The sequence below is a fragment of the Falco peregrinus genome, chromosome 9, assembly GCF_023634155.1.
Source record: "Falco peregrinus isolate bFalPer1 chromosome 9, bFalPer1.pri, whole genome shotgun sequence".
Lineage (NCBI taxonomy): Eukaryota > Metazoa > Chordata > Aves > Falconiformes > Falconidae > Falco > Falco peregrinus.
Window position 1 is genome coordinate 28,906,927 of NC_073729.1, and position 144,179 is coordinate 29,051,105.

Genomic DNA, 144,179 nt, shown 5'->3' on the forward strand with positions numbered 1-144,179 from the left:
TCGTTGCGCTGGTTTCCCCATTCTACACTGTTCTCAGACATTACTGGTTGGTAGTAGTGTTGTTTATTTTAAAATGTGTCATATAATTTGGGAAACAATGTACAAAGTCTGCTTTTGTCTACAGAAATGGCAGTATCTATCCAGTCTTTTTTATTCCTTTAATTATCTGGAGAAAAAAATCCCCTTCAAGTGCATTACGGCAAACTTTTAAGTGACAGCATCTCTGACATGAGAGTATATTCAGGTTTGTGAAGTCTGAGTAAATTGGAGTGAGCTTGGATGACCTCTTCCCATTGTTCAGAAACAGCACTGTGAGCCTCCCATCTGGTTTTTTTTGCTTTGCAGGAGCACCCCAGAGAGAAGCTGATCATCTATTGTCAGAAAGTAACACCTTTTCTAACAAGAACAGTAGAATTAGAAGCATGAGTCTGGAATTATGGCAGCATGTTATAAATGAGAGCAGCCAGGAGACAATCTTTGCACAAATCTTTGCCTGCTGAAGAAAGTACAGGAAAGGTACAATTGGTATCAAACAAGAGAGTAAAAGCTGCATGAAAATAAATTACTGATGAGTATAAGAAATGCTGATGCATTGAAAATGTCTTTGCTCTAATTCATTCTCCGTGGACACTTCCTTCAACATACTTGGCAATCAATTGCAGGCAGTTTAGTTTTATTCTGAGAAAGCAGTTGTAGATACTTGCATTTTATCAGCCAAATCCAGTAAAAGTCTACAAGGAAATGGGCCACTTGTATTGCTGTTGTGTCTTCTGGCTGGTCCCACTCCCACTGGCCAGTGTTTCTGGGAGGGCTCTTCCTCCAGTGAGGCTTCCAGAAGCAGTCAGCAGACTGAGTCCTCTGGAAACCATACTGACAGTTTTTGGGAGTGGTGATGTTTTCAGTAGTGTACTTGCTGTTTAGATGCTTAGATGGGAGCTAACGTTTTTTGAAAAATCTGGCTCAGCAAAGTCTAAATGGTGAGACTCCTGCTACTGCAGTGTCGCTAAGTTTGAATCATGGCACCCTAGTTTTATGTCTCTCTCAACCCTTGCTCCTGTCTTTTGCTCTCTGGGAGTTTGATAGTCACAGGTGGTTAAACAATGCAAGCCCATGTCACCACTCGAGCCTAACTTGTTTGTGAGTAGAGTTTCCTTTTCTTCACGGAACTTGCTGTGCTTGCTCCGTGTGGGCAGAGTAAGAAGGCAGGCAGCTGACTGCCTTGCTCTGTAGCAGTGCAGGTCAATCCCAAATTCCAGTAAAGGACCAGCCACTGACTGAGCTTTCAGAAATACCTTGTTGAACAAGATTCTTTGGCAGTGGGATGGAGAGGCCCCTGACAGCAAGGTACAAGAGCACTGACGATGATTTTTCCAGAGAGGATTTTTGATCATTAGGATTTTCCCCTTGATTGAATAATTCACCCTACTGGGATTAGGTGATACAAGCATTGTTGTTACTGTTGTTGAAGGGTATTTGGAGGTCTGAAGCTGGCCAGTGTAATGAGCCAGGGCTTGAAGCATTTACTTGTACAGAACAGAAAAAATGCTGCCAGTGCCTCACAGTGTGGTGTCAAGAAAGCCTTAATTTTCATGTGCTTGACAGTAAGAGGTAATTGATTTGTAATTTGTCCTGGATTTGTGGTTTGTTGTTGTTGGTGTTTTTTTTTTTTTAATAAGAAACTTCTCTAATTGTCATTTAACGTATACTGTTGTATCCAATGATTCTTTTTCCACTTGAGCGACTCTTCCCATGGTGGTGTCTAACTCTTTAAAACTTGGGGTTTTTGTCAAAGCTAGATTCATGATGGCTCTATAACCTTCCTCCCTTGAAAGAAAGTAATTATTCAACCAAAATATATACACTTTGGTTATTATGTCAACATACCCACTTCCTGCTGGGTATTGAACTGTATTATTCCTGGAGTCTGGGCTGGGAATATAGTTAATAACAGGTTCTGATACAGAAGATGGCAAATGAAGGCAGAGTAATAGTAATTTTTCATTTGAATCACAGACAAATTGGCTGTTTTGCAGTACTTGTCTATGGCAATTATATGTTGGTTTGCTTCCTAATGCTGATTTCCTTCCACAGTCTATTAGCATGAATGTCAGGGAAACACTAGCGTATTGTTTTTGTCTATAAACACTTCTGGCCAGGTGGAGAAGGCAGCCCTGTCTAAACTGCTGATTAGATCTGTTCAAATTCAGGCACTTCTGCAAGATAGTGCTTTTGCTGAGTGCCTCTGATCCTGCCCATGGTGTGGCACAGCAAGCTGCTTGCAGCATCAACCTGCTTGTGGTTGGCCATCTGTGAATGGCCTGATTTGTGACAATCTGGGGAAAAAGACATGCAAACCTTCTGCAGATTAACACGTACCAAAAACCAGATCATCCTTCTCTGGCTTGCACAAGTCACCCCACTGAGCTTAAACTGCAGGTTTGTGCTCTGCCATGGAGCAGTGCCAAGTTGCTTGAAAGACTTGTCACTTTTTTTTTTTAATTTATTCCAAAATAGGATGTTGAGCTCTTCAGAAATGCTGACCTGCCGAGTTAGATTTGCAATCAAATTTCAGCTGGATTTGTACAGGGGACAATCAGCAGTTCACATTTCGTGGTGCTTATGGTCAAGATCCTATACTCTTCCAGAACTCAGTGTTACCGACTCTCTGAAAAAATTTGGCCCCGGCATGCCTTTAAATACACAGAGGAACTAAAAGGGAGAAAAATAAAAAAGGAATTGCTTTTGTTTTCTAATTTCTCCACTAGAACAGTTGTATTTTGTTGTTTCATAAAATAAGATGATAAAAATTGAAACAGAAGCTGGATTAAGGTGGCAGAGGGTCTAGAAGAGAGCCATTCAGATTTAAGCTTCCCACAAGAAGTAGGTAGTGTTAATTTTTCCAAGTAAATTGTAGATTGATTTGTGCCAGTTTGTCTTAAAATGACCCCTGTAAATCTGTGATTCTCATTTGTATTTCACATTTTAATTCAGACTAGCTAGATGTAAGACAGGCAGAAGAGCAGAGGATGCTTAAATTCTTCCTAAAAGAACACAAACAAATAACACTTTCATACATGCAAAGAACAAACGTGACTGCAAAAACAGGTTCATTCCAGATTTTCTATGGATTGTCAGTGACTGATTCAATGTGTTCATCAGGAAAATGAATATATGGCTTGTACATATACATGTATATATGCCCAGATATACATATAAATATAGATATGTAACTCCTGATGACAGGAAAGTTCTTAACAAACTGCTATTTTTACTGTGGGCTACTACTTGTAGGGTGTGAAAGCACACCTTTTAGCTATTTAGACACCATGAACTACAGCCAGTGTAGGTCTGATTGCATAGGTGCTCACATATGGGCAAGGTGTTGTTGGATTCACAATGTAAACAAAAAGATTTTTGAAAACATTAACATGATCATGCTAAGCAATATATTTTCCAAACAAATACATATTTCATAATGACAGTTTCTCATTAAGATATGTTTGTTTCTACACTTTTCCTCCCCTACATAAATTAGGTTTTGCTTTTAACACATGCTCATTGATTATGCAGATGAATTAATGATCTTGTATTCATAGCTATATCAATGTGGGAGCTGTATTCTTAGTTAATTCCATATTTTCCTTTATTCAGAAAATCTGATTGCTCAACGTTCTTTGATGTGGTGATTTTGGTCATGGAGAGCTTTCACTCACTGCTTACAGAGCGTCTTAATGAATGTACTTATCTCTTCAGGAAAAGTAATGTTAAAACCTTGTGTTACATGTTCTGCTCTTACCAGTTTCCAATAAAACAAGGAAGTGGATAGTGTATCAGTGAATTAATTTTCTAAATAGCAATATTTGTGCATACACCTAGGAAGCTATTTGCCTTTTTTGATTAGTAATCATACAGCAAATTGGGAGTAACTGTCACATTAGAAGTAAAGTATTACTTCAATATATCAGAATAATTTTTAATTAAGAAGAACTACCAAAGGGACAGCATTTAAGAAAACAAAACACAAAACTGTCACATAGCTCCAGCTATCCCAGAAAATTCTGTTCCCCGAGCTGTCTCTTGGCTATTACAATAGAAAATACTGTTCCCTGAACTAGACATCTTCCCTGCCAACTTTGTTAGCTTCAGTATTTGACATTAATTAAGAAATAGTCCCCTACGTCTTTTCCGATCTCTTCCCTTTACACAACCTTCAAAGATGAAGACTTTTAAGCAGCATGTTTTGGTGGCTAAATAAGAAATCCTGTTCATTTAGGAGGGGGCAGCAGCAGGGAGGTACATGAAAGATGCTGCTACCCATGGTACCAATTAAGTAGTGTTTTGGTCTGTAAGCCAGCAACAAGGGAAAAACAAAGCCTTGCACTCCCGTTTTCCTTAAGCAAATCAAACCAGCAGTGTTCTGTACGATATTCAATGCCTCTTCACATAGTGCGTTCAGATAATAATTGAGCTGGTTTTGAATATTTCTCGTACATTTGGATTGTTAGTAATTTCACTACTCTTAGATTCTGGTAAGGAGCTGCACTTAGATCAAAAAATGATATTTAAATCTCGTCACATCTAAGAAATAATTAGTTCCATTTTGATTACACTGGCTTATTAACAGAGCCAGCATTGATTTTACTGTACTTGTATTATCATACAGAATTTAGATTACGTAGATTTGACTCTAAGTAACGTTGTTATTTGGTCTCGGTTGCCTTAAATGCCTGTATTTTGTAGGCTTTAAGTTTTAAAGGATATTATTGGCCTAATTGCCATTTCACCCTTACAAGTACGATACGTTTTTAGCAAACACAAATTAAGAACACCTAAATATAGAGGCCGAAGCCACAGAGAAAAATTGTTTTCACATATTTCTTGGAGGTTTTCTCTTTCTGGCCCTTTGGGAATCAGCAGAGGTTAGGACTTTTTCCCATCAAGCCAGCTGGAAGCTGTTGTTCCTGGATAAAATAACATGGAGTCTTCTTGCTAGCAGAGCTGGGTGGAGGCAAGTGTTCTCTTGTCTCATTTACGTGATTGCCTTTGGAAATACACGAGCCTGCTAAGTGCATCTGGCATAGCTTTTTTTGTCAGCCAGCAAAGAAGGTATTTTAATAGAAGACAAAAATAATGTTTAAAATGTGAAGTCATAGTGACATGTCAGCTCCTAGTGACACTACACAATAAGTAATCAGAGGTGGCAGAAATCTAACCTAAAACAGTTTAGTATTATATGAGACGAGAGAAGAAAATGATGAATTGAAATTCTGAGAACATTATGTTTTTCCACTTAGTGAATTCATTTTAAAAAAGAATATTTAGTAACTTATGTGTGCACCATCTGATTCCATGTATATGTGACTTCATTTCAATAGATTTTATAATTAATTACTACCTACTTGTAGAAATTCTGGGGAAAAAAAAAGAAAGAGGAATACAATATTTTTTCTCTTGATAGGAAGTCACTGCTCTATGAAAATTTGCTTTTGTCTCTAATGTCATTCTCATTTCTTCTAGCTTTTGATTTAAAATTTAGGTTTCTGTAGTTATTAACTTTGTATTAGAAATTATGGCTGGTTTATAATTTTAAGATATGTTTTTCACCAACAAAAGAATATATGCATTTTAAGCAGTAAAAATACAGTAGAATCATCAAATTGCATGCCAGATCATCCATAATAAGGCTAAGTTATATGAATCAGTGGTGAAAACAATGTTTGCATTGTTATTATATCCACAAATCAACTTGTGCATACTCAGTTGTTTACACTTGTATATAATTTCCGCTTAGTTGAAAGAAAAAAGCCCATGCTTTCTGGTCTAAATATGGTTAGCAGAAGAGAAAAATTGCTTATTACGAAAAGCTTTTTACTGTTGAAATAGGCAGCTGTCATTTTGTATGCAAATACACACATGCTTCCAAGTTCAATACTTTCAGTGCACTTTTTCCTGCTTCATTTAGTCTGATTTTTGTCAATGGGAAGTTTTTTGATTACATAAATAATCCAATATGGTGTTTTAGTGACTGATTTCATATACCTAAGTTGATTTCAAACATTTAATTCTGTGCTATCCAAAGTATAGCAGCCTATATGAAGTTTCTCAGTTACTCCTGTGCACACACCTGATTTTTTTGCACAAATAGTAATGACACACCAGCATATGAACTCTAGCCACACAGTTGTAGGTTTATTTCTAGAAATAGCAGGTTTGTGCAAGTTGTATACATGGATTATTGCTTTTTTTTTGTTGTTTAGACTGCCTCTTGTGAAATTCCCAATTGCTATGCATGGCATTAAACAGGGAAGTAGTGTCAAATCGCATTTAGGAAACAAGATGAAGTGTTTGCCTGTTGAGCTATCACATGAGTAACAATAGCTATCAGTACAGAGGAGAGGGTTAATAGCCGAGAGATGCATTGTGTACGCAGGGTTGAAAACACTGTGGCATGGCTGGCGAGGAGGCACAGAATAGCAACCAAATGTCCAAAAGAACATCTTCTAGTCAGATTTTGTTTGTGACTGCCTGCTGCGGTAGGTGTCACAGGGAGCAGCGTGGTGTGCCCATAAGCTTAAGCAAACTTGAGAGAAGTTGATTTTAGAGAATTTTACTTAAAAAAAAATAAAATATCTATATCTATATCTATATCTGTTTTAAGGCTACTTTGGTGTCCACTTTGCTATTCCCTTCCCCTGGAGCTGAACATTCTGGTCATTACATAATGTAGCAGTTGGTATTCTCCCTTGTTTTCTGCTTTCAAGTACAACCTGTTTTCACGATTATGGTACTGAGAAAGACACTGGTGTCTTTCAGAAGAAACGTGCAGGGCTCATGGATATATTTAAAATAGGAAGACCTCTGGCCTCTGTCCCAAGGCTATCTATGTAGTATGTTCTGACTTCTGAATGAAAAATGCCAGGACCAATGTGGTTGGAGAATACCTTTTTCTTAAAACCCCTATCTTTTCCTAGGCTAAACAGTTTTTGCTAGTGAATCAAAACAAAACTAACAACCACCACCTCGAAAACACCTCCTCCCTGCCCCCCTCCCCAAATAATAAATCATTCATTGACATGTATCCAATCTGTTTGAACATTTAAAAGCTTGTGCTGACCCTACCCAAATTTTCTTTTTTGCACCCAGCCTGCTCCAATTTACATGGCTCATCATCACAAATTAATTCATGTGTTGATTTACTGTGCCCATGATCTCTCAGAAAAGCTGGGTGATTAATACCCTTTAAAGCTTGTTTAAGCATTAGACTTCCATAACTGTGCAAACGCTTTTCTTTGCTGGAACTGTATTAGAGTTATAATAGCTGGTGTCTCAAACGAGGGGTATGAAGGTGGTTAATGGTGCCTGTGACAGCTTTTGTGGAAAACATGATCACAGCTACGGATTACAAATTCCTGACTCAGAAGGAAATGAAAAGCTGTATAGTCACAAAGGCAGGAACTAAGGACCCCCACCTCATACGTGGCTGCAAACCTGGAAATATGGTAACAGAGTCTACATAACAACACTTTCTTTTATATTTAGGAACATCTTTATATGTTAAAGAACAACTTTCTGTTATATAATGTGCCTTTCTGATTAAATTGATGATCTTTTACATACATAAAAATATAACGCAGTACACTTGTGACAGTAGTAAGTGTTTGGTTTAATTTTTGTACATAGAGTTAAATGCAAATCCATTAATTGCTTTCTTATGTATAAGTTTACTGCATGCCTCTTGTTTGGTCCTGCCTCCTGATTTGTTTTACCAGAAGTTTTGAATTCCCAAGTCTACCTAAACAGCTTTCATGCAGAGAAGTCTGTAAACAAAAGACTATCTTTATTTACTGTTCATATTGCAATTACAAACTTCAAATTATAAGTCCTTGATTTAGAGTGCATTTCCAAGTACATGCTGTACAATTTCAAAATTACTAAAGGCAAATCTTTTTACTGGTATCACACAATTGACTGCAGCAAAGAGGCAATAAAAGGCTACAAAGATTGGTCTGGTGTTTTACCAAAATGGAGAATAAGTTCAGCCTCATTTTGAGAGGTAAGTGTTTTGTGAAGAGGCGCTTTGTTCTTAAAGACTGAAGACAGGAGTAGCTTGTAGGCTTTGTGAAAGAGGGCAGCAGCAATGATACAGATGAAATCTACTTGTTAGCTGCAGACTCTTGATTTCATGGTTAATTGTTCTTATCTGCTGATAGGTGCCAAAGGCATACATCTTCAGATCATGCCCTCTCCCATGCCTTGAGTGTCACTACATACCACACCTTGAGTGTCACTAGATACATCCAGTAGCTGTTTGGCACAGCTGTTCAGACTTGAATTTCCCATCCAGCTTTCTCTTCATTAAGCTCTTTTTTGCTTAATGTTTTCTTAGAGGTGTTGATAAAAATCTGAATTGCAATGGCTCATGGGATTTGCTCATTGCATGTTGGGACTCCTGCCTGCTGGTAGTGCTATAGCTCCAGGTCTCCCCGTGTCAGAGCAATCTCAGATTTTCTCTATGATCTCAGAGGTGATGGCATAACTGGAAGGGATAGAGATGCCTCCGCCTGACCCTTTCTGTCATATATACATTTCATAAAAATACAGATTTTTAAGTTTTTTACTATTTCATTTCAAATTTGACAAGGTCAAGGTGTACAACATTGGTTAGAAATTTACTGTCTTTCACTGAGGTAAAGACAAAAAGACTCCTTAGTCTCCCCAGGCAAATTATTTCAAAGAATAATTCTCTATTTTTTCCTGAATATAGAATTTTGTGTAACCACTTACCTTGACAAATCTAGCAACTAGGTAAAAACATGCAGCAGGCTAAGTTTCAGCAGTCCCTGTCAGCTCCCCCTGTAGCTGAAAAAGAAAGTTGTTCCTGGGATAGGTATGGTGAAGCAGTAATCTAATTTGACTTTTCTAGACAGCGAGTGAAAGAGTCTCATCCTCCTCAGAGACTGCTGAAGAGGAACTTCCCTGCCTGCAACATTTAGGAATACTTACCACCATACAATAAGGTAGTATAAAAAGGATTAAATACACTTAGAGCTGAAGAAGCCCTGCGATGACCCTCACAGCTGCATGCTAACAACAGAGGAAGTACTCTGATTCTTAATGCACTTTTAATCACACTTGGCTGCTTTTATCAGCATGCACTCAAGCAGTTTTAAGTCATACACCCAACACTTGCGCAAAGCTCTGTTAAGGTGTAATGTGAACGCCTAATGAGATGAGTACTAATAGGCCCTCGCTGCCTTTTCTTATCACAGGAAATAACTGTTTAGACTGATTCTCCCAGCTGCACCTTTTCACTGCTTTGATTATCAACTCACTCAGTATAATGGCCCCTTTGGGGTAGGTTGTTTTGGTAGCGCAGCTTTTGAAGGTGGAGAGGCACTGCAATTGCTCCCTGACTGTTTGTATGGAATGGGATTGTGTTGAGCGAGCAAACTTGAATGGGAACATGTGTAATAGCAGGTGCATATAGGCAGGAGTTTTGTGGTTGTTCTCTCTCACCTACAGCTTCTTGTGCCTCTGCAAACAGGTAAGTTTAAAGAAATGTTCGTTTCTCAGGTTGTCTGTAGGTTTACCTGTGCTTAAATGCTAATTCAATATAAGTTAGTGAACTTGAATAACTGGAAGTGTTTCTGATTCAGTATATGGGTGTTTAGTTAAAAAAAAAAACACCCAAGCCTTCATCCTGTTAATCTAAATGGTGTTCATTGTTACATCATTTAATACCTGGTTATAATAGTTATATGTTAATACAGACTAGTCTTAACTCCATCATGTTTGGTCTCTAGCTTTGTGGTTCAGTTGCAGCTTACTCCCGGCGTGTGTCCTTATAATTACAGTGATTATACCAGTAATGTGTTGGAAGTGTTGTGCTGCTTGTTATACCCATTACAGTGAATGAGGGCTGCTCTATAGATTTTAATTTTTTTCTAGAATGTTCATTTCTGACCTTGAATCAGTAATAGATGTAGAACAAATCAAAATTGCATCAGTTAAGCTCAAAGGTGAATACTGACTGTTTATTACTAATGGAGACAGTCTGAGCAATAGAATCATGGATTTACAGATTTTCTAAGTAAATCTCACTTCAGCAGGGCTGCCTTTTGTCTGTAATCACAAGACAGGAATAGCCTCAAATAAAAGCTGTGTGGTTTTTTCATAAACAAAGAAATGGAAAGTATACAAAAAGACAAAAATAGGAAATTCATAACTGCTTAGGGCAGACACTTAGCTATGGCATTATTAACATTCATACCAGCAAAAAAGCAAATAATAAACAGATTTCCCTTGCCATAGAATGTTTTGGGCTGCTTTGCATAGCATTGAACCAATGAGTGTGATGGGAATATGCCCTTTGCTCAAATTGGGACTGGTGCCAGTAGCAAGGTCCTGTGTTCAGTGATTTTATGTTGACTGTAACAAATGTATATTATGAGAGTGACGAATAAGCATAGTATTGTGCTACAATTTAAATTGGTTATGAAATATGTAATGACTGTGATGATGTTAAGGTGGTGGATGGTTGTGAAAAATGGATTTGGAACAAGGTTCCTTATGCTTGTTACTTCTGGAAAAAATAATTTTAAATAAGAAGAATAAAAAAATGCTTGTTTTTCAAGCAGGTTTAAAGCATATAAAGTTGTATTTTTCTCTTTGGAGTGAATTTGATAGAGCTTACTTTCATCCATCGGCATAAAGTCTGACTTGAGCTGTGACCCTGTTACGTGGCAGCCTAGGAAAGTACACAATGAAATGTGCAGCTGCTCCCAGTGCATCGAGCTTTTCCTGTGCATACAGGCTTCACCCATAGCTCTGGCCTTTGCGAATCTGCTTTGTCTTCCTTAACGCTTCTGTTCACTTAATGAACGTTATTAATTGAATCACTTAAAAACGAGGCTGTAGTTTAACCTTTTAAGTTTTAACCTTCAAAACTGAGCAGAACAGCACCATCTGAACGTTCTTCAGAGATATCTATGGACAGGAATTTTTATTAATCTTTGTAGTGTTCTCTGAAAGCAGTTTATTTCCTCTGCCTTCCACCCGAAAGCCTATTGAATGTGGGCATTGTGTGTGTTACAGTTGTGATAAAAAGTTAGATCCATGTCTGTACCCAGAGTTCTTCTGAAGAGGCAACACCAGAAAGCCCTGGTGTGACTTGCCAGCAGGATCGGTAGGAACTGGAGATGACCTTCAGACTGCTAATACAAGCCATGAGAGCCCTCCTGCCCCTGCCCTGCACCCCGCTGAATGCTGTCCAGATTTCCATGTCTTATTCAGAAGGGATCATCTTGTATCAATTGGTCTGAGTGCAACTTGTCTCTGCTCTTGGATGGTGGAGACAGGAAGGAACAAGCTGTTCTGGCACTGTGTTGCATCTGCTGTACCCTGCTGGAGGTCTCAGTACACAGGTTATCTAGTTTCTCTCATACTATCTCGGAGATGTGGAACTGAGATTAGCCTGGGTTGCCCAGCCAAGGGGTTTCTAGTGCGTGTTGTGAAGCAGTATTGCTTTGTGGGTAAGCTTCAAAATCACCTGAATGGTTTAGGTATAGCTACCAAACAAAACTGCTAACCCTGGTCCGAAACTAGACTTCAACAAATGGAATCATCTTAATTCAGTGAATAGGTGATTGAGGTATTTGTACTAATGGCCCTAGTGATGACCTTGGTTGACTGCAGAATTCTGTGCTTGGACTTTGTTATGCATCTAATAGGACAAATGCTTTCAATTATAAAACATTTAGACACTTACTGGTGGGAAATTGCATGCAGAGTGCTGCATTTTATATGAAAGAATCGAATCTGGCTGTAACTTGCAGAATATGCTGTGTTGTGTTGACTTAGCAGGATAACTTCTGCTCCTGCAAATTCAAATATTTGTCTGAATATGTGAGGTTTTTCTAACACGGCTTTGAGCAAATGGTAATCCTACGGTGCTCGTGAACTGCCTGATTTTCTTGTAGAAAGCCTAAATCAATAAATCCATGTAAATGGTACCTTTAGATGAAAAGGATATTATCTCAGTGTGAGAAATGGCAGACTATCTAGGGGGAAACTGCATGTATCTTGTTCAGCCCAGCCCTCTTACCGAGGAAGAAACATTTCATCTTATGAACAGATTATACATTTACTTAACAGTAACAACCCTGAAAGTGTTCATATTTCACTGCAATTATAAACAGGGGCAGATTCTCAGCAGATGGAAATGTTGCTCTGGTTACTAGCACGTGTCAAGCACTGCTGCCCTGTACTAGCATGTGTTGCTGTGATGTCTTTGCTCTGCTGTGTGTACACGTCTATAGGGTGCACTGCTGGGAAATGATACCATTTTGGGGGGCTTCTGTTGAAGTTCCAGTTCTTTTTGTGTCTCTTAGGTGAGTCCTGACTTGAGCCTCAGCTCTGTCCCTGAGGACTGGAAATGGCTGAACACCAGCTCCAGGACTCCCTTCTCGGTGAAGTGTGAAGATCTGTCCCACAGCAACTGATTGCTGTGGCATTTTCTTATAGTGCAGACCTGTTCTTCCCTTCCCTTCCATTTTACACACGGAGCTGTAGCTATTAGTCTTCATTCACTACCTCATGTTGTGGGGTTCAGTCCCCTGGAGACAGTTTCTTTCCCTTCCCATCACGGACAGGCTTGTGATGGCTAACATCCTGGCTCCATGCAGAAGACTGCACCATGCATTTCCAAAGTACGAGTTAGAGTTGGGAATCTGGAACCGGGGCAGGACAAATCCTCCATCCATCTGTGTGGATAACCTGTGGGGAGGAGCTGCACCCTCACTGGCTGGTACCAGAAAGTGTGAGAAAACTTTGAGGGATTTTATGGATTTTCTTTCCATCCCATTTGCGTGTGGGATGGAGAAGTCTAGATTTTTTTTTTTCCCTCATTTTTTGTGTAGCTCTGTGGACAGCATGTAGAATTAGGAGGTTTTTTCCCAGTGTTAGACTCTATTTTTAGTTTTGTAAACCAGACCACCAAGACTGTGGTTTGACATGGCATGGTGCTCTGACAGAAGTAAACATGATTCTAAGTGACGTCTTCAGATTGTTTTATTCAACAGATGTATGTTTTGCTTAAAGGCAAAGCACGATGTAAGTCAGTCTCATCTAAAATCACTTTTTAAAAGAGAAATAAGTAGGACATCAGGTGCAATAAAAGCTAAATACACAATAACCTGAGGCAGAATATCATGGTAAACCATGCTCCAGAGTACAAAGGTACATGACACTGACAATACAGAGGTTGGTTTTTTTTTTTTTGGTTTTTTTTTCCCCAGGTAGGTACAGTCTTTCCACACCACGAAAGGCCAGTTGTGTGGTTTCCTATACTGACTTGTTTCGGTTCATCTTAATGTGCCATGTCAGGTGCTGCAGAATTAAGACAGACTGAGCTAACAGAACAGATCTTACACTGCCAAACTGTAATTTGTGAGATGCAGATAAGGCTGAGAGTATCCAGGTTTAGCTTACTCGCCAGTCGTTGGTATTTTCTCTTGTCTCTACCTGAAATGTGGGAGAATTCATCTGTACTTGTTCTGCCACGTGCTTCACAGTGATCTTTGTGGTGTGTTGTGTTTGCTTGTTTAGTGCTGTTAAAATCAGGGTTTATGAGATTAGGTAAGTGTTGGAACAGTGGGAGTACTGGGAAAGTGGAAGTCTGGAGGATGGGGATTATGTGAACTCGGTTAAGGAATTTAGGATGTGACCAGAGAGCAAGGGAAATAGGGAGCATGAGGTTGGTTTGGGTTGATGGGTGGAGTGTGGCTAGAGCACAGGGAAAGATGGTTCTTGGCCCCATGAAAATTATACATCCCATAGGACTGGGAAGTTGGGTTGCTCCCTGTGTAGGTTGTAGGATGCTGAGAATAAAACATAGACACTGGCCAGTATTTGCAAACTGTGGGCCATGTCTTCTCTGCGGACAGTCAGAGCTGGGTTCTGGAGCCAGTAGCAGTGAAACACCATCAGCTTGGGTTGTACCAGGACAAGGGTGTGAATGTGGAGCTGGAGGCAGAGTTGGACTGGGAAGCTCTGGTCTGGGTAACTGTTCCTAAACTGGTAGAGGGGACCCCCAGAAATAACAACCTAGCAACCCCACTCAAACTGGTGGGGTGGGGGGCGGGAATAGTCTTTAGTTAAATGAGATGTTTGAAAGCCATAGGCGACCCTGAGGGTTTCCGATTACTGCCCCTCCTAAAAGTGAGATACCAGAGAGGTGCTAAGTAGACTTTAGAATGGCTTGGAGTTTTCTTAGTTTGGCACTGTCTGTGATCCTGCCTGTGTGTTGTATTATATACAAACTATGTCAGCCTTTGCACAGTTACAATATGCTATTTCAAGGCCACTTTTATGGTTTATTCCTATAAAAAGCAGAGGCAAAGACTAAATCATTGTAGCTGAAGTTGCGTGCTTTACATGCCACTGACTTGCACACAGCATTTGAAAATGATTGCAAACAGCATGTTGCTTTTTTGTTTCTAGTGCAGGAGCGTTCATCCACCAAACTCACTGTAAGGCTTTTAAGTAAAAAGTCTGACCATGACATATTACTCAATGCATAGAAGTCATATCTGCCGTATGTATCTTGTTTCTTCCGGATACCTAACTTTGCCAAATGGATATCTCTAAAGACTCCCTGCAGCTTTTATACAAAGCTAAATTCAAACTATTTTGCATTTAGCTTTTGTTATGTTCAGATTTGTGTATCTGTTCCATCAAAACATATTCCAGATTTTCTAGGGATGGGTCTCATCAGTGACAATTTGTCAAAAGGAGATTTATGTGACTTATTTTACTAACATACCAAATACTACATTGGTTAGTGTATTCCTATTTAAAAAATCTTAAAAATTTGAGGATATGATACTTCTATATCACAATAAGTAATGTAAATGCCTTCTTCATAGGAGTAATTTGTATCAGGCAGCTGTTTAAGTCACACTATCACTGACAGTAGCTGTTCCTTTTCACTTAACAGATTTCTACTGAAAAAATATTTCGGTGCAAGAGGAATGTTTACTTTCACCTTTCAAAAATTTTACTCGGCTTGCTTTTACAGTAAGCAGCATAAATGTCAATCTATTCTTTTAATAAAAGGTGGAGGCACGGGGGTAAGTGTAGAGCAATGCTGTTACCTGTTGGTGTTTTGATTTGTCTTGCAAGTGAATAGCTTTCCATAGAGGTTACTAATGGAATCTTTTAGAAAACACTGACTTTTTTGATAGCAGCACAAAGGTAAAGCAACAGGTACAAATGAATGGCAGAGCGAATATTATTTTAGTCTTTATAAGGTACTATTCCCTTTCAGGATTCATTTTTCCAGTAAGTTTCTTAAGCTATTTTGTAAGCCCCTCTGGGTTTCCTTCTGTTATAGCTATTTAAATAATTTCAAATAATTTAGTTGAATCTAGTTTTAATTTTGAAAACTACGAATGAAAGGCATCAAATTATTTTTTCCCCTGTGCCCTTCCTTCAAGCACTGCTTTTAAAGTGGAGCTACCATGTATCTAGATAGAGATATATATATATACACACACCCCCTTATATTGTGTGTATTCTCTCTATTCTCGACACTAAGCCAGATGTTTACAGCATGCACTGTCCCACACTTATGCCATAACAGCAACACACTATTTCTTTGAAAGTCTTTCTCATTTCCAGACTCCGGAAAGCATAAATGAGTGGATCAATTACTGAATTGCACATTATTAAGACCAGATAAGTATTGAAGTGTGAGGTATAGCAGGCGCAGTATGGATTCATTGGGCAAGAAATGATGAGAATGAGGTGAAGGAAGAAAGGTGCCCAGCAAACAATGAAGACTCCAAGTAATATAGTGATGGTGACAGCTCCCTTCATGCAGGTACGCTGCTGGTAGGGCACCCCATCCATGGGGAGGGCTGCAATCCGCTTAACATGCAGGCGTGCAAACAAGAACATGTGAACATAAAGGGATGCCATGAGAAAGAGCATGGTAAAGAACATGGTGATGAGACAGACAATGACAGTTTTGCTTTCTGAGTAGGCAATGAATATGATGCCGCAGATGATACAAGCAATCCAAATGACCACAATCAGGGTTAAAGCTTTCTTCACAGTCATGATGCTGTGGTAACGGAGAGCATAGAAAATAGTTATGTACCTGTCAATGGCTATAACCAAGAGGTTGCAAATTGAGGCTACCAAAGAAATACAAATCATTGAGTCAAAAACATTGTCCATATGCTGAATAAAGTGGTCATCAATGATCAAATAGCCGTTGCTCAGGATTGCAATCATGATAGTCTCCAAGGCATTTGACATGCTCACTAACATATCTGCTACAGCCAAGCTACAAAGGAAGAAATACATGGGAGAATGTAGGTTTCCATTCTTCAGCACTGCGAGAATGACAAGGATGTTTTCCAGGAGGCTGATGATCCCTAAAGTCAAGAAGACCTCAGCTTTTATGAAGACCTGTTCGCAAAATCCATCGCTGCTTCTGTTATTCAGAACTGAGTCGTTGAAGTCTTCGGTGACATTAAGCAGCACAGGCTGAAATGAAAATGCAAAGTGTGTGGTATTCATTGTCAGCAAAGGAGTTGAATTCACAAGTGATTACGGACCTGAAAGGGCACAGGTTAAAACAGGAAAAAGGGGACCCCAAAAAAATGAAAAGAAGTCCTTCCAAGTTGTTGCTGTGCACATGGGATGAAATCAAGCAGGACTTCTCTTTAGTCACTTTTACAAGTAGAAATAGGGGAAAAAAAAAAAAAAAGTCTGCGTTTACAGTGAGTTTTGTCAGTCACAGGCTGCTCCTCTCCTTTATAAGAAACTGAGCTTCAAATCTTGCAGGCATCGAACAGTGTTTTTTTTGTTTTCTGAAGAGAAAAATCATCATCAGTACATTGCTGGTTCTAGCTCTCCTGATAATTAAAAGCAGGGAGTTTTCTCATCTGCTGTCTTCTGGGGCCCCTGCAGGTTTGTTGCCAGTACATTGCGGCTCAGCGAAGTCTCTCTTGCTATTTCAGTGGCAAGAAAGGAAAAGAGAACTAAGGGATTTAACCATGCATGAAAGAAAACAACTCCTACTTAATCCTGCGTGCGGAGCGTTGGCCATTAGAGAGCGAGCACCTTGCTGACTGACAGCTGCGAGCACCAGGTACAGCATCCCCACCGCGGCTCCGCCGGCGGATCTGAAGCCGCCTGGCGCCCTCTGCAGGCACCCCGAAGGATGGAGTCGCCTTCAAATTTGTCTGAAACACGGGATTTTCACCTAGCAAAACTTTATGCCTGTTCTGACAGCCGGGCCCTGCCCATGGGAGCGAGCAGGGGCAGGCAGCTGAGGGTGGTAGGTGTCCAGGGGCAGGCAGGATGCCCACATGCTGTTCTGGCCTCTGCTCCTCTCCTCCCCCTGTCTGGTTCGACTCGGCTGGGCACTGAGCTGAGTCCAGACAATGTTTCCTTTGAGTATGTCCTGGGCTCACTTGGGCTTTAGACCTTGTGGTTAAAGACAACAACCTGAGGGTGAGCTGTAGCACAGATGGATGTGGGTGCAAATATTATGCCCATGACATATTTGCTGAGACGCTCCAAAGTCTGTCATTAGCTAGATAGCGTTGGTTTCATCAGAGATGAGTTTCCAGAGATTTAATTCCTTGTCCACAAATGGTTTAAGTTTTGTCTATTTGGTTTCCTAAATTCCTTGCTCACAAGTGAAGTGAAGTGCTGGTGTGAGTCTCCACACCGTGCTCTCAGTGCCGTGACCCTCCAGCTCTGCTGAAGGATCTCAGTCAGCCTAAAGGCTTAACAAGCTCTTGCAAGCTGATCTTGTTTGTGTGTATGTGTGTGGTTTTTTTTCTTTTTTTAATTTTTTTTTCCTTCTCCCTGTCTGTAGAAGTGTGCTATGTTGTAGTGGCAGAGAAGGGTCACTTCAGGAGGGCCAGGGACTCAAGTGGTTTTTAAACCAGTTACATGGGTGTTAACTTGTAGTTAACCATCCAAACCATCTTTGGTAGCACTGCTTTCAAGCACAGAGTTCTTCAAGTTCAATTGCCTCAGTCAAACCTTTTTTTTTTTTTTTTTTTTTTTTTTTTTTTTTTTATACTATGGCCCAGTTCATGAGAATGGACATTTAATGTTGGTCTGATTTTCCTGGTAGCATCTTCAACAGCCTGAAGCCTTCTGACCCAACTGCTCTTGAACTCTCTCATCATCCCTCAAATCTCTGAAAAGGCCATTGTTCTGAAGACTAAATGCTGAGTACATGGAACTGCTCTGATGTAGACCTACTTTAATGAAGGTTCTTTTATTAACCTTCATGGGCATTTCATGTGAACACAGCTGTGGGATGAGTTGGTCTGACCCTGCTGGGTCTGTCTCCAGTATTTCAGCAGGCAACTACCCTTGGGGGTACCCGTACTGGAAGAGCTGCCCAGCTAGACATCTCTGCTGGAGAAACCAAACAAATCTCCACGTGCCCTTTCCTTTCTTCACTCTTTCAAAAGTAATACTCTCCAGTAGCTGCTTTTCCCCACAGGAGCCCACCATAACTGATCTTAACTGAAATTGTACCAATTTTAAGCCTATGCAATACTAGGGAGATCACCAGTTATTGTATATTAACAGGCAAGCAAGCATAAGGTAGATTTTTCCTTGCACGTTATTTACTCACACTGTATCTCTGCTGTGAATTTTCTAAGTTTGATTTTATTTTTATGAAAGTGCTTACTGATGTCTGTATACTTCATGACTTGTTTTTGCAGAAATAATTTAGAATCAAAACATACAGCATCATATATACTAATGCTTGGGGTTTCTGTTACCGGTTTATTAGCTCAAAAAGTTACAAATATTTTCTGGTTTCATTTTGAGCTTACATAATTCATACCATGCACCCATAATTCAATACCAAGAGGCAACAAATCTCAAATTCAGACTCCACGTGATACCTTTAAAAGGACAACATCCAGTGCAGTAACTTTAATCTGAAAAAAACCCTGAGGAATTGCTCACCAAGCTGTCCAGTTCACGCTTTAAAGATCCTAATTGGTCTCTCAAAGACTCTCCATAAATTCACAGTGATGTACTTTAAAGCAGATAGCTTAAAGCAACAGACTGTCTCTCCCGTATCTCTAATCCCATGGCAGTGGAAAAATATTCCTCTGTTCAAGTGTAGCAGTTATGGATGTAAGGCTAGAGCAGCTATCTTTTTGTGCAGTAAGCCCCAGTTACTTCTTGCCAGCTTTCTTGTGCTGATGGAGTGCACTCTCCAATCACTTGAAACAGTGATATCAAGACATAGTGACTATCACTGGCCTAGTAAACATTGTTTTTCTAACCGAGAAGGAGCCCATATGTACAAGGCTGGATGGATGTCCCTCCCTGCCAGCTCTGCTCTTGGATACTGTCTTTTGAAGTGGCAAGTGGAGGTTGTAGCCTCCCAGGGTGAGGACAGGATCAAAGGCAGAGCTCTCATTCGTGGAGGAGAGCTCAGTCTGGAGGAACAGCATCCTGCTGGGCTTAGCTCTGGATTAGCTACTGATGGAGGGGCATTTATGTTTTAGGCACCCACGTGTAAATCAATTCATAGAAGTGCTTTGCCATTTACATTCCAGTCCTGTCTTTCCCCATCTGGTTAGTTTCGGCAACATACTGTAGTAGTCCTGTAAACACTGACTCCAGAATGCTCCATCCCTTGTTGCCACGGTGTTTCAAAGACCACTACAGATTTCCCCACCTTTCAGATGGATCAGAGAATAAAAAGTGATTAAATATGTTGCATCATGAATTTCTGAATGTATCTGACAGCAGGAATCAAGCTACCATTTGCACTGAGATGCAATTTGAAGTGGAAATTGAATGTTAAATACCAAAGTGGATTAATGGCACTATTAGCTTTGCCATTAAGTGCTAAAAATAGTGGGCTAGAGCCTCATATATCTGAATGCAAGCTCAAACTCACGCCAAGGTCTTTGCAAATATGGGAAGAAGCTGTGTTTGCCCAAGAGACTGTAAAGTGTTAGGCCTTGTTTTCAAAAGGTGTAAGGGCATTTCTTTCCTCAGCACTGAAAAAACTATGTGATCTGAATTCTGGAATAACATATAATAAGCCGCTGCCTCTCAGCTGTCAGTTCCTGCTTAGTTTCCAGAGATGCTGTTTGTGAGTCTGTCTGTTGCAGTGCAAAATAGACAGGTTGCTCTAACATCTGCCACAGCACTGCAGTGGATTTGTGTCCTGGCCATCGCTACGTTACCTCTGAGGAGTGGCAACTTGCTGACATAATGGTAGGCATTCACATCCTCAACCCTGTAGACAGCAAATTCCACTTGTCTTGGGTAGGGGAGCAGAACCACTGCAATTTTTGCAACCCAGGACATATAAAATGAAATAATACCTGGTTTACATCTTTACTCCATGAAAATGTGGTGAAGAGAAGCCTGGAAAGTTAAAGGTATGAGATGTCTGTGTGTACTCCCCAAATTTTGCTCTGTGCATAGCTGTTCCCACCTTTTATGGCCAAGACCTCAAGGGAAAACTTTAAACTGCTGTCTGGGGTGTGCTCAGGACTCTTGCTCAGAAGAGATCCGTTATGGAAGTCATGCAGCTTAGGTGGGAGCAGTCAAGGTTTTGGACCTTTGTGCTTTTCTGGGTCATGGTGAGTCAGTAAGCTCATACCATATCTGAATGTTTCATCGCAACTCTGTTAATGTACAGAAAGTGTCATCTCCTGTCTTAAATCAGTGAGTAAAATACCATTCTCACCTCCTGTCTTGGGCTCTGCAGTCCATGATTAATGTTACATTTCCTAACGTTCTCTCCAAGTGTTGCGAGAGTATTTTTATTTGACACCCTGGGAGCAGTGTTGTCTTTCTGCTGTGTTCTTGTTTATTCCCGGGACTCAAAACCCAAACTTGCTGTTGAAATTATTGAAATTGTTTTTTAATGTCATAGTGTGCTGAACGACAGAAACACTGGCATCAGGAACTACAGAGTAGGTGACAGTTGCGTAGCAACTACAGGGATAGAAACCAAGGACTTCTGTCGGACAGCAGCTGGAGCCATAGGTCAGAGGAGAACAGGTTCGCAGGAAAGGAAACATCTCTTGCAGCATTATGCTCAGTCCTTTGCTCTATCAGCTATCACTGATAACTATATCACCTCCTTCTCATATTTTATTCTTTCAGCTTCCAGCCCCAAACTGCATTGTTACTTGTAGATGGAGAGGAATCTGTGTGTTTCACCAATTTGGCACAACTTTGATTCAGTTAGACTATCATATTGGTAATGATCAAATAGGTGGTAAGAAATTTCTGAGGTTTTGGCCTCCAGAATTACCCTTTTCCTGATTTTTTTTTTTTTTTGTTAATATATTTCTTATGATGAGTTTTCACATGCCCAAAAGTTTGTGAAGGCAAGGGGTGATTTTTATGCTTGTTTTGCTACGAGAACTTAACCTCCTGTACTCTGATTCTGAATACAGCAGTGCTTTTCAGCCCCTGGAGTGATTTACTGGAGGTGAATTGAGATGATCTTCAGGGTCTGGCTTAGCTGAGCAAGAGAAATCTTTTGAAATGCACCTAGAGTTCAAATCTTGTATTGGTTCTGTATACAAATAACAGCACTTCAGTAGACTGCTACAGTTAAAACCAATTCTGTAAACATGTGTGATTTAACCAGGATAGTTATTACTGAGGGAAACACCCTTCTGTGCTTCTACCAACAGTAATTTAAAAGCACATAAAAATTTTAGCAGCTTCAAGGCCAGATTGAAATTCCATGTTCATTTTTGCATTATGAAAATGTCTCCCTAACTGGGGAGGCATTTGAACTGAATGGGCACCAGCAGCTTGGCCCTGAAGGTTTCTAGACACTCAAGACTCTCAGCCTGTGCCTGCCTCAGGTTTGGCTGATAGAGCTCCTCATGCCTGAGCCTGGCCAGCACCTGTAAGGCAGCTGGACAGACACTACAAGTACTCTCTCCTCGCTACTCTCTGTACCTGTACCTGGATCTGACCGTGTTTAGCAGTGGCCACCTCCTCTTAGAATGGGTTCAGAAGAAGATGTGTCTTTGCTGTTTTGTATTCTGGGTTACTGATTAGAACTCTTGCCCAGGGTGTGCAAGACCTAATTTCCATTCCTTTCTTTGCCTGAAAAGATGACACAGTTCATCTTCAGGTTCGTGTTTCCCCATATCACCAGCATAAGCCTTGATTTGTCAGGGTTTTGCCCTGTACTTTCAGGGCAGCACAAAGCTCTGAACTTTCAGGTCATTTCTTTAACAGCATCCTCTAATACACACTTGCCATCATCTTTGCTTATCTGCCAATGCCAGGGCTGTTCTTAACTATCTGACGCTTCCAAACTTAAAATTATTATCTAGTACATGAACCTGTAATATTGGTAATGAAGGTTATGTATGCTTTGTTTCAAGCAGAAAGATCCTTGGAAGAATCATGAATAGCCGTTCTAAAACGTCAGGGCCACGCACCCCAAGTCCACAGACATGAAATGGGTAAAATGTGGAAACCGGGTCTCTCAGGATGTCTTATTGAAGTGGCTTTCCTTCATGTTCTTTATCTCACTGTTTTACCCTATTATAGCTTCCTTTCTAAGAAAAAAGAAGAAAAGAGGATGTCAGCACAATTAATGAAGTATTGGCTGTGACGAAGTCAAAGAATAAGATTTAACTGTTTTAACTACCAGCAGAAGTGAACCATTTTCATTGGCAAAAACCTTGGTCATGTTTTACAAAGTAGTTAATATTACGAGGTTTATTTTTTTTATGTTATTACTGCTCCTTTGTTTCTTTGCTAGTTAAAGTATTAAAGCTTCAGGGAAGGTAAAGAGAAAGTAACATCCACTGCTAAATGTGGATAATGGAGTTTTCTGGAGAGAATTCCCTTGTGAGGCTGTTGAATGAAAAACCTTGTTTAACACTTGTCTGAGATTCAAGCTGATAATGGTTGACAAATGCACAAAATTTTCCTTTATTTTCACTCTTTTTCAATAATAGTTTGTGCTAGAAAATTGAAATTTTAAAGGAAGTTAGAGGATAATAAGCAGATGGTCACTCCCGTGTGGCATGTAATTACTACTGTCCTGTGGTTCCAAGTAGTCAAAATAGTGAGTGAAATACTCTGGGAGACCTCTCCTCCGTGTTATTCTTTACAGAAAAGGACTTAAAAGATAAAATATTCAATCTTAGCAAGGCAAAGTGCATTGTTTTTGAAATCTGTGTGCATTTCTGGAGTGCCCTTAGCTTTACAGGCTTTGATTTGGGAATATCTGTAAACATGTGCTTGAACATCTGGGCACTTCTTGGTGGTTACTCAGCTCTCTACTGATGTACAGAGTTATTTGATGCTGAAGAGCTACTTTAGAATTTTAGTTTTTGATAATAGAATACTTGACAAATACACTAAAATAAACTTCAGATCTTATTCACCACATGACCTGTAGGTCACACAGAACTCTGAGTATTGACTTAATTCAAGAAAAATCCTGTTTAGTATTTTTCACTGAAATTATGAAGATATCACTAGTTACAATATTGGAAATGTGATTTGGGCTGTTTTTTACTTGGCAATTATCAAACTCCAATGAAACTGGAAGTAAGAGCCTCACAAGAATCTGGCAAAGAGGACATAAATGACACTGCTATAAACACTCAGGCGATCAAGAGGTGTCTACTAAAAAAATGCTGTTCTTAGGGTAACAGCTTTCTAAGAGCATTTTTAGTACTGTCAGATTCACAGACTGCAGAATCACTTGCAATATTAGATATCAGATGCAATACCGGAAAGATTTCAGCTATGTTCTTCCAAGAAATAGTAGTTCATACACTTAGTTGTGTCCATAGCTAATGATGTTATTTTATAGTCTGCGGCTTGCTGTGCTTTGAGGCAAGAGTGAATCTGACATCAGCTGAGGTCAGTGGAAGTTGCATGTGTCTGTCTCAGATCAGAAGAGATTTTTGCATTGGAAGAGTAGATCCTCACCTGATACAACCAACCACAAACCTCTCAAAGCAGAACACTAGCAGTTTGTCTCATTTAGGATGTGACCCACTGAGCTTTCTTGCAACCTTGGCTGGAGCAAAAAGTGCCAGTATTGCAAATGAAGAGGCAGCCTGCCAACCTTTGTCATTAGTGAGGAAAAGGAACATGTAATAGTGATTGTGATGAGGTGGCTTTCAGATGAGTGTTTCTATAATTTCTACCAGTTAACATGTTAATTTAAACAAAGTCAACCTTTGGACATTATATACAGTTTTCCTTCTCATCCAAGGGTAAAAGGAGACAAAGCAGACCTGATTGCAAAACACTTACCAGCACCTGCAGGTGCTTTGTCATATTCAAGCGATTCCAATTGCTTCAGACTAATAACAGTATCAGTTTTGTCCTCTCATTTACAGAGTGAAAGACAAGCAGATGTGATTGAGCCAGCTGCATTCTGCTGTTAGCTTCATCAGTGCCAAAAATCCCTGGAATATCTTCCTCATCTCCCTGGAAGCCCTTGCCTTCATAAATCTTCTTGCCCTGCAGTGCCGGGGCTGAGCAGTGGGCGCATTTGGCCTTTTAAAGCCTAATAACCTAATGGTGCTGACTGACCTCATTCCTGGCACTATAGATAACTGTAAGGCTTTGGAGACTGGCAAGCTTTAGAGATGATCCTACTGAGCCGTCGGAGGCTGTGGGTTGATGGGCATTGGGACAGATTGTTCTGCTAATGCTTAGAGCACCTCAATTTGTTGCTACGCTTGGAGTCTGGTGTTGCTTCCTTGCAGACAAAATACTTGCACAAGGACAGAAAAAAAGCCGCCACAACCAGAAAATTGAAGCTTTTTTCTTCTGATTGATTTAAAGAACGTAGTCAAAATTTCTTAGTGACTAAGTATCCTTTATTGGCAGCGCTGGATGCATGGGGGATCCTTCTGCCTAACGTGCATGTTTAAGGTAGCTAATAATTCCATATTTATACAATGAAATAATGATTATTCAACTAATATCTATACGTATTCATTATCTAATCCCGCCTACCCTCGCTTCGTATGTTAATTAGCTTATCAGTCCTTCATGCTTGCGCAAATTCTTCCAAGAATTGTGGGCAGGGGTCTCCGAGACGTGGGCAGTGGTCTCTAGGAGGAAGGCTGTAGGTCTTCCTCATGGTGTACTTTTCACCTCTTGCCTGTTATGTGATGGTCTTGCATATTTGCAGTGTTCTTATCAGTCTGAGGTAATTTATGCCCTTGCTGGCCATCTGCTTTTCTTGCTTAATTGTTTCTTTTACCCTTATCTGTCCTCTCCTGCTGAAGTGTTCTGCTAAAGTTTTAACATAGAAGGTCAGCAGACAGGCGGATGTCTAACAAAGGATAACAGAACAGACACGGAAGGTCGATGAGTAACATATGGCGGTACATGATATCTACAATTGTTACAGTGGTTAACAAACATTATAATGGTTATTCTTTAATTCTATTCTAAAGTTAGTTCACACTACATCATGATGCTGCCACTCCTTACATGCCAGAGTTGGACTGTATGCTCTGTCTGTCACCAGCCACTCCTAGACCTGCAGAAGTACTGGTGTCAGGCTGTTGAAAATGATGTCTGCTTGCATGTCTGCCTATTTGTGTGTGGCCCCATGTGAGTATTGCAAAAGAGATGTCCTTGGCTAAGCCGTCTTGCAAAAAACCCAGAAACACTCACCCAAGGAACCAAAACCAAACCCAAAACAGCTCTGCTCTCCCATTATGAGTAAAAAGAAAAGGAGTGGGGGGGTGGAGTCCCACAGGTGTTTACTTTGACTGTTCACATATCAGCATATGGGATATTCCTGAAATCGGTGGGAAAGGCCATGGGTTAGGTGGTTTCCTCTTTCTAGCTGCAGAAGGGCACACCCATAAGACTGCTTCTCTTTCAAAGACAGTGATAAGAGCTATCAGAACCCATTCTTGTAATTTCAATTATTAGTTAGGTCTAACTTTTGCCTTATTAATTTTGTCCAAGGATTTCCTGTTGTACTCCTGTGTTTGGAAGATACTGTCTTATGGTTGTAAAAAAAATTTCGGCTTCAGTGCTTTTATCTGCGTTGCTTTTTACAAATACCTTCTAGAACAGAGCAAGGCAATCTTTTTGTAATGATTTAGCAGTAACTAGGAATAGCAAAGGCCCATGTCCATCTATCACACCAACCACATTGTGCACAACCAATCGTGATGTTGCACTTCAACAGTAAAACTGGACTTAAATGCTAAAAGATAGTCCCTTTTCTAGATTCTGAAATTTTCAATATGAGCCTTTTTTTTTTTTTTTTTGGAGTAATTTCAAACTAAAGAGTGTGAATATGGAATGTTTTCTGTTAAACAGAATCTTCTTGATTTGGAAAGCAAATGTGGTTCATGAAACCTTCTATCAATTTATTATGGAAAACAGAAGTGACAACTAGTGTCATACTATTTCGTGTTCCTCTTTTTTCCAGTTCAAGTGCACAAGGTTATTTACACATCTTTATAATTAATAATAACATAGTTATGTGTTTGAATAGCATGTTTTCTCATTTAACACAAGAAAACAAGTTGATGTTTAAGTTCTTGTTTTTACTGAATATTGTCTTGAAGAAAAGGTGTCATGAAAAGGTTACATCTGTTGCTTACCTTACACAACTTCTGATGGCAGAAATAATTAAATTTCAGCTGAATTCACCAATGGTGCTTTTTTTGACTGTTTATAAACTTCTCAAGATGTTCTATAACCTTGTTTTTCTAGGCCAGTGCTTCAGAGGACACAGGTGCCAGACCCCCAGACCAATGAAGCCTGACCTCAGGCGCTCACTCATCCATAGTGATCTCAATGTGTCACTGCCCAACACGTTTTTGCAGAGGTGGAGTGAACCTTCAAACCCCTCCTGCTTCCCCTGACTCCGGTCACTTTGGATCTGTGCTCTATTATTCCCTTTGTCTTCTGGACTGGTTGTTATTAGTTAATTTGTATGTATACACTGATAATAAGTGAGTCTAAATACAATATATAGGCATAATGTTACTAAGCGTTTTCCTTATGCGAGCCAATAATGCCTTTCCTCGTCCAAGCAATGCCAGCTTGAAAAGCTTGTGTGGACTGTCTGGAGAGACTATGTGCTAACAGGGTGTCCAGAGATCTGTCGCTGCTATAAATATACACCCCTGCCTAGCGTGTGATTGTTCCTTCACTGGCTAATTACATGTCAGAGCAGAAAGGGGAATAAAATACAGCGCTTACCATTTTGCAGTGGAGATACTAGATTCAGTGCCAGGGAACCTCATTCCTGTATCTTAACCATGGGGTAATTTGTTTTCAAAACTTTGTTCTCCTTTCCCTCTCACTTCATAGGAAGCAGAGGGGTAAGCTCGTTCAGCCTGAGCTTCATGTTTTTTCCCCTCTAGCCGGGCAGGCTTTTTTCTTGAAATCTCTTCCTTCGTTTTCTGTATCAATTGGGAAGTGGTGACTGAATATGACCAGGCTCTGCAGCCTCCCGCTTGCTCTTTCCATTGCCTAGCAAATAGCCTGATGGTGAATAATTCAGTGACACTGAGGTGGGAATTTCAAAAAGCTTTTAGTAATAACCTGCCACTGGCAAACATTGGTGGCTGAAGTTTCTAAATAACAGCTATGGCTAAAAATACAGCAGAAAGTGCAGCTGAGTGCTCCCTACATTGTAAAAATGGAGCATAATGATGAATACTTCCCGGAGGGAACATCGGCAGGGCAGACTCTCGATTTAGCCCATTTCAGGTTGTTGTTGCTGCTGCTGCCTGGGACTGTGCCTGCAGGCCTGTTTTCTTGGGGATGCTCTTTCAGAGGCTGTGCCAAAAGAAGCTGCCCAAAGGCAAATTTGATTTCGATGATATTCCTCATGTGAACGCCAATTTTGTCAATGATTTTTAAAGCCAGCATCTAGGAATCTGGTGGCTTGCATTTGCTGGCTTTAGTGACGTGTAATAGCCCCCTCTTCAGAAAAGCTGGGCTTGCAAATGTGCTAGCTAAAGCCTTGGTGACTTACTGCCTTACTTGAGCTTAAAATTACATGACTGCACATATAAAGAAGGGTGAGGATTTTAGGGAATGCTTGGTCGTTGTTTGCAACACTCTGGTCTAAAGCCTGCAGTGGGATTACTTGCATGGGTGGACAGCTGCATGTGTAGCTCCAGCCAGCAGTATCGCTCACCTGAGACATAACGGTTGTGTGTGGGAGCCTTTTCTTTATTCTTACCCTGTCATTTGCTGACCAAGACTGGAAATGGAGGAGGTGGCTGTATCAGTGATGTCCCAGTATGTCCTGCTATATGTGATGCAGTGGCCAGAATGAAATGGGGGGAAGGCGAGGAGGCAGCTGCAATCTCCTGTTGTCTTTCGTTAGTATATGCTTTTGTCAAAACAATCTGTTTTGACTGATGACTGAAGTTTCAGGAGGAGGTTGCAGGAGAAGAGGCAGCCTTTGGTCACAGAGTTCCTTCTGGGATGAAAAGGCCATCCTGGAGTATGGAGGGCCCCGACTCCTCTGCACCTCATTAAAGGAGCTGACTCACTCTTGGAGATTTTCAAGAGACAGAATTTCTTTAGCTCTCTCTTTGATTCCACAGCCAATTTCTTGCTATTTCAAACCCTCCAGAATTTACTGCTTGCCCCTGCTGTGCCCCAGCCGTTCTCATGCCTGGTGGATGCCCTGGGTGCAATCACTGGACAGTCCATTGTATTCTGACTCAACTCATTTAAACCCATATATATGGCTCTTCCAATTGCAAACTGCTTTGATAGTCCACTTTTTTGAAAGCCTGAAATTAAGGTAGTGTCTGGTGCCATCTTGTGTCATGGAGGAGTAAACATAGAGCTGTCACGTTTTTATACAAATTTGGAATAATGTGTTTTTTTAAATTAGCTTTATGGTGCATCCCTGGATGCAGCATCAGTATTAATGTGTCAAAATCACCAGTGACATTCAGAGGACTAGAATTTTGCATGAAATATATTGTAAGCAGTTGCAAAATGAATTAAAATATGAATCAATGTAGCGTCACCAGCTTCAGCAAAGCTTTCTTGACTCTGAAGTGCAGGCTGAGGGGCAAGCAGGTGTGAGCAGTGCTGGCTAAAGGCCACTGAGCTTCAGCTAAACTAGAGGGACTTTTCATGGGAAGTACTGCTTGGTTTGACGTTACTTCATCATGATTTTACAAAGTTGTCCTTGTCAGGCTTAGCTCACCCCTTTCAGGCAAGTGATTTTGCCTCCACCTCTCGCGGCCCCTCTGGGCTGCGGGAGGCAGAGGGGGCAGTGGATGCGGCGGCTGCTGCTGGGACAGGGGAAGCTGTGGTGCTCTCCTCTCCTTGCCTGCGGGGTTTGGGGTTGGTGTCATCATCCTGCGGAGCTGAGCAACCAGCTGGGATGGCAGGTCTGCTCCTTCCCACCGAGCAGAGCCCCCAGGAGGACCAGCGTACTGCAGCGATGCACTGGGAGCACTGCTCTGATGGTTCCTTTATTAATGTTTGTTGCATGCAGTGGGAAGCTCAAAGGAAATTGCTCAAGTAGATGAAGAGCCATTATTTTTAGAAACACGTGGGTTGCTTCTTTTCTTTTCTTGATGGTGACAATGAGCAACTATCAAAGGCAGAAGACTGCTGGAAATGTTTTGTTGTTCAAAATTCAGCAACCAAGTAGTTTGTGCATTACTAATTCACAAAGGAACAACTAATAGCTCTATTGTTAATTACTAATTTGCTTTATTTATCTATCAAACTGCCACTATGCTTTGCAGAATGTACTGTACAAAAATCAAAGAATGAGAAAAGAATATTGGCTTTTATAAAAGAAGCCAACAAACGACACCTTCATCAATTAGGCACTGTGTACCTGCTTCTTAATTTTAATGAATATATATATTATCTCTATCTTCTAGTTCCTAGTTTTTTGTTGTTGTTTTTTTTTTTTTTCTTTTCTGGGTTCTCCCACTATTCATTCAAAATGTGCATGTTGAATTAATTACAAAATTAATTCAAATTACCTGAAACATTTTAATCCACTCATTTAACGGAAAAATATTTCTTTTATGGTATTTCTGGTGAAACATATGGGAAGTGTTTCAATTTGTCCCATGTCCAGCCAGTGTGGCTGGCATGGGCTTCCACTGCACAGCTCCAGTGCGTCCTTGCACGCTGATGGTCCCCAGCCTTCTGAGTGTCCTGCTGGGCTGGACCTACTGCCATGCTGACTGTCCTGTCCAAGCCACCTCACCTTTCCCAGATCTCTCCTTTCTCCCTTGGGCTTTATTGCAGAATCACAGCTGTAAATTAAACAATTAAAATAAGGTGAAATTGATACATTCTGGTGCTCTCAGATCTGAAGCGTGCTCTCTTGACTCTACCGGGAAAGGCTGGACCAGGTTTTAAATAAAAGTCTGATTTCTCCAGGAATAGTTGAATGTAAACTCTTAATTTTTCATATTTAAATATTTTTTCTCTGCTTACAGTTTAAGAATAAATTTACAGATGTGTTAAAGAAGCAAAGATGTATGAAGCTGTGTACCTTGGGAAGGATTTATGGGTGAGAATACTGCAGAAACTGGCAGCTTGTGCAAGGGTTGTGTACTGAGCTTCACTAGATGTCACTGTCGACCTGAATTTAGTTTCACAGACTCAATCGGTTTTCAGAAGTTTTGATTTTAAATTATTCATCTCCACCGCGCCCCTTCCCCCCCCCTTGCATTTAATGCACAGGGAATATCCCAGTTTGGTGTAGTATTAATCTGTCGCGCATAAATATTTTTCTTGCTTAAAACCAGAATCAAAATTAGGTCAAATAGAAATACCTAGAATTTGCAATACTATCAATTTCTGCGTTAGATATTCACTGGGGAAATAGAAAAGCTCCCCCCCCGCCCCCGAAACAGGGTTTCTTTCTAACATGTTTGATTGGTTTTCCAGTTTAGTTCAGAAATTGTTGGCACAGTCACACTCTCCATCATATGAAATGAAGAGCAAGTTGTCCATTTCAGCCCAAAATATATTCTTGGCTTTAAAATACTCGATTTTTGCTGATGTTAAAAGGCAGAAGTGATATTTAGGTGATTTATCTGATTTAACTTAATAATGTTCTCTTTTAAATTGCTAAGGGTTTCTGTTTTGATACTTCTTGAGCCAATTTTTTTCAATGAATTCAAAGGATGTTGAAGGGGCTCTATTCATCCTAAAAAATCTGAATAATCTCTGCAATATAGACCCTCTGTCTTTTTTAAAATAAAAGTGCATGTAAGACAATTACCACTTTCAGGTGTGAAAGACCAGGCTGACCACTCCTCTCTTATCTCCTGTCCTGACAGTGATTCCCAGCTTTGCTTGTTGGCATCATGGACTTCAAAGAAGGCACAGAGGATCTGGTTGAGGGTGCCTCCCAGGGCTGGCAAACTGGTATCTTTAAAATAGCAACTAAAATAAAATTGAAAGCACCCAAACCATGAAATTTCCATGGCAGAGGTGACCAAGCAAGTGTATGGGAGGAAGGATGGATGGATGGATGGACAGACAGACTGAGGGCTGAACACCAGCGTTTAGCCAGCTGATGACTGCAAATGTTTAATATAAAGCTCAAGCCTAGCATCCTACAGGTTAGTTGTCTTTCTGCTGGTCTCCTTTGCACCTAATTGTGTCTCAGCGTGCCGTCTCTTCCCACTGTGGAGATCCAGGCTGTGCTGAAGGTATCGTTTTTCTCTTTCAGTTCTGCAGTTCAAGGCACATCTCTCATTTGGTCACTGAGCAGTATATATAAGCCCTTTATCAGACCAACCCCTAATGTCAGGATGTTTTTTATCTAGTATCTCAGTTAGTTCCTTGATGTACTCATTAACCTTGTCTGAGAAATGACAGCTACAATTGCAGTATGCTTCCTTTGGAGTAGATACTCCACCCCTCTGGTCCTTTCAGCCTTTTCTTCCTCTTTCCTTTAGAAAAATGAACTGTTCACTCTTCAGTTACCCAGCTTTTTAACCCCAATTCTTTCTTCTTGATTTACCTTCAGCATGCCTCCCCACATCACTTTCTGCTGATGAACACACTTGGTATGCCTGCTGTCATACTAGGTCAAAACCCCACGTTATATGATGGAATCATTAGGAGCTCTGCCTTCCTCTCTTTCTCAGCATCGTTCCAGAGAAAAAAGAAAGAACCCATTTATAAAACAGGTTTAGGCAGTAATTTTGAGGTGAAACAAGTTTCCAGTGAAAGGCTTTATTTTTGACTCTTAAAATAGTTTGTGAGAGCATTCCAGCTCTGTTGAAATGTTCATGCTTGAATGAGAAGCAGAAATGTTTCTGTGAAGTTCATGCTTTTTTTTTTTTTTTTAACAAAAGAATCATTTCATTCAATGTCTCATTTTTTAACCTGAAATGACTTCCTTCATGATGTACTTTTCTTGGGCGTGAAAATGTTCAAGAAAATTCTTTAATGAAATGAAAAAGGCACATGCAAACATTTTTTTTACTTTTGCCTATTAAATATTTCAGGTTGATTAAAAACATACTTGTCATAGGAATTTTTTTTCCCCCCAACTTCCACAAAAAGCACAAAACAATGAGTTCACACAGGGTTTTCCATAATATGCTATTGGAAAACTCCTGGGGATTTAGAATTTTAAAAGGCAGGTAGGGAAATCTCTGATTTCTGGCATGTGAAATCACTCCCAGGGCTGTAAGGGCCCCAAGAGAAGTGAGGTAACGCAAACCAGGAGGCTAACAAGGAGATTCACACCTTGTGGTTGGATACAGAAGCAAAGGATGTTTGGAAAAAGCTGTTTAGAATATCTGTTTGTAAATCTGAGGCACCTGAATTGTCTTTTTAGCCTAAAAAACATCAGGAAAGCATGGCAGATGTGCACTGACGGGAGTGGGACCAGCCTTTGGGATCGTGGCCCGTGGCTGAGATGGGCAGCAGCACCTTCAGAGAGGTGGTGGTGAGGCAGGGCGCAGTGCTGCTCCAGGCGAAAGAGCCCCCTGCCTGGCAGCAAACACACCTAGTGCAAGTACTGAACAAGAGAGAAAAGTGGTTACAAGGTCATCCTCAACAATAGAGGGGAAAAAAGCCGATGTCAGAGTAGCTCGTGTAGTTCTGAAGTAAAATACACATTGCTGGTACAAGACATGGCCTTGTGCATCAGTCAGTGCACAAAATGTTCTTGTTCTTCCGTGTTGGTTCAAAGCCCTTTTCCCCATTCCTTTTGTCTTCCCTGGAGAGCAGTTTATTTAAGCACTGAATTTTCCCATGCGTTTGCTTCAGCCCGTGATTCGGGCATATGTTTGAATTGATTCACTGAGAAGAAAAAAAGAAAATTACACCAGAGCCTTTATTAAAGGAAGGTGTAATTAACGACTTCAGATTAATTGAAAATGTTTTCTCTAAAAGTAGCAATTGAGCTCCATTCTGATTAACTGCTTTCTCACAGTCTTTGTAACCTTGCAGAACGTGCTGTTCAACATGCAGTGGAGGGGAAAAGACCATCTAATGTCTCTGTAGAACCTTTATAAAAGAAACCTGTCATTTTCCTATTCTGAAATGTTCTGTGGTGCTATAATCGTATTACAAAAAGAAGTTCCTTGGGGTTCTTTAATTCAAAAAGAAAATCATTGTTCCTCAAGGGCTGAGGAATCTAAGGGGGAATAGGCCAATACTAGAAATTTGATTTTGAGTTAATGAGTTGCTATTTTATTTTAACAAAATGTCTTAAGATAGCTGTTGAAGAAACATGTTTCCTGTGATTTCTTTTTTTCAGTTTAGTAAAAATTTCCATCCTGTCGTGCTGGACATAGAATAGTCAGAATTGAGAGCATTGTAAAAAAACCCAGTCTTTTATTAAATATTTATTTAGAAGATTTGGACTTAAGCCATGAGACGTTGTTGGCCTTTGTTAAGCTAACATTCTTTCGAAGAATAGGACTTACTTTTAATCAGTTCAAATTATTAAAACCTGTTTATATTAGCATATATTGACCTTCCTTTTCATTTGTATTGCTTTAAGTAATCTTGGGAGAATTCATTCCTAATCCTTTCCCTCCCACACAGTTGCTATTCTAGCCTCTCTGGGGTCCATCTACAATGTTGAGCAAGTGTGAGTTTGAAGGCTCTTGCTTATGAAGCTGGTGAGCTCCGTACGGCGGCAGGGCCCGCTCCTAGGCACGAGTTCCGTCCTGTTCCTGGTGCGCGGCCTGCAAGGCGGATGGGTTGGCCGGCTCTGCGCCATGTCGCTCTCCACCGCTGGTCGCTGGCCTCCAGCCTGAATCCGGGCTGCTTGCGCTTGCCTTTTGCAGTGCTGTCTTTTGGCTGAGCTCTGGCAGATCAATCAGCTGAGCTTCTCGGCCAAAGGGCCATAGCAGTGTCAGAAAGAGCGGGTGGGCTTTGTACACAGGGGAGCCCTGCCCTTGCACCCAGGGGGGTCCATTGGCACCCCTGCTGTGCTGGACTTCTCAGCATCCTCTCCCTGCATTGCTTCTGTTAAAAAATTGCCTCTGGGCCGGTAGAGGAGGGAGACCTGTCCACAAAACGTTTCAATTCCTGTCACTTAAAAAAAAAAACGCTTTGCGGGAGATGCGTAATGGGTTTTGATTTTCCCTTTTGCTTCTATTTGGCCAAGAAGAATTTACAAAATATGAAGAGTCCAACTTCAAGCCATATCTATGGAGAACTTTTAATCTCAGAATTAATTTTAACACATTTTTGTGTCATAATAGAAGTCACCACATATAGGTGAGGAAACTGAGGTGGATTTTCTCTAGCTGCTGAACAATTTTTGTCAGAGTTGTAGTCAGGTTTCAGGGATACCTTACTGTTAATTCCCTCTTCTAATCACTAGTCTCTCCTCTCTGACACAGATAGCAAAGGCAAAGTTTAAAATACTGTTTATTTTTACAGGAATCTTGTATGTTAACCTGCAGGTGCCTTTGTGGTTTCATCCAATACGCACATATCCATGCTGGAGTTTGAGGACCTGTTAAAGATTGCTGCTGTGTGTAAAAATGCTGCTGTGAAAATTGACCATCAGATTTGTAATTCCTTGGGCAAACTTTGTTACATTTAGTATGAAGTTTGTTTTGGTAACTAACATGCTGGGTGTTCAGATAGATCCAATATAGAGTAATAAATCATAATTTCAGCATTCATGGTTCGGTGATTTCAGGAAGTAACTAGAACATAAATATCAGTTCAGGAAAAGCAAACATACAACTAAGTTTCTTGTATTTTCACAGAGCTGCCATAAGGAACTAAAGCATCATTATTGTTTCTTTCAGTTCTCAGCGTAAAAGGAAGTAACACTTAATAAAAGCCATTGGCTGCAAGATTTCATAAGAGAGAGAGAAGCAGAGAGAAAGAACGAGAACCGTGCTGTGGAAAAGCAGGTGTGAATGAATAAACTATAGTTTGCTACCCTATGGGATACTGATGAAACAAATAGAATTTTCACAGACATGGATAATACAAGAACACAAGACACTCTTTCACAGGTAAAGGCAGAAACTATTATGGCTTGTGTGAAAGTGCTATTTGTTGTACATAACTGAAGAGATGGCATATCAGAAACTGAAAATGACTTTATATTTTATTGGCAAGGAATTTGCAGTAGATTACTTAATGTAATTGATTATTATGTGATATGAGCTGGGACTGGTCTAATATATCAGAAAGTGTTTGCAGATGTGTATGAAACAATATTTTTCTGTGCTGTATTCTTAAGAAAGTTGAAAGGTGTGAGGTTTTCCAGATACAAAGAAAAGGACAAAGAGAGAAAAATCACTCTTTCTATTGCCATGCTAGGGAGGATTTATTAATACTATATATTATCTGTGCTAAAAATTTCCATAAGGTAATTGGAGGGGAAAAAAAGTGGTTTATATTATAGGCAAATGCAGTCTTTTGATAATCATACTGGAATTTAAAGTGATTGATATGCCAGAATTGAATATACATCAGGTTGCAGCACTATTGAATTTGTCTGAGTGTCTGCCAGATATATAGTTGTTGCAGCACTCTGCTTGTTTCAATACTTGCATGTTTGCAAGCCTGTTATCTGGAGACTTAGGCGGTGGAAAACTCCTCTCTGACTAGGCTAGCTGACTGCATGTATTGGTGGAGGTTCTCTGGTGTGTGATCTGGAGTAAGGAGCAATTAGAGGAAAGAACGAATGTGTTATGTGTAGGCTGAGGAGGTGTGATGGAGTGGTTCTGAGTGAGTTCTGAGCAGCTACGGAGGGTGGCTTGGCTAGCAAAGCACAAGAGCTGGGGAGAATCCAGCCCTGTCTGCATCATTCCCCCTTTTCTCTGAGAAGTATGAGATGTTCGTTGAAAAGATTTGCTCTGCGAGGCTCTAGACAGACCCAGAGCAATTGCATAAACCAGGGTGAAACCATTTTATTGCTCCTTGGTTTGTCAAAGAGGAAAAAGGGCACAGGACAAATTGCTGCCTTTGGTTACCTCCATACAACATCAGCCTCCTTGGCCTTTGAGGATTTTCTGTGGTGGGCAGTGTAACAGGTGATCCAAAGACAGAGTCATTTAGCTACACAGATGTTTATTGCTTCACCTGAAGTAACAGCACCCGAAATGTCATAAAATTGCAAGTCCCTGGCACTAGTCAGTATAATGACATGCTGAGGTGCTGGGATCTATTTGGAAAAGCTGTGGATGACAGGGGTGTTGAAAAGGTCCAAAAACAGTCTGAAAGTGTTTTCCCTTTCTCTGCTGCCTACGGTGTTTATTGCTTGGCACTGACGCACGAGCCTGAGTTGCAGCTTATGAATCATTGTTCTTATTTCTTACTTCAGGTACTGCTGGGGAGGTCAGGGGCAACACAGATGTGGAAATAACCAAATATTTGCTACCAGAAAGGGCTTACATGTATGAGAAACAGGAAACCATAACCAGGTGGTGCCACTTTTCCCTTTCTTTCACTCCCCAAGGCCTGCAATAAAGCATATGCACAAAGCTCAGGTTGTACCATCAGCAAAATATTTGCAAAGCTAAACTGCATGTGAGAAAAATGTGTGTTTTAAAGTTTTGTGAACTCCTTTTAAAACTTGGCGATATGTCTTCATGAGGCTTTTCATCTAAGTCTTTTGACAGCTGATAAGATCACGGTGCAAGGTGGAATGCTTGTCAGACCTTTTGCTTTTCCACTCTGCTTTACTTTAATCAACGACTTTAAAGTACTTTATCCCCGTGGCTTTCCCATACAATTTTTGTTAGGCTTTTTTTTAAAGGCCAGCTCTCTTAGGCGATTGATTTTTTTTTTTTTTTTTTTATTTTTTTCCTTCCTCCCCTCCCTGGTCTTTTCCAAGGTAGCTTAAAGCAGATTTTCACTGTGTGTTTAGCAAGGGATCAGCTCCATTTAAATAAGGCCAAATGATGCCATATATTCTTATATGTGTATTCATGAACATGTACCCAGCCTCAGCAGCAGCTCTGTAGCCTCTGAGATGGGCAATTGTTGTTAGACTACAAGTCAGAAATCTGATGTTCTGCTCATCTGCTGGGGCTTCTAATGACTTGACTATACGTATTGCGTGGTCAGTCCAGGACAGATGGGGCTCAGAACAGTCTGCTCCCTGCACTTAACATCAAATGTCAGCCCGTGCAGAGGACCTGTGAGACAGTTCAGCTTCCTTGGTCCTGCCGGTGTTTTGACCCTGGGTGTCTGTGGATTCTGCGGAACTGCTGGATGAGAGATGCTGCATCAGTGCATATTGCTTTGAGACTGCACTTATACTTAAAGCCAGAATCACTCGTAGGCAGATGAAAGCATCAATATGGAAACAGTCTGTGTGGGAATCAGAGAACACCTTTCCTTGATCCACCTAAACCCATCTCAAAGTCTGGGAATGTGTTTCTTTTATAAGACAAGATTGAAGGACCCAGGGAGGCTGCACTGAATTTTCATGTTTGCTACTCAGCAGGAAGTAGCCCATGAAACAAAGAGGGTAAGAAATGCCTATGGAACAAGGATGAAGTACACGCTGAGGTATGTCTTCCTCATCACCCATACACAGGTGGAATTCCTCAGTTAAATTTCCTGCTACCGAGCTGTTTGGAGCTCCATCTGTTTTGCTCCATTCTCAATATTGTCCAAGTTCCTGAAACTGGAAGTACAACAGATATTGCCAAGCCTCTTTTTGAGAGGAAATTATTTCCTGAGTTTCAGAAAGGACTTAAAGACCCAGCATAAATAGATGTGCAACTAATCAATCCTGAGGAAGTTAACCTTGCTTGGAAAATGTAGTGTACTTTTGTAGTATTAAGTATTAAGAACATAGCAAAAACATTTACACAGACAAGGATTCAAGGATTATATTCTGCTAAATCCGTCAGAGTTTAAGAGGAGAGTGGTAAGGAGAAATAGCCTCCTTTTAACTAAATATTTTGCTAGGATGATTTATGGGGGGAAAAATGTTAGAAATAATACATCAGTAGATGGATGCTCATTGGGGTTTTTCCTTAAGCTCTCAGACTGTGTTTTGATTAGAACATAATGAAGAATTTGTTCATTAAATGTTCCAGCTAATTAATGTAAAATTCATGGAGACCCTGGATTCTCAGTTAAACGTGCATGAAATGAGTGTTGCGTTCTCTATATTGCACTTTTTGCTTAGCAGGTGTTAACTAATACGATCTAATAAACATCAAGTATAATGAAATGAGTCTTGTTCAGCATTTAATAATTTTAGCAGCCCAATTCTTCCCTGATTATGTATCTATCTTTTACAAGATGTTAGGGCACAAAATGAGATTGTAAGCCTTTGAACAGAAAGATGCATGCTTTTCTCCAAAATAATTAGATGTCACTGTTAAATAGTCTGGTAATCTTTGTTTCTTCACAAGATTAATTGGACTATCATGTTAATAAGCAAATATGATTATCCTCAATAGTTCTTATCACTGTGCTCTTATTACTGTGACTAAAAGCATAGAATATTATTATTTTACTAACAGAAATATTTCTATATGAGCCACCTTCTTTAATCTATTTCAGTCCATTTTGTAGTATAGCATTCAAATTATACCTCAATACCCCAACAGAATACTAAGCAAATTCACACTTAAGTATTGTTTTGAAATCAAGTATCATTTGATACACTCAGGACACATATTGCAAGTTTCTGTGGTGTTAGGGCACTGAAATCAATGGGAATTTTATACCGAATGTTCCTAGCGTAAAACTATCCCCAAATGCTTTTGAAAATCTTTCCATAGTTGCTACGTCAAAGGTGAACTGCCTCTAGGTAATTCAGATTGCACTCAATTAATTTCAACTGACAGCAATATTCAGCAAAGTCAGTCTCTTATCACATAAAAATCTTACATTTTTAAAAAAGTAGGATTTACTTTATTTACATCTTTAAATGTAATTTGGCTTTGCGGAGGCCAACATTTGGAGGAAAACAAAGTGACGGTGGAAGAGATTTAGTAATGGCTTAGGCATGATACAAAAAAATGAAAACTGAGCATATTGGCCATACATTGCACAAACCGTTAGTACAAGCTGGAAACCAGTTCACACTGGGGACTCCTGCATTTTTATTGAGGTGCCTGCCTCTAGTCTTTGTAATACTAATTGTAATGTAAAGCTTTCCATATATGTTTTAACTGCCCATTTACTGTAGCGTTCTGATCAGGTGTACTTCTAGCATGAATGGGACAGTTGACATTTTAATCGTTGCAATCTATAGGACACATGGACAAGTTTTATCGTATGGTGCGTACACTGAGGTTTGTCTTTGTACATCCATATATATACAGGAATCTCATGGTGTGTCAATGCGTGACTGTAGCCACACCAGTACTTCAGTTGTGCACTTTTCAAGTATGGAGGACTTATTATCATACCTAAAAATTCTGCAGTCTTTATTTCTGTTTTGAGTACTACCTGCAAAGATATTTTGGTAGGTGTTTGAAGAAAATCACCAGCAGGTAATTCAAATGGCATGCTTCAATTACTTAATGTTGCACCTACTTAACACGAAGTACATGAAGCAGCAAAATCATAGAATCCATGAATTTTAGCAATACATCATGCTTTTAGATAGCCAAAGTTCTCGGTTATATTTGTAAGCAACTGGACTGAGATATAAAGGAAGTGTGAGTGGAAAACTTATAAAAATACTGTTTAAAGACTGCTGGGATTTTTATTTGAAGATGTAGGTGTGTATAACTGTCTTTATACTTCATGATTGCCCCTTGGAAACATCCACCTTAGCTTTAATTGTCAGTAGTAAATAAATTCCATAGACAATTGGCACTAAATGGGTGTGGGTCGGAAATAAGAATTATCTTTTTTAAATCTCCATCAGTATTGAAGAACTGAAGCACCATGGGCTTGGTTCTGCACAGCCGAGGGCATCTCTGTCCCTGCCTTGGCTTGCCCAGGCTCTTAATACGAGCCTGACTGAACCAGTACCTAGGATGTGCGAGTTAGGATTTGGAAAACATTGTTGCATTTCTTATAAGGTGAGGCTGGCTGCAAAAGGTTTCTCTGTAGGTCTTGCTCTTTGGTACTTCATCGCCACGGTAATGCCTAGCAGCGTAATACCCAACCAGGCACTGCCAGTTCTGATCCAGCAGCGCATGGTCTCCTGAAAGAAGGGGTTTTCAGGGAGCATCTTTGCCCTACAGATAAACTCTCATAGGCTGGATGAAGTTTTCTAGAATCTTTTAAATCTCTGACTGCCACTTTCCCTGAAAGTGGTGCTTTGAAAAGCAGCAAAACCACTGTTCTTTGCATTCAGGCTTGGACTTAATTAAAATGCAAAACAAGTGTGCAAAATATGGGTTAAAAAAGGAGGTTAGGTATGAGAAAAGCCTAGTAAGGCATCTATCAAAGCACCATCCAAGGCTTTTGTATCCCACAGAGTCCATAAAGGTTTTGTTTAACTCTTCTTAAAGGTGCTCAGTAATGGGAGATTCCATAATCTTTCCTAGACAGCTCTGTGGCTAGTGTTATCCTTACTGTTTGCCGAACATCTAAGCCAAACATCTTTTGTTGGAATTTAAATTGTATTTCTTTTCATCCTCCCGCACAGGGAGCAACCTGCTCCTTTCCTTTTTGCAGCAGCTGTTGATGCACTTGAAGACTGTGACCTCCCAGCCTTCTCCTGGCTCTGAAATCCCAGTCCTTCCTCTCTTTCCTTGTAAGTTGTGTTTCTCCAAAGCTCTGATTATTCTTATTGGCTTGATCTGGACTCCTTCAGCATGTCCAGCTTTTTTCTGGAGTCATGGAAAACTTCACCCGCTATTCTAGCAGAAACCTTTATCAGTGCTGAGTGCTGGAAAGTTTACTTATGTTTTGCAAACTGTGCTGCTGTCTCTGACCTCCCAGTGGGATATTTGCTTTTATTGCCACAGCATGATGTTGTTAACTTGTGCTAGTTTGTAAATGGCTATAACTTCTGGGTCTTTTTCTGAAGAGTGTGTGTTCCTCAGCCACTGCTTGCGAAGATGTGAAGATGGTAATTCCTGCTGAACTTTTTCAAGCTTCCACTCCCCCCCTCCCTGACGCTTGTTGAACTGTATATTATTGCTTCTCTCATTTGACAAGCTTGTTTTGAATTTGAATCCCCCTTGTGACCCGCTTGCAGTTCTTTCCCTTTGTGTCAAAGTTTGCAAATTTAATAAACAAAATCGCTAGTACATCATCAAATCATTAATGAAAGCATTGAATAGTAAAGTGACGCCAGCCTCCTGTGCAGCAGCACTCAGTTTATCCTTTGAGTTTTCGCAGTGTAATTCTGGTAATTACTTTGAGTGTTGTTTCCTGACAAGACCGAAGCGCTGTTAGAGCAGGAGAGTCCAGGCTGGTCTGTTAAGTGCTGACCAAGGGAAACTAAAGCGTTCGCTTCGTATCAGACCTATAAATGATCGTTTTTTCAGAGGGAACTTTAAGAAATGTTTAGGCATTGAGATTCCTCAATATGGTGATATTTTCAAAACTGGAGGTAGGTAGACTAGTTTGTGTTGTATGCTGTATTATATACGTGTCAGCAGGCACCTGTTTATATTTTAGATTCCTAAATATTTTTGAGACTAGCTTTTTGAGATGTTTGTTGTTGTTGTACTTAATCACTCTATACCTTTATATAATTATATATATATATATAGTTATAATAAAATAGCTTTGGGCTCCTCCAGCTCCTACTGAAAGTGGCAGAATTTCCAGTGTTTTCAAGGAAATCAAGCTACTGTTTGATGAATACCTTCTTCTTTGAATAAATGTTGACAGATATTATTCAGCCAGATATAGATCTGAACAAATAATGAAAAACATTATTACAGATGGATAATTTATTTGATGAATAGCAGCTCTGTTTGACAAATAATATTAGTCTATCTCTATGACTGGCTACAAAAGATGGTATTGCCACATAAAAATATCACATCAGTCATCTGTATTGATATTTCATGTAAATTACAAGTGAAGGCTTTTCAGATACCCCAATCATAGAAGACAGCCACTCCCCTGTAAATATATGGGAGCACTCGGTACACTTTGGGCCAAGTTCAAACCTGGTAAAAGCGAATGTGTTGAAGGATGAAAGCTGATAACACCAGACCAGAACTTTTAAGGCAACCCAGATTGTGTTTGCTGTCTTTAAAATCGCTTACATGACATGTTTAACATTCAGGCAGAGTGCAGTTCAGCATACTATTTTGAGGAAGACAAATATCTATGGTAAACTAACCCAGTGCCTTTGATTTAAAAAAAATAAATAATGTTTTCTTTAAAAGCACATCTTGGAAAAGGAAGTTGCTACTTGAAATTTCATTACAGGTCAATCACCGTATTACATCTTGGCACTTATTTTTAAGCTGCTACACTGTACTTGCTTTGCAGAAAGTGTTGTGCACCGTAGCTGGAATGCACCAAGTCAACAAAAAATCCCCAGAAAGCTTTACCTTGAAGTTGCTTTATCCTGCTGTTCTGGATAGAAAACAAAATATTCAGTTATTAAAAACAGTATTTAAAAAAAAAAAAAAAGCACTCCAAAATGAATGAAAATATGACCCTATGCTGGATAAAAAAAAAAAAAGTCAGGCATGTATGTTAAAACAGCATATTTTTTGTGTGGACAAGGATAGCATTCAGGCAGCTTTGTGTCGAGAAATTTGTGAGATCTCTGTAAAGCAATATGTAGCCACTACTTGGCTCTTCCCTGTTGGATTGAGTTCTTTTGTCCTGTGGAGCATTGCTCCCAGCAGTGCTAAAAGGGAAATGCTGCTGTGGTGTGCAGAGGGTGAGGAAGAAGCCTGCTCGGTCCAGCCTTCCCTTCTGGCTCCCACGGCAGCCAGGAGCTGGTTTGTCTCCTGCTTCTTGTAGCAAGCAGATGAGAATGTTTAACACTGTTAATGTTTAACAAGGACAAGTGTAAGGAATGCTTAACAGTGAAAGGCTTGACTAGACTTGAATAAAAATTTCCCCTCATTTGTACCGGGAGCAGGATTTCTGCATGACTTGGTTTTGTTGTCACAGGAAATGATAGAGCTCAGTGCATATTAGCTATGATCTTCACCTAAGTAAACTGGAAATAATGTCTTGCTGAATTGTGCCAGTATTTGTAATAATTGAGATCATATCTATAGCTGACTGGCAGCCAGACTTCTTGCTTTACATCTCTGTGGGTATACGTACACACATTCCAGGAGTTCTGTGAGAGATTGCTGTCATATTACGATCCCGGTAGGATGGTCTGCAGAATAAGAATAAGCTGAGCAAAAGTCACGTAGTTCAAATTCTTCTGTAGGTAATAGAGAGAAAGAGTTGTCAGATAATGAGACGGGTCTTAACATGCGGTGAATTGCCACCGAGAGAAGCCCAGGCATCTCTGCTGACTGCACAGGAGACAGCAAACCATGGGATTGGGGACTAGTGCGTGTTAGAGGGCGAGTGTCAGAAGGAGGAGGCACAGGATGCTGTTAGCCTGTCTTGTTCTTGAACATGCTCAGTACGCCTTCCACTGCTTCACTCAATCAGCTGTAGAAGATGATGTGGCTTTAACCCCTCTTTCTGGTTGATGCTCAGAAGGTCTGGAGCATCAGAATGGGAACGTTTCTGGAGTCATTAGAGTAATATTTCCACAGTATGAAGACTACATGCAAGACCTTCCATACCTTTTAGGGCCTCTTGTGAGACTCTGCTGGGCAAAGGGAGAGTGCCAGGAAGCCCTGGAAGGGGTCATGTAGAGTACTGTGTTGGCAGCTGCCCAAGAATAAGCCAGAAATCTCGTATCTTGCCACTAAGCACATTTTATACCATGTCAATGCCAAAAATATAAATACCTCGCCCTGCAGAGTAATGGATATACAGAGAACGCCTGGAGCCCCACGCTCTTCCTTCAATTGTGAGCGCTGATTTTTCTTTCAAATCACTTACGTGGCTATACTGACTCTTGGGTGGGTCGTGAAGATTTAATTTGTATTAAACAAGCTTCTTTAAGCTGGCAGGTAAATGAATGCATTATTAATGCAATCTCATGTATTTCCTTAATGTGCATGCTGTATAATAGAAGCATTTAATTTTTTTAAATCAAGGTTGGATAACAAAACTTTTATAAAAACATTCTGTTTGGTTGCACCACTCACATTCTATTAGGCAATATAACACAATCTGACTTAATGGCATTTTAGTGGATAATAACACAAAACTTGTTTTCTTTTCAAGAAAAAAAACCCACCAAAACAAACACAAGAATGAGCATTAAAAACATGGTGATGTGCTGAGAGAAAAGCCCCAGAGATACAAAATGATAAAGGTCAGGATCTGTTACTCAAGTCTTGTTTGCAAGTAAAAATACCATGCTAACGTGTGGTTGTCAAAAACCTGAGCAAGCCAGACAGACTTCTGACAAATAATTTTGACAGTTCTCATAAGCTGAAAAGTGCCTTTTTTGCCTCTCATGTGTTGAAATGTTTCCCTCCTGCTTGCAGATGTGCAGAGAGAAAGAGAGTTAACAGAGACGTTAAAACAACAGGGTGCTGTTAAAAATAACCTGTACCAAGCACTATCTTTTGTGTGCTCTCTGGGGAATGCATTAACTGTCAGTAGCCTAACTTACTAACTACCCTTCCTGCATTTGCAATATACAAAATGGTTTGCTTCTCTTTTGCAAATATTTTTGTGCATACATTATTAAGCAAATTAAGAGATGTTCCCTGTTGTTTTCATGTCTTGGGCAGAATATCATTCTAGTTTACAGGAGACTTTGGTGAAGGTAAGTGGAATGAGGAGTTGAATACTTCGTAGAGCCAAAGATGTATTCCCTTCTGTATTTTTTTTTGGTAAAAATTAAAAAAAAACAAACCCAAACAACTTTTGAAAATTTTCAGTAATGCAAAAGAGAAACACAGTGAATTACAAGAAAATGTCTTGGTTTTGATAGAGGTGTTGTGGCAGGGTTTCTTGGTCCTAGATAGGTTATTTGGCCAGAAAGACAGACCTTAAAATACCCAGTGCTTGGGGCACTGCAGAGTATGGAGCCTGCTTGCATGACAACAGGGATGGTAACCCAAATCACCTATATCCTAGAAAAAAAATTCAAAACCTCAGAGTTTTCAAGCTGAAACTCTTGTTTTATTGGCCACTCTTAGGAAGCATCCCTGCAGCTGTGTATGATGTATTGTGTAGCTGGACAACACCATGAGGTTCAAATGAGAACTGAACTTGTTCATCGAATTGTGTACTGAAGCGAGGGAAATAGTTTTCGTGTTTGTGTTAATCAGACTGTGCCTTTGAAAAAAAGACTAAAATGTTATCTTTATGTTATCGTTGTCATCCTGCTGCAAAATCTTTGAACCTTTCATACAAAAAGCCCTACCAGTTGCAAACATACTATCCAACTTCCTATCAAGAATTGCTATCCTGTATAAATAGAATCTTGCACTTCAAAGCTGAGAGATCTTAGTATTAAGGAAACTATATTTTTCAATTCAGATACATACATATTCTTGTTTGCTTACGCAGAGTCTGTTCAGTGGGGAATTATCTTGTTAAGATCTAATTGTATACAATGTATGTGTGGTGTAAATATATGGCCGTTTAAAATTCAAATACAGAATGTGAAGGTCATTGTAGGAACCTTCTGTGCCTCAGCAAATGTGAATGAATTATCAGACTGCTTTCATTCTTTCCTCACTGTTCACATTACTATTTGCAGCTGGGAGCTATGCCATAAGTTACTTTTATATTAGCATTGAAAATTCCAAGGCTTTAAAAACAAAATATTTCTTCTTTTCTTCCCAGTTTTGTTTGTAGGCTGTAAAAACATACAACATGTCTGTTGGTCAGAAACTGATTGAGAGGTTAGAAATTTGGTGAGCTAAAGTGTGTTTGGTGCAGTGTGGCTTGGAAAAAGAACCTGTGGATTTAGCGGTCCCTGACCTCTGCGGTGTGACTGGTGATTTTTGTTGCCCGTTGGATGTGTGCCAGGTGGCTGTGGTGCTTGGGTGGGTGGAGAGGATCTCAGTCTCAGAGAGGGTCTCAGAGAGGATCTCTCTCAGGCTGCCTTGCTGGGGTGTTCAGCAGAGAAGCTGCTGTATCTGTGGAGAGTTGTAGGCGTAGGTAAAGCGAGGGATTAGGGATTGATCAGGACCAGAAGGTGCTGGGGGTGGCAAAGCAGGTGGGAGGCTGCCTTGGAGGGCTGGGAAGCAGTGCAGTGGCCACTGCTGGGCATAACCATCACAGGTCACAGGCAGCAAAACTGGCAGCTCTCTGGAGCCCTGACTTCCACCCAGCCTCCCCCTCCCGAGTGGTGGACCGGGCTCTCTAGGGATACCTGTCTATAGCTCTTTGCCTTCTTTTTCCTATGGCAGAAACAGCAAAACCCACTCCAGGCTCTCTCGGTGCCTTGTCCTTGGGGTAGCCAAAGTCAGAGATGCTTTGAGCTGCCTTGCTCTGAATATGCTGGTTTTCCCGGCAGCTCCAGCAACAGGGATGTGGGGCAGGGGGGGACTTGCCATTCCCACAGCCAGCTCTCCTGCCCCTTCCTCTTGCTCCTGTGCAGGCTGGGCAGTGCTCCTGGGGTGGGCTCCTCACCTTGGATGTCCATGTGAAAGAGTTTGAAAAGGATGATTTGGAAGATTTTACTGTAGTAACTTACCTCCTTGCAGTGAAGTCATTCTCCGGGGGGATAGGAAGCGCTGTATATTGCAGCTAATTGAATATTGTAGCTAAGCTACTGGATAAAATAATCACAAGTTCCTGAGCTCTGGTGATAAAACCTACACACTCCTTCCAAATTTCCAATTCTGCTACTGTTGAGGAATGGATATCACACAAGGGAACTCTTTGGTCTGTCTCAAAGGGGAATTGTTTATTCTTTCTACACAGTCTGCGAAAGAGCTTTGCCAACAGTGTAAGCTGCTGTAGTTCTGGGGCCCTGGTAGCTCCACTGGCTTTTTTTGTGTGCTTGATTCCTGTTTGGCATTGCAATCCCCACCTGGTTCACTTAAGAGCAACATACATTTGTGTGTAAGTTTATTGTCAGTGCAACCTCCTTTTTTTGGCAAAAGAAAGGGGAAGTGTAACGCTGGCTTGTTAATGTGTTTAGATAAGTTAATGTGGCAGCTGTACCTGCTGGTACAAACATCGATTCCCCCCCATGCCCGCCCCCCCCACCCCCCCCGCCCTGGAAATTTCAAATGGCCCTGATTTTGCTTTCATGTTCCCTGTATGCAGTACTTTAAGGGTAAGACACAGGCAAGCATGCAAAATTGATGTTTTCACTTCTTGCCAGATTTTCAAACTAAAAAAGATTTCTTCCTTGCAGTTCTACCTCCAGATATTACCACCCCATCTTCTAAAATTGTAAAAGCCCCTGTATATTTGATATCTTGTGGATTCTCACCAGATTTCAAAGGCAGATTATATTTGCTGGGCAGGTTGTCGATAGAACATAAAATATGAAAGAAATTGTAATTTTATGTCAGATACTGCAGCTGTAACTGCCACAAGCACTTTGTATCCTTAATATTGCAGTGAAAAAACAGTCTTTAAAAGCATTTGACCCTTTTTTTCCAGTTAAGCCAGGAAAAACTCCTCAAAATTATGAACATGGTGAAAAATAAAGAAGTGAGCGTTGAAGGAGCTTTACATTTGGCACAGAAAGAGGTGTATGCTGAAAAGGTAAGGTCAATCCTTTGATCTATTTTGCAAGACATTCAAATGTATGAACTTGTTGTTGGAGAGGCTGGCTGAGCATTAGGAGCATGTCCGTATTGCTTTCAAAGATGCAATCCCAACTTGTGCAAACATATACGCTCCAGTTTATAACCAAATATTTCAGGAAATAATGCTACCTGTATCCTATGTAATGGATATCCCATGCAGATGCTGCAGCTACACGGCTGGCATTACCTGGAACGAGTAGTTAAATCTAGATCAGACCCATCCATGTGAGTTTCGTTGTTGTGAGTGCAGCATCAAGTACTGTAACAATAAAAGTAGAGCAAAATCCTTGGGAAAATGATGGATCAAATCCTTGAGGGTTCTTCTAGTGATGGGTTGTCTTTGGGGCATGACTGGTCACCATAAGAGCGTCTGACAACTTAGCATTGTGCATGGCCGTGAGAACGGCTGGCTACAAGGTACAAAGCCTTGGCCAGTGTGACTTCAGTTCTAACACTGCTTATGGTTGGCTCTGACCTTCCATCAGGCAAAACCAGAATCAGTGTAAAGGTGGCTTAAAACTGTTTTTGGGTCCCACAACAACATAGCTTTGCTGAGCATAGGTCAAGGAGACCAAGAGGTCTAGTACAGAGATTTCTTCAGGATCAGGTTGAGACACAAAAAATTAATTTTTCTGCTGTTAAAACCTTCACCTCTTCACTGACGATCAGAACCGGCTCATTAGCATCTTTCTGTTTTATAGAAAGCATGGAAGCTCTTTGCTGAGAAAAGTAGAAGTTGGTAATGGTGAGTGAAAATGGTTTGAGAATGAGGAGCACATTAATTTGTACATTAGTATATCACCCTTGTCCTCCTCTCCATAATCCCTGTCCAGTATCTCTGTCATTGAAATCTTTGTCCATCATCCCCACAGAAGTGCCAGCAGAGAATTATTTGGAGAAATTTTCACTATTTCCTCTTCTGCTCTGTATTTTTGAACCAGCCTCCCTATGGCAGCATCTCCAGGAAACAGGGAAATCTTGTGATGTGCTAATGACACAATCTGGATTTTTTTTTTTTTTTTTTTTTTTTTTTTGCATCACAGGAGCTGATAGTGATTTTGAGATAAACCTGGTGCTTTTTGGAATTTTTAAAAATAGCTTTCTGAACTGCTTATTAACTTCTTGGCTGGAAAGAAGTAGAAGGAGAAGCAAAAATAAATACTAATAAAAAAGCAATGCAAGTTTTGCAGAAGGGATACAGTCAACAATATTAAACTCAGCAGTGTAAGACTACATGGAAATATATTCTCAGACTAAGAAAAGAAAGGGTTCCTTTTCTACTTCTGCCATGTTCAAGTTTTTTGATAGCTAATTATTAGAATTAAATGAAATTTAATATAGCTGGATCATGGCCTTCCCTTCCCTACATTTTTCTGAAGATTGCAAAATTAGTTATTTCTATGCACACAATACAGCTACTGTAAGGGACCAGATAAAAATGGTATAGCCCCACATAAACCAAGGAACAAACATCTTCCATTTTACTGCACTGCATTCAAGGATCTGTAAATGTTTTTCTTTGAAGTCACATATGGTGGTTGTTTGCCACTTAGCCTGTTTGATAGACTGCTTTTACTCTCGTGTGTTGAAATATGTTTAGTATGACTCCCTGGGCTCTGCTCTTCTCCATCCCGTCTTCCTGTTTCTGCTCTGCCTTTCACCTTCTGTCCCAATCCGTGATCCCTTCATTGGTTCAGCAGGACTTGTGGATATTTTGTGCTTGTGGAAATCAGGTCAGGAGGATGCTTCCATGTATCTCCAAGTGGAGTTCTTCTGCAGAGCCCCCAGCGCTGTTTGAACACTGTTCACTGAGGGAGACTTCACCTGAGGAAATGACTGGATTTGAGTGGACAAAAATTGGCAGTGCTGGACATGTTGCTGATTTCTGTTTTTCAGGATTCACAGGACTTGCTAACTGGCTCACAATTTAACTTCATTATCTACAAATACAAACACTATCGGTGGCAGAAACGAATTTTGCAGGTAACTTTAAAAATTCTCACTTTTGAAGCAATGTATCAAAAATATAGGATGTTTAGGTTGCTTGGTAAATGTTATGAGATAACTTAAAAAAAATCTTGTGGTTCAGGGAGCTATCAGAGAGTATAAGGTATTGAACAAAATTTCTACCTTCTACACCAAAAGTATTCTGTGGGCAATATCTGAAACTGCCTCTACTAAGTCCCTGGGAAGGCTGTAGAAGGGACTTCATAATCTAAGAGGTTATTTCACCTCTGAAAAACATGATTTGTCATAAAGATGATTGATTATAATGGGTTCTGCCTGGGAGTTGTTCTGCCGAGTTAGCAACAGTGAATGTATACAAGTGCTGTAGACATACTTAAATATCTGTCCCTTTTGACATGACATCACTTCAACCGCACTCTCTAAAGCTTGGGAAGACATGTTCCTGGGGATGCTCAGAGGGTTCATGTGGCGGACTATGCATCTCACCTCTGGTTACTCTATCCTGTGAATTCTTTTTTTGACATTATGAACCCTTAAGGCTTTATTGACTTGTACGATATTAAAGCAAAATTTTGTCAATAACACTAGATGGTGATTTCTTGATTCCATGAAGTAGAATCAGTGACAGAGGTTTAATGTTTCCGGGAACCTGGATTCCGCTGAATTTTTCCTGTAGTTTGGACAAAATTTGATCATAAGCAAGTCCAAGTCATACATGCTAGAGGGTGGTTTTTTGTTTACTACATCTTAACCATAGGAAATATAATCTCCTTATTTCCCTCAATATCCACTGTTTTTTGGAATTAAAAGATTATTCGTTTAGACATAAAGCTGATGGAAAATTGGAGAAAGCTATATTAGATGCGGAAGTTATCTCTAATTACAGCAGCCTTCAAAAGTCAGAGGTAATAATGAGAATGGTTCTGCTTTGGAGATTTCCTGCTATAAACAGAACGGAGGGAAAGGGCACCATGTAAGGGTTTGGTTGGTGTGGTCTGCACTATAGCAATGAAAGGTGCCAACAATCATTTATGATAGAAGGTAAATATCTAACTTGGGCAAGATCTGAGACTCTTCTGAGTTTGCCTTCTCTGTGGGCTGCCCTCAGTGAGGCTGGGTGGTCAGATAATATTCACATCTTATTGTATCAACAAAGCTGTTTCTGCTCAGCAGGGACCTACACACAGAACAGATACCAGAATCTGTCTGTACCAGTTTTTAACACTGCAAACACAGATGATGCAGTGGAAGAATAATAATTTTATTTTGAAGCAAACAATTTTTAATTGTTATGGCTGTGAAACAGCACTAAAATAACTTTATTGGCTGTTATCATTGCTCCCTTCACCTATATGTGCACATATATGTATAGAGACATAGACAAAAAAAAATTATCTGTATTAGATAAGATCTAAATCAACATGCAATAGTATTTATATCAGAAAGTAATTTCTCAACAGAGAAATCTGTGTCTCTTTCTGACACAGAAGCAGCTATCGGAGAAATAACCACTTTCATTTTAGTACAGGGGCACAGGCTGAAGCAGTTAGAAACCGAATCTCTACTGAGGTGGCCGTGCCAGTAGTTTGTGCTATCACTACTGCTGAGTGGGAGTTTTTTTGCACTGGGTTGTATAAGACAAGAGGAATTTAAAAAGAAATAATATTTCAGAGTGACAAATTGATGCATATTCATCAAAAGCGATAAGGAAACACAGTTACAATGAATATCTGTTTGTTTTGTAACTAAAACAAATATAGGGCAGTATCTTGATGATGGAATGTCATTTTTATATTCTAGTCATCGGCAAGATAGATACATATTCTAAGCTGGTCCTTTATCTAAATGCCCTTGCGTGGTAATATTGAGGATGCTGTTTTTCCCTTTCAATGAAGAGAAGCGATGGAGTCAAGTAATGAAGAACTTTCTATTCCAGATTGATTTCAACACAAGGACCATTTTTAACATTGAAAAAGGAATTATTAAGAAACAGTTTCCTTTCTCACAAGTCAAAGCCTGTGAAGATACTGAAAGGAGGCGCTTCAGCATTGTGTTTCATGGACGACAAGATTATGAGCTGGAAGCAGTGTCTCTTGATGATAAAAGGAAGGTAAGTTTTTACAATGTCATAGACAGATTGCTATAAATAACAGCTAACGTTATGGTAGAACCCAGCAGGTCCCAGTCATAAATGGGAATTGTTATGCAGTGCATTGTGCAAACAAAGAAGTAGGTATGTCTTTATTCTGTGTATGTTCATACATGGAACAAAGGAAATGTGAGTTCAGGATAATGTTTGGCCTTAGGATTTTGCTACAGTTCACTGGGACTGAAGATGTAAAGCCAGCTCAAGATGCGATATGAAAGCGGGTGCATTTCTTCAGCTATACCTGGAATCTAACTGGTCTGAGATTGTATTAAAACCAGCAAACAAAACTGATGATGTGCACAGTTGCATCTTAATTGAAATTTTCTAAACACTTCTTTTTTCTATGTATAAGATATTTATTAAAATGCATGCTTTTAAGAAGAATGAATGAGGCCATCTGATGCTGTGAAAAGGAAAAGACCTGGTAGTTCATCTTTTACTGTCAAAATACACTGGAATTATAAAATTATCAGAGGAAGATAGACTAGGTGCAACTAGATGTTTGTTTAATTAAATGATTCAGTGTTGCAAGATTTTGTATGAGCTGTTTCATTTTGAGGTCTCAGCTCCTTTTGAGTTCTAGGTCCAATTAAATATTCCAGGTAGGATAACTAGGGTCTACACTAAAACTTGAGAAATTCTAGTTCTGCTGTTAGCACTAGCTTTTCACCTGAATGCAGATGCCCTGTGTGTTCAGGGGTGATCATGTCTTAGGGCTTGTGTCATCCCACTGCGGAGGCACTGCAGCAAGCTGCATGATTTAGGCTGAGGCACAAACTCTCAAAAAGCATGGAAGAGTTTGCATCCAAACTTGTGCTGTGACTTATTATTAAGGGGCTTGTTAGACAGGGATACACCCCTTGTGAAAATCAACTGTTCGTTCCATGTGCAGAAACTTTTATTCCAGTTGAACAGTGTCTCATGATTGATTGGCTTGATTTTCCAAATATATTATATTTAGCAGAAGAGCTCAAAAAGGTATGTGTATTCTGTAGTAAGAACACTCAAATGTGCCCCTGTATAACAAAAAGAGCACTTTAAATTCACACCCACCTTAATCCATGCTATCTTCAGCTGTAGGCAAGCATTCATTTTTCTGCTGGGTTTCTCTGAGATTTTGAGCCAAAGCAATCAAGTACTACCTGGGCTTGGACAGAGCTGAACAGAAACTTTGCCCTAGATTGCTTCGTATATGAATTACAAAAGTAAAATTATATTTTACAGTAACCCCTCCAGAATAAAATTATATTCTCCTTACACCGACAGGTTTAGAACTGTGGACATAAAACCAAATTGCAGTTAAGCAGTTTAGCATCATAGAAAGAGGCTATTTATTTAACGTTAATTTATTTTACCTATTTGGCTGCTGCTTATAGTGCTGTCTATCATTTTTATACTTGAATAACCCACCTTTAATGTCTTTTTCAAAAGAATTAACATGGAAAATATATTCTTTCTGCTGCCACTTATTACGTAGATAACATACCTTCTGAGCAGAGTTATACAGAGCAATTCATACAAGAGACCAGCAGAGTCCTGCTCTGGAAGACCTGCAGAATGCGAAGTGATACATGAAGGACTGCTGGATTTGCAGCAAAATACTTTGACATCCACTGAATGGGTGAAGTATGAACAGCAATTTTTGTAGACCTCTGGGCTGTGGATTTTGTTAAAATTTCAAATACTTTAAGATTTTCATTTGCTGATAATAAATTAATTATTTAATTGCTTTTTAAAGTTAAGACGTAGAGGCCAAATGTGCATGAAATGAAAATGTTGAAATTAACTGTTAGTGCAATACCCAACAAAATGGAATTCTGGTGTGTGCAAGAGACTGCTGTGTGCGTTATAACAAAATATGTAATGGTGATGGTGCTCTGAGTGATTTTAATGGTGAGGCTTCTTTACGTTTAGCTTCTCACTTTTTACTCCATTTTCAGTCATAAGGAAAAGGAAAAAACAAAAGGCTGGCAAAGCAGATGAGGGGTATGGGAGCCCTGCTGGAGAACGTTGACTCACACTGGCCAAATGGCTGCCCCAAAATTTGTAGCTGGTTCTTGTAATGTTCTGAACTCCCCTCCTGTGGGATGACCATCCAAGGTGGCCTAATGGGGTGGTGGTTGCAGAGACCAGAATCATTATTCATTGGGAAATGGAGTGTCACCACTATTTCGTTCAGCCCCTGAACTGCTGCAGATAAGCATGGCTTTTGCTTCCGCTTATTCTATTACTGAACTAGTGAACCAGCTGCAATGAGTTTACATAGTTTGCATCCCATTCTCCAGAAACCCACCCTTCCCCTGAGCCAGCTCCTAAAATACCTGGAAATTGCTTATACTATCAAAGGAGAGAAAGAGGGGGGAAAAAACCCCAAACCTGTCTAGCAAAACCTAATGAAAAAAATTTAACATTGTAATTATCTGCACAGGGCAATTATCTCAAAAGACTTCACAGTTCACAGAAAATGATTTTAATTGTTTTTAAAAGGCTACCACTGTATGCCTTGTAAACACTATCCTCAAGTGTGTCCAGGATTTGTTACATTGCAACATTTAACAAGTTTGTTAACAAACAAAAATTGATTTTTATTTATCTTGTGAAGCAAAGCCCTTGTTGCTTTCTTCTTGATATTAAACCTCTCTCTCTTTTTTTTTTTTTTTTTGGCAAAGTAAATAATGGTGGAAACATCTGGAGATCCGATTAAACTATAAGTCCCTGCTTTAAAGAAAGGGTAGATCAATATAACTGCCAGCTCCATTAAACAATTCTTATCACTTTGGCTGTTTATGTGGGAATAGATGCAATTTATATTTTATGTTTAATCCTTCTGGAGCTGCTAAACTTATTTAAATTCCTCATAGAACACCTTAATCAACTAGCCACACCTTGAAGAGAGACTGGAGGAAAAGAAAGGTCTGATAGAACTGTCAGAATGATAAAGAAATGCAGTAACCCTCAAGAAAAATGAGAATGCAAATGCTTAAATAAGAATAAAAAACACATACAGTAAAGCCCCACTTGCTGTTGAATGTGGGACCTTTGTTACAAGCAGCAGAGCAGAATCCTAGAGGAGAAACTGAAGCAGAAGATTCTGCTGTAATAGAAGCTGTGTATGGTTAGGCAATTTCTGCCAGGATTAATATATCATTTCAATATGTAACACCCAGAATTTGGCACAGTCACTTCTGATAGAAGCCCCTGAGAGCAGAATGCTTTGGCTCTTTCCTGTCAAGTGACTTGTGGGAACAAGGGAGAACCAGGATCAGTCCACATGGAATAAGAGCATGTGCAGAGGTATTTCCAAGAGCAAGAGTTATTGGAGTATAAGGTTGGGCACTGACTTATATTACAGTGACTTCTTTAGAGCTTGGTGGCAATGAAACCTGGAAGACACAGAAACTCAATCGGTGATTTCATTTAAAAGCTCGTAGTCCAAAAGACCCACCGTCCCAAACAAACAAGAAGAATAAATGGAGTGGGAGGGACACTGTGTGGCTAACAAATTAACAGGACTGGGGTAGTTTTCAGTTGATTGTCAGATCTTAGTTTTAGTGCTTTCATTAGGCTTGGCAGGCTGGAAATTCATATTTTATGTCACAGTTTACTTGGGTGTCAGAATAAGAAGCTCTTATCTCAAAGGTTTTATGCTTTAGTATTGGTACTCTTTGTTCCATGGAAGATGCTATAAATGTGGAGGATTATTGACATTAGAAAATGTTTTAAAAAGGCAAGGCTTGTGTAAATAAGTAGTCAGTGAAGAATAAAATATATCTCCATTCCTTGTCCTTCAGGTACTTGGTGCAACTACGTGAAGGAGAGTTGACTTTATATTGCATAGGTCTGGGAGGAAAGAACAAGACTGCAGACCCTGTAACGAATACAATTAATTTGGCAGGTGGTAATGTGAGTGTCAGCAAGGAGAATGGATGCAGTACCTTTTCAGTTCAGACCAAAGAACACAATTATTTGTAAGTATAGTTGGTAATTAAAATTTTGTTAAAGCAGAACTACTGAAAACAAGGTCAAGCAACAGAGAATCTCAGTGTCTCAGAACAAAATGCAGCAGTGGAGAAACGCAGCCACCAGAATTATATATAATTACCTCTCCCAGTGGTTTGCAGTGATTTGATGAGTATTTTAAGGAGGAATCAATAGTACCACATTATGGAATGGGGAAGATACATTGAAATACTGCCCACAAAGACTTGTCTAGTTGTCATGTCAGGAGCCAGTGAAGGGGATACATCATTCAGCTTGATAGGACTGATGTGTGAACAGGTTCTGCCTAGCTTGTGCAACAAGCACAGTAAGACGTAGCACATTGTTCACCTTCCCCCAAGGTGGAGAAGAGGAATTATGAGGTAACTGCACCACAGAGTCAATATATGGCAAAATTTCAGCTCTCTAACCTCAGACACGTAAGCAATTAACTCTGCCTGAAAAGGTCAGAGTCAGCAGCACTGGGCTTCTTTGACAAGTAAAGCTGCTGAACATCATTCTGCTTAAATAAGAAATATCTGTGGCTGTGTTAGTCAGCGTGTTATTTACACTTCCTTGCATTTATATATGACATCCTTATATTTCAGGTTTCGAATACCCTTTACTGTCCAAAATAACAGGACAGAGGATGTTAGCAAGCTCCAGAATGAATGGGTGTCTCTCATAGAAAGGTACTGTCAGCCGTGCAAGGGTGCCTCGCTGCCTCAGGAGGGATCTCAAGGATGCACCTCCTCTGAAGCTGATTATGAGGATTTTACTGTACCTTTGAATGAACAGAAAGAGGAGGCCTTCCACTTCGCTGTGAGTTCCGCAACAACCTGTGTGAACAAGTCTTCAGGCCCCCAGACAAAGCCTGCAGAGGGAGAAGCAGCCCCAGCATCACCATCTCTTCCCATAAGTAAGGCAGAGGTACCACCAGCCCCACCTGTGTTCCTGCAGCCCTGCAGCCTCTCTCCATCAACAAAGAGAACCAAAGCCTTTCACTGGGATGTTGTTCCTTGTGATAAGGTGAGGATGAAACTGATGGTAGCTGTTAAAAAATAAATATTGTAGTTTGTATTACATGTATAGTTATCATAAAAGTACAGTAGTGCTACAAAACAACCTGCATGCCCTTCTCTATGTTTGGATGAAACTAAGTGCCTCTGTTCTTTTGGCTTTTTGTTCACCCTGTCACTTCTATATTTTTAGATCCAAAAATCTGTTTGGGGATCATGTGACCCATGCAAGAAGAAAATAGATGTATCCAGACTCTGTGATCAGTTCCAGATCCAGGACGTGGCAGCATTTTCAGGCAGCGAGCCTTCAGTGAATCAGCACATCATGCTAGATCAGAAAGTTGCGCATAACTTTAGTAAGTATGTTAGCAAGAACTGTGTGCTCCTATCTGGAAACCTGGGGTGAGCACTGTGTGCGTTTTCTATTTGTACTTTCTATCATTCTGTAGACAATGATACAAGCCTGTGTCTAAATTACCTTTTAATTCAGTGCCCCTCTACTCATTTATAAAAAATAAACTTTATGGCTCGGTTGCTCTAAATGTAGTCCTTTATGATGTAGAGTAGAAGCACGAAGCTTCTCCTCTTCTTGTACAAAACATGGTTGTGCCATGGAGCTGTGATGCTGTTGCACTAGGGTAGACACGTAAAATCACGTATGACACCTGTGAAATTAGCGTTTGGACTCTGCCTTCAAAGGCTTTTCAAATTTTGTGGGCTGTCCAGGTGAAACAAATCAACAGAAACAGCTTGGTAGCTAGAACTTTGAGTGCTGTGCTCAGTCCCTCTCCTACCTTGAGTTCACAAATATTCACCTAGGTGTAGATGGGTTGGTGCAACAAGCCTTTGAGGCAGCTACAGCCAGGTCACAGGAGCTCTCTGGCCTTTCTCTGGCCCATAGCTTACCTGTGTGCAGCTGTCTTGAATGGTCACGGTAGGATCCTTCCCTCTCATATCCCCGAAAAGGTTCTGCCAAAGGCCTGACTCAGAACAGTCTTTCACAGCTGATGAAGCAGTTTAACACATAGTTCTGGCCTTACTAATGAAATGATGTAAAGATCTTTCAATTACTTTGATGAGAAGTGGTAGATACTAAAGGAGGGAGAGTAATTGCTCTTCAAAGACTACTGATTTCTATTACAGAGATGTCTTTCCAAAAAAGTTCTGTAATGTAGTGATGTTTTAAGAAATGTTACATGTGTAAAGGACTCGGGGTAGTTAATTTTGAAGTTGTCATGATTTAATCTTTATGAATATTGATAAGAAAGAATATATTTTGGAGATTGGGTAAAGTTTTAATTGGGAACTGTAAATGGAGATAACTTGTTGGAATTATTGCATCCGTTGACTAACAATTTGAAGGGTTAAAAGGAAGTTGGTAATACGAAAGGACTGTTGCAGATAAAAAGGAATTTTGTAATAACACTTTTATCTATCAAATTATTGCAGTTTCTTTGAGGAAATTTCTTTTAGTTTGCAAATAGCACCATTCTTCCTTTTGATCCTATTACTCTTACAACTTTTTTCATTGAGACATTCTACATCCGTTTCCTAATCTTATCCTTAAAGCCCCATCAGTGAGATTTTTGGTGTATACTTATTATAATGGACACTACTTAGATCAAAAGTTAATTTGATCCTGAAAATTCTGATTAATCTTCCTTGCAAGTGCTGCAAACCACAGTTCTTAAATTAGCGAATAAAATGATGAAGCTCCAAAATGCCAGTAGGTTAAAATTTCTTGAGACTTTGAGTAGGCTTCCGAACACAAGAGAAAGATGGGAGTTCTGAGCAAAGATCTACACACTAAATTCAAGCCCAGGGTATGAGAAAATGCAAATAAAAGCTAAGTTATCTAGGGGAGTCCTGTAGACAAAATACACTTCTGCTGTACAGAGAGCAGGTATTGGAAAGGCAGACACAAGAAAAACGTCTTCAGATTTCCAATGAAAAAGTGTTGGGAGACACTATAATGTGTATGTTATTCCAAGAATATGGGGTCTAGTGGGTGAAAAACTGATCTAGGAGTCAAAATACCAGCTTCTGTGACTTGATTGGTGCCTGTTTCTCTGGATGAGACCCAGTTTCCCACATATAAATCTTCATTTTCCCTAGGAAAAAAAATTGGCAAAGTCTGATGGCTAGAATCTATTCAGCAGCTAATTTCAGCTACTGAAAACATTCAAGAAAATATTAAATGCTTTGTAGACAGGTTGTGAAAATTTTAAATTCAACATTTTACTATCAGTTATTCGCTCTGTTATGGTCCATAGACATCGCCACACCTGAAGAGATCCATGGTTTAAAAGGCATAACGAAGCAAAAGAAATAAAGCATAAAAAGCCTGAGAAGGAAAAAGGGAAGATTCTGCCAGGCTTAGCACTAAAGCTAGAGCTTATAACAAAATTAAAAGGGTGGAAATTGTGTCAGAAAAAGAATAAATGGTACATACTCCATTGGTCAATGAGAACTATTAATACCTGATACAGGCCACAGCAAGTGGCTGTAACCTGAAAACCTGTTCCTTTTTAGAACTGGAGGGAAAAAAGAAAAGGTAAATTATACACATCCTTCCTGAATTCTCCTTCCCAATCCCCTTGTGCTGCTCAGAGGAGTTTTGTCATAACGGAGACTGTAGGACGTTCATGCCAACACTGAGAAGCATTTAAACCTTTTCACTTTTTTTGCTGATGCCCTCTGTTCACTTCCTTGTGCTCCCTTTTTTACCTTCATCCTTTAATAATAATGATGGAGACAGACAGTAATTAACAAGTAACTGGTAGGACAAAGTGGTCTTTTTGGGAGCAACAGCCTTATAGATGGTTCCTCACCTGTTTGAGGAAGAGACATCTTATTTTCATTTTCCTGTCGTAATGTGTATATGAGCCAGTCCCACATCAGCAGGGAAGTCTTAAACATTATAAAAACTCTTAATCAGATTTTAGAATGTCAGACAGTGTGGAAGAAGAGACCACTTCTGTTTCCCAGGTTGCCTTCATTTTGGAAGTAATTTGACTTGCATGCCCTTTAACTACCTTCTTTTTGAATCCTGGAAATCAAACAAAGCAAGTAAAAAGACCCAAAATAAATGCAAAATTTGATTTCTTTAACCTTCAAAATATTATAATATTCCAATAAATTTTATTGTTATTATGAAAAAATATTTTGACTGTTGAGCTGTTTATAAGAGAAATTTATGCTGGGAAGTACTTGAGTACCTTCTGATAACAGTATCTTGATCTGTCCTGAGCATTGACTATGTTCTGACAGAAATGTATTTTTGCTTGACTACTGCTATGTATATTTAAAGAACATACAAACACTGAGTTTTTACCTTAGCTTAGCAGCTACTGTGTTTGGGATTTTTTCTAGTGTGTGTTTTATTTATTTTTTTTTTTTTATATGGAAAGTAAATATGAACTATTTTGGTGATTTGCCTTCACTTGAGCATTTTCTTCCAAGTAATCTAAGAATCGTTTTCCTCCAGACATTTTTCTTAAAAGTTTCCGTATAAAACCAAGTGAGCTGAAAGAAAAACTGTACATTATACATGAAGAGAGTGGTGGACTTACAGATGAGCAGATTACAGCACTGAGAAGGTAATCTTTGGGGTTCAGTGTTTATAATATATGCTACCTTTTGAGGAAGGTATCCTCTTCTGCAAATCATGTGAAATTCAAGAAAGATGCTGCTGAGACATTGGGTCTGTCCTTACTGTGACTGGAATATTAGGGTTGCACACAGAAATCAGTTCTTGCAACTGAGATTTTAGAGTAAGCCCCCCAAATGCTACTTTTTCCCCATGTTGTACAGGAAAGGGGATTGCAAGAAATGATAGGAAATATGACGTGATTTTGTGCACCGGTTACAATGAAGAGAGTTAGTAAAAGAATAAGTTGTGGCAGTGAGCAGGGGTAACTTGAAGAGAAAATTTTACATCTTTTACTACAGACTTACTGTCTATTGTGGGATCAGAAATGAAAGATTTGAAATTGGTTTGGACAGGAGGAAGGCAGACAAGTGTCTAAGGGGCTTCATAGGATGATGGGATATTAAGAATATCAGTATTTCTGTGTGGCAGAGATTTGTGGGTTTAAAGCAGAAAATGCAAATTTATCTAAAAAAATTGAATTGCTGTATTGAGAAAAATAGATATCATGAGCATAAGCAAACTATTGACACGCAAATTTTTTAGGAACTGGATTGTATCTCTGAACAGTTTAAGACATAGAAAGAAAGGAAAGAAATGGGATCTTAGAGTAGTATCCGTTATACATCCCAGTCCCCATGTGATGCTCAGGCCATTTTATTGAACACGCTTATATGAAAACTTGCAATGAAACTGTTTCTTGCTTCAAAATCAGAAAAAAATTGAGTGTTTCGCTAAAACGAGCTTGGAAAAAGATGATGCTGGCAAAGAAAGTAAGGAAGTAAATAAGTGATGTTTCTAATTCTTGTGGAATTAGTTTAATTTTGGCCTTAAAATCCTGATCCTAATCAGTACATGAACAGCAATTTTAGTCTGCAGAATCAGGTCTGTACTTAGAAAGTGATGTGAGCAGGAAGAACAGAGGTGTAACGTATGGAATTAATGTCATTCTGTGAGATGGCTTATACAGAGCTTGCCTGAAGTATGAAGTGACATGGGCAAGACACCAAATTTTTATGTTTTGTATGTGCCAGTATTCTGGAGGAAGCTTCCAAGCTGCCCCAGTGCTTTACTGGTTACACCCCACGCTGGTGCAGATTATGAGCTGGCGAAAGGCGTTGGAGGTGATGGAGCTCTGTTGCCCTTCAAAAGCTGATCTTAAAGGCTTCATTTAAAAATGAAAGATCCTACTGCAGTACTGCAGTTTCTAATTGCAGTGATGGAATTGGTCAGGAGATATCTCTGGAGAAACAAATGGTTGGAACAGGCAGAATAAGGAAACACCCCCAGTCCTGCAGCACAGCCGAGTGCTTGGGGTCTGGCCAGCCCCGCGTGCGAGGGCAGCCTCTGCTCACACCTCGGGTTGAAGGAAAACATTGAACACTGTCTGTTGTTCAAGCCCTAATGCAGCACTTCAGATTCAGTCCAGGATCTCCACGCTGTTGAAACTGGTGTAACACCACTGAGATTACTGATTTATAGCATCTGGGCTCTTTGCCATCAAACATAATAATAATAATAATATAATAATAATGATGGCAATGAAGCTTGAAAGATTTTATTTTTTCCTTGAAGATTTCAGAGTCTTCCTTTGATAGCAATAACGCTGAGGAAATTTTTCTAGCAATGGAATGTGTAAGAGATATTGAATGCTGTATTGCTATATGCTATATAGAAGCAAAGATCCTGTTATTTATTGCCAAAATCTAGGAATGCATGTACAAATCCTGTAGTGGAATGAAGCTGATTTTTTCCACCCCAACAGTTTTTAAAAGTGTTACTGAAATAGAAGAGACATTTCAGAACTGAGGGTTGGATTTCCCAGGTGGTCCTGAGTCTTACGGCTCCTGTCCAGACATCTCATCCAAGGAGCTGATGCTTTTCTCAAGCCATTGGCACTCAGAAGTTTCTCTTGTACAATGCCCTGTAGTGGGCTTGGCACAATACAAGTAGGAGGACACAGCACTTTTGAAGACCTTTCCACTTGAATTAGGTGCCATGGTGGAAAATTTTACTTTTGAAACCTGTGGCCTGCAGGGGCTGGAAAATTCCTCTCTATGAAACCCATCATACTGTCTGAGCCTGAGCAGGAGGTCTCACTTCTACTATTGTAGAATGTAGAATGAAAAATATTTAAAGCCTAAACTAAGATTACATTTTCAAGACTGTGACCAGTGAGCAAAATGTTCTGCCATGTATCCAATGCAGGTTAGTGGAGGTGGTAGAATATTATTAGAAACGTCAAGACTTATTTTGATATGGAAACCTTTCCCTAGTTCTCTGAATGATTCTTTATCCTGATGTCTTAAAATCAATAGCAAAGCACTCCTTGTCTCTGTAAACTTGATTTTTCAAAGCAGTGGGAGATTTTTCATTGCACAAATTCCATTAGAGTTGCATTCATGTAAAAAGATATTTATGGAATGCATTCACATATTCTTGTGCTTTCTTTTCTGTGGCTTCCATTGTTTAATGCTTTAAGATTTAAACCTTCTAGACAATCTGCTAATTTCATTTCATATGCATAATACATAAAACAATTTGGTGGGATATCAGACTTTTGATTAAATGAAGATATTTACTGTCCGCTTTAAAATAAATGTTCTGTGGATTTGTTTAAAAAATCAAACTATTTTTAATGATAAATAAAACCCCCTTTTATTTGCCAACAGATAACTGTTATTTTTAAATGAGAATTCATTTTTTTTTCTTCATGATGAAGGGTGATGAATGGAATATTTTGTAATCTGCTTTAATATAGATTCAATAATTCAAAACCTAGCAATTATTCAATTGAAATGTCATACTAAGTTATTGACCACAGTGAAAAAAAAACAGTTTGGCATGTATTTGTATTTAACATGCTAAAATCTTTGCTTTATTTTTTCCATCTTTGAATAAATTTCCTTACTTTTAATGAAAATTTATGTCTGTCTCCATGAATGTTTAATCACACTTGCTACAAATTTAGTAGATTGTTTGCAGAGAAAGAAGAGGAGATAGTAGACTTGAATACTTATTTAAGATTCTTAACACTCCTTCTCATATGTTAGCTGTAACAGCGATTTCATTTTTCTTAAGATATGCTGTGAATTCCCACAGTGTATCAGTCAGACATGCAGGAATATCTCCAAAGGAAAGGAACTGTAGCCGTGTGTTTACTTTTCCAAGTGGAGGCATGTTTAAAGACATCAGTTTTTCTAAAAATTTGTGACTCTGGAGTACTGTGGGAGAATATTCTGTTACCTTGTGCAGAAAGAAGAAAGTTGTGCGTCCGTGTTACACACTATCATAACAAAACCAAGACACGGATCTCGGGTGTGATGCAGCACTTCAAGAGACAGAAGTGTCATTGCCCACTCTTGTTTCATGGGCGATTAAAAATGTTTCAGAGGTAGGAGTCTGTCAGACCGTGGGGCCCAGGGGTTAATTACACCATAGCATGAGTCTGCTCTGCTTCTGTGCTAGTTCTTCAAAGAAGCTGTTGCTGGAGACAAGCTGAGCCAGCATGGCCATAACTGCTCAAAAAGCGTATGTTGTTTCTAGGTGCTTTGGAAAGGGTGTCAGGTACGCTCGTGCAATCAGTGGAAACAAGGCAGGTATGTATTAAGCACAGAAGTCAGGAACCTCTTTGGAAACGATGACCTTAACTCCTCTGTTGCATGGTTTTACCTATTCCAAAACAGCCCACACCTCTGTAGATCGCCTGTAGATCTGCAGGTGAACACTGCTGACTTATTTTCAAGCCTTACGTATATATAAGCATTTCCAGACCTGCAGATGTATCTGCAGATCATTTCTACTTTCCATCGCATAGTTGGCTCAAATATCTATGAAGTTCCAATGGCTAAAGAATAAATATGCAATATGTAAACCACACTAAACAGTAAGAAATTCTGATGCATGGCATGGAATGGTTGTTTTATGTTACAACAACATAGAATGAAGAGGAAGAGGACAGTGAATTTTCATTTGCTGTTTTGCAGATACATGCCAACACCAAAAGATGCAGAAAGGTACCAGGCATTCAAGGGGTCATCTTCAGAGCTGCATGTGGTTGATCAGTTTATGTTAGAGGTAAGAAGGCACAGCGTTAAAAAACAGTCTTCTAGACAGAACATTACAAGAAGCTGTTGTTTGAAACTGAAATTTACAATCTCAATTAGAATCAGTTTAAGACATATAGATATTATGATATCATATGATATCTTATCATGTATCATATAATATCATAATGATAAGTTATTATAGCATATAGCTATTATGAAGAGAACTGTATGGACCCCTTCCTGTATCCAAGTCACACACCCTCCCCTTCCTCCAAAGTAGGAGCTGATTTATTCTGAGCAAGGTTTCCAAAATCTATAAGCATAAAATTGTATGCATTTAACCATTCTTGTTCACAAGGAATGAGCATCATTGATTTTAATAATGTCTGGCCCTACGGGCACACAGCGTCTTCTTGAATTTGCATAAGCAAACGATGCACATTCAGGTATCTGCCATAGTATATCTGCAGACTTAAGGCTTAGAATAAAATATGTAAATTATCAGTAAAATTAGGAAAACTATGGTGCAGCTGAATTACTTGATAAATTAGGAAGGCATGTGCGTGTTTTGATATAAACATGCGATTTGATTCTTTTTCTGTTCAATTTTCTGCAGATGTGTAAAATCCCCCACTTAGGCCAGAGGCTGGATCTCCTGCTTACCGTACGTGAGCTCCCTGTGAGCATGAGAGATTTGGAGCCTGTGAGTAACGTGACTCCTTCGTAGTGTGTTTGTAATCAAAATCTACCAGGTACATAGTGGAGGGCCAAGCAGCCTCAAGGCAGATTTCAAAGCTGTGTAGTCAGGAAAGTTTTGGGATTTCTTTTCTTTTTTTTTTTTTTTTTGTTCCCCCTGTAGCCAGCCCATAACATAAGCAATTCATAGTGTAATAATCCAGGCAGCCTAGTGTATGAAAGAAACATCTCATGGTGCTGTTCAAAAGTAACAAGCAAAAAGGTTAAAAAAATTTCAATAAAATTTCAATAAAATCCCTATAGGTCATGGCTTTGATAGCAAAGGAATTATAAATGACATGGAACTGTTAGAGGTGGGCTACATTTGAAATGCAGTGGCACTGTTGGCTGGTGTGTTTGGAATGCTTTTGGGAATCCCATTCATTTTATGGTGTTTTGCTAATGATTGTACTCCACAGTACCGGTTCAAAACAAAACAGTTAAAAAAAAAAAAAGTCAAATGAGGGCAATGATACACATTTATATACATGTATGTGCATTTACTATCATCCTTATTCCACTACAGTTCAAGAAGCATTTGCTGGTGGGCCTGGCAGTGGAATAGACTTCCACAAAGGAGGAAGAAAAGAACAGGAAACAATTTTCAAATTTTTATTTGGTGTTGCTAAACTTTCCTCTTTCTTTAGCCAGTGATAAAACAGAAGTGAATTTCATAATTAAAATTTGATTCCTTTTGTGGGGAGGTTCTTGCCACACAAGTTGAAAGAATCAATCTGAAGTCACAGACACTTAGAGCAAGTTTATTTGACCAGCATCTTGTAGACACTATTTTCAGAAGACTGGAGGAGGCTGTTCACCCTAAGGACTACAACACTGAACTGAAATGTTGCAAACCAGAGTTCAAGTCCCTCTCTGCCTTTTTGAGGGTGACCTAGGTGTGGGGGGGATGCAATAAACAGTATTCCAATCTCATGGTCCGGATCATCCTGTTCCAGACTCCTGCCTTCCCTGCCAGGGTTTGTGTATGCTTTAATTCAAAACAAAGTGTTTCAACACAATTCTGTTTCCGTGAAAATGCTCCAAACGTTTTGCTCTTATTCTGCATGGGAGCGAAAATTAAATTTGAAAGTTCTGCAAGTCTGAGTTGTTATCCTTTGCCTGGCTGTGATTCAAACCATAGTAACAGTGGAAAAAAAAAAACTGGGAAGAGGAACAGATGGGCAACACTGGGGAGATGCACAGATTTCTGACCCTGCCTAGTACAATGCTACACCTTTGTGGTCTTCCACTGAAACCAAATATTTGAATATTTGGAAGTTATTTTATATAGTTTGCTTTGATGGATCTTTAATGTTCATTGAAGAGCTGATTAGTTATCTAAGTATTTTCTTACTTATGTGTGCTGAAACATGTTTGTAAACTAGATTGCCCTTTAGAATTTTAGGTGTATAATCTGAACACTGGCTTTCAGCACTCTCAGCCCCTGTGATGTGCTATTAATGTTGTAAAAATGTCTTTCAGCTCTCCCTTGTGTTTCATTCTTTTCCTGTTTTTTAAACCTGTGTGTTGGTGACTGATGAAGAGAGGTGTGGTGCTAAAAAATATACATTTCCTAATTTAAAACAAAACCCACCTCTTGTGTCTATAGCCCTAGAAGGGAGGTGGCTTCCCTGGGAAAACAAATTGATACTGAGTTTGATTACAGGAAATTATTATTCTTCCTTGTGGGGAAACTGTGCTAAGAATTTTGATAAGATAACAGTTTTCAGCTGGTATAAACAGAAGGGAGGGAGGTGAAGGATGGAGAACCTTATACTGCGCTTCAGGCTATCTGCTTCCCCTGATACCTGACATTTGGTGCAATCTGGTGCATTCAAACAGCAAAATACTTTTTCTTTGGAAGCATTTTTAAGAGATGATGTTGAAGTTGTTTTGGCAGGGCTGGTTTGGCAGCCAGAAAGGATGTGACCTCCATTGCGGGCAGGGTAACTGTGCCAACACCAGCTTTATCTTAGTGGGAGACTTTTTACTGGTTCTTCCTGAAAACCCTTGGCCTGTTCCCCCAGGGAAGTTGAATAAGAAGATATCATCAGCTAAATTGTGACTTGCTTCAGGTGGGGACAATGAGGCTTTTGGCAAAAGGAAGGTATAGACACCATTGATTTACTCATGTTCTCAATTTGAACTGAAGGAAGATTTGTGTGTTTCAGCTAATAAACCAGAAAATCCAAGCGAGTAAGCAGCTGCAATCCAGCCAGAAATTTGTTGCTGTCTTGGAGTATGTTTTAGCCATTGGGAACCATTTAAATGAAAAGGCTGGAAAAGATAAGGCTAAAGGATTTCGTTTGTCATCTTTGACCAAAGTGAGTAAATATTTTTCTTGTCATTAAAATCATATTCCAAGGTATGTTAAATATTAATGTTAACTCAGTTTTGTCCTGAATCTGGAGAAAGGCAATCATTTTTAATGAGTAGCTAGCATTTTAACATCTGCTCTTGGTTACTCTAGAAACAAGATCCTGTTTAACAATATATACTTTAATGTTGGTCATAACAAGATGCATTCCCCCATTTCGGACCGCAGTGCTGGCTAGGTGGGGGCATTGCCATGTTCAGTACTTTGTTTCTAATGAGGTAGAACATCAGCATGCTGACTACCCCGATGTGAAGACCTCCTGGCTCGAAGAGGTGCCTGAGCTGCAGGCCCCTGGTTAGATGAAAGTTTAGATAAAGTGTGTTTTGTAGTTTTGTGCAGAGCACTGCTATATGGACCCTCGCCATGCGGTCAGGGCTGTAACTCTGCAGCATCACTTCTGTGATGGGTGCGCACGTGTGGCACTGTGGTGATTTCTTAGTGCTTCGTTTTGCTCTAGTGCAAGGTCTTTTACAACAAGTGGTACAATGCCATTTTAAGGTACAGTTTCAAAAGCAGAATATTAAATTGAAAGAGAGTGAAATTTGCCTGCAATGGTTTTACCCCTCCCCCCCCCCCCCCCTTGCTCTGCTGGATGAATAGGGAAAGAAGGTGGCAGTTGTGATCGTTACTCTTTTCTGACAGAGATCTGCTGTACAAGAAGCATCGCCTCACTCTTGGTTCTCTGCCTCTTCACTGACCTACCACTTGTGTGACATTAAGCTGAGTTTTCCATTAGTTTTATGGAAACTGCTTTCCCCTCCTCATCAGTATTTGCCATCAGAAAACATTGCTACTGAGCACGTGGGCTTTTTTCCTTCCTCCACCCAACAGTGGCATAGCGTCATATTCTTATCCTAAAAAGAAAGAAATAAATACGAATTTCCTTAGCTGCCTTGTACCTTTAACACTACTGTAAGATTATGTCTGATTCGTAAATAGAAGAGAGAAGGATTTTTATTGGTTTTGTAAGGTATCTTTCCCATCTGGAGACTTTTAATATATGAGTGAGTGATTTATAACTGCGGTGACAACTCTGAGACACAACTTGCTTTCTCTCTCTCTCTTTTATATATATATATATATATATATATATGTATATATGTATCTAATGGTGGCAATACCACATGTATCATAATGAAAAATGCCTACAAAATAATTTTCTTCCACAGAGCATCTTCCCAGATTCACTTAAGGAACTTTGCTATCTTTGTGAACACAGCACACTGCTTTAAAGTGGAAAGGAATAATAACTGTGTTTGGATGTCCAAAATCATTCCAAAATGCAATCAATTAGGATATCTTAAAAAAAAAAAAAAGACAACGTGAGAAATACATACAACAGAAAAGAACAGGGAAGGGCAGTGGATATGAAAGTATAAAGCTGATCTTAATCAAGAATGTCTTTGAAATGGCAGATTGAAAAGAAGTTTAATTTCATTGTGTTTTATATTCTTGTCAAATTTACATGGGAGTTATCAACATCCCTGCTGTTCCTTTCTTTTTTCTTTTTCTTTCTTTTTTCTTTTTCTTTCTTTTTTCTTTTTCTTTCTTTTTTCTTTTTCTTTCTTTTTTCTTTTTCTTTCTTTTTTCTTTTTCTTTCTTTTTTCTTTTTCTTTCTTTTTTCTTTTTCTTTCTTTTTTCTTTTTCTTTCTTTTTTCTTTTTCTTTCTTTTTTCTTTTTCTTTCTTTTTTCTTTTTCTTTCTTTTTTCTTTTTCTTTCTTTTTTCTTTTTCTTTCTTTTTTCTTTTTCTTTCTTTTTTCTTTTTCTTTCTTTTTTCTTTTTCTTTCTTTTTTCTTTTTCTTTCTTTTTTCTTTTTCTTTCTTTTTTCTTTTTCTTTCTTTTTTCTTTTTCTTTCTTTTTTCTTTTTCTTTCTTTTTTCTTTTTCTTTCTTTTTTCTTTTTCTTTCTTTTTTCTTTTTCTTTCTTTTTTCTTTTTCTTTCTTTTTTCTTTTTCTTTCTTTTTTCTTTTTCTTTCTTTTTTCTTTTTCTTTCTTTTTTCTTTCTTTTTTTAAAGTATAATAGTTCAGTCTGTCAATTATTGTTCTATTCTATTTGCAGTTACCTTTGTTGCGGGGTAAAGAGAGGACATTCACCTTGCTTCATGCCCTTGTGGAACAGATCTTCTTACATGAGCCTGATCTGGCCAAATTTTCTCAAGAGTTGACAGAATTTGAAGCTGTACCAGATGGTAAGAGGAGGGAGGGGAAAAAAAAATCAACAAATGGAAAGTGAAGTCCTTCAGCTTCTGTGGAAACTCCCATTCTCACAATATGAATGATACTTATTAGCGTGTTTTTCCCTCTCTTCCTTTCTAGCTTCCATGAAAGGCCTCTGTGCTGAAGTTGATGGTATGTAAATGTGGTTTCTAAATTCAGAGAAAGATTTTCATATGTTGTGCAGTCATTTGGAACAGGTTTTCATTGCACTTCTGTAGTTTGTAAAAGGTGGTAAAGGTTCAAAACATTGAGGTAAAGTGTTGCTATGGTGATACTTAATCTGCCACATTACTGTGAAATATTAAAAAAAAAAGAAAATAATGAAAGTGTGTCCAGATGGTTTAGAAATACAAAAAATATACTGCCCATGGTAAATAGAGTTTATCATAAACTACAAATATTAAGTGATACAAGTGCTCCATCAAAGTTCCACCTGTGGCGGAGTCTCTGGGAGCAGGCAGTGCAGCAGGAGAAACCTTCCTGAAATTCAAGAACCAAACTGATCTCCTTCTCTAGAACGGAGTCCAATGTTCATGAAGTCGACAGGAGGGGAGACAATAAGATTGTTCAAATGTAAGGTAGATTTTGGGAGATGTTTGCAATTTGCTGTTGAACGGTATCATAAGCTGACCAGTGAATTCTATGGGTTTTGGATTGAACCCTTGGGGAGCTGATAGAGAAGGTGTACATGTGGATGAAAATGACTTGCGTTATGTTGAAAGTTTATAAAAATCTATCCTTTGAAAATGTGGCATGGGTGTTAACTGTAACTACAGACCAATATATCATATTTCAGCCTCTGACTGACATTTGATACCTGAATGACAGTTGCTCTCAGCTTTCTCTTTGAAAAACCCTTGTACCTATTCTGCTGGGCTTTGGGAGTCAGCCAGGCATGTAGCTTGAGGCTACTAAAGTGTGCTTTTATTCTGTTCCAAGAAATTCCAATCAACTTTTTAGGAGGCATAAGTAACTAAAAATAACAGTATTTACCTTCAGTCACTTGTGTTCTTCACTGGGGACAGTGTTGGTAGCAATTCAAAATCACTAAATATTTTAAAGACAATTTTGGAAAGTCATGGGTAAAGTGGTACAATGGGCACAGTACCAGAAACTTTTGGGAGCTGTCAAAGGAGGTGAATCATGGGAACTTGAGGAGATTGACTGGCCTCCTCCCTCCGTGGATTCCTGATGGGGGTCAGCATAGTCACTTGTATCTTCTGAGTCCCATCTGGCAAGGCAGAGAGGGAAAGAGATGGACCAAATGCCACTGAACCAGCCTTTCTCACCCCATGGTTCGAGGCACATCCTGGAGCTCATTTGCTGGAAGCACAAGAGGAGGAGGATACCAGACTGCAGCCTGGGCCAGTTCAGGACCAAAGCCCTGGAGCCAAGGCTGTATCCTCTTCTCCCCACATTTCACACCACAAGAGCTCCCACAGTAGCAGTCCCAATGTAGTGCTTAGGGCCAACTGAAATGATTTCTTACTGTTAGATAGAGTAGAATTGTTGTTCTTTTATCTTTAAAGGAACCCTGAACTTCCTACAGAAAAATGTAGGGTTGAAGAATGTTATTTTCATTGCTAATCCTGATGCTCACAGCTAGGAACAGTCAGATTTTCAGCTGCTGCATAACCATACTATTGACCTCTTCGTTATTCTGTGGTTGCTGTGATGTCATCACGTACTACTTTTTGCCATAAGCCCCGTGCCTCTTTTAGGATTTCTATTTCAAAACAGAAATTAATATTCCTAGATGAATATATTATAGACCCATATTTTCCTAAATTTTCCAGATGTCCTAGATTAGGCATTTGCAGTCCTTTGGGCACAAGTGCATGCTAGTAAAATTTCTCATTTGCTTTTCTTTTGTTAGTTTTAAAAAAAGAATTGGAAAACATTATTCAGTGGAGACGGCTTCTTAAACCCAAGACAATCAAGGCAACACCCCAGGAGTCACAGTTCTGCAAGGAACTAAAGGTAACGTTGTTATAACCTTGTTGTGGGCTGGAGATAAAAGATGAGTAATCTGCTTGGTTTGTGCTGAGACCTGCCCTGACAAGAGAGCCAGGAGCATCTGAGGGAAAGTGGCCTTTTATTCCCCTTTGATAATGTCTCATACTATAAGCTGCAGCATTGGAAGGGTTTTGCAGAATTTTGGCATCTCTTGCTTTTGCTTCACAGGCAAATGGGCTGGAGTGGATGAGGACCAGGTAGCCCCATGGTTGCCCATGATAAGCACTTTGGAATAATAGCAACTTTAAAGTATATACGAATTTGTAATAATTTTCTCTGTCCTTAGACAGAAAGGAAAATAACATAGAGAATCACAGAATCATTTAGGTTGGAAAAGATCTTTAAGATCATCGAGTCCAATCGTTAACCCAGCACTGCCACGGCCACCACTAAACCATGTCCCCAAGTGCCACATACGCATCTTTGAAATATCTCCAGGGATGGTGACACCACCACCACGTCCCTGGGCAGCCTGTTCCAATGCTGGACAACCCTTTTGGTGGAGAAATTTTTCCTAATATCCAACCTAATCCCCCCGGCACAACTTGAAGCCATTTCCTCTTGTCTCCTATCACTTGTTAATTAGGAAAAGCGACCACTCAAGGGCATGCCTGAATTGTGAATACAGGTTGGTCTAAGATGATTCTGCCCATGCTAGTGAACGTGACGGTTTGAGAGGCAGCTGAGCAGGCTGTAGGAAGCCCAGTTCTGGCCAGGAGCCAGCAGAGTCACACACAGGGCTTTCTCAGGTACAGACGAGTTAACTGATTCTCGATGGCACTGCTGTGCTGGTTGTGAACAGGGCTACTTCCAGTACAGGCATTCCCCGCTCTGTGGTGTGCACGTGTTCATCTCTGCTGCCCCGGGTCCCTCTGCGCTGGGTAGTGCCAGCGTCTGCTCAATCCGTATATTCCCTTCTCCCTTGGAACACCTCAACAGCATGCTGCTCCAATACATATTGTCAAAACCACATAGGTTACAAAGGGACCATGATTAAGAATTATTTCAAAAGTTAAGTTTCTAAGGCCCTGTTTCTGTCTCCTTAAGAGTCAGCAACTGGGAGTGTTTGCTCCACATGCAGAAAGGCTCGACTATGCCAAATGCGGGTGGAAACTGGGACCTTATGATGTTTATCTAGTTCTGCCCATTTTAATAGATTTAGGTAGTGTCATTGGATGATAGAGTAAAAAAAATTTCTAACGTTGATGTTTCTTTTTTTTTTTTGTCTTTGATGTCTTAATACTTGCAAGGAAATCTGTGCACTTGATGTATGCTTATCTTTTGTGAAATGTGAAATTTTTGTGACATAAAAATTTTGACTTGAATTATCTTGTTTTCACTGCTGTTTAATTCCTGCTTTAATATTACGCTTCTATACCAAATTAAGAAGTTTTATTTTATTACAGGATTTAATTCAGAAATATGAAGGGGATCTATCCCAGCTGTCAAAAAGATGTGATGAAATGAAGAAGCTTTATAGCAACATACTGGTACATACCATATTTAAATGCAATGCAAATAAATCTACATTTCTTTATAGAAAAAAAAAAAAGGGGTGGTGGTGGTGGAGAAAGAACTGCAAGATCTTCCCATACTTCCACATGCTCTACAGTTATACTGTCCACAGAAACTGGGGGGAGGAAATAACATCTAACAGTGGTGGAAAGTTTTGAATGAAAATCTGACTTTTATTTTTCTTGAGGTCTTACAGCCTGCTTTTTAAAGGGTCTGTGGCCCAAATATCAAAAAGAAAAGTGGATGTTCATCAACTTTATAAATTCAGTGAGTGTAACTGTTGAATGTTTTCAATGCGTTATAGAAAACGTTAGAGAAAACCCGGTGTTTTCTGGTTCCTACTCGCAATGGTGTCTTTGGCTGGTAGACAGCTGCAAATCTGTTACTTGGGCTGAGGGTTTCTTAAAGTGACAAGCTTATAGTCCAGGGCACTGATTTAGCTACTGGTATTCGGGTGGGAGGGACACTGGGATAGAGTTGTTAGTAGCAGCACAGATCTCTAAATGAGCAGAGCAGAAAGGAAGCTCCAGCAGAAGATTTCTGATAAAGAAACCATCTGTTCTTGTTTGTTCCTGTTCTATTCACCCACACTTGCACTGGAGAAGCACCTAGTTTTCTTAATCTTTTTTTCCTCTGAACAGAAGCAACCCATCTAGGTCCAATACACTAGAAAATGTTTTTTGGGTCAGAGGGTCACACCAGAATGAATGATAAAAGCTCCACGCTGCAATTCTTAACAACATAGCATGTACATTCCTCGTTTAGTACAATGCTCTTGGAGTGTGATAGAAACTCAGGAGGTCTCTGCTATGGGAACAGTATTCTCCGGCAGATAGTCACACTAGGAGGCTTTAAGGAAAGGGACAGATTTGCTGAAATGCAGTGCTAATCTCTGAAACTGGAATAACTGCTTCCTGGTCCTGTGATTAGGACGTGGTTTTAACTGATGGTTGTAGGTTTTGTTCTGTGTGGGTTTTTTTTTTTCTTTTCTTTTTTTATGGGGGTGAGAGATTAAAAGTACAGAAGTTTTATGACAGGCAAATGTTGCACAGAAGATGCAGCCAGGAAGACCTTTGGGGAGCTATCTGAACAGACAGAAGATTAGCAAGATGTTTGACCAAGGAAATTTAATTACTAATGTTGTACTAAAAGCAATATTGTACCAGTGTGCAGCATTTCTTTGTGTCTCTTGCAGCCTTTAAAAAAATAGGAAAAACACCTCAGTGTAGCAAGCCAAATTTGTATGTAGCACACAGACCAAGAAGTTTGTACCAGGCCTTCAAAAAAGGTTGCAGGACTGGAATAAAGCAAGAAGAAAAAAAAGGTGGAAAAAATAGTGAAAAAAAGAGAATTTACAATCAAGTTAAATGAGTGGAAATGGTTGGAAAGTATGCAGCAAATTTAGACATGAGATGATCTGTGCTGTAAAACCTTGGGCCAGGGGGCACTTGCATGGGGTATTGAAGAATCTGACCCATTTTACCTAAAAGTCATCCTCAGCAGGGAATTAGTGTTGCGTGGCTGGTCCTGCTTGCACGTGGTGTCATGCCCAGCGAGCGCTGGCTGTGCCCTCCTGAATGTGCACCTCTGCCATACCCCTCCTGCACAGGCGGTTGCCCTCCAGCTGTGTACCCTCAGCCAGGAGGCATTACACAGGTGATGCTGTGCTACAGATGTATGTGTGCGGCTCTTTGCTTGCCTTTCTTCTGTTGGAAACTTTTATCTGAGGCTCTTATTTGCATCTGAAGAGGATTTCATTTTCCATGTAGGTGGAAGTTTCCTCAAGTTTTAACCCAACTGGTTTTGCCCTCCCTTCCCCATTATTCTCTAAAGTTAGGCATTTAATATATTTCGTTCCCTTAGAATGGATTTTTTTCTTCTGAATAATGTCATTTCTAGGCAGATCTTTTTGCATATTTATAAAGTAGCAAAAATGTAAAGCAAACATAAGATAGGATGGGTGATCAAAGACCAGACTATCATCTCAATAGCACTAGGAAGGAATAAACCAGCTTACCTGGGGGAATATTTGATCTGGATATGTGTTGTAGGTAGCCATGGAGATCATGTTTCACATAAAACAAAAATCCACAGGCCTACCTTTATGATTTTATATTCTGCTTATAAAGTCAATAATGACCTTGGCATGTGACACTTCTATGGGATGAACAATAAATTGGGGATAGCTGCCTGTGGTATAGCTGTGGGCTATCAACTTCTCACAGATGGTCATTAGCTCCAGGAAAAGCCTCTCTCATTACTGTTTAACTGATGGTACACCATAGGTGAGTGGCGAGGCGTGCCAAAGATCAAGGGCTTGGAGCACCCAGGAGGTGCAATTAGGAAGACAACAAGCAAAACTATTAATCAGGTGTCACTGGTTAATGTTAAAGTTTTTGTGATGGGATTATATGCAAGTGGTTGTTTTTACTGTGTTGCTGATTTGCAGGCAGAGGAGTTGCTCCTAAGAAGGGTAGATGATGTCCAGGTGAACACGTGTAGGTAACGACACGTACCTGTCCAAACCCTTCAGTGTATTTCAGTTGCGATCTGAAATCCTGCAATACAACTTCATCACTGCTCGGCCTTGGGAGAGTTGTATTCCCCTGGTACAGAGCAGCTCTCACTTACAGCCAAGATAACAACTTGTCGTAGCACAAGATGCCTTTTGAAATTTTTTGATGGAGCTTTTGGAGCACGTTCTTGAAATTTGTTCTGCTCAATTAGAAAGTGGTTGCAGGCAGAGCTACGTTCTTTAACTCATTGATCCCATTGAGGGGGAATCTTTGAAAATGATGACAAACCTCTGGAATTAAACCTTAGCAACAGATTTAATATCAAAAATCCTTTCCTATCCTGGAACTGGAGAACATATGTGGAAATGATTTTAATTAATGCAGGAATTGCTCTCTTAGTACTGAACTTTGTGGTACGACTGCCTTTCACCTCTGTTTTTATAGCAGAGCAGACACAATGTCAATATTGTTCATGTCTTTTTCAAAAACTTTCCATCTGTTCACCGTTTTCAGGTGAAGGAAAGAACAAGGAAAGGCGGCTCTCTGACAGATTACTTCTTCTCCCCAAAATGTCTGCATCCCTGTGAATAGTTTTGTTTGTTTGCAAAGCAAAATGACAGAAAAGGAAAACTTTTTGGCTTGAATGTGCTGCTACCATGCCTACTGTGGAATGTAAACCATTCCCCTAATGTATGCATTTCCTTTTATGAATGGGTTTATCTAACAAACTGCAGAGCCAGAAAATGTCACGATTTACTGATTTTTCTCCTCTTCAGCTGGAGATCTGTAGTTCAGCCAAAGAGACTGAGTTATACAGAAACACAGGTTACTGAGGTGATTCAGTGACCGCTCCTGGGGCCACTTTTACTTGGAATGGTTTGCATCTCAGCTTGCTGGAGATTTTAGCTAGCTCTAAGTTTTTGGCAGTATTAATATTATTATTAATGAAGCTATTTAACTTTCATCTTGCTCTTTTAATTTCATTAAGATAGTGGACATGGTTTAGATTAGTTTGGTTATACTAATTTAAAATATTCTTCTCTTTCAAATTTACAGGTAAAATTTGGGGAGCCACAAGACCTAGACTCTCAGGAGCTATTTGGCTGGGTATCTTCATTCATTAGTGAGTTTAGGAAGGCCTGTGCTGAAGTCGCACCATAAGAACAACACACATCTTACAAAGAGGTGAGGGAAAGAGAAGCCCAGAAAACAATCTTTAAGTTAATTGGCTTGAAAGTTTCTCTACTAATAAATAGCACATAGACGGTATATAGTCTGTACACAGCATACCTTGATTTTGAGAGATATTAAATTTATAATGTGTAATTTGTAAGTGCTATTTGACCTGTAGGATTGCAGATCACTTATAAGTCTCTCCCTCATTTTTTCTGATGTATGTGCTTTTGTACCTTGAGATGCCTGTATATTTATAAAGGAGGCACTATTAACATTTTTTAATTTCTCTTTTTAATCTTTTCCTTTGATACTCAACTTTCTGAATGAGTTGAGTTTTAGCTATTATTGTCAATGAATAAGTTCGTGCATGTTCATCTGATTTTTAATTACTTTTGCTGTAGTTTTCTAAATTATACTTTACAAGTTTTATAAAGAAATGGGGAGCTGTTACCCACAGAGGAGAATATTTAGTGAAAATTCTTGTTTGTCTTTCTGGTATTAAAGCATTGCAGCCTTAATACATAATTGAGAAAGTGTCTGGCTGGCTGTTTTGTGTACCCCTCCCGCCACCCCCAAAGTAGTACAGTAAAATAGAGCTTTTAATGGCTAATGTCATGCATTCAGGTAAAATACTATAGAAGTCAATCAATATGTAAGATTTGCATTGGCAGAAAGAGAAAAAGAAGAGAAAAATATCAGAGAAACAAAATAAAAATGTGTCATGGGGCATCTAAGTAATGGATGCTGGAGGTAATTATCCATAGTTTTCAAAAGAGAAAATACTGCTGTTGCATTTGCTTGCTTTTACATATTTTTAATTAGAATAATTATCTGGAGCTCAAATATACAAGAAGAAAAGGAGACCTATAAATGCAAAGACAAAATGGATGTACTTAACATTGAAAGCAGAAAATTGTTCTAAAATGTCATTGACAAAATTTGGCATTTTCTCTACCAGTTTTGCAAACGGTGTTTGAGAAAAAGTGTATTACCTGACTTAATTTAGGTCTGACTGCCCAGGTCTCACAGTGTTTGGGCTTTGACAGAAATGCTGAACACTCTCTGACTTCAGCGCTAAAAGGAGTTAGGGCTGACTCCTCTGAAAGGCTTAGAAGCACCTACATCTAAAAATTACATTATCACAACCCCCTCTCGGCTGGCATATAAAAATTCTCTATATCCAGCGTTTCATTTGCTGTTCTAGACATGAGCACTGCTGAACATCTAGGGATTTAGGGAAAGGTCCGTAACGAACCCAGACACCCACCAGGTGGGTGCTGCAATATGTAGATTTTTAGTGCTGGTCATGTCAGACAGTAAAGGACAACCAGCAGGAATACAGAGACTCTTGGACACTGTCTGGAAAGTAGGGATAGAAGCAGCCCAAGATTTTTTTCTTGTCTTGGCCTCAGTACTTTCAAGGGCATTGCAGGCTGTGGTTCCTGGGAGCTCCTAGCTTCTGCTGTGCCAGGACTGGCAGCACACCCCTGTATGAAAAGGCAGCAAAGCATTCCTGCAGCTGTGTCCACCGCCACAAAGGCAAGGGCTTCTTTCCACATCATCTCTCTAAAGCTGCTGAGGGGCTGCAGCTGAACCCCTGCCCTCCAGGGGTGCTCCTGTTTGGAAGCCAAATCCGCTCCCGAGGGCAGGAGCGTACAACTTCTGTGTCAAAGAAATGAGCAGGGATCATACGTGCTGTTTTAAAATGATAGTTCCCACCTGTATTTCGAGGAGTCACTGAGGAAAGGGAATCCTGCCCTGAAAGATTCAAATCCTTGTAATCCTCCTATTTAAAGGAGTGCTCTGGCCAAAATGTGCACTGAGCAGGCAGCACCTCGTTCCAGACCAGTGAATGATAACCCCAGTGAGATGCCTTCAAGAGGAGGCATCAGGCATTGAGCGACTGCACTGATGAGCAAAGAAACAACTGTTGTTCCAGCTCTGTGAGAAGCAAACCTGGCCCCAGCTGTGAATGCCGCTGCTCCACTTCTGCCTTCCATCCACCCCTCGTCTTAGAGGATGCCTGAGATCTTTGAGGAAGAGGCTCAACAGACTATGCATTTGGTATGCTCACTATCACCTTCCAGGCGCCTACCTGTCATATGTATACAAACTGTCTTGTGTGAGGTAGAGGGTGCTGAGCTAGAGCTGTGCATTGCAGCAGCAGCATAGCACCCAGTGGGTCCCCTCGGCTTTGTACTGCCCGTGGTGCTGCCGTCCGCAGGCTCTTGCAGGTCTGCGCTAACAAAGTGCATCAGTTTGGCTTCTCAACAGTCTTGTCTGGACTATGCTTCCAGTTAAGGACATGCAGTTGTGTTTCTCAGAGGCAAAAGGAATAAAATAAAAAGCAAATAGCAAAGTTAGTACCCCTGGTACTTATTTTACGGAAAATTATTTACAGATGCAAATAAAGGGATTTAATTTTATAGAAAACATGTTGGCTGCATTTGCCTCAAGTCAGCATCAGAGCAGTGACATCTGGTTGACGCTGAAATCAGTGGCAGCTATCTATGTACCAGAACCTACGGCTTGCATCACTCACTTCTGACAGAAAGCGGAAAATTAAATTCCTTGTTAATTTCTTGCATCTATATCACAATGCCGTATACAGTGCATGTACGTGCACTGTAAACAACACTTGCAGTTTTTGATGTGCGTTGTTACTGCTCCAAAATCTGAACCATCTTCATTTATATGTGAATCATGTAAGATAATCCTGAATACAAGTGCCATTTCCATGGTATCAAGATCCCTGCATCCCTGAACAGTATTCGTGATGGTCATGATAAGTTTCATGTTTTTCTACCGTTACCTTAGCTCAGGAGTCCTGGGAAGTCTCCTTTAACTAGCTTTCTCTCTCTCTCTCTCTCTTTTTCTTTTTTTCTTTTAATTTTTCCATGACTCACTATTTTCCCCTAGCACCTTTTCTCTATTATTATATCTAACAGCTTGTACTTGTTTTATAGCTCAGCTGGCATGGCCTCTTCCAATTAAAAATATATTCTACACAGTAGTTGATATCTGTGTCTTTGTGTGAATATCCTGAAGCATTAATTTAAAAAATTAATGTCCAAATACCTTCTTGGCAAGATGTTCTAGCCCCTTCAGAGAGCACGGAGCTTTCCTATGGAGTGGGAGCTGACTGAGGAGACATGTTTAAGTTTTCTCAAACAAGCTATTTCTTCAGTGTCTGTGAGTTTCAGAGGTCTCCTGATTTATATGTAAAAGTAAATAAATAGACTTTGTTCCCAATCTCATTCTTTTTTCCCAAGTGTTACTTTGCATAAGACTGGGTCTCCTAGAGTCAACTGCATTGCTAACTTTTAGTGAGATAGAGTGATAATTGCTAGACCTCAACGTTTACTTGGAATTGCATAGACAAGCGCTAAGCCTCTGTGCAGACAATGTCCTTGGAACCCTTCCTTGGCAGCTGACGGTTTTATCCTGCAGACCTGTAGTCATAAAAGTCACAGTGTCAGGTAAGCCTTCAGTCTGTGGAAACAAATACAACTGGGAGCACTCCGGCAAGTAGCAACCTGCAGGAACTTTAGTATTTTTACACCTGGGTTGTTTGTTTCCCTATAAACCCCAGAAAGCTGATGTTTTGCATATTATGAAATATGAAAGCTTAAAGATGATGTTATATGAGTAGTTATGCTCAGTAAAGTTAGCACCAATATTTGGTTGTGTGAAGTAAGGCTGTGGGTCGGACACTGCCCTGATTTTTCTTTCGTGACAGCTCAGCTGTGTAAGGGCCTCTTGCTCCAGGAGGATCATCTCTCTTTCGATAGTGTGTTTCTTTAAAATTCACACTGCTGCTGCTATGTGTGCCACTTCAGTGAGGACAGGAAAGCTGATTTCTGGATCTCATATTAGACATGAGCTGTCTTCAGCAAAAGCGTGCCTGAGAGAAGCCCCATCCTCTGGGACTGGAGCTCCCGATGGGAATCCCTGGCTTTATCCACTTGCCCAGTGTCTCAGCGTGCTCAGATCTGCCCCAAGAAATGCGGTAAGAAATGGAGCTTGGACAGGCACGGGTCACTGCATTGACTTGAGCTCCCAGAGGGGCCAGTGTAACATGTGTACCAGCACTCACAAGGGCTTTCAATGAATTCGCTGTCTGAAATACAAATATTTTCCCCCAGAGGTAGAAATTTTCCCAGAGTTTCTTCAAACCAAAAAATGTAAAGAGTTGAGATTGTCCAGCAATAGACTCAGTGGGAAAAATTTAACTTTCACAAACGGACAATTATATCCTAGGACAATGGCTATCCTTTTCTTTCCAGTTTTTAATTTTTTTTTTCTCCTTTCTGATTTGAACTGCCGGGCAACAGGCAGAGTGCACCTGCTAATTTTTATAAATGAATTTTTTATAAAAGAAAAATCAAAATTGTGGTCACTTGGAAGGTGTTCTATGCATAAAGGCTTTGAAGTCACTTATGTATGATGGTCTCCTAGTTTGAATTAATGCTTTTCAAATAAAAAACACCGATTGTAGGAGAAGAAAAAATTGTGTTAGACAAAGCAAATAAAAACATGGGGTCTCTAAAAGGGAACCTGTTGGGCATCCACTGTACCACCAAAGCCTGAAAGTATTCTTAGAAAATACTCACTCCTGTGCTTAAGAAGGTGCTGCTAATGACTCAAAACCACAAACTAATATCAAGCTGTTCGCCTTAAAGAAGAATATATTAAAAAAATCAAACTGAAGGGCTGCTTTGATGAAGTGCTGAAGTGCTCTGACTCAAGCAGGGACTCAGCAAGCTCTTGGTGAGATCCTTCCCTGCATTGCTCACAGAAGTTTTGCTGTGGATATTCATAGAACCAAGATTTCATTCCCTGATTTAAAAGATGTTTCCAGACTGCCAAAATGCTTGACTGTTAAGTTTTCTTACCAAACTAAATGCAAATCTTTCCACTGTTGCTGCTCACTGCCCAAGTAGAAAGTACCAAAAGTTGAACCATCTACTTTATTCCCGAAGTAACAAAGAAGGAAGAGCCTTTGAATGGCAACTCTAACTCGGGCTCATGCAGGTATGAATACTTTGTGCAAATAAGATTTTATTGAGCATTAACTTGAGTATTTCATGGCACAGCATATTACTGCAGCTGATGCAATACGTCTAAGCAGCAGACTGCACTTCCTTGGGTATACATTGAAATGATTGCAGGGACTGCTAAATGTGCTTAAGCCTTACACTTGCTGCTTGTTTACCCAGGGATGAATTTTGCCCATTGAGAATATTTTAGTCAAGGACAGTCAGCAGTAATTAAACAACAGAAAACTATGAAGTAGGTAAATATTGCTTTATGCTCATTTTACAAATAAGACATTTGAAACGAAAGGTTTCAGGTGCAGATTTTAAGTCTCTGGATGCAATTTAAAAATGCTGCAATGTGTTTTGAAACATAAATAATTGAGACTTTTCTGCTTGCACAAGGATAGATAACTGGTGCTGTATGCTATGGTGATGTCATTTGCTCACTACAAAAAGAAAATAACCCTAAAGGTTATTGACCATAAAGATCAAGTACTATCTGAGCATATTTATACCAAAATTCTTGTAGCTCGTAGAAATTTTCCTGAACAAGCTCTACAGGACTTGGTCTGAAAGGATGTTTTTATAAGTAGAAATTTGCTTGACTCAATTTCAAAACAGGAAATTGTCTCAGACAGTAAATAATTCCTAGATAATATCCCAAGTTGCTGTCATTGATGCTTAAATTGGTTTGTTATTTGGAATCTTGCCATTTAAAGCAATCTGATGTCTCACTTTGTTGTCAGGAATTAAGCTGATTAGGAAAATTAAACCCAACCAAAATCCTTTTGATTACGGATTTACTGAACTTGCCCTGCTAAAGGACAACCCAGCTGCGATGACTCTGCTCTCCAAGCTGAAGAGACACATTTGATGGAGCAGCCGCGCGGAGCCAGCCTGTGGCACGCCAAGCTGACGGATGATCCTCTGGCTCTCGCAGCCTCTCCTGTAAAGGGACTGATTGTGCTGAGGCCGTGTGGGTGTTCTGGGCAAGACAGACATTTTAGGGAATGAAATTCAGGCAACAGTTGTGATTCACTTCAGTCCTTCACACCTCTTCCCCTTGCAGCTGTGCAAAAACTGTCAAGTGTTAAACTGAGCTGTGCATAGCACAGGACTGTCCAGAGATGCAGAGAGTCGGTTGGAAGGAGGAAACTTAAGTGCCAGGCGCTATTTCAAGAAACGTTTGTGTATTTTTCTATCAAAACCTGTTGGTTAAAATACAGAACCACCACTGGCAGAGAGGCCAGCCCTTATATCTACCTCTCTCAAAGAAAAGGCTTTTGACTATAGGCTGAGGAGCTAGAAACCCCAGACCCTGATTTCTGTGAACATGGTGACTACACCCAGATTTTGTATCCAGTTCTGAGGACCAAATGCCCAAAAGTTATGCAGAACCTGTGTTTTAGGTGAGTAAATCCTTTCTATCAATTTATCTCTCCCTTTCTGCAAGCAGGGAGGCTGTTCTGATACCCTCCTCAAAGGGCTGGAATACATGCAGAAAATAGCTTCTGTGTTCAAGCTTTTTCACCTGAATCTTTTGAGACTCAGATAGCTGTTTGAGTTCATCAAGGTGAACCTTAATATCCTGTAGAAAAACTCTGAGCAGCCATAGAGAAAGCTCAGTGCAAGGCAGCCAGTGAAATTTTGTTGTCTGCTGAAAGACAGCCAATGTTTCAGGCTGAAAATCTCGTAGATTAGGATTGGCATAACACTGGGAAACAGGACACTGCATGTTAAGAAATGACTTTTGGAATGGAAGTCTCAGAGAAGGACACCCTTGCCAAGTACTTTGGCCTCAGAGTGATTACTGAATGCTATTAACTCTTCAGAAGTATTTACTGTTTAGACATTTGTTTAATTTTTTTCCGTTGTTGTTTTTTTTTTAAATATATATATATTATTTCTTTTACATATTTTGATAGCTTCATTGGAGAGGGCAGGAGAGAAAAAAAGAGTTTTAGCAGAACAAGTGATGGAGGCTGGAAGGCACCTCTGGAAGTCATTTACTCCAGAGCAGGGTGCCCAAGACTGTGTCTGGCGGGGTTTTGAATATCTCTGATGATGGAAAAGATGGAGAGGTCACAATTTTTTGCAGAGTTTAATATTTCTGGAAGTTATTACCTGAGGCCCAAGAGAAAGACAGAATGTGAGCTCAGGAGCCTTGTTTTCTTAAGAAAGAGGGTTAAAAAAATGACAGCAGATTGTCACCTGGGAAAGACACCCACCAGCCCAAGGGAGAGAAATCTGTGCATTTGATAGACTTGATTCCTTGGCTGTGAAATATATATATTGTTTTCTTTCTTGCATCTTTTTGAAGCATTCACTACAACCAAGAAAATAGGTATTTATCGTTCTTGACAGCTTTGCTTGGACAGAATGAGAAAGATCTGGTTAAAAATTACTCAGTGACACATTCAGGAAATTATTCAAACTTAATGGAAAAATATTTTTAAAAACTTGATCTTTTTCTATCCCAGAGGTGGCTGCAGTTCATCTATAAGTTCTAGATTACATGTAGTTAATTATACAATGTTGGGGTACTCTGGGATAAATTTGCTTTCCTTAGAAAGTTTGGAGGGGATTTGAAGGAAGACTTCTAGCCCAGCTCCTGCAGTGCTGTGCTTCCCGTGCCCTGCCTGATCATCTGCCATGGTATCCTCTTGGTTGGTCCTTGATGGTAAGTGCATGATTTCCAGGATATTTTCTGTGGGTGTGGTTTGCAAAGCATTACGTACACTTACAAATAATAGTGAAAAATGCTATTCATGAGCAATTGTGAGGATTTATCTTTTGGTTTAATGGACAAGCCTTGCAGGACACGTAGGGAATGTGTTTTACCCTTCATACTGCTGGCACAATTTTCAGGTTAAGAAGAAATGGAAGGATGGGAGATGGAAAAGAAAAATTAATGCTTCTGTACTGCAGTAGTGATGTATGCACAGTGCAGAGGAACACTGCAAATGTGGTGTCAAGCTTTATAGAGGGCTGAGTGCTGAAAAATAAGGATGTATCTAACATGGTCTTAATATTTCATTCAAACGTCAGCGTTTAGGGATTTTTTGTCCTCATCCATGTATGCTACTTCAACAGGCGTATTTGGAGGAGTCTAGTATAAACACCTGGGGAATGACTGCTTATGTATAGCTGTCTCCTGCAAAAAACCAAACCAAACAAAAAATAGCAGAGCAAAACATTGTAATCCCCACTGTTTTTCTTGTCACGTAATTTCTGTGACAAGAGCAGTTTTAAACATTTATAGGGACACACAAACAGAAATCTCAGATGTGAAATCACTTAAACTATGTTTTAAACACCTGACCAAGGAGAAAAATGTTTTCCTGTTGGGATTCTGTTTTAGAGAGGCGCAGGAGAAGCACTGGTTGGGCTTGCTGGAGGGAAGTAAACCTTGGAAGAAAGTTTTGGATGTCTTGCATGGCTTTGCTTTGATTAAAAATCATCACAACATTTGACCAGATTAATAAATTCCCATCTGCTACAAAGGTTAGGTTACTCATACTTTACATTTATCTCTGTGTTGCTAAATTACAGCTGAAAATCATTATACCAACTATTGATGTCAGAGAGAAATGAAAAAAAAAAAACCAAACCCAAGCATCCTGCATCCTTTCTTCTAAAATTGTGTATTAAGCTTTACTTCTAGATCACTTTAGGTAATGGTACAGATACAAAAGAAAGTGAAATTTGGTCCTGAATCCTCGAGCAGGCAACCAAGTGTCACCGGTACAGTAAGAGATTTATTCAAGCTGCCTGAACAGTTGGGTAAGTTACACAGTAGTATTTCCTTTCTCTGATCAAAAGACTCATTTACTCATTTTCTAACCCACTATCAATTGTGAACTACAAATACTAGAACTGAATAGACACTTCACGTTAAATATTTTGCAGATTTTGTAAATTAAACACACTCCATAAGTTAACTCCACAATTTATTAAAGAAAATGTACACTGAGATTATAATATTTTCTATCCAAATGATCTGTTAACCAAAAGATTAAGTTAAGAAAATTACACATTGGTTTAAAAATATGTATGTTTTGGGGAAAACAGCAGAAACAAGGTTTGGAGAAACTGGTGTCCTGTGTTTGAAAGACTGAAGTAAAATTTGGATGCTTTGAGGTACTTTTGCACATTTGCAGTCACAAACAGTTTCTGGAAAGAAATTTGTAAATGAAATTTTTAGAAGAATTGGGGTCAAATTTTCTCTTCTTCCTCTAGTGCTGCTGATCTCTAGCAAAACAAATAAAAAAAAAAAAAAAGGGAAAAAATAAAAAGAAATGAAAGTGGAAATGTTAAAACTGACACAACAAAACAAACGTCAAGAACTTTCTTTGGAAGTTTGTCCTTCAGAAATTAGCCAGCATTTAGTCATGAAAAGTCTGTAGACAAAACAAACCTCTGTACTTTTCTCAAAGGAAAGATTAATTCGATCTAAGACCGTTTCTTTCTTTGCAGTGGAAAGCACACTTTTGGGAACTGATTCCCAAATAGTTTTGTTTCTTTAAATCTTTTATTCAGTTAATTAATTTTAAAGAAATCCTTTATTTACTCAGCTTTGCTCATTTAGGCTTCTAAATGAAGCTTCTTTGCTTCATTTAGCTCCATGCGGAGCTTTCCTGTGGTGGTTGCAACAATGATAAAAAAATGCTATGGCATGTTTCTGTCCTGGCTGCCAAGGCATTTCTAGAGATCTGGAGGGCTGTGCCCAAATTCGGAGGTTTGCTCTTATGATAGTTATTTTAAGATGAGAGGAGAAAAACCAGCTACTTGAAGGTACCATACTGAGATTTTGATCTGTTTCCCAATAGTGTGTGGATGTAGCAGGACCATCTGATATGACCCATGCTGCAAGGAGGTTGGAAACTAGTCCAAGCAGCAAATGGATGCAATGAAAGTCGGTAAGTTAAAAAATGAAACCTACAATACATATATAAAATCTTCTGTTAAATTGGCACATCCCAATAGATGGCACTAAAAATCCTGATGCCAAGCCATTCCCTGTGGCTTCCTTCCTGAAAAGCATCACAAGTCTGCCGGTCAATCCACTGCCTTTAAATATCAAACAAGCAGTACAACCAATAGACAGCCTCTTAACTCACTATCCAAGACACTTCTTTTAACACAAATTATTCCCTCAGCAATGCTATTTTTAGTTTTTCATTGGCCCTTGCTATAAAAACCACTCAGTGAGAAATTTAGCTGGCTAAACTCTCCTGAGGGGAAGTAATCTGTGTACCCTGATTGATGTCAAAGAAGATGCACTAAATTACACCACTTCAGGATCTAATTTTTCTGTGGTTTCCTTGACACCAAATTAGCAAACTATAGCCACAAAATATATTCAACAGTTTAAGCTAAATTGACTATCAGCACATTGCCGAAGCCTTTGCAAAACCCATGCTGAGTTCACTGAAACCACCTTGCTCAGGGAGATGGGCTCCGAAGCTCTGAGCAGGGAGCAAATCATGTGTCTTCCCCTTCCCTCCTGCTAAAAGGGAAAGCTTTTCCCGCTAGGCTATTTTTCTGGTTTTCTGACCGTATCATCTGATTTTATTCCACTTTGGCAAAAATTGCACTTCTTGCCTCATTAAAATGCAATTGAAAAATCTAAGACCATTGCATAGGTCAGCACAGCGCTTCGCAAAATTATTTATTTCATAAAATTGCACAAATGTATCAGGTAAATTAGTTTAAAACACACACCAAAGAAGGAGGTTTTTCTAGACATGAACTGAAATGAAATAGTAAAACAAGAATTAAATTTTGCTTTATAAAAAGTTATAGCTGCAACTACCTGCTATCAAGACAGTTAATGTATGTAAGTTGATTTTATGGTCTTAATCCACCAAAGCCCTGTTTTACAAGAGGGTTAAACATGTAAATTAGAAAGAGATTTATGGGAAATATTTTGAGTAAAGAAAAAAACAAGAAATATTAAACTATTTGTAGACAGCCCAGCCAAAATTAATGATGAAATTTACTGGCCTATTGATGTTGCTATTGACTCCTAGCTAGGATCTATGAAGGAGTAAAAAGAATCTAGAGGGTCAGATTTTGCTCTTGGTTTTACACTGATGCAAATCCAGACTAAGCCTACTGGGCTCAGTGTAACAGTGTAACCGTGGAATATTTCCAGTTATCCATCAAAGGGTGACAGCAGAAACATGCTGCTGTAAGGAGTCCCAGGATCTGGCCATAAGCATTTCAAACCCTGATCTGCAGTTTGTGCTCGGGCCTGAAGTATGCTCAGGTTTGCAGTATCGGACACACAGAAGGTTTGGCTGCACAAGAAATGCTGAATAAAGACCTCAAATGCCAATGCTGTCAGCATATCTGACCAGTCTTACCTTTACGCCCATGCAGTCATCCTGCTGAGTTCATTTTCTTAATCACCTTCTAAAATTCACACAATATTTAAAAATTCTGTTCCCGAAGATGGCCATCAAAGCACAAATTTATTATAGCAGAGTGCCAGGGAAATTAAAGAAACCCAACAAATACAAGTAGACAATTGTTTTTTGTTGGTTTCTCTGTTCTGCTGCTGCAAAAGTTTAAGAAAACAAAGACGGAACAGCGTGCAAAGAGGTACATTAAAAATAGGCGAACATACAGAAAAAGCTTACTCAAAAAGCTTAGATTAAAATAAAGCAAGGAAAACCTAGGCTTGATTCTACATCTGTCTTAATCAAATAGCAAAATCTTTTGTTCTTTTTAGTCATTCCAGCCATATGCATGTGTATGCCTGAAGATTTTATTAGATTCCTATAGGATCTCTTTACATTTTATGCCTAAATAAATGAACTGAAAATTTCTTTATAAAATATTTACAGAATCTTCTTAAGAACCATTAAGCTCATTAGCCAGGTGAATTTGTTTTGGATTTGGCCAACAAACTGTTTAACTAGCTGAGAGCCACAGAGCCAGCTGTCTGAAAGGCAAGTCAGCCTGTACGGGAGCCAACAGCCAGATGGAGATGACAGCCAGCTCGGGAAATACAATATTTAGCCTGAAAGAATGTCAAAAGGCGGTAAAAAGTCTGACCACCCAGCTCCACAAACTCAGGTTTGAATCCTCATCAGTATTCTGCCTTCGACTCCAGGCTCCGTGCCCCTCTCCCCGCCGCTGCTCCCGCACCGGTTCACCTGTGAGTCCTCATTAGGGGGAGTTCAGCAAAAAGCCAAGTGGAGCAGCGCCGGAGCTGGGAGGTTCATCCTAGGAGGAGGCTGATGGATGCTCAACCAGCTCACTACAAAACCATGTTACACATTCAGCAAACAGAAAGCTCAGCTTGACAGAAGGGAAATATAATTAGGATAAAGAAAAAAGAAAAGAAGAGGAAGGAGGGCTCCTGTTACCGAGGGGTTAGTAGAATTCATTAGGTCTCTAGACACAAGGAAGAAGCTCAAAAGCAGGAGAGGAAGTCTGAGGCACATTGTTTCTCCCTTTTGTAAGGCAAATGACTAATTATACAAAGCAAGATGTTTTTTTTTCCAAACAGATTTGAAAGGTATCATGCAATATTGATACAGAAATTGTATTTAATGCAGGTTTACAAGCCAAGAGGTAAAAGAAAATGTAAATGTAAACACGGTGTTTTCTCCTTATTCTCCCTGTGGCTCTTCCCTTTGTCGGAAAGATGCCTAGCATGCCTGCCTCAGTGCAGAAAGTTCCCCGTGAAAGGGCAAAATACTTCCAACTGGAGACAGTTTTAGGCTTCTGCAGCATGTGTCCAGAAAGGGAAAGACGCTGGGAGCTTAATCCAACTGAATTTCCGTTCTTGAGCATTGTTGCTATTTATTTTATGCATTTTTCTTTCAAAGGAAGAAAAATAAAATCCCTGTTAGAGGGAGCTGGATCCATATGAAGAAATTCTTTGTCAGAGAAAATAAGAATGATCATTAACCTTGCTGCTTATGAAATAAATGTAAACTTCACTTTTCCACTTGTCTTTCCCATGGCATCCCCAGCAACCTTCCCTCATTTTGCCAGCAATTAAAGCTCAACCCAACCACCCAACCAAAGGCTGTTACTAATAACCTTTAAGCTCTCTTCCCACTGTATGGGTGGGGAAAAAACCAGGAGGAGGTATTTTGTGACATAGTTCAGGTATTTTGGTGACAGGGGCTCTTCAGTCCGTTTACTTCGGTATGGATTTGAGGCTGGATTATGTACGTTATTTATAGACCCAATCTCTCTGGCAGCATCATGTGAGTACAGTTTGCAGCCATGCCAGCAGCTCAGTGCTGGTCGATGCGTGAGCTTCCCCCTGGCAAAGACCAAGGATGCCCTGCTCATGGAGCTGGCTGCAGGACCAGCCCCAACAGCCCCCTTATCAGCTTGGAAACTATTGATGGCAGGCTCTGGTCTCCATGTAAGGGCTTGATCCTTCGTCTGCAAGAATTTATTTTAACTGCCACCATTACTCCCTGAATTGTGATTTGGTGCCATGTCTGAATGGCAAAAGAGACTTTATCTACAGTAGCATTGAGCGTGATGCTTTACTTCTGAACACCCAAGAATGCTAACGTTATTGTAGATTATATTAAGGAAGAATTCAGTTTGTATTTTCAGCACTCTTCCCTCCCAAAATACACTTTCCCTGATGGTCTCTATTTTCCTTTCCTCTTCCCAGAGCAGAGAAAATTTATTAGGATTTCCTCTGTGCTCGTGGGACTTGGCTGTTAAATGGTGGTGGTTGTGTTGGATTTTGCCTGTCCTGTTATTCCGTTGCCTTCCCTCCATCCTGCAAATGGCTTATTGCCAAGTCTTATTCATCTCTTGAATTCATATTGTTAATAAATGTCATCTGAAATCTCAATATCAGTTCCCCTTCAGGGGAAAGAATACTTTATGGAAACAGAGTGCCTTTCAGTTCCAAGCATGGAGTAAAATTTCTGCTTGAGCAGAAATTCTGAGGTTTCCACGAGGGAGGGAGCTCCTCCATCCTCCGGTGTGCACCAGCTGCTGCAGGCAGGGGCCGGTGCTGCTGTACAGCCTCTGCTCGCTCCCGTGCCTTCAGCTCCGTAAAACCTGCTAATTTTACCGAGCTATAATCAAGCCAGAAACACATCAGTGAGTAGTACTCCAGAATATGTTTTAGACATGGAAAAGAAAATGATGAAATGATGAAAAGGGTTTGTCCATACCCTTTTGTAAATAAGAAAAAAAATGTCCCAAGTCAAAGGCACCAGGCTGGTGTCGGAGGTTTTCCCCTTCCAACACCACAGTTCAAAAGGTCTGTCAAAGAAAATAGGAGTTTCAGACTGAAACCACCTATGGGCACGTGCGCAGCATAAGCGTGGGCAAAATAGAGGGGTATAATCTGCTGCCGCCTTCGTGTTATCTTTATTAGCAGCCTCATTTAATTGGACTTCCTTCAGGTTAGGATACTGCTGATGTCAAAATGCAATGCCATCTGCCAAAACATTTTTGGGAATTGTTGACATTTCTGAAAATGTTCTCTGTGCCGCAGGACAGAGTCCACTTCAATCTCCTTTCATAGGTGATGAGAAGTAGGATGTTAATTGTTAATGTATCTTACGTTCCCTGTGCAGACTGGCAGGTAGTTCTAAGAGAATTTTTGTTCTATTTTTCTGTTTTTTCCAGAATAGATTGTATGAGATGAGGAGCACTTAGCTTTGGCAGACTCTGATCTCAGAAGAAGGTTTGTAACTGCATGCAGAAGATGCGTGCAAATTTGTTCCTAACTTGCATTTAACTTTATCGCAACTAAGCTCTGAAATTAAGCAGCTGTGTTGACAAATGGCTGTGATCAGTGAGACACATACTTATGTATTAATTTGTTCACACAGCTAAAGTAACCTGCCGGCACAGAAATGCATGCATGGCTCTGGGAGAGAAGCACAGGAGTGAGGGGTGCTTCTCCTCTTGACTTTGTTGCACTTCAGCGTCTGCTCTGCGCAAAGCAGGTCCTTAGATACTCGAGTGAGAGAAGTGGAATGGGAAAATGGTGTTGCCAGGCCAGACTTAGCAGGTGCCTGCACCTGCAGAGAAGGAAATAGGAAAGGCAACCTTTGAAAAATCTGATTCAGCTTATATCTTGTCTTGCTGATCAGTTGGGTTTTTGATGTTAGTTTCCTTTTTGATGTTAGTTTCCTTTTTTTCAGTGTCTTCATCTGAGTTTTGGTTATTTTCTTGTTTTACCATCCCCCCCCCCGAGACAACTGATGTCATTGTCCAGAACAAAAGGAAATTAAAACCACATGTTTGAAATTATTGTAAAGTTTTTAGTCTCTGAGAAATGACTGATCTTTCAAAATTGTCAGCAGTTTCAAATTTATGTACGTTATAAATATATTTGCTGTTACTTGTGCAGTGTTAAAAGGCTAATCAGCAGTGTGAGGAACAGAAGAGCTTTTAAGCACGGGATCTTGAAATAGTGTGGAATTAGTTCTACATTTATATGTATTTACAAAATATTGTGGCACAGAATCTTTTCCTGTTTTCATACAGCTTTGTTTTGCAAGAGTCCTCCAGACAGGTGTTCCTATGCATTGGCGTAAACGTTTTAAACTGCAGATCCAAGTTCTACAAAGCGACAGAGTTGTGCTGCAAGTATTATTTGCTTTATTTCTTGTTTCCTTTTTCTTCAGTAAGTGGTGCTTTGCAGTCTGACTCTTTGTTGGTGTCACTGAATAAGATGATGTTGATGCATTCCCAGAAAACAGTAAACTTTCATTTTACCTTTTGTGGGACAAAGAGGATTCCTTAAAATTTGAGTCTGGCTTTCTGAATTTTAAAGGGTATTGTATTTGTTGCTAGCTAAGAGGACTTTTGGCTGTTTTATGGCTTCTCAAACACTGCTGAGTTCTGCAGACTTAATGCTTCCCCCTCAGTTCTCCACATCAACTGAGAAACAGTCCCAGCTCACGTTTGCCTGCAGAAAACCTTGGTGTTGACTGGAGGGTGGGTTTCGATGCTTTTTATTCCTCCTCTGAGTTTTCTGTTTCTTCTTTTAATTTCTTTTGTCTGTTAGTGTCCAGATTTATGGCCAGCATTTGTTAGTGCACGGAGCTGAGGTGCTGGGTGAGCTGTCTGTGTCCCAAGCCTTTTCCTCCACAGAACGGGAGGTGGCAAGATGTGCCGGTGTTCACAGCTCCACAACCCATCAGCACCTTTCCCAGCTGGGTTTGAAAGGTACAAGGGCTGCACGCAGATAGCGAGGTGCCTCTGGGCAAGGAGTGGATGAATGAAGGCTGCTGGTGGTTAATGGTTGACACGGGACAGATGGGTTGCAAGGCTGTTATAGGCACCAAAACCCTGTTGGATTGAAAGGTATCTATCTAAAAATCATATGCTCAATTTCTTGCAAACTGTAGGCACTTTGTTGTTAGTTGGGATGGAAAATCATTTAGCTGATGCTGCTTCTGGGAGCACTGTATCATTTCTGCCGGTCCCTGAAGAAAGTTCAGGTTTTGCCATGACACTGTTTCAAATGGGACCAGGTGATGCAGAAAAGATCTTCTCGAGAAGTCATCATCAGCACCAAAACAGTCACATTTTTAGTAATCTTGAAATATGTGGGAGCACTAAGCTAAGGTACCCGCTCAGTCTCGCCATCCTTTCAGCACACATTAACAAAAGAAACTAATACTAGGCAATGTCTAATCAAAACATTACCAGGAGCTGCCATTTGGCAGCACCACGAGGTGGTACCTGGCAACATCAATCCTCAAAGAGCAGTCAATAAAGTCCTGTCAGTGATGTGAGCGTCTGAGCGCTCGGCTTTGGGGAGGGCTGCTTCCCTCCCGGCTGCTGATGGGGAGCCGGCGGCAGGGTGCATGGGGCTGGGGTGTCATGCCCAGATGCAAGGCGCCGGACGGCTGTGCCCTGGGAGGCTCCTCCAGGTTTAGATGGTGCCTTTCAGCGGGGCTGCAGCTCTTTCCGCTGCCTCCTTTGGAAAACGGGGGACGGACGTCTCAATGTTTTCTTGCTCTCCCTTTGGCTTGCTAGCTGCTGAAAAAGTTGCCTGGGAAGACAGGCGTGCGTGTCTGCATAGCAGGCGATTCCAAGAGGAGGGTCTCCAGTAACGAAGCGTGGTGTCTGCTCAGCTAGGTGAGAGCTGGGCAGGTTTGTTATGACATAACTCTTTGGGGAGGGGGGGGGGGGGGGCTGTGGCAGAGGGGCGGGGGGGAAGAGAGCGAGCGAGCAGCGGAGCCCGCAGCACCCCGGCAGCGGGATCACAGCGGAGCTGCAGCTCGGGGTCGGGTACCACCGCTCCGCGCTGCCGCTCGGAGCATCCTGGATCCGGCTCGAAGGGGAGAGCGCGCGGGCAGCGGCGATCATGGCAACGTCAGATGGGTTTATTTCTTCATGACCTCTCTCTTCTCTCGCTCATCAATAATTCACCTGAGGGCTTTCCCCCCCCACACACACCCTCCGCCTCCTCCTCGCTCTCTTTTTTGATGCGGAGAGAGGGGAGAAAAGGGGGCATCGGGGAGTGTGTGCGGTGCCGGGCAGCTTTTTGCGGCGTGGTTTAAAAGCTCGCGGAAGGACGCGGGGTAAAAGCACGACAGGAAAAACAAACCGGCACCGAGCGGCGAGGGGGGGGTGGGGGGTGGGGGGGGGCGGCGCGGGGGGGCGGCTGCCCGCAGGACCCCCGACTTCGGGCGCCGCGTTACCGGGCGGCGCGGGCGTGCGCGCGGGGGTGTGCGCGCCCGTGTGCGGAGCGGCTGCGGCTGCTGCCGGCGCTGCCTCCCGCTGCGGCGCGGCGCGGTGGCCGGAGCGGGGCGCGGAGCGGCGGCGCGGGCGGCCGCGGGTGCGGACCATGGGCTGGCGGCTGCTGCCCGCCGTGCTGCTGGCCCTGGCGCTGGGCGGCCCCGCGGCGTGGGCGCAGAACGACACGGAGCCCATCGTCCTGGAGGGCAAGTGCCTGGTGGTCTGCGACTCCAACCCGGCCACCGACGCCAAGGGCTCGTCCTCCTCCCCCCTGGGCATCTCCGTGCGGGCGGCCAACTCCAAGGTCGCCTTCTCGGCCGTGAGGAGCACCAACCACGAGCCCTCCGAGATGAGCAACAAGACGCGCATCATCTACTTCGACCAGGTAAGCGGTGGCGCCGGGGGGATCCCCTCGGGGCCGGGGTGCCCGTGTCCCCCCTCCGCGGGGCCTCCATCAACAGGTGCCGCCGCCCGCTCGCCCACTCCCCCGCTTCGCCCCTTTCCTGAATTCCAGCAAAGAGTTGGGGCGCGGGGGGCGGCTGCCTGCGGGGAGCCCCCGGGGGGGCCGGGCAGGTGGCAGCGGGGGGAGCGGGGCCAGCCGCCCCCGCCAGGGCACGGCTCGCCGCCCGGCGCTTCCCCGCGGGACGGGGCGGAGCGGGGCGCGGAGCGGCCGCCGTCGGGGCGGCGGGGCCATGGGCGGCCCCCCCGGCCCCTCCGGCAGCTCCCCGGCCCCCCGGGTGCGTGGGGCCCTGAGCCGCCCCCGCGGGTCCGCGCCGGGAGGCGGGGGGCGGCAGCCGGGGCTGGGCGACCCCCGGGAGCTGCCCCCGCCGGGCGCCGGGCGCGGACACGGCCCCGGGAGGCCGGGGGACAGGGCTGCCCCGGGCAGGCAGCCCGCCTGGCTTTTTAGACGGCTCGTGCAGCCTTCGAGGGGGGAAATAAGGACAAAATTTAAGGAAAAACCACATAACTTTTCTCTAAGGCTCAGAGGTTCATAGCACAGCTCCGCTCAGCCCAGCCGCTGGCAGTAACGTAGAGATGCCAGCACACATTTCATGTACCAGCTCCCGTCCTAGGGCACGTCCAGAGTCATTGAGACAGATGGTTATTTTTCTTCCCACGCCATATTACAATGAACAGTAAATTGTCGTGACAACTGAAGCCAGACATGTCACACAGCTTATTGCTAGCGGTGTAAATTACTTGAACTTCATGGCCAGTCTTAGTGGCTTTCTAGGGCTGTGCCTGGCATAAAGGAACCTGAAAACATCAATTAAAAATAACGCATAACTAAGTGGAAAGAAAGAAAAATTTAGTTGTTAAATAAGCTATTTAGCATATGGCTGATGCACCCATTTAATATGTTCCCCTCTGTTACCTGTCTCGGTTTAATCAAACCAAATTATTATTAGTGCTCACAAATCCCAATACAGCGGCGAAGGCTCTCAGGCAGTTTTTGCTCAGATGTGCCAGGTATTCCATTAACTCGGCTTGGCCATAAACTGGTGAATGAACTGTGTCATTCACGCATGTCCTTCCTCACAGCTTGATACTTACGGGAAGACGGTGCTGACTTGACCATCACTTTTTTAGCCAAAAGCAGTGTGACACTCCCTGAATTAGGGTTTTGATGTCATTTTTTGGGGAATGATGAATAAAACTGCCTTTCCTTAATCTCCTCTGAACACACAGAGAAGAAAGGTCTTGAAGGTACGATATAGTAGTGAAGTAAGAAATATTTTCCACACTAGTTTGTTTATAGTAAAGTTGCACTATAAATATAACTAAATATCCATTTTATGAGTAATATTCCAGCTTAATGGAGAGAATGATGAATAAAACAGCATAGATGTAGATTAAGAAATTTCCATGGGTGAATAGTTTCTAAAGTTAATAGACTGTATTTTTTATTTAGCACTGAATGTCTGTACTAATTCCCATGCTATATTTTTTGTTTGTAGATCCTAGTAAATGTGGGCAATTTTTTCACATTGGAGTCTGTCTTTGTAGCACCAAGGAAAGGAATTTACAGTTTCAGTTTCCACGTAATTAAAGTCTATCAGAGTCAAACAATTCAGGTACGTTGATCAAGTATGATTATAAAATCTTTTACTTAAATTGTTTATTTACAATAGGGTCTTGACTGAGCACAGGAGTATTTAACACACTGTCAAGAAAAAATAGCTTAGTTTAAAGCAACCTGTGGTGCAGAGTTCCTAGCAGTAGAATAAATACTTTTAAACTGAACAGCTGTAATAAGGCAGTATCCTCAGTTCAGCTAAACTGCCATAGCTTCACTTCTATACCATAAGAACTAAATGTCTGGGGTGATAGAAAGTATTAAATAGAGCGAATCATCCAAGAGTAAAATAGAGCTCTAAATTTCACTTAATTGCATAAATACTATTGACGAGTCAGGTTAGACTCGCTGTCTCGAGCAGAGTTCTGGGGCTACGTACCATATTTGACTGTTCCTGTAATGTTTGGTGCCCTGGCTGGCAGCTCACGATGCCAGGGAGCTGCGTATGGCATCAGCCGGCTGTGGACCAAGGTTAGTTAAGGTGGTCTGCTTGTTCTGTAACTACACCAGAATGTTATGTCTCTATAGGGATGTCTTCTAGGGAGCCTTTATAGCAGTTTAAACTTTTTTTTTCACCACATAATACATAAAAGATGTGTCATATATTAAAAAAAATAATAAAGGAGTGATTCTGCACTTTCTCGTGTAGCTTAATAGCAGCTGAACTACCTAATTAAATACAAGTATGTACTAGCGTAGAGGAAAAGCTTCCAAGTTCCTGAATATTCGCTTGCTGAGCCAACAGTAATTTCCTTAAAGTACATTCTTTAATCTTCGTGCCAGGTCATGCAGTTTCTGTGAAATACATACTGGCTTTCTAGATCTGGAATAACATCTGTGGCTTCCCTTGTTTCCACCCATGAGACCACCAGATTCCTAGAGTTATCTGATGCTTTTCCCCTGACTGGTCTTGCTCCTGAATGTGGTTGTCGGTGTACAAGGCTGAGATGAAGCAGATTTCAGCAGGAGGGGTGATGAGCCGTTTGTGGCTGCTCTGGCTTTGGGTTGCCGGGAAAGCTCCTGGGAAAAGTCTAAATGGTAGAGCTGGCAGAGAAGGCTGGGGCGAGACATCTTTGCATCCCTGGTGCCATTCGCCTTCAGTTTACAACAGGAAACCGTGGTTCCAGTCAGGTCAATGACAGAAGTCTTAAAGGAAATATTGACCTTGTGAAAATCTCTGTAATGAGCTTGTAAGAGATTCAGTAGGCTCAGACTTTGTTCCTTTCACTCTCTTAAATACTGAAGGTTGAAATGGCCTAGGGTGACTGTAAGTCAGCCAGCTTCATTGGGTTTTAAACACATATTGGCAAAAAACATGTCAAGGCTTGGATTCTGGAAGTCCAGTGCAGACTTTGGTGGTTCATGTACCAGGTACTCAGACCTGGGGGTCTGGGGCTCGTAAGAGGGAATGTTACCACCTGTGACACGGCCTGAAATCTTCCATAGATCAAGAGTCCCTAAAGTGATGGATGGGTTTGGTTGGCCTCATTTTGGAGCCATCCGGTGATGTGCCTTCTGCTGTGATTAAAATAGCCGTAAGATGATCTGCAGGGGAACCTGACCTAGAGAGATGGTGCAGAAGGAACGAGATGAACCAAACCCAAGCAATGAGTAAACTCTTGATGCCCTTTTCTTTGCATGTGTGATAACTAGGGGGGAGGACTAAAAAGTCATTGCAGTGGAGCAAACTAGCTTGCGTCTCAGCCACATGCAGACTTAAATGCCACTAAATCACCTGAAGGCTTCCTACGTAAGTGATATTACTATGCCCCTGGAACATCTGTTAGTGCCATTAAATATCATTAAACTGAAATTGGTTCCCTGGGGACATCTGATTAAGTGGATTTCCCAGATAGGAGAATCCCAAATCAGGGCCAGATTCTGCTGCCCTGACTTATGCTGAGCACTAATTTATTCTGTGGTGACTCCCATTAAAATTAATGGGAGCATATGCAAGGCCAGCATACTCGATATGAATAAGCATTTCATAATTCACCCCTATGACTGCATTATAGCCACTTAAAAAGAAAAAAGCAGAAGAAAGCTAATAGTCTGCTATTCAGGAAATGAAAAATGCCTGGATCCGTCCATTCCCCCAGCTCCTGCCCATCTTTATTTACAGAGGGTCTATGTGATGCTGCTTTCAGAGCAGAGGCTGTGCTGACTTTTACAAGTGTTTTATAGAAAAATGGATTTAGGACCAAAACACAGTGCAGTGGTTCGTAAAGGTAGAAGTCTGTTCTAGACTTTAAAACTAAGCCACTGTCAGTAGCGGAAGGGACACATATTTTGCTCTCAATGAGGTGTGAGCCCCCAGCCTGCTGCAGTACCTTTGGCATTTCGTTAGGTGCCTGTATCACTTCTCTGGTTGCCCAAGTTTCTTGAAAATGTCGTCTTTGCTAGCGCGTGTCTAAATAACCTGTTGAAGTGGGCAAAATGAGACAAACTGAGGTAACAGCTCACAGTTCCATATTACCAGACAGTTACAACACGTAAGGTGCCCAAGCATCAGATGAAAGCAGTGGGATGTTACCTCTGACACCACTGAGCCCGGACCACGGCAGCCAGGGACAGTGTCCCACTGGCCTCACGCAGCTGCAGGCCAAGCCCGTGCAAAATGGATGTGCTTGTACACTCCAAATAAATGTATTTTTTTTTTTTTAAAAAAAAAGCAACGAAGATTGGGACCTTAGAAGACCTCTTATGCTGTAGTTAATATTCAGTGATAGTTCCTGATGTTAGTTTCTGTTAATTAGAGCTTTTCAGTGGTTTTTCTCTTGTAGGTTAATTTGATGCTAAATGGAAAGCCAGTCATTTCTGCTTTTGCTGGGGACAAGGATGTCACACGTGAGGCTGCCACTAATGGAGTCCTACTCTATCTAGACAAGGAGGATAAGGTTTACCTGAAATTGGAGAAAGGTAATCTGGTCGGTGGATGGCAGTATTCTACGTTTTCTGGCTTTCTGGTCTTTCCCCTGTAAAGTCAATTTTCCTGTGACATTCATCCAGGTGTGGACTCATCATTGCCTCTGTTACATGAAGATCATTTTATCATCATGGGATTGATGTTTCTTGATTGGTTTTTCATGGGTGAATATGGATTCTCTTTATGGATTTTGGCCCCATCTGAACTACTCAGAAGTTTCACAGAATTTTGTGTGTTTAAATACAATAAATTTGGATTGAGACTAAAGCAGACGATAGATATCTATGCTTAATGTTATGGTCTAAAGCTGCCCGCAAGATTTATTCCGATTTCATTTGCTGGACTTACTGGATTCATGGGAGAAATGGATTTTCTTTAATTGTGGAAAGACTGGCAACCAGGTCTATGATTTAGGAGAGTTTGAGTTCAGACTTCAATCAAGAGTTAGTGTGTTGCTGCCAAAGAACTGTATATTGATATATTGGTCATACATGTTTTTGTCATTGGGACTTAACTGACATGATCTGTTCCATTGTCTTGAGAAAGGTAATTATTATTGATAAGTGGTTGACTTTAATTCTCCTCTGCGTGTAGTGTGTTGGATGGTTCACCCATATATTTATGCTCTGTCACCAGTCACAATCAAGTCTAGCCTACGTAAAGCTAAGAGGTTATGATTGTATTTTAGTTGGATATGTAAGGTATTCCTCTTTTCCACGTGCTGTTTTCTAAAAAGGAGAGCAGATTATAACCGTTAGGAAAAATATTCTTACCAGGGTTAAAGGTGATCATTCAGGTGCAACTTTGTGAAACAGATTTGCCCTGCAGGAAATCTCACACTCGTTCTTCAATTTTAATTAACATGATTGATAATAACTGCTTTATTAAAACCTAAGGGATTCCTTCCTTAGACACAACCACTTTATTAGCTGGAGATGAGATCCCCTTGTTTGTAATTACGTCTATTTTTCAAACCTTCTGTTGTGTTAAAGGTATCATCTGGTTTTGCCTTAACTTCACAACTGTATATAATTTTAGATCTTATGTTTAAAACAAATATTAAATCCAAATAGCTGGTACCTAACTTGGTGCAATATCTACATTTTTTTTGTACAGGTCATATGAATTCATAAACTTATTTATTATATCATTGTTACACAATAAAGATTAATATATGTTAGCTGAATTTTTGAGCTTTGGATTTTGGAAGTCACTTCATGCTATTTTTTTATTGGATGTAATTATTGTATGCAAAGTGTAAGCTTTTGGGATTCACAGAAACTGTCCTGGGAGGCTGGCAAACTGTCATAATTTAGTCTGGCAGAATCCTAGAGGTAATCAGAGTCATCTAGAAATAACCTATGCATTTTATTTAAAAAAAACATTTAGGCAGAAATCCTGGCTTCACTGAAGTTAGTGTTAAGAATCACATTGATTCCAAAGGATTTTGGATGAGACCTGTGCTTTAGGTTTTGTCATCAGCATTAAACTCCAGTGATATCAAACCGAATACCAATTAAGAATGATTTTCACATGAACTGCTCATGAAACCTTCATCTCTCATGCCCAAAATCTACACCGAATTTGATGGATATTGTGCCTTGCATATCATGAAAGATATGGTTCTAAATTAAAAAAATACTATGTACTTGAGAATGTTTCTGGTTGGAAGCATATCCAGCAACCTAGGACCTTCTCTAAAAGCCAGTTTAGGATTCAATTTCCTGTTTTAGGTAATCTTTTTCTGATTTCTTGACTTGTTAGCCAAGTGCAGTGTATCATATTGCTCTAACAGCTGCAAATGGATATTTCACCGATTTAAAGTCTAATGGCTGGCTGGCTGATGTGCCTGATGAAAATTTCAGGGAATCAGTGGCACAGAATTGGCCCAATTTCCTTATTTTTCTAGGCCCAACATAGAAGATTTGTTTGGGAATTTCAGGAGGATAGGTGGGTACATTGGCACACCTGTGAGATAAGTCAGATGGGGAAGTCATTTGTTAGGTGCAATATCGCTTCTGTGCAGAACCCTGCAGTTTGGGGGGAAGTGGGAACACATGGCAAGAAAGTGAATGACTGACATCACTGAAAAATTTTACAAAGTTTTCCATTATGACTACCAAAACGTATTACCACTGTACACCCAAAATGTGTGTGTGTGTGTGTGTATATATGTGTATATGTAAAAAAGCAGCGATTGCAGGACATAGTATGCATGATCTTATGAAAAGGTTATTTGTCATAAGAGTTTACTTCAGAGGGGAATTCAGTATTTTGTATAAAATTGATAAAATCTGAAAGCTGACCTTACCCATTGATATATATGTAATGTAAAGGAAACGTTGTTCCTAAAAAGAAGAAAAATGGCATTAAAGGTGTCGGTATACGTTTCAGAATGATCAAATGGATCTAACTTCTTTAGTTTGTAAACAGATGAAGTTCAAAAGTTGCCTTTAGAATTTGGCAATAATACTGGACTATTTTAATATACTGTTGATTTCCCCTTGGCAAAGCATTTCTGATTGCTTCAGTCATTAACAGTTATTTAAACTTTAGAGAGTCTAGAAAGTTATTAAATTAAGGAGATGCATTTTTGATAGAAATGTCCCAATTTTTTCTCCTCAGCCTCTAAAATCAGAATTACTAACTAATTATTTTGCTAGTTACAGGGGTTAAAAAAAAGTTTCAGTGAAGTGACTGCAAGGGAGCTGTGTTACCTTCCCACGGCGCCGGCCGCGGGCAGAGGTGGCAGTTCTCTCGGCTCACAGCAAAACATTTAAATAAGAGTGAGCTGTGGGTTTTAGGCTACAGTTTGAGCTACTTCCCAGATCTTGAGCTCATTTTCATTGTATTGTTCCACACTTCGGTTATGTCAGCCGGAGTGTCACCCAGAGGGGCTGAGCTGAGAGAGCCTAGGTGGGGCTGGGCTGGCTGCTACCTTTTCCCCGTGCTCCCGTTCCTCATTCCCTTTCCTTCTGCCTTCCTCTGTTACTGCTACAGTCGTTTTCTTGTTCAGAAGCAACAGCTCAGGAGACACTTCAGATTTCTAAGGGTATTTAAGATTAGAGGTTTCATACTTTTTTTGAAAGAACTTAAACCTTTGAGCTGCACTGTAAAGGTTAGAGCCGAATTTCTGATCCTGTTGAATTCGATGATGCCAGCCTTATTGATTTTGGGGAGGGCAGAACTTCCTGCTCCGTGTATCCCTGCTACACGCTGAGGATCTATACCCATCTCCTTCAGCATACACCCACTTTGCAGGCAGCTTTGTAGCTTGCGAAGTTTCATCGTGCAAGAAAACTTTCTGGCCATGTGTGGTAGATAAAAGTTACTTTCTCTGAGCATAATGTATCAATTGTTATTATCAGTGATCTCTTAACAAAGGAGATCAGTATTTTTATGTTTTTATCTGTGTTTTATTTATATTTTATCCATATTTTATTATGAAACTAAGGAGAGAAAAAAAAGAGAACTATATTGTCCTCATCAGGTGATGTAAGTATTTCTGGTAGAGCCAGGAATACTCTGGTTTCCTCGGTTCAGCTGGTGGAGAAAGCTGCTCCGTTCTGTTGAATCCTATTTGCTATGGAGAGTTTAGGCTACATATGCCAAATGACTGTGGGGACAAGAAAGGTACCGTTCAAAAAAGCCTGGGTAACAAAAATCTTTCTGGAAAAGGCACTGAGGTAGCTCTGAAAATTTCACAGGCAGTTGTCTCTACATAAAAAGGAAAAACTAACTTTGAAGCCTAGAGAAGGAAAAGATGCTGCTGCTTTTTTTTTTTTTTTAAGCAACATTTTTGTATTTGTTTTGTGTTATGTCATTTTCTAGTAGTATCTGAACATTTTCTGAGTGTTAATTAAATTACTTTGGCAAGGTCATGGCAGAGGAAGTATTGCAGCCTCAGCGTTAACTACTGAGAAAACAGGGACAGGGTTTGGGAAACGACCGGTGCCATTCCCAGCTCAGCCGCTGCTGGTGCTTGGTCCTGGTCAGTTTGCTGGACGGATCCTGTTACTGGTACAAGGCATATAAAAAAATAAGGATGTTTTCTGAGTAAATGCAATACTACAGTAATTCCTTTCCCACATTATTTCAATGTTTGTCTAGAAAGATGCATGCAGTGAAACAGGACAGTTGTAACTGCCCTAAGAACTTCACAATTAGCTATCAATCAACTCTGTCTTTTCATTATTATTATTTTTTTTTTGCAAGCCCCCAAAGGAACACATCTGCAGTACATACAGCATTTTTACAAGCAGGTTTGTAGGATAGAGAAGATAAATGCAAGAAGCAGTATATCATAATCACAACAAGGAAGTCAAACCATTAATGTGAAATACGAGCTGAAGCAGAGAAGCAGATATATGTTCTCCTCCTTTTATAAGGGTTTCTGAGTTGGTAACTTGTTTTACCTTAGCAATTCATTACAGATGCCCTTCATATTGTAAGAGGTCTTTATAATATTCAAACTCTTTGTCTTCTTAAAGACAATGTTAACCAGATGACTCAATGTAAATAAATGAAGAGCCCCAGTGACAGAATTTATTGGCTGGCACATGCCACAACAACATATTTTTTGTACTATTGCTGTCCAGATGGAAAAGGCTCCTTTGAGAAAAGACATTGGCTTAGACACTGAGCTGAAGTTATTTATCTGTTGCTGGTTAGGAATAGAGGGGGAAAAACCTTTCCTACCCTAGAGCACTAAGGGAAATACACACAAGGAATAATAATACACACAAGGAATAATGATAAAATCAGTCACTGTTATATAAGTGATGATGAGAATAATGGAAATGTGGCTCGAACAGTCTGTTTAGTGAAAGCTGTGATCTAAGGCGTTTGATGGAAGCAATCACTATTTTAATCTTCACAGTTTGGGGGAAGGGAAAAAGCCAGTTGCATCATTTTTAACAGGTTCTTTTCCTTTTTTTCTTGTGCTTTGGCTTAGCTGAGAAAAAAAAAGTGATCAGAAACGATCTAAGAAAAGTTCATTTCTGAAGAGGGATGGGGGAGGTTTTTTTTTTGGGTTTTTTTTTTGCCAGTATCTGTTGTGGGGGAAAAAACTGAGCAGGGGAGGGGGGGAAATGACAAACTCAACCTAAATACATTCTTGACCTATCGTCCAGTTCAGTGAATTGCCTAAAAATGTTCTGCTTATATGCGTACTACTTTTCTACAATGCATGATACTGACCCGTCCTGTTAAGGCCACCATATTGTAATCTGATAGCTTTTAATTCTGCTGGAGGAAACTAGATGTAGAAGTGCAGAGCACTGGAGATTGGCAAATAAAACAGTTTATCTCTGTCCTTACACGTGTGCCTGGATTTACTCCTACAAAGCAGGTCGGTCATCCCTGGGGCATTTTGATGCAAAGGGCAAATGTGTGTTTGAACGCTGACACAAACCCAAGCTGGGGGTATATGGGTACTTCTGAATTACTGCTGACACAAGGAAAATACGGTACCCTGACCTCGCGGTGAGGACATTGAAATGTGCTGTACGGTCCTAATGCTGGAGGCAGGCACATCTTCATGGGGCCTGGGCAGAGTGACCAAAGCCCTGTGGAGGGGCTGAGACCTGCCGCAGATGGATGGTCTGGATTGACCCAAGCGGTGGGGGTCTCTCTAGGAGTCTCAGAGCAGTGTCATGACAGGCTGCTGTTAGCTGTCCTGGAGTGTTACTCCAGTTAAAAATCAATGCCTGGGGTTTTATTTTGTCCCTTTCTTTGCAAATGAAGGTCTATTTACAGTGAACATATGGGCTTCTCAAACAAAGGCAATCTTTGAAATTAACACTGTCTGAAAATAAATGTAAGAAAAAGTTCTTCTAAGTATATAGCAAGGCTAAATTTCTCTTAAGTTGAGGGCATGCAATTAAGTAGCAAAGCAAATTAAAGATACACATCTGTGCTCTACTACACAACTAAACATAAAGGAACGAAATTGATTCTGGCGTCTGTCCCACGTACCTGCAAACCAGCTCTGAAGCTGGGTACACCAGTGTAACACCTCGTTATGTGGCTGTTCCCACTGTGCAGCCACAGAAACAGCCACTGGGCAGCCCCACCTGGCAGCGCTGGCGTGGCTCTGCTCCTGAGGTGCATTTTCATGTGGGGAAGGTTGGTGCTGGTGTTGGAGCATTTTCCTGGAACAACAGTTGTTGATGCAGCTCCTCTGGAGCCTCTCAAGCACCCTGACAGACCCGACCAGCCTTCAATATGCTCTGACCTATGGTAGGTTGCAAAATTTTACTTGAAGCAATACCCCACCAGGAAACACCATTTACATTCAATTACTGCTTGCAAAAAGCAGATGCATTAGAAGAAATGAATTTTTTTTTTCTTTTCTGCAAATAAAAGGAGGGAACTGTTTTGGATCAAAAAGCTTTTGTATTTCTTTTTAAACTCACTCTTTATATAAAAGATTACGTTGGTTCAAATAGAAAAGGGAAAGAATTAAAACTGAAATAAAACACCCGAGGTTTTGAAATAAAATTCTGCAAAAACCATTTTTCTCTAAAATGATTTTTGTCACTAGAATTTCATCTGGGTAAAAATGATACAATTTTGGAAGTTTGTTCAGATTTTTTGGATGACTGTACTTCCTGATCATTTTTTCCTTATTTTTTTAACAGAAAGCAAATGTTTCCCCACAGGCTTTATCTTCATCTTATTAATTGATTCACTAAAGCATACAGAACTGTCTTTTGAAAAGTCTGCACAACGATTTCATGAACTGTGCTGTGTTTAATTTCAGAATGTGTCTTAAATGTCATGGGGAATGCTGTTTTCATCTTCAGGGAGGATCAAACACTGCAAATTTCCTCTGTTGAGAAAACCTGAATCATGTAAAGCACACCTGGCTTAAAGATTTCACTAGAGGCTCCTATTAGTATTTAGGTTCAGGGAAATTTTCACGAAGACCTTTGACACTACAGGGTCAGGGGGTGTAGAAGAAGGGGTCCAGCTTTCACATAAAATATTATTTTCTTTGTGCCTACAACCTGACTCCACCTTCATCCTCAGTTACTGCTTCCTAATATGATGCTGGTGGCCAGTCTGTTTCCGTTGTTTATTTAAGCTTTCTCCTAGACTCACAGTCTGGTAGTCTTGCTAGATGCTCAGAACTGGCTCAGCACTGTGAGTCGCTGGCCAAGAAGCAAACTCAATCCCTTCAAAGCTCAGAAAGAGGGACATTTGTCCTTTCACCTTTTGCACGTCAGGCAACATGGTCCTGCATTCCTTTCCTCTCTGTGGACTTGCAGCCAGCCAGAAATATTGCAATCAATATCGATACTGAAACATTGGTAAACTTGTTGGCTTAGATCAACAGTTATTTGTACAGGTGTTAGCTCAGTTAACAAACCTCTACATGATTTGGTCCCGTTGGGCAATTTTTAAATTTTTTTTGTTTTTAATAAGTTAAGACAACCAGAAGCCTCTATGGGCACTGAAGAGAGAAAGTAACCAACTGCCTCAGAAGGCATTCAGCACCAGGCGTGGCAACTACAAAAAGTTATACAGAGCAGTCGTAGTCCTAAGTGTACAGGTGGAACTACTCAATGCAATGCAAATGTATAACTAGAACAGCCATAAATAAGCTGATGTACACATAACCTGTTGAAGGACACCTTGTTTCTTATTTCTTTGGGAGAAATAAGCTCTGGTTCCTTTCTAGAAAGCAAAACTGTGATGCAAATAATGAAAAATAAATACCTAAACCACGGGAATACCTAATGCAAATAATGAAAAATAAATACCTAAACACGGGAGGAGTATCACTGCTGTACAAGAGAAACGAATTATGCAGTGGCATCATGTGTTTTAGTTTTTGTGGACTGTTTAAATGGATTCCTACAAAAATAATAAAGGCTTCTGAAGAAGATAACTCCAAGACCATCTGTCTTAGTTGTCTTGAATTTAATACAGGTTAAGTAAGATAGTCTAGGTTTAGTCTGTTGTAAACAGTGATTCACTGGGCATGATTCAGCTGTCATGTACTTTTTGTACTGGAATGAATTAGCTGAATGAGTGTGGAAGACATTTTTCTTCAGGTCTCTGAAAGACAGCTGAGGGATATCACTTTGACTGAATAAGAATATTAAAAATAGAAAATATGTTGAGTTTAAAAATCAGATTTGAAGGCTGCAGTCCAAGTCCCCAGTTTATATAAGTTGTATTGAACACTACGCACATACATCTGGTGGAAAGGGCTGTGAGGGTTTTTTGGTGCTTGTCAGTGTCAGTCCTGGCTAAGACGTAGAGCTGGCTTAAATGGGGTGTCCAGTAATGACAGCATGCAAGATAACATCGTGAGTATTTCTAAACTCTGATAGTTTGTCAAAAACTTACCCTGGGATGAGAAATTTTACTGAGTATATAGTCTAAGGGATTCAAGATGAAAGACTGCTCTGTAGAGCTGGACAAAATGTAGTAAGTATCTTTTATGGAGAAAAAAAAAATAACGGCTCACAATATTGTTTTCCTTCAGATGCAGGAAAAAAACCCTGATGTGCAACAGCACCAGCAAAACTTGCCAAAACAACACTCAAAAAGCCTTTTAAAAAACAGCTCTGCCTGTTGGAACACCACGATATTACCTCAAGTTAGGGCCACCCAACTGATATATGGAAGAGTCAGGTCAAAGTTTATGCTTTGCCCCGAGTTTGTGTCTTCCAGACCTCAAACGTATCCTTAAAGCCACTAGGTTATTTGGTGGTAGGTAACAAGGGGAAGTTATTCAGAGAAGTAATGGCTTCCAGATCAGCAAAGCATTCACCCCAGCGTGACATGAAATAAAGTTACAGCCCTGCCTGGTGCTCCTCTCGGCTATTAGAGTGTGTGCTTTGCTGGAGGGTTCCGCTGAAGGCGAGAGAGCTGGCTGCTTTCCCGTTCTGTGTGACTGTCAATAGAAACGTCCTCATCTCATACATTGTTAGTGACAATGGGAACATATTGTTTAAGTAGTAAATAAATCAGTAACCGTTTAAGCACCGTAGAGCAATGCAACTTCAGGGGTGAGCCAGGGATGCCTATAAACTTAGTCTTTTTCTCTACAGAAAATCTGAATTTAAGGTGTTCAAAAGGCAGTTAGATTTTTTTTTTTCCCTGTTCTCTTCTGGAAAGCTCAGCTAAGAAATTTGGTTTTCACGATGCCCCTTAGGGTCCCCACAAAGTAATAAGTCAGCATCATTTTCTAGCTGCAGTTGATAACATTTATTGCTAATTCTTTAAACCCTTCCTTAAAAGAAAACAAGCCTGCAACCTGCACTGCACCCACAGGAATAATCTTTCTTTTCCTCAGTTTGGTAATTCAATTGTGACTTGTAAACTTGTGCAGTTGTAGCAAAAAAAGTATACAGTCAACTCTAATCTATCTTGAGGAAAGTAAAAAGTGCTTACCACCACTGGTGTGGTAAATCCTGGCTGCTTTATTAAATAAATGTAGAATTTCACTCAGAAGCCTTAAGGAAGAAGAGTTTTAGAATATCTGAACAATTTAGCACATTTTGAAGCTGAATAAAGATTGATTCAATTTTGGAGTGAGATTTAAACTGATGGCATACTGAATCCAACTTAAATTAACTTGAAAAGTATAGGCATTATTTATGTCTTCTGAATCGTGAAAGGCAAACCAGTCTACTGGAGAAATTCTTGAGTATCATAATCTTTCTGGTACTGGAAAAATAAAGACTTAAAAAGATCCCATAGCTATTTATAATTCTAAGTCATACCTTGAATAGTCTTTACATAATCGTTACACACGTAAGCAGGACAAGATCCTGCTTACCGTTAAGCACACATATAATGCTCAAAGCTGAAGTGATTTCATGGATTTTGATATCCTGGCTTCCACATCTAAAGTTATGTGTCTGCTTAATTCTATGCTGCACAACAGAAAACACTTTACAGGAATAGGTAATGCTTTAAACAGTAACTCGACATGCGATCACCCAACCAAATTTCTCTTACTGTGCTAAACTAAGGCCGTTGCTCAAAGATGCGATCTCCTCCCCTCTTTCAGGAGTCTCCGCACTGTAATAGTGTGGGTGGATTCGGGCGCCAGACCCCGTCTTCAGAGAAGGACAAAGCCATGATGACTCACATCAGTATTCATAAAAAAATCTGCTGTCTTCTAGCAAAGGAAGGGATACGACAAGGTAATAAATATGACATAATCCTCCCCCCCCCCCCCCCTTCAGCCCAGCTGGGGTTATGGGAGCAGATGTTGCTTTAGCTGCTACCAGCCCCCCACATCCCAGCCCCACCTGGGCTCTGGGCTGGGAAAGGAGCAATGCTCAGGATGGGACTCGTGGCAGGTCCCTGCCCTTCTTTTGGACTAAAGATGACATCGGCTCTTCCAGGGTTGTTCTCACAGGGTAGAGTTTCTTCTTCTCGGGCACCAAAGGAGCTGATCTCCAGGGGACACTGTCTGCCAGTCAGCAGTGGTGAGCCCTCCCTCATTTGGGGGTACTCCTCATTGCCCACCTGGTGGGAAGATAGGCCTCCAAGAATTTCTCTTTGCTTTACCTAGAGGCCTTTTTCAGTTCTGAAGAATACAGTGAGAACTTCTTTCCAGAGCACTTGGTCTCTTAGAGGTACCATGCCTAGAGACTTCTCCTGGGATGCTCCTAAATTACTTTGGATGCTCTTGAACCAACCTGTTTCTAGGTGGTCTAAGAAATGGGTTTGACCTTGCTGCATCTTCCTGTGGCTACAGGACCCTCCCGTTGGCCCAGGCTGGCAGAGAGCTGCCACCCTGCACTTCTCCATGCAGCGTGTGACAACAGAGTTTGCCTGCACAACAGGTAAAGCATGTGAAACGGACCCCTGCAAACTTATACAAGCCAAACTATTCTGCTCAAAGAAAGAAAAAGAAAGAGTGAAAGCAAAGATTCAGAAATATTTCCTACAAGCAGAATTGATCATTATTTCTTCCTTCACATTACTGCAAAAAGATGGAGAAGTGTTGTGAAAGAGTCGTCTTCCTGTTCTTTGAATGAGTCACGGTGCTAATACATTTCATACTGCTTTCTCCATCTGTGGAACCTTTCTTATCTCAAAATAGTCTAACACTGCAGAGCTGTCCTTATTGCAGCTGTAGTGAAACTGAGTCCTAGACAATTTGTTTGGTTTGTCCCCAGTCATCCAGGGAATAATTACTGGAAAGGGACACAGAACTCAGGTTCCCAAAATCTGCCTTCCAATGCTCTAACCAATTCCTTTGCCTTTAGCAATTAAAACTGCTTTAAGCAATGATCTTCACTATGATCTCATATAGCTCAGTGTAAAGAAGGGAAAACTCAACTTACATGAAGAACTATGCAACACATAGGTGCAAAAATGCGGTTGAAAGATGAGCAGGGTCATGGCTTGGAAAAAATGTATTGATATCGCAGAGGCATGCCAGAAAACCTCCAGAGAAACAGGAGCGCAAAGCCTGTCTGGTCAGTTGAATCTGACCTCCTGAAAATTCATCAAGATGCAGTTTTAACATCTTTTGTTGATGGAGCATGACCTAGGCGATGAAGCAGAGTATTGTCATATACATACTGGGATTGACTGGACTTGCAAGAGTGAGAGTCTACAATTCAATCCTTCCTGTACAGTCTAGTCCTGTATTTTATACAGAGACACACTAGATTTGATAAGCCTGAGTCATTATATAGGTTTTGGAAATCTATACTTGCTTTATCATCTCTAAATATTTCACATTTTTTTATTCCCCCAAACCCAGGGTTATTGCCAGTACAGAAGCACTGGCACGGAGGGGGTTACAAAATATATTATCCTTTAATGTATTAAAGATGCTTTCTCAAAATTCATACTGGCATTGGGAATACACAGATTCCCTTTGGCATTCCGTCTGATGTTGTCTACACAGATCGAGGCGAGTGGTTGGCATTTATCTTTGAAATGGTTAGGAACAGGATTATTTATGTATTTATGCATGATAGTTTCTAGATGCTTATTCTTTACCAACAGATAAGCAGTCATCATTTAGGCTTAAAAATGTTAGTCTGGGTGAAGTTATAATACTGCAGAATATGACTATACTGCTAGGAACTGTTTTGTAAGCAAGATTAATTTATGTGGCAATGACCTGCCAGGTCACTGGCCTTGGACACAGCACTGTGGCTAAAACGTAGTTAAACCAGAGACTTTAGAGACAATTATGAATGGCTTTCAGTGCTGGTCATACAACTGCACTTAATTCACCTGCCACATGAGTTTTCCATGGGAGGGGGCTGGATATCATTGTTAGTTAAATAAGTAAAAACCAGAACTGAGGACTGAAACGAGGACTGAAACGAAACAGGATTAAATCATCTAATTAATGGCCAGACTCTAAATTCAGATCTCCACATCTGTTGGAGTTGTAGTAAAAAAATGCCTGCCCTTTAAACACTGAGTAATGTGTTCAAAGGCAATGAAAATTGAACATCAACTATGCTTTTTTTCTCCTCTTTTTGATGTTGGAGAATTTTGGAATTGGTCACAGAGAAAGTGAGAACCAGACAGCACAGAGACGTTTCTTTGCTCTCAGCTTTCTTCCCAGCTACTGTTTTACAAAACTATTACAGAATTCAACAGTGCAGTTTAGCAAAGTTTTCCTTAGCTCTGTGCTCATTACTACGGTTCTGTAGGCTACAGAAATGGCTGTAAGCCACATAAATAAATTAATGTGCTAAGTGAGGGTCAGAGCTCAAAAAAGCTGGCTCTGCTTCAGTCCAAATCAGCTCCTAGGCAGCTACAAATCAGCTACAAAAGCCATCGGTGTGAGGGGAGCTGAAGAAGGGACAGTTCAAGTTGGGACCATAGGGGCTCACTCACACTCACCGTGGCTACTTAATTTGCAAGCCTTGGGGCTATAAAAGGAGCACAACTGGCTGCCAAGTCTGGGGTTTGAAATAAAGCAAGGTCAGGTGCATGAATGAGGTGACAAAAGCCTTCACTACTGCTTTTTATTTTTGGTAATATGGTCACCAGACCAGGAAAACCTATGCTTTATGGCTCTGGTCTGGCCAGAACCGATCCACTCAACAGATGATCTGTGTGTCCAACAGATCCCTAAAATACAGCGTTCTTACTTGATATAGGAACCTCGCTGCAGAAAGCGCTACGTATTGCAGAGGGATGTGCGAAGGGAGGTCTAAGTCGCAATCTTGAATTTCAGATTTCTAGGGATGGGGGAACCAAATTCAACACATAGTCCTAGTTCACCCCTCCAGTTTTAGTAAAAGCCATATCCAAACTCAAAATGGAATTACTTCTATAGAAATTGTGGGGGGAAAAAAAAATCATACATATTTCATACCGGAACTTCAGCTTGATTCATCCTTATGTTAGTTTCTGCATATTTACAACTTTGCAAAGCTCTCAGGATGGGCTGGATGATTTATCTTGAAATACGTGGGATTTGTCAGCAACTTCGTGTATTTGAGACACTGGTATGGAGGTCAATTTATACTGCCTTATGCATCCCATGTCTTTGTTGTGAAGCAGCACGTTAAAGTCTCAGTGTGAACGCTCTGTTTAGGGGTAAAATAACCTTAGATGAATTTCAGAGGAGTGTCTGGGAGGTTTATGCTATCCCATACTTAAGGCACTTTTCTCCTGAACATTAAACATTTTTAGTGCAATCCTAATTTATATACTTTATATCTTTGGTTGAGTCTCTTAGACTGTTTCTTTTTGGGGAAAAAGAAAAAAAAAAAGCCATAAGCAAGGAGCAGCAATGGAACTGGACAGCTCAGTGCATTTTGCAGCACCCTGCTCCCCCCCGGGTGCAGAGCTGCAGGCTGAGCAAGCCTTTACTCTAGGAACCAGCAGTCAGGGACAGAGAGCAAACCCCCCCCGCAGTTTAGTATGGCCAGTAAAGCATGAATACAGTGACTGAATCAGGTATTTGGCTCCTTTTCAGACCAACAGCTAGCTTGTTCATGATAGCTGTTTGAACCTTTTAAATGCAAGACGTATTTGCAAATACAGAGGCTGATTCACAAGAATCTAACTTGCTGATCTGTAAACGGGGCCAACTCTGCTTATTTCTGTTTTCTATTTGACATGGCTAAAATCGTCTTACTTGCTTTCACGAGACTTTGGCTGAAGCCTTTAATTTACTGGGTCTGCAATTGCTCAGGGAGAGTGTGATATTTTCTAATGAATTTGCATCTGAAAACTATATAGACTCAGTCTATTCCTAACCTGGAACCAAACCCTTTCTCCAAACCTAGATCTGATGACATTTCAGCATCACAGATAAGATCTTTTCTTAATGAGAAGGACTGCAGAGCCTATAAAATTGGAAGTCAAATTAACAGGCTTAAAAGCAAGGACACAGAGAAGTACCTTCTAGCAGGGCATTTCTGTCTAGGGGGACTGGCACTTGCCTTCTTTGCATGGTGATGACAAAACTGTTTGCCTTGTCCTTTTTGGATGCTTCAGCCATCCAGTTTGTGGCCACAGCTTAGAAAAGGTGCACTTCGGGGAACTTGGTTGATAATTCTTCATTCTCCAACACGAAGCAAGCACAAGAACAAAATTAGTCCTGGTTGTTAACAAAGATATATTGAGTCACTGATGAGCTCAGCATCCCCCCCGCATCCTGCTGACTGCTTTCATAAAGTTCCACTCACTGCCGTCTGCCAAGGTTTTCTGAACGTGTTGTGTGTGCACAGATAATACACTTTTACATAAATAGCAGATTACTGTGATAATCCTCAGACTATTTACTAAGGCCACCCTCCTTCAGATCTGCACACTGAGGGAAGGAGTGGGGATAAAGAGTAACAGAAGGCAAAGAGCGTGTTATACAGGATGGGAAAGGGGTTACAGGAAACCAGCTCCAACTAGGATTGCAGCTTGTTTCCCTGCTTCCATCAGCTCATCGCTCAGTGTTTCCAATAGCCAAAGTAAAACCCCAGGTAAGCACACTGGCACGTGTTTGAGTTCAGTTGACAGAGCCATAACTACTACCACATGCCTGACAGTAATTAATTGAGGTTAACGTAGCTTATAAATGACTCTACTTAGTTACGGGAATAGATATTTTCTGATTTGAGAGGGATCGTAAGTGCTATAAGGACTATGAACAGAGAGAGAACTCGTGACAAGAGAAGTTGGTACTAAAAAAATATTAGGAAAAACATCCTACTGCTGATGGAAAACATCATGTTGGATCATAATCTGCGTGTGGTCTGGATCTAAACAGACAGGTTAAAGGTCAAAATAGAAGACTAAAAGTAGAAAAAAACAACATTTCAAGGCAAGCAGCTAAAGCTCTTTACGAACAGCTCAAGGTCGCAGGCAGTTTCTATAAAAACCTCTGGTGAAATCCAGATTGCTAGAAACCTGCAAGCCAGTGTGTGAAAAATACCAGCCAGTGAGAATCTGGAGATGTGAGTCCTTAGGAAGTCATTTGTTCAGTTAAATGCTTAAGTTCTCACCCATCTCCCCCCTGTCCTCACCGACACCTACGGGTTTAGCAGCGTAAGGTCTCTAGGATGCAGCTCCCTGTTTGAAGCCGCAGCCTGTCTCGGTTTAGGTAAAAATAAACCACATCTTACTGTTAGTTATGAAGCAGAGCAGGAGAGGCAACATCTGGAAAAACAGACACCGGTGCGTGTTATGTTGCAGCTTTTTCAGGTGGTGCTATCTCACCCTTCTGTAAGGTGCAGAGAGGGTTCGTTAACGCCTAAACCCTCCCGTGAAAACCTGACGAGATCTGTTCTGCCTCGCAGCGCTGCAAACTGGGCCACAACCAAGTCCATCCATGCAGCTGCCTAATAACATTTAATTGCTTTATAACTCAGCAGCAAATTGCGTTGATTTAACTGTGTTATAAAAGAAGTCTTTGCTATTATTTCTTTGCAAAGTGCAAGCCCCTGGCTTGCTTTTTGGAGCATTTACTCTCTTTCTTAAATTTCAAGTTAATAGCTCTCCTGACAAACATGAAAGAGATGCATTTATGACATTATCATCTCAGTTCTTAGATACCTCAATCTTGGAATGTGTCATCACTTTTTATTCAAGTGTCAGCTTTTGTTGTAAGTTTGCCTTATTCTAGTTTTAATGAAAATTTTAAGAATGTAATGAAAATATAATCCTGCTGGTTAATTATGGCATAAGCCTAGTTGAGTTTATGCATAACAAAAATGTCAAGGCCTGTATATTCTGCTGGAAGCCCTTACTTTTAAGCTATGCAATTAATTATACTTGAACATCCTAGAGGTTTATTGCTTCAGATAAAAGCATTCAGAGCACCTTCGTTACTATTCTTTCCAGAAGAAAAACAATGTAAAATAAAGATAATTAAAGTATCTTTGACAGACAGGTTGTTTTTTTGAGGAACTGTGTTGCTTTAATGAAGAAGCTTCTTAACAAATTTATGAGAAACTACTTTACATACAAAATTTTGGTTTATGTCAGCCTAGGTCATAATTTACTTTATTCTGTGCCTTTAAATATACCATTGTGCATTTACATTGGTGATCTGGATGCTAGTTTAATTATCCAGTGTCAGCTTCTATAAGACTGATAAAACTATTAAAACAGGAATTGGGTGCTAGGGTGGAATGGTACTACTAAAATTGAAAAATAGCCCTTTAGTTCTGTCAGCAATACCAGCACCGCTAAATTTCCTTCCAATATAAAAGGTGTTTGGTGTAAGTATTGCTGAAGGGAAGCCCACAACCATATTATGAAGACATACAGAGCTAAATCTGGGGGCTGTGCCTTCAAGAATTGTACTAAGCTGGCTATTTTATTGCAGTTAGGATTTTGACACTAATTTGATTGACTGCTGTATGCATCTTCTGGAAAAGGAAAAAAAAAAAAAGCCATTAAAGTGTTACACTTAAATAAACCCCCCCAGCAAATTGCTTGCCTCAGAGAGCTGTTTGCATGAAAAAGAAGCCAGGACATAAGAAGCTTTTTCAAACTAGTGGCATATGCTTTCTTGATAAAATGTGTAATTCTCTGCTTCTCATTGCACATGTTAGTCATCATGTGTAGCTATAAGAAACTCACACTGATTTTTATCAGTTTGATTTAAAAACAATGTATTTTCCCAACAGGCAGGTTTAGTAATAGTTTCTTATGGAGCAGCTTTTATTTTGTTTAATCAATGATATTGATTTCCCTTTAAATATAAAGATTGCACAGTTCAACACTGGATGCAACAACAGTATTTTAAAGATGAAGTGACTACCTGGTTTGTTATGGTCTGTTCTCAATAAATCACCCTTTGTTTAACAACCTTCTTTAGAATGAATATTCAAGAATTAATACATTTTGATCCTTAATAGTGAAAACTTTATTATATGTAAAACAAAGCCACCCTGTGTACTTTCTGGATTTTTTTTCCTGCATCTATTGCATTCTGTTGTGAGGTCTTTAAATTTTTTGATTGTTTTGTTTTAGAAAAGCTATGATCTGGAATTCCTAGGCTTCTTTGAATTTGCTTCCATTCTTTTAAAATATTCCCTCTTTCCTTCTTTCTATTCTTGAAGGAATGATGCACAATTAAGAGCCTATGAACAACTAAGAACAATTAAGAGCTCTTCCTTGCCTCAGTTTCTAAGTCTTCCATAGAAAATGTTGGTGAAAAAGGTCTAAAGCAAGTAAGCTCCAAAAAGCTCCCAATCGATCCTTATTATCTGTTGTTTTCATTCAGAGTATTTAAAAATATTAATAAGTAAGAATGCATTCTGAGCCAGCGCCAGTTCCTCATCCCTTTTTTGCTTTCTGCTAAGTTTTTCCTGTAGTAAAAGAAGGAAAAAAAAAAATATCTGTACACTCTCCCTGTTACACTTTGTTACAACTTTCTTTAAAGGAATTTAAGTGGTGAGGGGAATTTTAGTGGCGAAAGGAAGCTGTTCCCCAAAGAACTCCTATTTTCCTATGTAAGAAATTGAAAGGACCCAAGTTTCTAATTCAAGTTATTAGACTGGAATCCAACTGAAAGAAGAATGCCTATTTCATTCTAGACTGAAACTTTTTGAGAAACCTTTAATGGAAAAATTCTGAATGGATTTTGAACACCAAAAAGAATTACAGGAAAAAGAAAGCGAAGCATTTGACCATCTGCAGCATGAAATGTTGAAGTCTGATCTTTTTATCCTGTCTGTAAAGAAAAGCTGACGTCTCCTGAGGTGAGGTGTTTCTCAGTCTCTGCTGTTCACTGCTTTTGTGTGCTGCTTTTACCTGAGCGCAGAAGTCTGGAAAGCTGGTGAGGCTCATTCTTAAAAACATTAATATTTATCAAACGCAATTAATGCTTTTGCACACTGTTTACACCTAATAGAAAAGACTGGTAAGCTTGCCACAATGCGTAAAATGCATTTATTTATAGTATCCAAAAATATTTTAATTTCTTTCTCAACTACTCTACAGTCAGCACCAGAAAAAAAGAAGTTATAAGAAACCAAAGAGCCCCTTTCCAAAACTCTTGAATGAATTTCATTCCTGTACAGAGGTGTGGGTTAACTGGGGATTCAGAGACTCAAAATCCTTGAAATGGTGCTATGCAAAGGGGTAAAACTCATGATAGGAGAATTACGAGGAAAACTATAGCACGATTTGAACTAATATATAGGAAATTACGGTGCTAGGTGTCATGGAAAATTTAAACTCCAAATGATACTTCTAACAAAAAAACTCCTCAAATGAACCAAAATATCTCTTTCTGACTTACAAATTAGCACAGCAACATGCACGACTGACTATTTTTGATAGAGATGAGACAGGACAGGTACAGAGGCTGGTCCACAGGTTGTCATCCTTTCCCTTGTAGATATTTGTCTTTGCTCAATATGCTTTCTCCCAGTCCCTTTGCTCCATGCTGTCCTACGTAGAGCTGATCTCATCATATTCGAGAATCACTAAAAAAAGGTGTCACTAGGACATGAAATGGAAGTTGGAGATGTTGCTCTCCGTACTTCTTGAGAACATCTCCGAGAGGATAACCATGAGCAAAGGCTGTGCTTTTGGTCTCAGCTATCACAAAACACACACAGTGATGTCAGCAGACTTACAGAATGAACAGCATATACTTATTAGAAAAATTAAGCATGTCTCTTTTCACATTTATTTTTCTGCCCATTTTATGAGTTCAGTGAAGCTATGTGTATTTATACCGCCTGGAGACCTGGGAACGTATGCTGCTGTACAGTCTCAGGAAAGAGAGCAAGATGCCGTAGGTTAGGAATTTCTCTAGCTCTCAATTCATATTGTGGCTTCATGTCTTTCCACTTTGTCCTGAGACCCTCAAAATTGTCTTTCCAAGACTATCAAACCCTATTACTATTGCCTCTGTAGCATAACACATTTGATATCCTATAATGCAATAAAAGTCAGCTGGTCTACATTTGACATCTGAATTGTATTAAGAAAGGAAAATCATTATAAAACGAATATGGTGAGACTTCAGTACTGTGGATGATACCCTACTGAAGGCTGCTCATGTGCCACTGAAGCCAAGGAGAAAGAAAGGACATCATAAATGCTATAAAGGGTTTGCTTTTTTCCCCACAGTCACAGTACTGGAATATGAACAAATTCTTATTTACTTTCTTCAGTGACACAATTAGTGAAAATCAAAGTGTCTGCAGCTGCACTTTATACTGTAAATTATTAGGTAATTAACCTTAATGCACCCTGCTCAGAATCTCCAGCTTTCCAATGTAGCTGAAAGCATCTTTCAAATGCAACAATACATATGACTGCATCACTGCTTAATTATAAATAAAATGAGCCTCTAATGCAATGTGAGGGATTTGGATGGTGTTAATGGAGAGTGTGCGGGAGGAAAAGGGAAAAAAAGAGAGAGAGAGAATGAAATCATCTTTCATTAGAGTAGAAAGACAAAGATTCATATCACAAGGATACAAGCAATAGCGCAGAGAATCATAGAATCGTTTAGGTTGGAAAAGACTGTTAAGATCATTGGGTCCGACCGTTAACCCACCACTGCCAAGTCCATCATTAAACCATGTCCTTAAGCGGCGCATCTACAGGTCTTTTAAACACCCCCAGGGATGGTGACTCCACCACCTCTCTGGGCAGCCTGTTCCAATGCTTGACAACCCTCTTGGGGAAGAAATTTTTCCTAATATGCAGTTTAAACTCCCCCCCCGCCACCCCCCCCCCCCCGCCCCCCGGTACAATTTGAAGCCATTCTCTCTTGTCCTATTCCTTGTAACTTGGGAGAAGAGATCGACATGCACCTGCCCACAGCCTCCTGTCGGGCAGTTGTAGAGAGCTGTAGAAAGCATCCAATGAAAGGATGCTTTACCTGCACACTGATTCATTTTATTACATTTATTGTCTACCACAAGGGACTGTGTGTGTTCTCTTTCACTACCAAAATGTTTTATGTTTATAAAAAAGTGGTAATAAATGAATAAACCAGATTACCTATAAATAAAACAGATATTGTTGGAATCTGTATCAGGGCTGCCCATTTCTGTTTTTTATGGCAGAAGTGGGCCCTAGTAACATTAGGGACTGTAAGACCAAAACTGGTGCTTTCACTTGTATTTTCACAGAGTGACGATGCGATCAGTTTGCAAGGCTCGAGAGAGGATCCTGCTCCCAACAGATGGAGTCTGCATGAAGCAGCCAGGACTGCTTCGACTTCCCACAGCAACAGAGTGCTGATGTGCACCTGGAGCACTAAATACTTTCCACCTAAGTATACTGATTGTGTTCAACAGAAGAAAGATACTAATTCTAATTCCTAGAAGATGTAGACATATGTATTAAATAAAATATTATCCTCTGTGTTTGAGAGAGCTTTTACATCGCTGCTGGCTATAGAAACCTAAAGTAGGTTTGAGGCCCTGAAGCTGCAAGGGCAGCCCTTTATCCTCCATGCAGAAGGTGCAGGCAGGAAAGCTTACGGCAGCTTTGCTGGCAGCAAACTTGCCCCCTCCTGGGACAAGAGGTTTGTCTTTTAGACCATTTCCCTTTTCACTTCCCACCTGTGATAGCTGGAGCATTAGACAGACTGGAAGGGATGCATGACATCCATAGGACAGAAGCGTTACAGATGAGGTTAGAAGAGCTCCAGATTAGGCAGCAATGCAGTCAGAGGCCAGGAAGCATCCTCCCACCTCTAAGGGGAGCAACTCTATCCACCTACCTACCCCCCCTAAAGTGGTTGTATTCCTGGAACTGCTGCACGAGACCGATGGCCGTTATTTCACCCAGAGGTAAAGAGGCAGAGGTTTACAAATTCCAGGCTAGGCAGCTCTAACAGGCACGTCATTTTACATCTACGGAATATCTCAACCTGATTTTCCCTAATCAGATGTCATTGACTTTTAGCATATGTAAAGGGAACAGATTTTTTTTCCCATCCTTTTTTTTGGCTTGCAAATGAGATGTGGCTAAAAATGTCCATATTCATGAATGATAGTTCAGCAGAAACATATGCTGTTTTATATTACCACTAGATTAAAAATCAATATACGAGGTACAAAACAAGGAGTACAGTAACCCTCTCCAAGATGAGTCACATAGGAAAAAGAACCCACACAACTTTGAAAATAAAACATACACATTTGTGAGAATAATCACTATTTCATGTTTGCTTATAATTATAATTTAATTATGAACCCAATTTTGCAACAATTTTTTAAAGTAGGTAGTTAGCAGTAAAGTACTTTATGTGCAATTATATGCTATTGAGCTTCCTCATTATACAGCAATTGCTACATCAATTTTCCTGTTGTTTAAGCATATTTTTTGCCATTTGCAGATTTCACTTATAATCTAATAATACAAACCATTTGATCCAAGATCACAGTCCTGTTTCACACGTCAGTTTCTAAGAAACTGTTGCGAAATGTTTGCTATAATGCATATTGACAGAGAAGTTCTTATTCTCTCCTCTTGCAGGCAAATTGCCAAATAGCAACATTTTGGATACTGCAATAGTCTAGCCCACTCCCATCACCACCCATCTTAAAAAAATCTGCTTAATAAATCAGAGGCTCACCCCACCTGAGGTCCCCTACTCCTAAGTTAAATTTCTATCCTGCCTGAGCAGAGGATTAAGAACAGAGGTGGATCGGAATAAATGATCTTGATTTAATGTGCTTCCCCAACTGGTGCAAACTGTTGGACTGACTTCAGCAGAACCAGGGCAATTTATGTCCTTCAAGGATCTGTCTGTCACCTAACTTCTAGAAAGAAGAGACATTTCTGCCTCTCACAGTGGACAAAAATAGCCTGTCTCGCAGGCTGAACAACGGAGGCTCCACAGTCAGCAGCGGAGGTGCCTTTGTGAGAAACATTGCCTTCTTGTGGTGCAGCTGATGTCTGGTAGGTAACACAGCAGAAATATGTAGAATATGTAGAAAAGGACTTTACATTTCATGTGTGCTCTGTAAGAATAATATTGTGTAAGGACTTTCCTATGGTTACATATTGATTCTTTCACAATACGATAAAGAAAACTCTTTCATTTGAGCTCACTGAAAGGGGAGGAGGTGGAACATGGATTTTTCTCATCAGACTTTCCTAAGAAGTCTATGATTTTTTATTGTGTATATGGTAACAGCTTTGGACAATTTTAGAAAATGGCCTGAGATGCATCTTCTGGGAAAAAGAAGGAAGACATGCTTTCACAAAGAAAATCAGAACACACCAAGGTGTAAGTGTCTGGGGATAGTTTGGACCACATTTTAAAATTGGGTGACGTTTGCCTAAAACTGCCACACTGTGGTCCACGGTTCTGAAAGCTGCAGTGGCCCCGGCAGGACCGTGTGGCTCAGACCCTGAGTGGTGCCACCCAGGGCAGGAGCTCCCTGAGCTGCACCAGACCGCAGAGAAACTCCCCACGCCGTTCCAGACATTCAGCTGAGCTGGGAGAAGCATTTGGCGATGCTCCCAGACATGTCTTCAGTTCTGTGGGAAGACCCAGGTAACCTGTGACAACAAACGTTGCCAAATCAATTATATTTGTGAGCAGAGAATGGCAGGGAGAAGGGAAGGACTGGGCTTCCATGTAGCATATGGTCTTCAGGCTTCCTCCTCTAAACTGTCATGCGGAGTGATTGAACAGTATTGCAAAGACTAAAAGAAATTGATTTAGCCATTAAAAGAATAGGAAGAGCTCTCGGTGCTGTATCAGCGGTAGCTGGAAGGAGAGTTCAGGCTGGCACTAGAAAATTTATTAAATTGTTAGAGTCCACAGAGAAGATGAACTTAAAAAAACGCAATGGTTGATCTATTTTAGTATTTTTGGAGAGCTGCAGAGTGCTCATCTCCTGAAGTATGAGCAAAGAATTCAGAGAGATTTTTATACAACCATAGCTCTTTGGCAAGATGGTTAATACCAGTGATACAGTTCTATAATTTTCTTTAATCCAGCCTACAAAAGGCATAATTATCCTGGGCCCAGACTGAACCACATCCTTTGACTTTTTAGTCCTGGGCTAATGGTTGGACTTAATGATCTTAAAGGTCTTTTCCAACCTAAATGATTCTGTGATTCCTAAAGCAGAGCTAGAAATGCTCCTAAATTCTACTAGGATAAATCAGAGAACAAATCTTCTAAATTTTGAATGAAAATGCTCTATGTTGAATATGTTTGCACTTAACAGAAGTAAAATAAACTCATGAACACACCAAGCTAGGGTAAATCAACCTTAGTGAATAATATGTAAATCTGTGATGTGAGCATCCCACTCAGTTTTTATACCTATTTACACTGATACATTAATTAACATTAAGTTAATAATTGCAGTGATCTGGTGGCAAAAGTTTTGAGTGTTCTTGAAAAAGGCAAAACTACTAAATAAAGAGATGAAATTTTTCCAGTAGCCTGAACTATTTCCTATTAATAATTGTACTTTAATGTAAAACACTGTACAAACCTAGCCAGCCAAGGAATGAACAGCTGGGAAACACACATACATTCCTTTTACGTTGGGAAAAAATATGTAGTTGTCTATATTCAGAAATATAGACAATATATGTCAATATATGTCAATATGTCAGTCTATATTCATCTATATTCAGAAAGCCATAGTAAAACTCATATAAACTTCACTGCCATATTAGTAAACAGAGCAAAGTTATTCTAACAGCATTATAAAATATTCCTAGATGAAACCTGAACAGGTAGGATGTAAGTATGTATGAGTCAGTAGGTCCCTGATTTCTCACGTACTTGATTCACATTTGAAAATGAAATATAAGCAGAGGTTTCTTCAACTCCTTTAGACTCAACATCTTTAGACACTTTTAACGCATTCCATTCTGAAAAGTCCCAAAGATAAACCCCTGTCTTTTGTATTTCCCATTGTGAGCACAAATGGTCTTGCCTGGATTGATAACTTTCCGATACAATTACCTCGCTATCTTGTGAAGCCATGTCAGCTGAGTTCATTTAAAGAATGCTGTTGACTGAACCCCTCTGATCTGAGACAGAGAGCAGGGCTTGAACAAATTAGAAGGCAGCAAAAGCATCCAAGTTAGAGAGAACAGCCGATCTGTGGATGACAAATGCCTGTTCCTCCAGATCCTCCTGGATCTACCTTGAGCAAGGCAAGACATAGACTTGACTGACTGAGTAAATGACCACCATGGGGTTTTTGCTTCAGGAATAGCTAAAGCCATTTTATAATCACGTATTACAGATTTATGAGACCGAATAATATGGTTGGTAAGATCACTTTCCATAGCTTTGTTCTTTCATATTTAAAAGTGTAGCTGGAAACTTTCTGGGGATGAAAGATATAAGATAGAACAAAACACGGGAATCTTAAAGGTATGAACTAATACTGCCTAGATCACAGAACAGTCGCTAGCCTCAGATTAGATAACTCAAGAGACTGATTTCTGTGAAGTTTAGCTATGTAGTTCACAAAATGCATGTGTAATTGCTTTCCTAAACTGATGAAGCAATTCCCATGTCTATGCATCTCAATCAGGTAATTGCAGACCATCCATTTGCATGTTTTCTGTCACCCAGTTGGCATATACAATTACCTTGCATGGAAACTAGGAACATTACTTTGCATGCTAACAGCCTGAGAATCAAACCTCTAGGTCTTTTTCTTATATAACTTTTGTAGTACTTTTCACATGATTATATTTAAAGTGGGTATTGGCCATTACTCATTCAGAGCAAATGATGTAAGTTTTTCACTGTAAACTGAGATAAAGAATCAGAGAGTTTCTGGAGGGGTTTTAGATAAGTATCTCATGTAATTAATAAAGCTAAAAGAACACATACTTGTCTGGTTACTTCTTGTCCACCACTGATATCAGTAAAATATAAAGTTTGTGAGGAAAATTGAATATTTATGTAGGAAATTAAGAGAAAAATAAAATGAAACTCTCTTTGTTTCTAATTCTTTTGATGTCTATCACTTTCTCGGCTGCACTTTTGTGATGGCTTTGTCAGATTCCCCTTTTTTACTGAATTAATTATTAATTATCTGTTTGCTTTACCACCTAAGGCTTCAAGTGCATCTGCACCAAACTGCTTGCAGACAAAAAAGAGGTGGTGGTTTTGGCACATGATATAGAAGCAGAACTACTCTCCTCAAGGTAAGATTTTACTCCATGCCACGTAAGCATTAAATCTTTAGCTCTTTCTGAAACATGAATAGCTTCAACAGGGAGAGTGAGATGAGCACTGGCCTGGGAACAGGGGCAGGGTCCAGGGGGCTCTGTCTCAGCTTCCCAGGCAGCGAGTGGAACTGAGCTAGGTGACGGTGCTCCATCCTAAATGAACTGTGGTCCTGCTTCCCCTTGTTTATTGCAGCAAAAAATTGACCCTCGCTTCCTTTTTAATGAAAAAAAAAAAAAAAAAAAAAAAAAAGAAGGCATTTTGTAAGACAATTACTCCAGTGACGACAAAGGAGCAAGTAGCGAAGTAACGTGTGCAAGTGCTGGCTGTTCCCTTTGCAGCCACTGGCAATCCCCTTGCTAACATACTGCACCTTGTGAGATATATTCTGAGCTGTTTTGCATCTCCCACTGCACCTAGTGAGATTTATTCCGAGCTGTTTTGCATCTCCCCTGCATCGCAGAGGACTGTAGGCACAAACCCACAGGGCACAGCCACCGACAGATCAGATGCTGTGATGCTTTGTGGTGACAACATCCAGTGTGGATGTAGGTATTTTTTGCCTTTTCAAAAGGAGTAAGGAGAATCGTTCTCTGAAATTATTTAGGTAGTTCAAGATGCAGGTAAAAATGAGTATATTTTCTGGCTTCTAGGAAAAGATTGAAATTTGAGATCTTGATCCAAAAGTGTTGTTAAGGTGTTGTAGGTGTTACTGACCTTTAGCTTCCCTGTCATACACATAGGCAGGAATCAGGCTCCCATCCTTTCCATCACCAGCCTAATGCACAAGATCTGAACTAACATCAATGAAAGCTGCAGGAGATTTCTATACATTTCTAATTTTACCAAGTTAGACTTTATGGATAGAAAAACCAAACAGCATCATCTTTAAAAGGGTCTATAACTCTGAGACAGAAAAATGCATAAGACACATCAAGTGTTAATGGAAGTAGCGTGCATGCATGCATAGCAGAATAAACACATTAAGTGCTGTTAATCACCACTTAAACACAGAAGTCTCTTTGAATAAGATCAGTGCTGGCAGTTCCCCTGACTACAATGGTTTGGGATGCAGAGCCAGAAATGTCTTTCACTTTTTAATGATTTCTGAAATTATGTTACATTTTTATGGATTAAACTCTTAGAAGGTATGAACTGACATAAACTGCATTAATTTCTATGAAGTAGTGCCAATTCTTTCCTTAAGGCAATCTGTCTCTAGATAAGAACAAGAGGTAAGATTAAATAGAGTTAATATGAAAGTATAACTTTTTTTCTAGATTTGTTAAAAATACACATATTTTCACACCTTTTTAATGAGAAAGCAGCCTTTTGTGGTACAAGAACTTAGACATTTTCTCAAAAAGTTGATTTTATTATATCATAATCATGTAGATTTAAGATGGCTCCAAAAAAGCTTATATATTTTTAAAAGTAGCTGCCATCTCGAGTGTTCTTCAGACAGAAAAGTTCCTATGGACAGCATTTGCAACTTTCCAAAGGTCCATTTCATTGAAAATAGCCTACTTAATTCAAAACTAACCTCCTGACCCACAAACAAGAAGCACCACAGGTCTAGTGGTTATAGTATCTGGGAGCTGCATGTGAGGAGGAAACCTTTCAAACGAGTGCAAGGTCACTTTTAGCAACCTTGAATTCTCTCCAAAGCCACATTCTAATATATGAATTTATGCTTATCACTCCTTTTGCACCATAGAGAATCCTTATGTGAACAAGTGACAAGGAGTGACACTATGCTTCAGACCCAGTAACCAGCATCAGACACCAGAGTATGTGCTGGTTCAAACAGGTTGTCAACATCCTTCCCCATACTAACGTCCTCCCAAAAGCTGGAGTTTTCAATACACCTAAAGTGATGGTTAGCCAAAATTCCGAGCTGGTAGGTCCAGTCACAGGTTCTGCATGGATTTATGTATCAAATATTATTTCCCACTGAGGCCCGAAGTACGGAGACAGAGTTAATTTCAGCATCTTGCCTATGCCCATGCTGCAATCTGGCTCACACAACCTAGGAGAAAGGGGCATCCCTGAAAAACCAGCAGAACCACTTTTAAAAATGCTTTTTTTGGTAGCTTGCTTATGTACTGGGCATATACTTTCTCCTGGTTTCTCAACAGTTGCTGGCTAGAGTTCTTAGGAAAAGTGCTAGAAAGGCACAAGACACAATCCACAGAACTATTTGTTGAGCTCAGCTTGCATCTTGTTTGCTCTTGAACTATTTCTGGGTGGCTTATTGAAATATCTGACTGCAAAATAACTTTGGAGCCCAGCCTATATTTTCAAATCAAAGAAATTATACCATTTTGCTATATTATAATCTTCTGGGTAAAAAGGTGATACTGTACTTAATTTATTCATACCAAACTGTGAAAGTCCAAGTCACGCAGACCCTTCAGATGTATTTCTCACTGTTCAAAGTTATCCAAACTTAAAATCATTAATGTGGTCAATGTTAATTGATTCAGATGCTACCGAAAGAGAATAAAAATTTTGGTCTTCTGAAACATTAATGTCATCTGGAAGCACCAATTGCTACTGAAGGAAATACATTCCCAGAGAAAACATTTGATTCGGCCTTACCACAGCTTGCCAAGCTGAGAGCTAGCTCCTTCCAGATGAAATATTTCTGTATTCTGTGACTTGTTATCAACCTTGAGCTCTTCGAATAAAGTTCAAATCAGACTGAGACTTTGTCAAACGCGGAAAAAAACCAAAAACAAACGGAGTTTCAAACTCAGCCTTTCAAATGCAGCCCTGGACTTGTCAGTGCCAGTGCTGAACGCTGCCACTTCTCCTGCAAGCCAAATTGCCTCATCTCTGCTCTCAGAGGCTGCTTTTCTTTGAGGTCAAGGCATGTTCACCGTATTAGCTGGGCACCTTATAGGGCTTTAATAATCATTGATGGGTTTTGAGGGAAAAACACACCTTAATGAGTTTCCACCCCCCCACCCCCCACCCCTCAAAAGATAAGGTTAGCTACAAGATTACATATGCAGAGATAGTAAATAATTTTTATGTACCTTTTTTGGCAACCCTCATGAGCAGAGCCCTGCCAGGGCCGCTGTCATGGTTCTGTGTCTCCAGCCATATGAGATGAATATACCTTTGATACACTCACTGTTTGGAGCATGCTTTATTGCTAGTCTGCACTGTGTGTTTGCTTGCCAGAGGAGTCATAACACAACTGGGAGCACCAGATTGACTGTTTCATGAGCAACCAGAATTTAAATATGGTTCCATTCCATTGGGCTACTAAGGAAAGAAAGAGAATGAAATGCCTGCTTGAGTGAAGAGCCAGCATTTCTTAAACAATCCATTTATTTCTGTATCATTGGTAGGAAGTATTTTAAAAGGACAAATATTTTTAAAACCACAGTCAGTATTTTATTGCATTCTCATAACTTGTTTAGTGGTTCAGATCAAATGCTTTACCCTATTACTTTACAAAAAATATGCAGAACACAGCTATATATCATCTGTAAAAATGTCGCCCACTATTAGTTTCTTCTATTAAAATGCATCTTTATTACCTACTGTAATTATGAGAAATTTAGGCTGCTTCATATATTTCCCAAGGTACAGAAATTAACAGCATCTGATTTTTCCAGTAGACAGCAACGCGATGTGCCTTTCTCATGGCTAAGCCCATCATTACATACTAAGACTAACCAGTGATGTCAAATGCAGAATATAATTTTAATGAGATTCTTATAATTTTATTATTAATGACTTGAACGATCACAGCAAATTCCAGATGATGTGTGGTAGTAACTGCTTTTCTGGTTCAGATACGAACCATCACTTAGCCTAAAATTCCTTGCAGCTCAGCTGTGATTATATATACAGAAGCAGAGAAAATAGTACTTCTATTAGAATTAGTGACAAGCTGGCATAAGTCATTGAGACACAGGAGCGAAGATCACTCATATGAGTAAAAGCTTTCTGGATTGAGTCCTAAATCTTTAGGATGAAATTCTGGCCCCACTGAAGTGAAGCTGATCCAAATTGCACCTATAGTACATAGCAGCTTCTCACAAAGAAGATATTTATATGAAACATCATTTGTTTAAAAGTCTATGTGCATTCTGTCAGCTGCATGGAACAGATTGAAGAGAAAAAAGATTTTTAAAAAATAAACTACTAAACTCTAAAGCTTTTCTGGATCTCATGCAAAGAGAGGTTAATATAAATAAAACAAGACCTTGGTAACTCTGAATTTTGTATTATAATAAAATGACCTTCACTGTGTTCACAAGCCCAAGGCAAAATGCTACTCTCCGTGATGTAAATAGGAAGGCTCTCAAAGTGCATAAAAGGTGACCAGGACTTAAACCTATATTTTTCATTGGACAAATCTGATCAAAAAAAGCTGGTTTTAAACCTCATAAGATTAGACACAACCATCATGGAGCTGTCCCCTGATAATCTAAAAATATTTATGAGAGTTCTGCCTCCTGTGCTAGTACTACAGAAGTACCCCCAAAAAATTCTCAAACTTTTTAATCTAAAAAATGCTTGAATTGGGTTTTTTTTCTTTTTTTTTTTTTTTTCCCCTTGACTTTGATATTGCCATATTTCCTGCTGTTGCTCCAGTAACAACAATGTCCCTGAGCGGATGATGTCCAAAGAGTCCGACACACTTGTGCAAGCATTCAGGGCTGGCTCAGAACCACCACGCAGCTCATCCTGGCCCGCCATGCAGGAGAAGGAGGAACATTGCCGACATCCCTGGTGTGTCTGACTACTTCATGAACATTTGAGGTAGGAGAAAGGGACAGGAGTGGTCTATAGCACCTGACCTAAGCCTAAATAAAGCCACAGATAGTGGCTGAAGCAGGGAACTAATATCAGCATCTTATCACTTTGGCTGCACCTGAGTATTCCTACAGTGTGTGGTAAACACATCGAGTTAGACGTGTAGCTACACTGGAATCCCAGTTTTGATGTCTCAGATGTGCTCTCACCGCCAGCTATCTCCCGAGAGATAAACACCCAAGCACAGCTCCCACCGGGCTCCATCTGTGAGAGATGGGAGTGCAGCTGGGTGGAGGTGGGAGTCAGACAGGCCCGTTGCGGGTCTGGGAGCACCAGGCACAGTGTTTCTCCGGGGCACAAGCCAGAGAGAGGGGAGGCAAAGCCTGTCAGACCAGCAGGCATTTAAATGGACAAGGGATCACGCTGGGTACCCAAACAGAATTGCATGGTTAGTATCCAGAGAGGAATCTGGCTGCAGCTCTGACAATGTACTAGATCCTTAATTACTGAAATGATTACTCGGTGATTAATTAATTTAATTCAGTTCATCTGAAATCAAGGTGCTAGACTCTAATTTCCGCCCCCTCCCAGCCCCGGAATCAAACTGAGTTGTAGTAAATTCTTCCACTTTTTTTTTCTAACTCACAGCATTCAATTTAACAGATAGAGGCAAAAGTTACGTTAAAGCAAATCAACTATAGCCCTGATTTCCTTTTTCACGTTTTCAGCTACAGAGAAAAAAATGTTGCTAATCAACAGGAGATGCAATTTTGACTGCGCGAAAACTGCCTTTTGCAACTCCAGGCAATTATAACAAGTCTATTGAAATATTTGCACTCTTGTGGTACTGTTGAAACGCTGATATTTTTCAAATTACACACTAGGTACAAATACTGTATTGAGCAGCCTTTTCCCAGCACCCTGGGATGGACTCTCATACCCTTATCCGTGCTGAATAGGTATTTTCTACAAGAGCAATGCTATTGATTTCAGAGGTGCTATTTACAGTATAAAGTTTTAAGAAACTCAAAAAATCCCCCTGAAACTATTTTCTCCCCTTCTATTAGGCAGAACTGAGGGGGGCCCAGGATCATAACACCCACAACAGTATCTAGAGCTCCCTCAGCTTTTGCTTCTGCTAATTCCGAAAATGTTTCAGTCAGCAAAGCCCAAATTTTTTTCACTTTTCTAAAGTCAGTATGACAGTTTTCACCCTGGCCTAGTAATTAACTTCCTCGGCTGTGATTCAGTAGGTACCAGAAACTGGTGTGTGGCGGGATTTCAGTGCTGGGGGCAGGAGCTGAGGTCACGCTGCGGGCAGCAGGCGGTAGGACATCTGCCATCGCTGGGCTCCAACAGACCAGCACTGAGAGAGGAACCAAACGCCCTCCTGCTTTGCCCACAGAAAAGTCTCTTTAGGTCCAAAACAGTGGGAACAAAAGCTCCATTGCTTTTCTCCCTGTGAATACATTTCCTCATTTTAAAAAGGCTTATTTCCAATGCAATTAATTTTAAGAATATGCTCAACTCCCATCGCATTCAGTGGGTGCTAAGTGCACATTCATGGCTTTCGGCATAGATGGACTCACCCCCACCTAAGAGCTGTGATTCACAGCTCCGCTAAATCAGAGGATTTCCCCAATCTCACTGCCGGTCTCACTCCGTGTTCAACGAGCACCAAATTCAGCAATGCTTTTGTGTGCAACATGCACACACACCAGCTACCACCACTGTTCCCAGCTATGAATCACGTATGTTAAAGCGGATGCTTGGTTCATCCTGCTGGCTGGGCTGGTAGGTTATTCATCTCGGAATAGGGTAATATTTCTTATAGATGATTAAAATGATGTGATTCAGCTGGGAATGAGAACCAGAAACAGGACCAGGAGCTGAAGTCCTGTACTCAAAGCTTACATGATTAATTTTAATGGGCTATATCTCACAGAAGACAGAGGCTATCTGGAGTGCGCCGGGGAAGCAGCCCATCCAGCTCTGGTGTGAAGGTCCATAAACTGGGAACAAATCACCGCTGGGGGACAGACAGGCAACACGCACCGGTGTGCAGCCACCATACACATAGTGTCTGTCCTTGATGTTCTCTGTCCAAAAATACTATTTGGGTTTTACCACTCAACTTTTTTCTTCACAGAAAAGTGGTTGCAACCTCTAGTTTAGAGTTTCAGAAGTGTAGCACAGGCCTGGTTTGGGCAGCAAAACTATGGCATTTCCCCCCCCAGTATGTAAAGAGTGGTATTTGATTTCAGAATACCCTTTCAATTACAGGAATACTTGGATATAACCCAGAATCTTATAATGCAATTCAGGACTCCTTAATCCTCCCTAAGTTCTTTTTTCTGGCTTTCTCAAAAAATTGTTTTAGTCTCTTTTCTTACATTTTCCTTTAATTTTCAGTCTTATTCATTTTTATTCTGATTAAGCTCTGAAAAGCCTTTCTTCATATCATATTCAGATTGATAATTAGTTTGAAGGTATTCGTCAGCCTACAATAGCTTTTGTTATTGTGCAGTTTTTATAAAAAATAATTAAAATATTGCTACCTCCTCACTCCTGAGAAGCCTGTAATCCAGCTTCCACAGATAACAGGGAATAGGGTATGAGTTCTGCTTTTATGTCTTTTGTGCCTTGGACTCCAGAATGAAAAGATACAGATTTATATATAAATATCTGTTTAGTCAAACACTGACACAGACTTAGTGGAAAACAAGGGTAATTCTAATTGCATTCACTTAATCTACGATGGTTTATACTATCTTACTTTCCTACTTCTGTTTCCATGGTCGTAAACGGGTAACCCAAAGATACAAGCTTTCCTCCAGTGTGCTAGTGTTAGTGTCAGGTTATTTGACCTTTCCTGCGTCTCCAGGCAGAGATTCCCCAAAGTTATGTGGACAGAAGCAGACCCTTGACAGGACTGCTAAATTTGGTAATCCACCAGTCTCATATATAGTGGCTCAGATATTCTTTTGTACGTATTTACTACCTTACCAGAGCTTGCTAGAAGACTTCCTAAGGGAGATACTAAAGCTGCTCAGGTCAGCGTGAGGAGGCCAATGTGAGCCCTTAGTTGGTAAGGTTAGATGAAGCCCTGTGTAGCATCGATCAATGCCTACCACCTTCTAAATCCCTTTATATGCTGCCATGCACACACTTCCAATCGACTCGCTTGTAAGTGAAACTTCTCGCAGGCACAGGATGAGGATTTGGTATTTTCTTGATAGAAAGTACTAATACTGAAGCAGAGGGTAGAGGAGGGGGAAAGTATCAAGAGATAATATTGAGTTTTCATGTTGCCATCCACCAGTAATCATAGATTGGTGCCCTGGGATGAAGACAATGAAAGAAACTGGGAGAAGTCGTCAGAATAGCAGGCAAAGTCAAACCTATGAAAGCAGAAGGGATATAAGGAAATTAAAAAAGCTTTCCCCTCCTCCACCTGACACTTTAGGAACTGACTTTTTGCTCCATTTCATTACAGAAAAAACATTGCAAAAAAAAAGAAATTTCAATTAATTTTCCTCCTAACAAATTTTAAAAAAGCTTCTAACAGCCATTCATTTTGTCAGCTTTATGAATAAACAGTCAAGTGTTGCTTTGCCCTTGTTTCATACGGTTAATGCTGAGGACCCAAGCTCTGCTCCCGAGAAGATGCCTATGCTACACCCCAGGTGCACCATGCTCCTGCTCTACCAAGTCATCCAGGCACTGGTGGACACTGATGCTCCCTCCCTGTACTTTGATTTTGTCTCAAGGGGAAGAAATGCTGTATGAACCTGGGTTCCCTCTCCTCGTCCCTGCATGGGGGATGCCACAAGGCAGGACTGCTGCACACAGCACAGTGGGCTGCAGCTTAGATACCAACAAATTGTAGGTATTAATGAAAGAATCTGACTTGTTAAGTCAGATTAAGCTGAACTCGTTAAGTTAAGCTAAGAAAAACAGAGCCTGTAGATTTCACATTTCCAGCGCTGGCACAGAAACTCAGAGCCTGCTACGATCACATAGTAAGGAAACTTGTTGGAAAGTAATTATTCCCTGGCCTCTTGAAGGATCAGGGAATGAGATGGAGAAATATGCTGCAGCTCCGAACATACATTTTATAAGAGCCAAACAAAATTCTAACTTCAAAGGATCTGGGATGTGCTCTAAATCTAGAATAGGGGCTCTGTGTTTTTTCCTTCATGAGAAGCAGCTTCTTAAATCCAGCCTGAACAAGAGAAAATGAGAAAAAAGGGTAGTTTTCTGAGCATGAGAACTAATGGATTCTGATTCCTTTGGATTTGTGTTGCTTGATTAACTAATTCTGCCTGAATTCTACAAAGGTCTCCTGTCATCTGCATCTACCGGTTTCTGCATGTAGTTACCATCTCCTGAGTTAGCTACACTGATACATATTGATTCCCTGCAACATTTTCTAGCAGAGACAAACCCCTGGAGCCCGGTGTTGCTAACGCTTACAGAGGAGTCCTGAGCAGCCTGACTTTACCCCGCTACTCCTACGTCCCTATCAATAGCAATTTCTGAATGCTAAGGACTAAAGCAATCCACCATCTCTTCCTTCCCTCCAAACCCACCGCCCCCAAGCACTAAACAGCCACCAGACTCCCTGGTCCAGGACCCTGCCTAGCTTCAGGTGCACCTCCTGGCTGCTGCCTGCTGCCTTTAGAGTTTCAAAGCTGTTTTCTCCCAGGTCACAATTTCCCCCATGTGGATTTTTGGAGGCTGAGAAGTCGCATGCCCCCGGTAAAGCTTTTTCAGCATTATGAATCTTCAAGTGTTTATAATGCTGCTGGCTGGTGTAGATTCTCTGGTGTCTAATAAGCTACAAACTCCCACTGCAGCTTTTCTCACTTGCTTGTTTGCCTGAGAAAACTGAAATCAAACAATGGGAATTTTTAGAAGAAAACACAGAAGGACAGATGTATATGCATAAACCTTCCATCCACCCCCAAAACATAAGGTTTTCCTTAGGGAACCAGGCTAAAAATGAGAGAAAACATCCCTAAGAAAACTCCCAATGTTTGTAGATCTCAGCAAGAGATTGTGCTGCCTTGAATACAAAATGGATGTCTACCTCGAAAGCCAGAGGATTCCTTAGAGATTTAAAGGTACAACATACAGTGAAGGAATTTGTAGTAGTTATCCAGCTCAATACGACATTCAAGCATTTTTGCCAGAATGAGCTTTTATATTTCTGCTATAAAAGCTGCTGGAGAGCAGAACAATCCCTTAGCAAATGTCAGCAGCAAAAAATATATATTCCAGTTTTTATTAAGCTACCCTGTGCTAATCTGTTTTAGACACTGGTTTCAAATTGTGTAGCCAGAGTCTTTTTTTGTGTGTTGAGAATGGGTTGATTTGACATGCCAGGTGCAGAAATGCCTTTTGCATGCTCAGACACAGTCTGAATCTCTGCCAGAACTTAAAGAAGGTCCTGCTGAGACTGTGCTACAGGAAACTGCTTCTGAAGCTGCAGAGTTTCTCTTCCACAGCTCATGCAGATGGTTAGGGCTCATCTACTTGACTTGTCAGCACCAGGTACTGTCAGTTGTGCACTCACCTGGAGTCTCCCAAGGATCAGTAAAGGTTGATTGACTGTCTGGCTCATGACTGAGTATACAAGGGAAATTCTTGACAGTATTACCCCACTATCATCTCATTCCCCCTTTTGATGGATGTGCATTTTTTTTCAGGGAAAGGGTTTTTTTTGGCCCAACAGGTACAGCTGGCAGCAGGCGAGAAGCCTCCTCTCTACAGTGCTGGCAGCAAATTAGCTGGAGATCACAGCCTGCATGGAGCCAAACAGCTCGTTCAAAGAGACCGGGACCACGCTCCCTGGGAAGCTGCCGGAGGTAATGCCAAGGGGTCCCTACTTCTGTATAGTTTAATAATTAAATCTGGGAGACTTTGGTGAAAAGGTTTGTGATACATCCTTTTCCCAACGTGGATGATGATGATGGGGGAGCGCAGGGGTATGATAAGGGGTGCCTGGCACTCCTCCCTAACTGGCCCATTTGCTCTCTAGGTGACACTGGGCACGCCATGAGGGACAAGACCTTTGTGCAGCTCTGAGGCTTAACATCTGTGGCTCTTCATACAGATCGGATAGTTTGGCACATTGCTATAGCTGCCAGTCCAACAAATCTCACCTGCTGTGAATATGCTAGACTTCATGAAAATATTCACAGAAATAAATGTATGCTTTCACAACTTGATACATGAAACAGTCATTCCAAGTAGTCAACACACAAAATGTTTTTTTTAAAAAGTATTAGCCTAAAGCAATGATTTTGGAAAGAAATGTAAAAAATCTTTAGCTTCTGTCAGATTAAAGTAGTTTATACTGTGATAGCAGGCATTTCTCAAATGCACCAAAAAATGAAACTATAACACAATCCGACTAATTATAATTACTTATGATATTTTGCAAAACCAGAGATGATACATCACATCTAAAAAAAGAAAATCTGGTTTGCTGGCTGCAGTATTCTCTGAGTACTGTTTTTCAAAACTGAATGGCCCCAGACGTGAAACCACCAGCCAAGAACAGACACTTCTAAATCACAGTGCTTTTGGAAACCCCCCACACCGCACCTTTCACCCTAACTTCTAAAAGACATTTATTTGCATAAAGTTTTAATTTCAGCTTTAACATCTATAATTGGGAGACTACAATGTAATGCCAAGCCCTGTGTGTATCTCCAGAGTCTGCCTGCCATGCAGAGTGAGATGCAGCAGCAGTAGGCATGCACCACCAAGCCTGCAGATAATTGTGTCTGTGATATGCTTACTGCATACATGTAGATAAAAACTCCTTTATAATTATTGCTTTGTGTACCTGAGTTGTAGCACAACTCAGGGGAATTGTGCATATGTAACAAGTCAGTTATTTCATATTTTTGATAACGATGAGTGCTTATTTGGGGATGGAGAAGCAGCACATCAACGTATTTGTGTGTGTAAGCACCTTGTGCAGGGGTGAGGTGACCCGTGAATGATTTGCAGGTTCTCAGCAGTTCAAAAGCAGTTCCCATGCCTGGCTTCCAGCATGTGATGGCACGCAGGGCTGTGCTGTGCATGAGGCAGGTAAGCATCCTGAATTTCTGGCTGGGATCGAAAACAGCAGGGCTGCTGCTGCTGCCAGTGCCTGGGACTCAGCGATCACTCTGTCCCTGTCCCATCCCTCAGCAGGAAAACAGTGTCACAAGAAACTCTTGCTCCCTGCCTGTGAGTCAGCTGTGTTCCCTTTAAGCTGTCTGAAGCACAGGGGCTGGATTTTGTCAGCTGTCACCTATTGCCATATGTAAGTCCATAGCACCAGGAAGGTAGACACCCTGATTAGTGGGTTTTCAGCAGTGCCAGGGTCTGGCACCCCGGGCAGTTCCTTGGGAATTAGCTTCCTACTCTGCTAGTAGCCAATGTTTATTCATCACATACGTGTATCTTTAGTTACCTAAATGCCCTTGAGCCTTTCAGTCCCATTCTTTCTTCAAAGTCAGTCCCTTTTTCTTGCCTAGGGACTAAATAGAGAAAATTTGACTTCATATTATAAGCATCTAACAGTCAAATACTTGAAATGACTCAAGTCCTGTACAAAACCACACATGATACAGACAGATTTTCTAAGACTTTGATTTTAGGCCATTTCCAAAATCCCAGGGTCACACACATTGGGTTTTTAATTGAATTTATTTTCTCCTGGACAAATCAGAAATGATGCCATTGGGTTCAGTGGAATAGCAATGGTTTAAAAGCAGCCTTAAAGACTAAGGACTCTAAAGTTGCACAGAAGCACATTCTTGATGGCAAATGTAAGATGAATTTGGCATAAGCACTTCCATAAAACACACAAGAGTCATCATATTGAGATGGCTTCATTTCCTGTCCTAAAGCCTTGTCTATCAAACTATACCGGGAATGGTCAGGCTTTTCAGCAGATGTGCCAGAAGACACCAACAGTATGTTCTTAAAGGTCTTTTGGAGATCATCTCACTTTTGGTACTTTTTTCCATAGATCTGAGGGGCCCAGGTCTGACAGTATCAAGTAAAACGTGCTTTAAAATGACGCCTCAAAAGTAGCCCGTGTCTTATTCCATGGAAGTTTATGCAAGAAGATGGAGCAAAAAGATGAATGCAGTCAGGACTTTTCAATGAGAACAGTGGTTTAAAACCCAGCATCTTGTCTGAGAAAATATAATTTTCATCAAAGGAGTTAAAATGATGCATCTGGCATCCGAATCTCTTCCAGGAAAATGGGAAAACTGGAAGCCAAAATATACATTTGAAGTGTCATGAAACAATTTTTTTTTGACGGAAAATTGGAAAGATTTCTGTTTGTTTGGGAAGGGGTTGCTTTGTGCTTTGTTTTTGTGGATGGTTGTTTTCAATCCCGTATTAAAAATGAGATAAAAGTTATGTTTTCTGGCCATCAGTACTGGCTGACTTTCTTATGTATCTTATTTATTTTTCTGATTCTACACTCTTTCTTTTATTGCCAATATAGACGCTTGCATTACTGTTGAATACAAACTAAATGAAAATCTGTGGTCCATTGTACATTCCCTTTTCATTGCCTAGGAAACCATGAAAGATTAGCAAGGCGAACTTGTGAGGACATATAAAATCCATCATCTGTGTGGCTGTATGAAAATGTATCTCAGGTATTAATACTGCTATGACAGTAAGACAGTAGATTTTTATATCCAAGGCACAAAGGTGTCAGCAAATCCTTCCGAAACTGTGAAAGAGACTTCTAGCTCAGGGGACAGGGCCTTAGATCTGGTCTTTATTCCCAGCCTTGCTCCTACTGTGTTAGCCATGGCAAGCCGCTGTATCATCCTATATATGATTGTCTTCCACTAGATTTCTTTTTATCAGACCTTTAAGCCTCAGAGCTGCTTGTTGTCCTGTGCCTGTTTGCCCCTAGTGCAGTGCAGGTACACCCAGGTTACGGCTGAGTCATCCGGAATATGAGTGTGTAATATTGTGCCATGCAAACTTTTTTTCCCCCCCTACTGATTTCTTTAAAACCTTCCCCCACCCCTGCTACAGGCATCATTTCACACGAATTACAGCCCGCCCCACAGCCTCCCAGTGTCGCTGAACTCCTTTGCTGTGCAGAGGACCAGACCGACCAGTGGTCTGCTCCAGAACACCGTTTCCTCTGCCTCATCCTAGACCTGCCTACACTGAAACATGCCATAGGAGCTGTTAAAATCTCCTAAGTTGCAGTATCTCCTTTTTTAAGTACAGGAATGTGTTACAACTACAGCAAATGCCTAAGGCAAGGAGTTGTGAGCCTTTAGCAGCACCCATTGTATTCATCTCTTATAGTCCTTTTTTGCAAGCCAAATATTTGACGGAATTATAGTTCTGGCATCATGAAACGGAATGGTTATCTGTTACTTTTTCAGTGTTTCCCAGCCTGGGGCATCTGTCTTTGCAGATGACAGCAATAACACAAAGCACTCTTATCCCAGTAACCTGAAGTGCTCTGGATCTCAGACACATTACAGATTTACATTTACACTTTCTTGGTACCCTGGATGAAAAGAACTGCAAACTCATCATTATAAAGAGATATGCAAATCCCTCTTTTGTTTTCAAAGAAACCATTTAATTGTCTATTTTTCATCCTCAGATTTTTCCCAGCAGTTTCATTAGCTGACATGACAAAATGCCAGCTCATTTCATATTTAAATATAGGACCAATTTGAAATAATGTATCTTTACTTTGGGAGCAAATTCATCTGTTATTATTCTATGAATAATGTCCAAAAGAAAGAACTTAATCCCTTTTCTCCTATTTGCAAGGTTGACAGAAAATTTGTATTTTCTGTTATAGAGTAAGGTGCTTTTGGTTGTTATCTTTTTTTTTTTTATTTTCTGCAACTGTAGATGCTTAAAAAGTGATCAGAAGAACTGAAAGAACTCTATAAAGTCTAGCACCTACCTTGGCTGGCCACTTCAACGATCTATGCGAAAAGCAGATACACCTTAAACCTTAAATTTTGGGCCACAGTTCCCTACTGAGGGATGTAAGTGGGTATTCTTTGTCCATCTCCTTTGCTCCTTAAGGAAAAAATCCCTCTTAGAGGCCCCTGCTACAATAAAAGCAGGTCTCAATCTTTCATTTTAAATAACTGTTTCAGATCGGCCGCCAGTTCAGCCTTTGACCCAGACTCCTGTACAAAGATACTACTCTACAGTGCACATCTAAAATAACCTGGTCATCACTCTGGCACTCATTTTTGTCCATGCAACTGACTGACTATAGCTGCAAAAATGTCTCCACGCAGTGGGACTGATAGTACTTGGGCCTGAAAAGAGATGTTGGCAACTGGTGCCCCATCAGTGCAGAAGTGATATGAACGCTCACAGGCACCCAGGGGAGCCTGCTGCTTACCAGTCGGCTGCTTTTTCCCAGCCTCTTTCCCTACATCTTCTCTTTCCAGGCTCATAAAAAAATCCATGGGAGCTCTGCTACCGTTTGGGATGGTTTTAGATCCTCTGTTGTTGGAACTTTAATTCACTCATCCTCCCAACTTTAAATATTTTTCTCTTTAACAGCTCCCACAAATTTAGGGGGTGTGGATCCTCATGCTTCTCCCTACAGAATCACTTTCCTTTCCTATTTGCAGATTTTACTGTCCTTTACTGTAAGCCTTCCCCTTTCGTGCATGCAAAAAAGGAGAAAAGAAATGCAATTACATACATCGCTACTGATATTTCCATTGAAGTAATGGATTTTTTTGCTAATAATAGACAATAAATGAACACAGTAACAATGGATCCCATCTGAATTCTCAGTTACATTAAACTGATAAAAGCAAATTCCAATTCCTTTACTATTATTATCAGATAGTGTCAGTGTGACTCATATGGTGGATAATGGTTTCCCATCCCCATTGGAAGATTAATGCCTTAGCAAAGCCCATGGATTTATAGAGAACATATTTGTAATGTTTGAAGCCTGGTTTTATTCTTTAGAGGGGACACAGAGAGGTACTTCCAGGCTCATTCACAGTCCTAGTATTACACAGGTACTTAATGATTTATTTCAAAAGAGTTATAAGGGACCTGGCAAGCAAACCGGAAGCCTGTGTCCTCTCCGTCTTACTGTGAAACTCTTCTTGAGACAGAAGATCTGCAAAATGGTCTCAGGACTTGTTTAAACTCTGCTTTAAGTACTTAGAATAATGGGAGTGAGGATCTCTGTGTGGCATTCCTTTCAAAAATCAGGGTTTTCCTGCCCAGGCTTACATCCTATGTCAGTCCACGAAAGCCCCATTAAGTGACTTCTATAAGGAGCAGTGTGCAGACTTGATCCTCTCACATTCCTCCTTAAGCTGAGCAGGTTTTTCCAGGGAAACACAGGTCAACAGGTATCTAACACACATGGAAAGATGTTGCTGCCTTCTGAAAAATCACACTGGATACTGCTAGGCTAGTTCAGCCAGGATCTAAAGATGAGAATTTTCTGTGGGAAGTGAAATAGCCCTTTTTTCTCCCCACCAGAACATGCTGAGTCATTGAAACAGGAACATTTTCCAAGTTCAAAGTAAAATTTCTAATCAAAACATGAGAGGGAAAGAACTTACATAAGACATGGAAAATCTGAGGTCATGTCTCACACTGTCTGATGAGGTCCAGATAAATGTCCTAATTGCACAGCTCTGGGTATCTGGGGCAGTTCTCACACTTTCCTGAACAATTTCAAACAATCTGAGTTGCATTCTCCCACAGAACAAAAAAAGTCTACTTCAGAACTCCTAGTATTTTACACAATAAGCATTCCTAGACAAGCGTAATGTCTGAAATCAGGGAGCTTCAATTTATCCTTTAAAGGCTTCTTCAAGGAGGCCTTTAAAATACCAGCCACTCCACACAATCCTCTCAGCTGAAAAGACAAATGGCACCAAAGCCTCCAGCCCAAACCCTTACGCACATCTTTCCATTCCTGTGTACATTATATACCTTTTTATTTTATAAAAAAAATTTGCCAATTCCTGATAGAAAGTCGAGATTTCATGCTGGAACCCCCTGTATTTAGGCAAGACAGACCTGATCTTCAAAAGTATTTGGTGACAAATGCTATTAAAGGATATATCAGTCAGTGGTCGGTTTGGTGGTGTTACTTACTGGCCTAGCTCTAACACAAGGGTTTTTTCACCCCTCAGTAAATAGCTGGGAAATGTCTTTCCAGACGAGTTCAGCTTACGTTTGGGGAATGACTAGGAAAAGAGTGCAAACATTCTTATGGGAATTGTAGAATCACGGGTGGTAACGTCGGGGGAGAAATCCAATAGGTCAGAGCACATGCAATGTAATAACCACACAATGGCTGTAGGAACAAGGCAACAAGCCATGCTGACTCAATGGAAGGATTCGAGGAAAGCCGCCTTTGTAAGAGGCAGGTATACGGCATGTGCTTTCGCAAAGCTGAACATCATTCTCGCCTGTTCCACGGTGCAGCAGGTCTTGCTTTAGCAGGTCACTGAAGAACACACTTCAGGCTGATCATGTAATCACACACCTCCTTGAATGAAAGCCAGACCTTCTCTGACCTCGTTGTTTTGTACCTAAAGGGCTTTTTTTTTCTATCCAGAACCTACTTTTGTTTGTGATACAGTCTCAATTGTTTTAATTGTTCTCTTTGGTTTTTGTTCTGCCTTTAATCCCAAAGCTGCATTTCCCATTGTCATTACCTCAAGTGCCTTTGACAATGCCCTTAACCTTGGGCACATATCACTGTCAAAAAAAGATATTTCTATAAAACTGCTTTGTCAGTAAAAAAAAAAAAAGTGCAGCTGTTTTCATAAATATCTGCACCATGTTACCCCTGACAAGGACTGACACGAATTCCTCTCCCTGAGCCTAGAACAGAGATACATCATTTTACATGAATTATGGGGAGTATCATTACCCCACAGTTTGACCAAAATTATTTGCTATTTGACCAAATATCTTTATAAAGTACACACTTTATTTTTTGGGGAAGAGAGCTTTTTCGGGATTGCATGCATTGAAATTCACAGCTCATCATGGCTAATGTAATCACAGCCTTGCATTAATTGATCTTACTCAAGATGACTGCTGCATGTCATGCAGGCTATCCCAGAGCTGACGTAGACTGTAGGATGTTCCTCGATACATTATTTAGGGCAGGAGAATTTGCTTCTGACAACACAAGTTTTTATTCTACTCAAGTTTCAGAAGCTCTTGTTTGGGAGATATTCAACAATAAGACAAAGCTTTGATCTCTTCTCTCATGAATGATGGAAGAATTGTTAGATTTATTGCCTAAAATTTCCACTTTATTAAGCTGTCAAGTTTTGCTTGGTGGCCTACTACAGAGTGAAATACTAAATTTGATTTAAAGGTCAGAGGAGATGTGTGGCACCTACAATCTGCCTTTGAATTGTTTTTGTAACACTAAATAGAGTTTACAAGGAGAGAAAATTGGAACTGGTCAGC

General features: G+C 40.4%; 3 protein-coding genes across 5 annotated transcripts; 2 read left to right on the plus strand and 1 right to left on the minus strand.

The window, feature by feature from the left end:
• Positions 1-15,369: 15,369 nt before the first annotated feature.
• Positions 15,370-16,733, minus strand: MC3R (melanocortin 3 receptor). Its single transcript, XM_005235933.3, has one exon. The coding sequence runs from the start codon at positions 16,582-16,584 to the stop codon at positions 15,604-15,606; it is 981 nt and encodes a 326-aa protein (XP_005235990.1). The 5' UTR covers positions 16,585-16,733; the 3' UTR covers positions 15,370-15,603.
• An 18,616-nt stretch (positions 16,734-35,349) lies between these two features.
• LOC101919882 (formin-F) lies at positions 35,350-87,533 on the plus strand. 2 transcript variants are annotated; one of them, XR_008748762.1, is made up of 22 exons: positions 35,350-35,513; positions 48,064-48,168; positions 50,109-50,195; positions 52,117-52,290; positions 53,807-53,955; positions 56,121-56,297; positions 56,916-57,336; positions 57,520-57,682; positions 60,814-60,925; positions 64,962-65,052; positions 65,641-65,727; positions 67,931-68,083; positions 70,194-70,323; positions 70,451-70,483; positions 72,228-72,331; positions 73,774-73,857; positions 77,455-77,583; positions 79,514-79,638; positions 81,451-82,608; positions 83,360-84,022; positions 85,183-85,293; positions 87,443-87,533. XR_008748762.1 is itself a non-coding variant. In XM_055814008.1 (18 exons), the coding sequence occupies exons 1-17, from the start codon at positions 35,478-35,480 to the stop codon at positions 77,557-77,559; spliced, it is 2,211 nt and encodes a 736-aa protein (XP_055669983.1). In that variant the 5' UTR covers positions 35,350-35,477; the 3' UTR covers positions 77,560-77,583; positions 79,514-80,587. The 2 variants fall into 2 exon arrangements, 1 of the variants encoding a protein (XP_055669983.1); XM_055814008.1 differs by lacking the exons at positions 81,451-82,608; positions 83,360-84,022; positions 85,183-85,293; positions 87,443-87,533 and having other exon boundaries at positions 79,514-80,587.
• A 3,390-nt stretch (positions 87,534-90,923) lies between these two features.
• Positions 90,924-101,499, plus strand: CBLN4 (cerebellin 4 precursor). 2 transcript variants are annotated; one of them, XM_027784493.2, is made up of 4 exons: positions 90,927-95,697; positions 97,271-97,387; positions 100,173-100,308; positions 100,399-101,499. In XM_027784493.2, exons 1-4 carry the CDS (start codon positions 95,422-95,424, stop codon positions 100,605-100,607), a joined length of 738 nt encoding a protein of 245 aa, XP_027640294.2. In that variant the 5' UTR covers positions 90,927-95,421; the 3' UTR covers positions 100,608-101,499. The 2 variants fall into 2 exon arrangements, with proteins under 2 accessions (XP_055669984.1, XP_027640294.2); XM_055814009.1 differs by having other exon boundaries at positions 90,924-95,697; positions 100,173-101,499.
• The last annotated feature ends 42,680 nt before the right edge of the window (positions 101,500-144,179 follow it).

Excerpts from the sequence above, each read along its gene's own strand:
- LOC101919882 (XM_055814008.1), top strand. The coding sequence starts at position 35,478 with ATGGATAATACAAGAACACAAGACACTCTTTCACAG. Across the intron at positions 65,053-65,640 it reads TTGATCAGTTTATGTTAGAG|ATGTGTAAAATCCCCCACTT; the intron begins GTAAGAAGGCAC and ends AATTTTCTGCAG. Across the intron at positions 73,858-77,454 it reads AGCTTTATAGCAACATACTG|GTAAAATTTGGGGAGCCACA; the intron begins GTACATACCATA and ends TCAAATTTACAG.
- CBLN4 (XM_027784493.2), top strand. The coding sequence starts at position 95,422 with ATGGGCTGGCGGCTGCTGCCCGCCGTGCTGCTGGCCCTGGCGCTGGGC. Across the intron at positions 95,698-97,270 it reads GCATCATCTACTTCGACCAG|ATCCTAGTAAATGTGGGCAA; the intron begins GTAAGCGGTGGC and ends TTTTGTTTGTAG. Across the intron at positions 97,388-100,172 it reads ATCAGAGTCAAACAATTCAG|GTTAATTTGATGCTAAATGG; the intron begins GTACGTTGATCA and ends TTTCTCTTGTAG.
- MC3R (XM_005235933.3), bottom strand. The coding sequence starts at position 16,584 with ATGAATACCACACACTTTGCATTTTCATTTCAGCCTGTGCTGCTTAAT.